Raw genomic sequence first — 114676 nt, forward strand, 5'->3', positions numbered from 1 at the left:
AGCCAATCGGAGTAGCGGTAATGTCCAGTCTACCCTCTCAAGATGTCTATGGTATCTTGCCAGTTAAGCTCTGCACATTTTGCAAAGATTCTAGAGAAACTTTGGTACACCTGTTTTGGTGTACTGACCACATAACTTGTAAGAAAATTACAGTCCCCTTTTATTATTGATAACAATACCCCTCAGTTTATACTACAGTGGAAAAAGGTTTTGTTACCTCTAGAAGAAATGATTACTCTCAGATGTACTTGATTAACTTGATTTTGGCCAAATTCTACATTCATAAATCAAAAGTTGTAAAGAAACAACCAAGTTTTTTTGTTGAATGTTAATATTAAACACTTTGTTAAGTCTGTAGCAGATTGCACTATATAACGCGTAAGCTTTACAATGTTTATATATAAATCTAATATTTTTTCTCATTAATTTTATTTTTTGTATCCCCTGGCTTAGTGATGTTTCTTGTTTATATACCTTTTACTTGTTATATACTGTAATTTCGTCTTGCCTAAAAAAAAAATCATGCTGGTTATCTTCGTCTTCCTTTATTTATATATTTATTTGTTATATATATATATATATATATATATAGTATATATATTTGCGTTTAGCGTTCCTGTCAAGGTTCAAGGCAGCTTTTAGGTGTATTAGTGCCACCTGCTGGACAACGATGGATATCGCGAACAGTTCGCAATACGGAAAAATATCAATATCTCGTGAAATGTTGGCGAGATCTCACAAACAGAAAAAAAACAAAAAGATCACCTATTGCCTCAAAATCTATTTTTAAATGTTGGTTCATCTGTCCTGCAGAGTGCACAGCATTTTCATTCGAAATTGTTACTTTGCATTTTTATTACTTATTAATATGTATTAATTATATATTTTATTTCAATAATCTCCAGGTCATGTCACCTATTGCCTCAAAATCTATTCTACAATGTGTGGTCACCTGTTTGCAAAGGGTACAACCTTTTTTTTTCATTTAATATTATCACTTTGCATAATTATTAATAATTAATATGTAATAATTCTGCATTTTATTTCATTATCTTCCAGGTCATGTGACCTATTGCCTAAAAATCTATTCTAAAATGTGTATCCACCTGTCCTGCAGAGGGCACAACTTTTTTATCACTATCATCACTTTGCATATTTATTAATAATTAATATGTAATAATTCTATATTTTATTTCAATACCTTCCAGGACCTGGAGCCTATCCCAGGAGACAACATTCACAACATTTTCTATCAGAAAGTACCAAAGAAATAGATATAAAATTATCCAATTTATATACGTTTCGTTTTTACGGCAGGTACTGTAAAAATCTCTGTTCACTTCCATTCCAAAGATACAAACACGGTCACAGTGTCAATTTTGGGCTTTACTGCTTTCCTTAGAAGCTCAGTGGTACGCGGACAACCTCTCGGCGACGCCCCCTGCTCTGTCTGTAGGGGAGGCTAAGAAAAACACGTCTAATAAGCACCGACCTCAAAAAGTGAAGAAAGAACGTGTTGTAAATATTTGTTTATATTATTTATAAGGTCGGCCAGTTATTGATGTGATTTCAACATTTGTTCATTGTCAATAATCATCAATAAATATTACCTATATATATATATATATATATATATATATATTCACCTTTATGTCTTCGCCTTACCCTGATCACATAATTTACAGTTTACCCACTTATTCTTTCATCACTACGGCCCTGATTATAATGTCCCTCTCTCTCACGCACACACATACACACGCGAAATTGTCATTAAATATGTCAGCTTCCATAAGCGAATAATTAACAGTCCAACAAAACGTATTATGGTCTATTAACAGATTAGTGGTACAGCCACTACCATTTTATGATCATTGCAAACTCACAACGCTGCGCATGCTCACAAGTATACTGCTACTTCTACCATTTCCTGTTTGATGCTTAGTGGCAAAGATGGCAGAAGTAAAACCTTTGATTTGTCGAGGTACATACATAAACGCTGTAGTAGTTTGTCAGGGTGTTATTTGTTGGTGCTATGGGTGTGCTATTGCTTACATGCATGGTTAATTACATTAGTTTTACATGTGTCCTTGTTCTGTGTCGTGTAGCGAACTGGCTTTGCTAACACGCTAACGCATTGAAGGCAGTTTGCTATCGATGCATTGATTGATTTTAACCGCATTTATTTTCTTCCAGTCATTATCACGGTTCTTTTAAGTTCCTCTGTTTTTGCATTCGTGGAGGACCTCGATGACACGTAAGTGATAATTTACCCCAACAAAGAAAAGACCCGCTGAAGCAGAATGCTTTACAATTTACGTTTTATTTTGCGCATCACTTAAGTTGATTGCAGCAAACGCTTTTGTTTTCATTGATGGGGAACGTTAGCAGGAAATGTGTGCCCTGAAAATCTGATGATGCATGCTGTGTATTTATTAATTAATGCATTATTGTAATCTCCTTAAGGTTGTTTGCTTGTGACTTTAGCTTGATAACGATAACCTAATCCCAGTAATCAAATATAGGAAAAGGTTCACTAAATCCAGTTATGACTGTCATGCAGATGTACTCTACTACCTACCTGTCCTGATGAAAAACCTAGTGCACTAACTTTTGTCCACTGGTAGATTTTCCATTGACTTTCCACAAAATCTAATGTTTCAGGTCCATGGGTCCAATTTCTGTTATCCTAATTGTGAAAAATAAACAGTCGCTGGTGAAATAGGAACACAACATATCATGAGACCAGGCAATAAATATCACAACATTTTTGTATTGCAATATAATAAATGTTATTTTCCCTTATTCATAGTATTTTAAGAACTGTTTCCTTTCTTCCAACACTTAGCAGCAGGCAAATATGGTCTACCAGTTTGACCAGCACTGTGTTTAACAAGCAGCTAAACATACTAAGTTAATTACTTGCTTTTTGTAAGTCGCTCTGGATAAGAGCATCTGCCAAATGCTTAAATGTAATTATTTATTCATTCATTTATTGAATGATTGGTTGATTTTACCATCAGGGTGATTTATTGTCATTCTATTTCTATCATTTTCCATTGTCACTTTTAGCTGTTATTTTTTTATTATTTTATTTTATATTATTTTATTTGCTTACATCTAAATTATAAATGGTCATATCCAAATAATTGTATTAATAGTTTTTGCACTAAGATTTTGCCTGACTTTATATTTAGCCTAAGGGATATTGATGTTAGTTTGTCTAACCATGCTGATCAAAAAATAGTGTGAGATTAATGCCCTGTTTGTTCATTAAAGTGTTCACAGTATCATTTATTATAAGTCATTTTTTTATGTATGCACAATGCTTACATTTATATCTTCTCTTAAGGTTTAAAGACAACAGAATGGAAGATGTCTGGCTGGTGGATGTGAGTGCTTCTTTAATGTGTTGTGCTTCAAATCAGAGGTTGAGATGCTGCTTGGTAGCAGTAACTACAACACAGATTTGTTTTCAGTGGATTCGGATTTAGATTTATAAAGAAATATAATATTTGTAAGTTTCTTGGTGTTTAATAAAGGGGTATAATGGAATGGAAATGTGATGTTTATATTCTAGACTTCTGCAGTCATTGCTGTGTTTTTTTTAGTATATCCTCCTCCAAAAAAGCCCCCAGTGGGCCTGTAACTAATGACTATTTTGATAGGTGGTTAATCTCTTGTTTATTAAAACAATTAACCGAATAGCAAATTTCAATAGCTTTTATTTAGCTATTAGCTTTAAATTTAGCTTGATGTTTCTTGTGTATGTGGTGACCAACAATCTAGATAATAAAGATGGATATTTCATCATCATGTCTTTTAATGCACTTTATTGAAGAAACCATATTTATAACTATAGAAAAGCAAAACAGCAGCAATATAATATAACTAATTAAAGCAGTGGGATAAATCATAACAAAAAAATGGCAGTTATGGGAATTAAGTTGCAAGTAAAGAAAACTGAGTTTTAGTCTATGGTGAAGGGCCGTGGTCAAACGTTAGGGTCAAGCAAAGTGTAAGCTGCTCGAAGTTAATTGTTCTTAAGAGAATATAACTAATTTATGTTTGTGTGATTTATTTTTTCAAGCCAGCAATAATTTTCACAGTTTACATTAAAATCAGGCATGTTGCCATCAGCTAATTAACCATTATATTTGTTGCCAAATAGCTTGATTATCAATTTCAGTCGACAATGTCGATGTTGAGGCAGCTGTTAGATCTTAAAACCTCATTTATGTTTGTCTCCTTGGTTGTTTTAAAAACTCCTTGAAAAGACTTCAATCTATTTAACAGTTGGTATTGGTGTCAGATCACAGAGACGGTCTCTTGTGAATGCATATAGCATAGTTTTGTTTATAGCAGCGCTTCTTTAAAGATGCGCATAAAGACTAAAACATCTCGAGTCATTTTGAATGATCTCAGTAACATCTTGTATATTAGTATTTCAAATATAAACAGTGTTTTGTCTGCCAGTTTTTTTTAAGCAATTTGAGTTATGGTAATCAGTTCTGCCTGTTGTATTGCAGTTTTATGCTCCTTGGTGTGGATACTGTAAGAAGTTGGAACCAATCTGGTATGAAGTTGGAGCTGAGCTAAAGAACTCGGGCTCACCAGTTCGAGTGGGAAAGATGGATGCCACTGCATATTCAGGTACATAATTTTGATCCTTTATTGTGAATTATAAGCCCAATCCCAATTCTATTTTCTACCCTTCTAAGGGTTAAAATATTTCCCCTAAGAAATGGGACACCACTACAACACTGTTATGCGTCATCACACGTATCCGTTCATTTACATGTACACAGCCGTAAGCAAAACAAACAATGTGTTATTAATGCTCGACAAACTGCCGTGCTACTGAAATTCCATATTTGTTTGTAGCATGCAGTAAAGTGTATATGACATAAAAATATATTTTTGTAATATCGTGCAATCGGTGCTATCTGCTAATAAACTTTAGTGATTTTTTTGCAAACGTTTCTTTACAGAACATCACTATAAACACAAACATAAGACTAAAGGTAATATACATATAATGAAAACTTGTCATAAAAATCCTTATTAATGGATTAAAAATTACTTACATTTATGGGTCTGCTTGCTTGAGTGAGCAGCCATGTTGAAAATTTCGCTTAGCCCTTCGTTTGAAGTGAGGTCCCGAAAAATCTTCGTTTGGAGGGCAATCTGGCCCTACCCCTTACCCCTACCCCTCCAACCAAAAGAGAAATGAGACGACCCTACCCCTTTATGTGAACGCGCCAAACGGAGGGGTAGGGCTAAGTGTAGGGGTAAGGGGTAGAATTGGGGTTGGGCTTTAATCCTTACTATTCTGTCTTGCCTTACTAGTCTTGCAAAGCCTTTAAACACAAAGTATTATGTTTGTAGTGTGAACAAAGATACCTTTGATGGAAAAAAAGTCTTTAGAATTTAACACAGTTCTAAGCTTGATCCTGTTTGGATTAATTTCATAATTGATTGAGCTTTCTATTTATTGCAATGATTTTATTAAATCCTACAAACATTTCGGTCACTCTTTCTGGACATAGTAATAATTTTGGTCGGGCATATGGACAGTCAAAAACAAGGCCTTTGCCACTAGGTGTTTAATTACTAAATTAATTTACTCTTATGCTTACTTGCCTACAGTTCAATATAAGCGTTTGTGCACCTTTGTTAAGACTGCATGTTATACCAGACATTTAAAAATTTTCAAGCAAAAGAAAACATAGTGAGGTCAATAAGTAGTTGATCACCTTGTGATTTTGCAAGTTCTCTTACTTAGAAGGGTCTACAATTTTCAGCATAGGTGCATTTCCACTGTGAGAGACAGAACCTAAAAAGAAAAATCCGGAAATCACATTGTATGATTTTTGAACAATTTATTTGTGAATTACTGTGTCAACTAAGTATTTGATTACTTGCTTATCAGCCAGATTTCTGACCCTCAAAGACCTGATATTTTGCTTTTAAATAGTCCAGCTACAATCTGCTAATGATTCTAAATTAGTAGTATCTGTTTGAGTTCGTTAGCTGTCAAAAAGACACCCGTGCACCCCACAATCAGCCAAAGTCTAAGTAGCAACATGGGCAAAACCAAAGAGCTTTCAAAAGACACAAGAGACAAAATTATAAACCTTCACAAAGCTGGAAGGGCTACAGGGCAATTGCTGAGCAGCTTGGTGAAAAAAGAACAACTGTTGGAGCAATTGTCAGAAAATGGAAGAGGCTACTGATTAGGGCTGTGCAATTAATCGAATTTCGATTTCGGGTCTCAACGATCACAAAAATGGTGTAATCGAGAAAAACGATTATTCACTTTTTTTTTCATCCGCACTTTCGCCCTTCCATAAGCCCGAACTCTCTCACTCTATACTGTCAGCGAAAAAGTTGCGTATGTGGTATCTGATCGCATTTAAAAATCAGCGCGAGTGAAAATGGCAGAAAAAGGGCAGCCACAGAAGTCTTGGGTCAACAAAAGAGGTAGAAGCAATTCTGTTGTTTGGGAACAGTTTGGATTCGAAGAAGCAGACGTGGATCAAAAACATATTACGTGCAAGATTTGCTATGCGGTTGTGTCGGCACCGGTTGGTAACACCACAAATCTTTTTAACGATTTAAAATTTAAGCACAGACTGACATATGACAAGAAACAGAAAGAACGATGAACAACCCCCACAACATCCTTCACAACACAGTTAGACACGCTCTTCAGTGCAACTCCGTATCCATCCAGCTCAGAAAGGCACAAAAAAATAACAGGTGCTGTTGCATACTTTTTAGCCAAAGACATGTGCCCTATTAGCACGGTTGAGATGAAGGATTCAGGAAAATGATAAATATTCTGGACAAGCGTTTTGCTTTGCTATCTTGACACCATTAATAATAATTTATTATTTATAATTTATTTATTATTTTATTTCATATTTATATTTTATTTATTACTTGTTTTTAAAAGATTGTGAAAGTGCACTACATTGTTAATCATGTTTGCCTTTATCTGTTTTATCTGTCTTAATCTGTTTTAAGGAGAATTCACTGTTCTGTTCAATAAATACACGATTAAATGAGTAATCGTGTAAAAATAATCGTGATTTCAATCATGACCAAAATAATTGTGATTATGATTTTTTCCATAATTGAGTCAGCCCATGTCCAGGCCCGTCTGTAGTTTGCCAGGGACTATCTGGATTATCCAGAGGAGTCATGGGAGAAAGTCCTGTGGTCAGATGAGACCAAAGTAAAACTTTTTGGTCTTAACTCCATTCGCCGTGTTTGGAGGAAGAAGAATGATGAGTATCATCCCAATAATACCATACCTACAGTGAAGCATGGGGCTGGAAGCATCATGCTCTGGGCATCATGCATTGTTCAAAATTCATACAATGTGATTTCTGGATTTTTCTTTTTAGATTCTGTCTTTCACAGTACTCTCACTATGCTGAAAATTGTAGACCCCTCCATGATTTCTAAGTAAGAGAACTTTCAAAATCACAGGGTGATCAAATACTTATTGACCTCACTGTATATAAAAAATTAATAAGTGCAATAATAACATACAACACACTGATTGCATACATGTTCAGGCCCTTTTGTAGTTAGGGTAGTAGTTAACCATTTCAGTTCAACAAAACTAACTGGAACCTTATCACAATCATCAGCAATCATTTTCAAGAAAACAACCTCCAAAATACATTAATTCATAATCACATGGCAGCAACCTAGTGATTTGGGCATCTGCTGGAATCCAGACCAAGCATCAAAATAAGTAAGTTTTTTGGTGCCATGTTTTTTGGTACCAGAGAATCGCCCAAAGAGAATAATTCGAAAAAGAAAAAATATCTAGTGAGAGGCTTGTTGATGCCAAAGGTTAGAGGAGAATGGTCAGACTGGTTCAAGCTGATGGAAGGGCAACAGTAACTCATACTGTAGCGTCTCTTTACAACCAAAGTTTGCCAAAGAGCATCTCTGAATGCTTACAATGTTCAGTACAGGACCACACCGGGTACCCCTCCTGTCAGCAAAGAACAGGAATCTGAGAGTGGCCAGGTCCAATAAGTCTTGCTTTCTGCTGAGAAATTTGGATGGTGAGATCAAAATTTAGCAGAAAATTTATGAATCCATCCTGCTATAAATCAATGGTTCAGTCCTCTGCTGGTGGTGTAGTGGATATTTTCTTGGGACATTTTGGGCCCCTTAATACATTTAAATTTTGGCATTTGGCAGAGACTTACATTTTTCTCTCATTATACATCTGAGCAGTTGAGGGTTAAGGGCCTTGCTCTAGGGCCCAACAGTGGCAACCTGGTGGTCGTGGGGTTTGAACCGGAGACCTTCTGAACCAATGCTTTAATCACTGAGCTACCCCTGGTCGAAGCTACGCATTGGTTAAATGCCACAGCCTACCTAAATATTGTTGTTGACCATGTCCATCCCTTTTTGACCATAGGATAAAATGCCACAAATCACCAAAATTGCTTTCTTGAACATGACAATGGGTTTAGTGTACTCAAGTGGTCTAAATAGTCACCAGAATTCAATCCTTTGGAGTGTTTTTGATCAGAGGATTCACATCATAGATGTGCAGCAAACATATCTGTAGCAGTTGACATGTCAATATGGGCCAAAATCTTTAAGGAATGTTTCCAGGATCTTGTTGAATCTATGCCACAAAAAATAAGGCAGTTCTGAAGACAAAAGTGGGTCTAACCCAATAGTAGTAAGGTTCTAATTAAGTGCCTGATCAGTGTATAATCCAGGCTTTGTAGTACTTTAAAATTTCATACAAACTTAAATAATTCTTTTGACTGTGTAAAGCTGCTTTGGGACAATGCCAATTGTTAAAAGCGCTATACAGATAAAATTGAATTGAATTAATACTAAAATCATGATTTAACCCATTTAATTTTTTTGTTTTATTAATAAAGAAACCTTTATAATAAAAGACGTTTTGGCATTTTTAAAATTACACTTTCAAGCCGTCTCTCTAACATGCTAAGTTACCATGAACCTTAAAAAACTATTTTATCTATTCTACTGGTTACAAGGGATGCAAAATCAGACATAATAATAATAATAAAAAAAAAACCTATATATATTTTTTGTAACCATTGCTTTCTTTATTGCTGATGTTCCAGTAGTGTATATGTAGAAAAAAAAAATCATGGTAACAGGTACCACTTTAGTTATTTTATATGTTTAGTTCAAAAGAACCAGAGATCAGCCAATGCTGTAATACTCTTTGGGGTATGGAGAATGATTATCTAGGTGCCTTCTTAGCACTTCTTTACAAAATTAACATGAATTATCAAAGAATACTCACTATTTAGTACTTAAAAAAAGTGGATTTCACATGTAAACACACAAGTGTGAACCCTGAATAACAAAAAGTCGTATTACAGTAATACATAATACGTACATTACATACGTAATAGGTACATCTGGATCATGAGTAAGGCTGCATGATTTTAAAAAAACTGACAGCGCAATTATTTTCACACATCGCGATTGTGATATAAACTGCGATATATAACTGTTAAATTTATCATTTTGTATTCACATATTTATCTAAGCTAATAGCAAATAATAGTACAAATTGTCTAATAAAGAGGATGTTTATCACTTAAAAAAATTATAAAAACAAATACTTAAATCATTGACAAACTACATAAATTCCCAACTGTCTGTGTTCCTTGTAATAAATGGCATCCATTTGCGATTAAATAATTGCACAGGTCTATATCTGTCATTAATATTTTTTAGATTAATTGTGTGGCACTAATCAAGAGGATAAGAAAAGGTTTATAAAACTTTTTAAACTGCTAAAACTACAGTACACATTACACATATATGCCTAAACAATAAAAATTTGAGCTGTTTGTAATTATTGCGTATGTTATTACAGGCATGGCTTCTGAGTTTGGAGTACGAGGATATCCCACAATAAAACTGTGAGTGTTTACAGTATGGTATTAAATGTGGATGTATGGGAAGACATTTCAGTAGCAGTATGTCAGATCTGCTGCTTTGATTATCATTGATTGTATCTCACTCACTTATTGTCTATACCGGTTTATTATGTATACTGGGTAGCGGGGGCCTGGATCCTATCCCAGGAGACTTGGGGCACGAGACGAGGTACACTCTAGATGAGTGCCAATTCATCGTCTGTGCACACATACACTAATACTCATTTAATTTCTCACCATAAGGAAAATTTAAAGGCAATGTTTTTGGACTGTGGGACCAAACGGGAGTACCCGGAGGTAACCCACCAAGCATGGGGAGAACATCCAAACTCCATGCACCTAGGGAATCGAACCCCGACCTTGCAGGTGGAAGGCGATGTTGCTAACCACTAAGCCATCATGTGTGCTCTTCACAATTATTGGCACCTCTGGTTAAGATGTGTTCTTGGGCTTCTAAAAAAAAATATTTTTTATTTAAACAATGTACAATGTTTGATTGTACATTGTCAATGAACAATAATGGGAAAAAAAGTCCAACATTAATTGAAGTACAATTATTCAGTAGAAAAAAGGCCCATATTAAGATGTATGTATTTACATTTAAATTATGTGCGCCAAAATTATTAGCACCTCTAATGTTAATACTTTGCAACGCTCAGATCTTATATTTAAGCTAATTACACTATTTCGGGATCTTAAATCTAAATATGGGCTAGTAATACTCACTTCCGGTGTTGCGCAATCTTCACGGAGCAAGTAAAGACACGCGACAACAACTACAAAACAGAACCCAAGTGTATTAATTGAAAAAGACAAACAAACAAATAAGGTGCACCAACAATATTTGCAACTATAAACAAAATCTGAAATGTATGCGTGTGTGTGTGCATATGTATTAATGTGAATGAGATGGGTATTGAATGGGTCCAATGAACAGTCATCCACGGGTACAACAATCAATCGCTCACTCTCTATTCCACATACCTCTGGAATCTTCATCTCTCCACCTCGAGTCCTTTGCCGGTTCCGGCCTTATACCGGCACATGTGACCCGAAGGTCATCGGGGTTCCCTCGCGGCGCAACTGCACTTGCGCGCGAGAGCTTAACCCCGGAACCAATACACCGTCATCATGGAGACAAAGATAAACCATATAGGGTCATTAAAAAAGGCCTGGTGGTTTTATTTTTTATTTACTACTTTATTTTAACCTATAAAAACAACCCCCTTATGTGGCGCTTTAGATAGAGGGACTACCAGCTTGAGTGCTCCTCCTTTCTTCCTCTGGACTCTACGATGTAGCGCCCCCTGGTGTTGTTCGAAGGAGACCCCCTGGTTCTGGGACTCTGCAGGGTCCACCACCGTGGCCAGTAGAGCCACCTGGAGACCTTCCTGCTGCGGTCGTATTGCCTCAGAAAGGTCCCCATGTTGAGCGGCTGACCACTCAGATGGAAGTTGAGGGCTCTGAGGCTCCTTGCTTAACCTACTCATGGCTGTGTTGGGCACCCTCCTTCTGCCGAAAATCTCTTAAGCCCTAAAGTATCTCTTAAGCCCTAAAAAAGCATTTGCTAGTTAGTAAGTAAGTGAGCAAATAAAAGATTATATAAAATAACTTTATCTAAAAGCCAGACCGACCAAATTTCTCTTTCACTGCTGAAGTAGTTAAATATGCTTATACTGTAGATATGTAGGTAACTTTTTAAAAGTACAATCGTAAGTAAATTACAAACTGCATGTGATGTTGTAAAATATGAATAAAACAGTATTAGACAAATATATATGGTAGTATATATGCCATGAAAAAGCTATTTACACGAGTGCTCAAATGTAAAGCAAACGCAATATTAATTTATTGTGTTTATTTAACCTTATTCAGCCATTTAAGTTATAGGAAAAATAACGTTTCTACCAGCCCACTATTATTTTCTGTTCAAATTTAAAGATGCCCACATGTGTGTGCAAATAGACAAATTTTTACAAAGAATACAAAAGTGTATAATCTTTATTAAAGTTAGCCTAATACAATATTGTTTCCAATGCTGAAGCAAACATGATTTTGTTTTAGTCTATCCTTTGAATACAACGCGACAGCGCACTCCGAGATAAAGCGCACCCACAGAACCCCCAGTTACTGTAATGCCTCTTCTCACTTTTCATTCACGATACGTGTGAAGTTATCAAACCGGTTTCGCTGATGAGGCAATTCGCAGAATTGGGGGTTTTAAAACAAATTAACAAGACCGAGCAGATGTCTCTGCCTAAAATGTTTTTTGCCAGCAAAACATTTCTCTCTCTCTCATATATACTATACAAATACAGTGGGACCTCGGATTACGAGCATAATTCGTTCCGGAAGTGGGCTCGTATTCCAAAACTCTTGTAAACCAAATTAAAATTTCTCATAAGAAATAATGGAAACTTAAATTATTCGTTTTACAGCCCAAAAAAATAAATACATAAAAATAATTAATATAAAATATTAAGTAAAAAAATAAAACAAATTAACCTGCATGTTACCTTTCAAAAAAGTTAAAAATAAATCCCGGCAGATAAGCCTTTTCCTTTGTGCATGCAGGCGCTGTGTGTGTGTGTGTGAGGCTAGAGTAGTGGAGACTCTTGCTTTTAGCCCCTCCTGTCTCTCTTTCCTCATCTTACACATTAAAACTTTCTTCTCTCGTTTAAACACACTCACACACACATTAACGGAAAGACTGTTGTTCTGTTCTAAATTATCAAAGCTTCTCCGCTTTATTTTTTATGTTGCTCGTGACAGCGTAACAGCTCGTTAATCCATGCTCCTATAATGATGAGATGGACAAACTCGTCGATGCCTCTGTTCTTTTATTTTCTGCATTGTCAGGTTATAGTACAAACTTTCGGGTGGATCCTGCACTTAAATCCAACAAAAAAAAACTACTGGAGAAAAAAACTCAGGCTCAATATCCTAACTTAAATCTTACATTCGCGTTTACACACAGCGGACTGCATTACCCACAATGCATCTCCCGCACTGGACTACACTTCCGTAAACAGGGGTCATAAATCAACGTCTCCCTCCCGCACACAAGTGTGTTATAAGAAACAGTACACATACTGAACACATAATAAAATATGTTTCACACACATGTAGTCACAGTGTTATAGTAAACAGTACACGCGTGCACAGATGTTGATTATACCAGTAAGAGATGAGCACTAAGACCCAGCAGGTCAAGAGAAGGAAAAACCGTTGGCTCAGTTGTGATGACGTGACGCTCGGTGTCAAAAAAAGAAGCGCATGCGTTATATATCATACTCGGAGCTCGTAAACCACGACAACGCTCGTTTTTTAAGTCAAAATTTAAAAAGAAAGATGCCCAGGGTGTGCTTATCTGCGTGAACGTGCATTAGGCATGCTGCAGGGAGGCATGAGGACTCCTGATGTGGCTACGGCAATAAATCGCCATGTCCGCACTGTGAGACGCCTAAGACAGCGCTACAGGGAGACAGGAAGGACAGCTGATCATCCTTGCAGTGGAAGACCACGTGTAACAACACCTGCACAGGATCGGTACATCAAAATGTCACACAATATGCGTGACAGGTACAGGATGGCCACAACAACTCCCCGAGTCACACCAGGAACACACAATCCCTCCATCAGTGCTTAGACTGTCCGCAATAGGCAGTCCATCTGGAGGAGATGCATTGCAGTACTTCAAGCAGCTGGTGGCCACACCAGATACTGACTGGTACTTTTGATTTTAAGCCTCCCTCCATTCACAAATTGTGAAACATTTTTAGTTTATGTCTTATGGTGTTGACTTTTTTAATGTTCATACAAATATTTACACATTAAGTTAACTGAAAGTAAAAACAGTTGAAAGTCAGAGGACGTTTCTTTTTTTGCTGAGTATAAAGAGAGAGAGAGATTCTGGTTGACTTTTCAATTGCAGATTGACCTATATCAACCTACATGTGAAGCGCGCGTCGACACACACAAACTCTTCGAAAACAACGCGAGTAGCCTATATACAGTACATGTATTTGTCTTTGGTGCATTTTTGGCCGAGAATGTCTGCATTTCTATCAATAAAACGTGCGTGATTAGAAGCCTTTTGATCAAAACGTTGCCTTTTGTAAAGTGAAAGTTCGAGCCGCGGGTTTCCGCACGGCAAAGAACAGCTTTATTTATTTCAGTCATAAATTTACGGTCACATTCCAGCTCTTATTTCCAGCCGTGGTCAAATAATGGATGAAATAATTATTCAATGCTGGACACAAACAGCTGAAAACATGATGAAAGGCCCGTGTTCATAAAATAATATTTACTTAATATGATAAAAATTATATATATATATATATATATATAGATATATATTCATTCATATCTTCTGATGATGGCGACACATTTTTACATTTTTAATGGATATGTTGGCATATTCACATATTCACGTATGTAAGAGTCGTTACATACATATCCACAAATACTTTAACAACATACACTTATCACAAATTGCATTTTATAGGAATGTTACAAATGAGACGCACAAACACATACTTACCTAAACACATAATATATTCACATAAAAACACATACTGTATACACATAAAAACATAATATATTCAGTAAATTTGTGAATTACACTTAAATAGTAATTAAGAAGTCTGATTTGATTGGTACCATTAAACATTTTATTTCTATTTATTTTATGTTTTGCTGGCAAAATACATTTTAGGCAGAGACATCTGCTCGGTTTTGTTAAATAGTTTTAAACCCCTCATTTCTGCCAATTCCCCCATCCGCGAAACCGGTTTGATAACTTTACACCTACATTAAAGGTAAGAAGAGGGATGATGGTAACTGAGCGCGCTGTTGCATTGTATATACTGTGTATATATGTGTGTGTATATATATATATATATATATATATATATATATATATATATATATGTATAGTTCATTTATGTCTTCTGATGATGGCGACACATTTTTACGTTTTAAATAATATAAGTTAGCATATTCATGAATCAGGACATTTGCATAGTTAACACTATCAGATAGCCTACTATCAGGAAATTAAATTAATTTCAATACCATTAACCCGAGGCATTGCAATGTTTTTCATTTATTTTAAGACATTACAAAAACTACATGAACTTCTAAAGCATGAATTTGGGCATCTCATTTCATCATTATGAAAATAACATGAAGCACATATGCACAAGTTCATTATGAGATAAAAATCATGTTTGCTGGAGCATTGGAAATAATATTGTTTTAGGTTAACTTTATACACAATTCATCATTGTACCTGGTCCGGCTTTTAGATAAAGTCCTTCCATGCGCCATCTGGCAGATATTCAGTGAAACACAAAACATTTATTCTAATTCCCGAATGTTGCCTGCTGCAAGTTGCAGCACGTCGCACGTCTTAATGGCGACATTTGTACATGACGCATGCCATGGTAAATCAACGTGCTTATAGTGTGTATGTTTTTTTCAGGTGACATCTACGTAATGTTATTTTTTTATTTCGGTTCTGTATGTTTTGGTGCATACTGTGTTTTTCTATAATTAATTACATATGTTAATATAAAGCTTTTTTTCAGTTTGTCATTTTTTGTTATCAGAATTGTTACATCAAGCAGAATTTTTTTTTTTTCCGTTTTTTTTTTTTACAACCCTACTCTCTCACTCAGACTAAAGGGGGAACTTGCTTATAATTACAAAGGACCCAGGACCAAAGATGACATCATTGAGTTTGCCAACAGAGTTGCTGGGTAAGAGACTGTTCTTTTATTTTTCTGATAGAGCAATATGTTGGCTTTAGAATGGTAAGTTTTTGTGACTGTGGTATTTATGCTTGATTCTCACCAAGCTCAGGTCAGGCCAAAGTTCTCAATGGGATTAAGGACTGTGGAGTTTCCTGGCCATGGACCAAAATTAAAAATTTTTTCTCCGAGCCGCTTCTTATTACATTTGCCTTATGACAAGATGTTCCATCTTGCTGGAAAAGGAATTGGTTATCACCTGTTTGTCAAACTGTTTTTGGATGGTTGGGAAAAGTTGCTCCCAGAGAATGTTTTTGAACCATTGTTTGTTCATGTGTTCTTAGGAAAAATTGTGAATGATCCCACTGCCTTGGCTGAATGGTCTAAGGATGCTTTAGTTTTGGTATGATACAGGACTGATGGTGGTGTTTACCGTTTGTTCTCGGGGCCAACTTTTTTTTTGAATGCCCCAAATTATCGTAAAGGGGATTCATAAAATAAAATTACTACCCCAGTTTTCAGCACACCAATCGCTGTACCTTTTGCAGACTATAATTCTATCCCCGATTGATTTTCTTGGAGAGAAGTGGCTTCTTTGCTGCTCTTCTTGGAATGGTTAAAGGTGCGAACTAACATCGGTCTCCTAAATATCCGAGTTATTCTTTTTCCATCCATCCAAGAACAGTTTGTTGATGAACAATGGCTTTTCCAGCATGCCATAAGGCAAAAGTAGGGTCAATCCTCAAGAGTTGGCTCGACAAAAAAAACCCTCCACATTCTGGCAAAGAATGGGCTGTCATCAGTTAGGATGAGGGCCAGAAGTTGATTAACAGGAAGCCAGGGCGAGTTTTAAAGGTTTAAAGTATGGTCAACACTGCAGATATTGACTGTTTGCTTAAAATTAATGTAATTGTCAATAAAGGCATTTGACACTTATCAAGTGCTTGTAATTATTCTTTCCTATCCCATCGTAACAACTGACAAAAAGATTTAAAACACTGAAACAGCAGACTTTGTGACAATTAATGTTTGTCATTTTCAAAACGATTTCGCCACAGCTATATAATTAGGTTGATTAAGGCTGTAATGATTAAAAACATGCAAAAGTTAGCTCTCTCTGGAGAAAGTATGTCAACATCTGTTACTGTTATATTACTTAAATGAAAAATCTTGTTTGTTGTTTACTAAGGCCCTCTGTGCGGTCACTCCCAAGCAGACAGATGTTTGAGCACGTCTTGAAGAGGCACAATGTACTATTCGTGTACATAGGGGGAGAGTCACCACTTAAGGTAAGCCTTGGAATATTTGCACACACACATATCAAAATATTTAAAATAAATATAAGCTATAACACTAAGTATAAGAATGATTATAGAGAAGAGGCTGCAAACCAAACAGTATATAGTCCTGGCTAAATACTATCTCATTGTTTTTTTATTATTAATTGTTTTGTCAGTGGTTCTGTCAATCTGTCTAAGGTGTAGGTGGGATGGCAACAAATGTTTCTTATGATGCAACATACCCCACCTTCTTTAGCATGGATAATGTTATGGCCCATCCTGTTCTGCAAAATGACTAAAGGATAAGCAGTTAATTAATTGTTAATGCATGTAATGCTGTAGTCATGGTGGTAGCATTGGCATTGGTAGTAAGCGTAAGTTTAAAATTTATATTTTTGTTCTAGCTTAGCTGTTTAGCTGTGTTGTACCCAAAAATGAGTGATCCACTTCTCATGTCCCACTTGAACATTGACCAACCTTTACTTGCCATTGAATGTGGATATGTCATATCTATGCCTACTGTATGGTGCAGCACTCCACCAGTTTTAAGATAAAGAAATCTGTTACAGCAACACACACCATCAACAACCCTTTACTGTATAAATGGTTTACCTGATAATTGCATGAATCAGGACCAATTATTATACTCTTATTAAAATCATTTGTACCACCTGAGGGGGGTTCAGGTAATCTCAAAACATGTACATTAATACTGAAGACATCCAAACTATGACAGAAGACATATGGTAGTAAAGAGAAAAGTGTTTTATATTTTAGTTTGTACAAAATATTTACATTTAGCTTTGATGACAGCTTGGCACACTCATGGTATTAGATTCATAAAGTTGTCACCGGACAGGTTTTCAATTCATAGATGTGCTGTTCAAGAGTTAATTTGTGGCAATTATTTCCTTCTTAATGTGCTTTAGATCAGTTTTTTTTTTGCAAAGGAATGGACAGTTACAGTTACTACAATCAGTGTTACTATAGCCAAGATGAAAGTTTTGAAAATTACATAAATATACATTTTCACAAAATTAGCTGCTTAGATTAGTGTTTTTAGTTTTTTTTTTGTCAGATACTACTATGGTATACTATGGTAAGTTTATGCAAACAGTCGATATTTACAGTGTGGACCTTTTTTTTTTACGACCTCTGCAATGCTAGCATGCTTTCAGTCAACTTAGCCACATCTTGACTGATGGCAGGCCATTCTTGCATAATCAATGTTTGGAGTTTGTCAGAATTTGTGGGTTGTTTGTCCCCCTTTGTCTTGGTTATTTTTCTTAAGGATTGCTACAATCCTACTACAATTCTCAATTGAATTAGTTTGTGGAGTTTTCTGGCCATGGACCTAAAATTTTGATGTTTTGTTCTCCTAGCCACTTTATTATGCTGGAAAAGGCATTGGTTGTCACCATTGTTCTTATATGGTTGGAAGAAGTCATTCTCTGAGGATTTTTTAGCGGTGTTTATTCATGGCTGTGTTCTAAGGTAGAATTGTGACCCTAGACATTAATGGTCTCAGGATCCTTTACCGTTGGCATGACCCAACACCCCGAGTCCACCAAGTGCGTTGAGGAAGTGAATCAGTGTTCCCGTTTCCCTGTGGGCCCACTGATCTTGGGAATTTCTGACTTTGCATCAATCCTGTTAAGTCTTTACCTAGGTCCTGTTGGGCATGGAATGTTCCACCTGTTTGGAGAAAAAGTAGGTTAGAGAAGACATGGGGAGCAGTAATAAAATAATGAAGGGGTAGAGTGTCATCAAGACAAAACACAGTTTAGTGAGCAGGTTTTGGAAGAATCAACTGATGAAGGTACAGGGATGGGTGGTGCAGAATTAGCGAAGAAGGTAGCGAGCACAGGGGGCGGGGAGAGGTTTTGCGTACTTCCAAGTTTGCCCTCAGTATTGCACACTGCATTTGTAATTGTTCTGTAACTACTCAAGCTAAATTAATTGTCAAAAGGCAAATATGTTAAGCAAAATAACAAATGTTGATAAGCAGATTTAATTCCTTATAAGCGGCTGTAATTCTTTAGTGAGAATACCATTAAAAAAAACATGGCAACATATCTTTTTTTATTACAGGAGAAGTACTTGGATGTGGCTTCTGAACTTATTGTTTACACCTACTTTTTTTCGGCCTTTGAGGACATCATACCTGAGGTGAGATTTGACACTGAGTTCATTAGAATGAGCACCTCACAAGCTCATACTTGGTACTCTATAAAAGCTTTTAAACTTGCATTATAAGGAATACAGTGGAACCTCGGATTACGAGCATAATTCGTTCCGGAAGTGGGCTCATATTCCAAAACACTCGTAAACCAAATTTCATTTTCTCATAAAAAATAATGGAAACTTAAATTATTAGTTCTACAGCCCAAAAAAATAAATACATAAAAATAATTAATACAAAATATTAAGTAAAAATAAAACAAATTAACCTGCACGTTATCTTTTTAAAAAAAGTTAAAAATAAATCCCGGCAGATAAGCATTTCCCTTTGTGCATGCAGGCGCTGTGTATGTGTGCACGCGCGTGCGTGTGTGTGTGAGAGGCTAGAGTAAGTGGAGACTCTTGCTTTCAGCCCCTCCTGTCTCTCTTTCCTTATCTTACACATAAAAACTTTCTTCTTTCGTTTAAACACACTGACACACACATTAACAGAAAGACTGTTCTCATCTAAATTATTAAAGCTTCTCCGCTTTATTTTAATGTTGCTCGCGACAGCGTAACAGCTTCTTAATCCATGCTCGTGTAATGATGAGATGGACAAACTGGTCGATGCCTCGGTTCTTTTATTTTCTGCATTGTCAGGTTATATTACAAAATTTCGGATGGATCCTGCACTTAAATCCAACTAAAAAAACTACTGAAGAACAAAACTCAGGCTCAATATCCTAACTTAAATCTTACATTCGCATTCACACACACCGGACTGCATTACCCACAATGCATCTCCTGCACTGGACTACACTTCCCATAAACAGAGGTCATAAATCAACGTCTTTCTCCCGCTACACTGTTTTATCTTTAAAAAAAAAAAGCAATAAACATTGCTAATGACACTTGTGTGAGCGTGAACTAACAGAAGCATACGCATACGCATGCGCTTCTTGTTTTGACACCGAGCGTTGCATATACATGATACTCGGAGCTCGTAAACCACGACAACGCTCGTTTTTTAAGTCAAAATTTATTAAAAATCTTTGCTCGTCTTTCGGAACACTCGTAAACCGCGTTACTCGTAATCCGAGGTTCCACTGTACTTTAAATGTTATTACAGGATAGTTCTATGGTTTCTGAGAATTTAGTTATTTTAAAATATTCCTTCAAATAAATATGAATAGAATATTGCTGATGCACTAAATTGTCATTAATTCAGCATTTTTTTTTATGCAACACGCAAATTCCTGTGTTACATTTGTACATTCATAAATTCTTAAAACAAATCCACTCTTTTCTCAATAACATTGTTGGGATATCATATTGAGACACCACCATATCAAGTTGTATTTCCTATATCATTACATTCTTAGTAGTATACTATATCTTTACAAAATGCAGTTTAGTACAATACAGTGGAACCTTGGATTGCGAGTAACTTGATCTGTGGGCGTTTTGCAAGACTTTTTTTTTTTTTTGCAAAAAAAATTAATACATTTTAACTTGTTAAATGAGTGAGCTCTTGATATATGAGTACTGTAGTATGCATGCCCTTTGTCTGCCGAGCATCACGTGATTACACATGAGCCAATAGTTCTTCTCACAATCTGTGGGATTGTGGGTAATCGTCTCCCATGCTCAGTCTCAATACGCGTGCGCCACTCATATAGTCAACATCCGTGTGCCCGTGTACTGTTTACTGTAACATTGTGACCATGTGTGTAAAGCTTTTTTTTACAACCCCAAATCAGTAAAAGGTGGGACAGTATGGAAAACGCAAATACAGTTACTAAAAAACAATCACTACACTTGGAAACAAAATACAACCCCAAATAAGAAAAAGTTGGGAAGGTATGGAAAACGCAAATAAAAAAAGAAAGTAGTGATTTAAATTTACTTTGTTCATTGCAGACAATACAACAGCACATTATTTAATGTATTCCAATATTGGTTCTTGCCACACAGTTTAAAAAAGTTGAAATAGAGTAAAGCATTTACCACTTTGTAATGTTGCCATTACTTTTCACAACACTTAAAAGACGTTTAGGGCCCGAGGACACCAAGTGATGAAGTGTTCCAGGTATAATTTTGTCCCATTCGTCCTGCAAACAAGTCTTAAGGTGGGTAACAGTAACAGGGTCTTGGTTGTCGCATTTTGTGCGTCAAATTGCGTCACACATTTTATATTGGAAACAGGTCAAGACTGCGGGCAGGCCAGTCAAGTACCTGTGTCCTCTTTCTCCGCAGCCAGGACTTTGTAATGTGTGCAGAATGTGGTTTTACGTTGTCTTGTTAAAATATGCATGGTTCCCTGAAAAAGATGTCTTCTTAAGGCAGCATATTGTGCTCCAAGATCTCTATGTACTTTTCAGGATTAATGGTGCCATCACAGAAGTGCAAGTTACCTTTGCCAAAGGCACTGACATAACCCCATACCATGACAGACCCTGACTTTTAAACTTGTTCCTGGTAACAGTCTGGATGATGCCTTTTTTTTTCTGGTCCGGAGCACATTTCTTCCAAAAAATACCTGAAATACTGATGCATCTGACCATAGTACACGTTTCCACTGTGTGATGGTCCATTCCAGATGCCTCCCAGCCCAGAGAAGTTGATGGCGCTTCTGGACACTGTTAACATAGGGCTTTCTTTTGGCACAGTACAATTTTAACTGGCATTTGTTGATGTAACTACGTATTGTGGTACTTGACAAAGGTTTTCCAAAGTAGTTCTGAGCCCATGTGGTGTTATCGCTTATAGATGAATGGCGATTCTTCATGCACTACTGCCTGAGGGATCGGAGATCCTGGTTGTTAAGCTTAGGCTTGCGCTCTTGTCCTTTACACCCTAAAATTCATCCAGATTCCTTAAGTCTTTTAATTATGCTATGTACTGTTAAAGGTGAAGTATCCAAATGTCTTTATCTTTTCTTAAGGAACATTGTTTTTAAACATTTCAATAATTTTGTCACATTTTTGTTGGCAAACTAGCGATCCTCGGCCCAACTTTGCTCCTTAAAGACTAGACCTTTCTTGGATGCTGCTTTTATATTAAATCATAATTACACTCACCTGTTGAAATAATCTGTTTGAAATCACATCATTATTTAACCAATTTATCTGATTACTAGCCCTAAATTGCTCCTGTCCCAACCTTTTTTGGTATGTGTTGCAGGTCTAAATGACAGGAAAGGATGTGAATTTTTAGAAATGAAATGAAGTTGAAAATAACATATTTTGTGTTGTCTGCAATAAAATACTAGTCAAAGTAAAAAATAAATAAATTTACGTTTTCCATACTTTCCCTTTTTTTTGATTTGGTGTTGTATTTTGTTTCCAAGTCTAGTGATTGCTCTTTAGTAACTATACTGCCACAACTGCCTCTGTATTAAAAAAAATATATATTTGAAAAGGCTGTAGCAGTTCGGGAAATGAAACTGTTTAGAGGCATGATTCCAGTATTGTGTGGGTGTGTGCTTGCGCGACTGTGTGAAAGTCGTACTACACAGTAGCCCCCCCTGCACCTGCTCTCATCTAACACCAGTCACGATTAGGGCCTAAGCACTAGTGTGCGCAGGGACCTCTTGTTTTTCCAAGCATTATTAGGGCTCAAATACTATAGACTATATATGCACCGCATGACCCTCTTGTATTCCTAGGCATGCATACTTGCACGTACGACGCAAAACTTAATACACATTTAGAGCTAAAAAAATCTTCACATGTCAAAAGGAAGTCAGTTAATTTGGGTCATTCGCAAAAGCACCTGATGGATTTTAATATACTCCTTCTAGGGGATTTATACAATCTCCACCAAAAGGAGTCTATATGATCTATAGACATTGAGGATGCTAAATTGTAGATGGATTTTTGATATCCCCAATGGGTCAGCCATGACAGTGCCTTAAACTTGCACCAAAAAGTAATTAATAACTTTCTGGGTGACATTGTATTGAGTGACATCACATTGAGGAACATCATAGTGTGATGCTTTTTTTCCCCCATTCTCACACATGACAAATTTTAACATGCTCAGACACATACGCAGACATACACACACCGGATTTTTGGAGGTCTTAACGTAAATTTCCCCTATTCTACATATACACACGCACAAATCCCAAATGTATACACTTACACACTCGCATCTTTCACTCTCACACACACGCGTGCGCACACACACACACACACACACACAAACAGATGACATGACAAATATTTAGGTCCAAAGCTGACATCTGCCCTATTACGCCATATTGTGTGAAGTGTGCAAGTTGTGCAGTGCACCCAGGTGGCTATGGCTTTTTGTAGGTCTCAGGTGATTGTCTTTTGAGCAGTCTTAACATGCTTAAAAGACAAACAGGTTGTCAAAAAAGATGCACCCAGGTGACAATGGCACAGAGTGCTTGGGCCCACTCAAAGTTGCTTGCAACTATATTTTGTTTTATTTTTACTTTACATTTTGTATTAATTCTTTTTACATGAATATTTTTGGCATCTGAGTTTTCATTATTTCCTATTGAAAAATTTATTTTTATATAAGTATTTTGATCTGCAAGCATGCTTCCGAAATGAATTATGCTCGCAATCTAAGGTTTAACTGTGCACTATTTGTGCCTGTGTGTGACTTTGGAATTTAAAAAAAAAAGTTTAAGGTATAGAACTCCCTAAATGTTTTTCTGATAAACATTTTTTGTTGTTTTGTTATCTAACCAAATGCAATTTTTTCCCAGCAGTATGTAACATTATCTGAACTGCCTTCTGTGGTTGTGTTCAAGGATGGGACTTATTTCACTTACGATGGTGAGTGCTCCCTTACAAAAAAAAAACAACTATATTTGGATGACATTAAAAAGGTGTAGAAATCTAAACATAATATATTGTCTGATATTTAAATGTTAAACAACAAAAATCATTCAAACGTGACTGAGGGTTTCTTTATGTTGTCCAGGTATGTCTGGTTAAATTGATTGTTTAGACAATTAATAGCTCTGAGTGTCTGTCACTGGTGAAACCCAGGGCTCAAACAAATGTAAGGGCCTTTTAAAAGTCCTCTTGCTTTTATCACTTCTTGATCCTTATATTATTTGTCAGAAGCCTGTCTCGATCTCCTGGCTTATACCTTTTCCCACACTTGTTCACTTTTTCTATTTTTTTGTCTACTTTCGGTGAATCTGTGATACTGGCATTCCAAGGGAGTAGTGGTGGCTGATGGGCCATTATACAGTGAGTAGACAACCAGAATGCCTATTACCGTCGCGCTCCCCGTCGTAAGAAAACGGCAGCAGCCAAAATAAATCAGTTGCATTTAAAAGTAATTCGTGAAATGACCGCCAGGTGGCACAACATGACATTTTTCACTCTACGCGGTTTTAAATATAATTAAGTCATAAAAAAAGTCTTAACAATATGTTGTATAGAAGAAATACTACAGTGATCATTTTCACATTTAAAATCTTTATACAACAAAAATGAAAAATCTAAACCAGAAATATTGATATTTATTATATAATAATGAGTTGTCCAAATGTTGTTTGGACAGACGATCAAGTTCACTAGCTGATAATTTTATTTGTACAAAGAATAAACTGTTATATAGCCTATCTTTGTTTGTATCTGTTTATTGTTATTTTTATTTTTAAAAATAAATTCAAAAATACATCAAACTTAAATATAGAAATAACTGGTAAAATAGACTTTCAGAATAAAACATTACAATTACTCAAAAAAGACGCACTAAAAATGCTGTGTTGTTTCTGTAAACACATCATTGGGTGGTTTATGCTGGGTCAAAATTCTGGGTTATTTCTGTATTATATTTGCGCGGACGGCACCATGAAGGACGGACACGAGGCGAGGTCTTACGGGGAAGGGGATAATTTATATAGGTAAAATAGGGAAGGAAAGGGTTAAAGGAGGGAGCACAGAAAGAAAAGGGAAGGGATAAAGTGCACGTGCAGGTCTGGGGGCTGTGCCATGCTGGCATGCGGGCACAGAGCTGGCGAAAGGTGGTGGTGGGCAGAGTGGCAGAATGCAGCACGTGGAGGCAGCGTGCCTGCACGGAGTGCAGCAGAGCATGCGGGAGCGCGAGGATCAAAGGGCAGAATTTCAGTGTCCTGTTTAAAGTCCCTGGGGCGCGTCACATCGCCCCACTCGCATGCCACTCTGTCCTGCTCTACTGCATCACGTACTTCCCGGACTCAACTCCGCGCCTTGCTTTTATAACGCGGAGCAAGCCCTAGATCCTAATGTTAATTATCGCCAGCCGGCCCGAATAGGCGGCTCCGTCCCTTTACACACCTGCCGCCTATCTAGGGAGCCTACGGAGTGAGCGAGGAATGATAGTAGATTTGAGTTTCAGTTCATTTTCTGACGCGCTCAAGTTCACCGAAAACAATACAGAATAGCGTTTGCTTTAATTATTTTACACAATTTTTTTATCAAATTTAATTATTTTTACAAAAAGTTTTTTCGTCCTTTTGACGCCTAAAAATAGATGCAGGATTATTTTATATAGTCTAAATAAACAATAGCCCACGTTTAGAAAAGCAGTTTTATTTAGACCATATAAAATAATCCCGCATTTCCTTGAATTTTGAAGACCTGCAGTGATTTAGGCCTCTCTTTAAATTTGTTCAAATTTCATCTTCTGGATTCTAGATTCTAAAATTGACATTATTACTGTTTTACTGAAATAGAAGAAATGGAGATTTTCCTCATCATAACATAAATTGTATTGGTTGTAATCACTCTATACACAATAATTTTCTTTAGTATTTTTTTTATAAAATATTAAAAGTTAATATTTTTATAAAAAATTAAAATAAAAAAAACAAAAAAGAATTCATTTATATTTCCCATCCTCAAAATAGCATAAAAATCACGGGTTGTGTATAGAGTGATTAAAAATAATACAAGGCTTGTTATGATGAGCAAAGTTTCTATCTCTTTCATTCCAGCGATTAAAAAAACGGCAACAATGTCAATTTTAGAATCCGCAGAAGCTGAGTGGTCTGAGCACAACCTCTCGCGGGGGCGCTTTTCTCTGTATACGCTGTGTTCACGGGGGTGGGGCTAAGAAACATGCATCTCGGTTTATTCATTTTACCCCCTTTTATTTGGGGTAAAGTGACTGATGTGCCTAACTTTTTTCAGCAAAGCTTCTGTTTCACTGAATAATCCATGACTTTTCATGAGTATATAAGACCTCTTGAGACCTCTTACACACACACACACACACAGCAGTTCAAATCGTCATTAGCACGTGCCTCCACCAAACAGCGCAGCAATGAGCATTTACTGACATCTAAACTGAGTCGTTTACATAAATCATTGATCAATAGCTCATGATGCATACATTTTAAACAATTTATTCATACAGATGTACCTGTATTACATGGAAAATTTACAGCCTTGTTACTGAATGATTTACTCTGATAAAGAGCCGTATAAGAACTGTGGCAGCGGACACACCTAAAAATAACTGCAGGATTATTTTTTATAGTCTAAATAAAAATGCTTTTATAAATGTGGGCTAGGGCTGGGTGATAAAACGATAACCATATGTATCGCGATAGACACGTGATTGATATCAATAAAGTGTTCGATAAAACGTTCAAAAAATTTTATTCTTTGTCGGAAGAAAACAGAGGTCGCGAAGCTAGTTTGGTTGCTATCATGCACACTCGATCCGCGACTGGCACTAGGACCCTGAAGTAGTACGGTCGCGATTAAAGAAGTATAAAAGGAGACAAGATGGCGCTTCACATCACTCAGTCATTGAGTCTGCCCATGCCATTTCCGACACTTTGTCGGATCTTATGTGATTTTGGGTCCAATTCCTGATTGAGTGTGTGTTGCTAGAACGCGGTGTTAGCTTCTCCGCTTTATTTTGACGTTTCTCGCGGCAGCGCAACAGCCCGTTAATTCATGCCCATGCAGTGATGAGAAAGACAAACGAATCGATGCATGTCCATTCTTTTATTTTCTGCGTTGTCAGGCGATATTACAAACTTTCAGGTGGATTCCGTACATAAATCAAACCAAAAACTACTCAAAGAAAACAGGTTCAGGCTCTATATTCCAGCTCATCTCACATTTCCGCGTTCACGCACATTGGACTGCATTACCCACAAAGCATTGCCCGCACTGGACTACACTTCCGTAAACAGCTGCCGTAAAATCAACCTTCCTCCCGCAATAGCGGGTATAATTACTCTTGCTCTTGGCGTGAGAGTGTTCTTACAATGACTCGCGTGATTATCCTGCCTGTTCGCGCTATTTCTGCATTTGGATTTACCGTCCCCGCTACAAGGGCTAACTGCTAGTCTTCTGGTCCGCTTCCGGTTGCCCGTGACGGTTGCATTGACAAAGGCACTCGCTCTCTGGTAACCTAGCAATGTAGGGAGTGATACACTAATGTCAATCATGTAACAGTATCACGTTTGGTTCCGCCATGTCGTTGTCTTATGCGGGTCTGCTGGATTACTCTTCAAAAGCAGAAAATGCACTTTGAACTATTTTATTACACTTTATTAAGCATTTTTTACATTTTCTTTAATTTTGCACCTTAAATGTTAAGAGATAATTAAGTGTTCATTGTGACTTTGGACTTATGTTTACATTTTAATTATTTAAATTTTCCATAGTTATTTACATTTCTGTTGTTTAAAATAAAAATGTTTAAATTTAATATATTTTTCTCCTGGTCCTTATTTTAAATGGGTCATTAAAAAATATCAATAATTATCGATATCGACCGATATGAAACACTGATATCGTGATACAGTTTTCAGCCATATCGCCCAGCCCTAATGTGGGCTATTAGTATCTACTTCAAATATTTGTTCATTTAGTTTAAATTAGATTTGGGCTCAAGGTGTTGAGCGTCGTGATCCTGCTCTTTAATTGACAAAGTCTAATCAGCGCTCAACCACACGCATAAAGTTTTCCAGAGTGCACCGGCAGAAATAGAGTAATGAATATGAATGCGTCCGGAATAAAACAGCAATGAAACTCACTCTGACCATTTTAATAATTAACTGATAAATTACTGATTTCTTTGGTTTCGGCTGTGCTGATGGTGATCATGTCATCTCGTCGTCTCCGCACCAGTGGACACGCCTACAATTCACTTTTCATACAAATTACATAATCTAATAATTTTTTTTATTATTTTATATAAAAGCAGATATTTCGCTTTCTATAAGTATATAGTTATATAGCGCCACTCAGCAGTAAAAGCCAGCAAATGCACTAACCCAAATGCTGTCGCCATACGCTGCAACGGCAAAAGTTGAATACTGCTTGTCCACCTACTTTACATGAAATGGGGTTATTCTGGTTCCTGAATAAAGGTGGCAGTTTAACATAATATATACCTTAAAATAAAATAAGTCTTTACAAACCTGATAAGTAAAATGGGGTGTGCAAATACTTACAATGTCTTTACTTAAGCCAAAATACCTGAACCAGGAGACCTAACAGAGGAATTGATTGCAAAGTGATCCGATTACTGTGTTGCCATATGACAAAGGGTGATCGGCAATGAAGTCTATTGAAAGGTGTGACCATGGTTTTTGTGGTACTGGCAGAGGCATGAGTATTGCTGCATAAAGAGTTCTGGGCACTTTAAAGCGTGTGCACTGCCACAGCAGCTCATTCTATTGTAATATTATTTCGACAATAATTACATTTGTTACAGTTTAGGCATCAAATTTTAAATCTAGAAATAACAAAATAAAAAAAATAGAGTAAACTTTCAGAATAAAAAAAAAGGAATCAAAATGTTTTAAATATTAAATTACAAATTCTAAAAGATATATAAAAAAAATCAATAAAAAAAACAACCATGTAAAAATAATGTTTTAAAACCAAAGTAAAAATAAATAGAGCAAAAACTATTTTTAATCGTGTAAATGTTGGTGTGCAACAGTGATCCTCGGTGAGCGTAGAAATTTGTTGACTCGGTACTTGACCCGCTTGCTGTCACCGCTAGACAGGAAGGGAAACCACTGTCGCCATCAAAAAATGTCTTAAGTTCACTGGCAGTCCAACGCTTCTTTTTGGCAGCAGTAGTTTTAGCTTTCCTTTCTGTTAATGGTTGAGGGTGAGGGGCTCTGTTTTCCAAAGATTCCTGTCAACATAGTGCAATGATTAAAACATCGTAGGTAAAACTGTAAAGAACGATAGAATATTGTTTAATCGATCAGCAACAAAGTTATTCGTTTTTGTTACCTTCTTTGTGCTCCTCAGCCTGCTGTAAAAACGATGAGGTGTTTATTTTGATCTGGCGGAGCAGTCACCATGCAAATTAAGTTCGTCCTAGATAAAGTAGACTGTAGATGGCATGTGCCATCAGTATTTTTGCTGTTTAATCATCTTAATTTGTTTTTCGATCGCACATTGGCTGGCACTGAACCAAATAATATTGTCTTACATTTGTGAAAATGTTTCAGAAATTTTTTTTTTGCGATTTTGCTGCGCACTGGAGAACTTTCACATGGGACAGTTATACCCGCGTCAAGCAGGGCATTAAACATGGGTAATTTTAGCTATAGCTTTAGGTTTTAAAGGATTCTTTAATCAAATTTTGGGGTGATTTGTACCAGTGGACAATTTTCAATTGATCCCACGTCATATTTGTTTTGGCCCCCTAGTGAGCTAGAAATATCTTTTAGTCTAGGGTCTTCTTGGGCAGTTTTTACTAGGGTAAAGCATTTGTCAGGTCTTTGGTCAACATCTGGGATCATTTCCACAGTTCCTTCAGCTTGGACAACTATATTGAGGGTCATACTACAGTAGGTACCCAATTGGAATGGTTATTACGGTCGCGCTCACCGCCACGTAAAAATGACAGAATAAGGTTTGGGATCAGGACTGTTAAATTTCCTACATAGTCTAATCAGAGCTCAGCCGCACGCATAAAGTTTTCCAGAGCGCACTGGCAGAAGTACACTAATGGTTTATGAATGCGTCGGGAAAAAACAGCAAGCAGATATATTTTTTTACGTCTGTGAGGTGAGTATACATGGAGTGCACCTTGTTTGTTTTCAAACATTTACAAAGTCATAAAGTTTTTTCGTTATTGTGAGTGCGCCTAAATAAAAGTTTAGTCTTACAAAGGCTATGTAGTCTTTATTAGTTTTATTATATAGTTTTTGCACATTAATCTGAGTCCTCATCTGTTTCATTTTTGAGAACAACAGTTTTTTCAGCCTGTCACGACGTGCACCCAAATCAATATCGCTTCTGGCTTACTAGTTAGGCGTCCTCTCCTTTAGATATGCAAAGAAGCGGGGCCACGGAATTAGGCATGGCTGGTGAGCTATCCTTGCTAATGATCCCGGGCTTTCACCCCGCGCTATAAAATACTCGGGGTCTGTTGGGTTACAGTGGATTTTACACGCAAGCAACAACGCGGAAGTGTGGCATGCAAGCTGGTCAAATGAAACGTTCCCCAGGGACTTCAAAGAAGCGAGAGCTGAGAGGGGCCGGTCCGATCATCCGCGGAGAGCAGAGTCAGTGCGAGCGGACGGAGACAGGGGCTGCTGTCCTCGCGGGCCCACACTGCCACTCTGTCCGCTGCTCACTGCTCACCAGCCTGTGCCTGCATGCCAGCGGGGCACTGCCAACTAAATCTGCATGTGCAAATTCCTTCCTTTTTATCCTCACTCCTTTAACCATTTTCTTCCCATTTTTTCCCTGTAAGACCTCGCCTCGACTCCGTGCTTCATGGTGCCGCCCGTGCACTTAGGGTCGAACCCGTTACACAGCCCAAATGTAGTCAATAATATTTAAAAAGCTTTTTTAATTGTTTTATTGTTTTTGTTTTAATGTTATTTTGAAGTAAATGAAACAGTAATAGCTAAAAAAGTAAAATTAATAGTTAAAATAATAAGGGGAATGTTGGATGTCATGTGGGCATTATAAGATTTGTATTGAAAACTTCTAAATAAAAAGTGGCAGCTGGCACGCCTAAAAATAGACGCAGGTTAATTTTTTATAGTCTAAATAAAAATCCTCCTCTTTTATTTCCTACGTAATTTAATTATTGCTCAACCGCACGCATAAAGTTGTCCAGCGTGCGGAGGAATTTTGTTGTCCTAAATAATATTTGTGCAGTATAATCAGGGCCTTTTATTCCTTTTAATTATTCACCCTCCCCAGGTGTGAATTAGATAAACTGAAATGCTCCTCTTCTCACTTAAAGACCCTCTTGGATCTGAGGCTCTTCTAAAGACTTTCAGTGATTACATTTTTTTTTTTATTTGTGTAAATTTAATCTTCTGGATTCTAGATTCTAAAGTTCTAAAGACATTGTTACTGTTTTTAATCCTTGGATTGGAGAAATTTAGATTTTCCTTATGATAGCATAAATTGCATTGTTTTTAATCACTCTATACACAATAATATTATTTGGATTTTTTTTTTTTTTTAAATAAAAACTGGTATGAGGCTATCTCGATTTATTAATCCTTGTGCCTGGTTTAGGTTTAGTATTCAGTGCGCACCGTTTGTACATCTGTTATTTTACAACTTTATCATAATACTCAGAAAGACCTTTTATTTAGCAGAGCCTCTGTTTCACTGAATAATCCACGACTTTTCATGAGTATGTAAGACCTCTTTACAGACCAAATCATCATTAGCATGTCCCTCCCCCGAACAGCACAGCAATGAGCATTTACTTACATCTGAACTGAGTCGTTTACATAAGTCACTGATCAATACAGTAGCTCATCATATCAATTTATTCATGCAAATGTACCTGTTTTACATGGAAATTTACAGGCTTGTTACTAAATGATTTACTCTGACAGAGCCATAAGAACAGTAGCAGCTGCAGAATGCAGGATTATTTTTATAATCTAAATGTAAATGCATTTCCTTTTTTTTTTTTTTTTTAACTTTATTTTTATAAACTTTAACACGACAACAAACACCACTTCTTTATGGGTACAAACAAATATTTTTTCAAAGTATAACACAGAAAGTGAAAATAAATTGAATAAATTTCAGCCTGGTCAACTGGTTACAAAATAAGCAAATAATTGTAAGCATGTATATGAGAATATTTGTGGTCGTACATTCATAGACATGGTAGTTATTTCTGGAGTATTACCAAGCAGCCATTGATCCTATATCATTACATATATTTACAATAAAATGTACACATATTCCCCTTTGGTATTTATCTGACCTCTCTCTGTTTTGATATATAGATTGTCCATTTTCCCCAATGCTTCTTAAAAGTCTCTTCTTGCAGTCTTAGTCTGAATGTTAATCTTTCCATCTTGTAAATTTCTGTAACTATTTGTTCCCACTGAGTTCTTGTTGGGGGAGGCTGCTGGAGCCATAGACGAGTGATTGCTTTTTTTGCTGCTGCTAGTAGAATCCTGAGTAAATATTTATTCATATTTTTAACTGAATCAGGTATATTGCCAAGAAATAAAATATAAGCTGTTTTTTCAGCCAATAATGTCCCACATTGCCTCCAGCAAGAGCCCTGATTTGCCATTCCTTTTTGTTTTGCTTTTACTTTGGGCGTAATAAAAAAAACGAATTGTATTTTTCCAACAGAATTCCCTTAGAGCCCTAGAACTACTAGACACGCACTGTGAGTGCCATAAATTCAACCATTCTTCAGCTGGAATACAAATTTGCATTTCCTTTTCCCACTTTTCTTTGATATACTGAGTAGAATGCTCTTTAATATCTTGAATGCTGTTATATAAACCAGATATTAATTGTTTTTCGGAAGTATTTGTATTATACACTTTAATAAACATATCTATCAAAGGGGAATAGTCATTTGTAACTCTTGTGATTTTCGTATCATAATAATGTCGAACTTGTAAAAATCTAAAAAAATTCTGTTTCTCCAGATCATATTTGATCTTTAAGTTCTGAAAATCCTGAATTTCCCCCTTTGATGTAATAGAACAGAAAGCAGTTATTCCTTTTTGTGTCCAGCTTTGAAACCTTTTATCCATCTGAGCGGGAAGAAACTGAGAATCATAACCAATCCAGGTTAATATTCTCATCTGATACTCTAGTTTGAACTTTCTCATCAATTTATATCAATTTTACTTTTTCATCTCATTTATTTATAATCAGATATCTCCTTAAATTTATTGTTATCACCTAAAAGTGACTGAACTGGAACTGGGCTTTGCGAGATTTCCAATTGTTTCCAATTGGCAGTATAGGTTGAATCACAGCAACACACCAGATTTCTCAGTTGGGCAGCTATATAGTAGTCTTGCAGGCATGGCAGGGACCGTCCACCTTTTTCTTTGGCTAACTGTAGAGTTTTAAATTTAATCCGTGGTTTCTTACTGTTCCAAATAAATCTAGAAATTATTCTGTCCCAGTTGTTAAATTGCTTTTGGGGAATTTCAACTGGTAAGGCCTGAAATAAATATAATAGACGAGGCACTATATTCATTTTAACTGATTCTACTCTACTGCTCATATCTAATGGCAGTAATGTCCATCTATTCACATCAGTTTCTATTGACTTGTTAATGGGGACATACAGTAGTTGATCAATTGGAATGGTTATTACCGTCGCGCTCACCGCCGTGTAAAAACGTCAGCGGCCAAAATAAATCAGTTGCATTTTAAAGTCATTCTTAAAATGGCCGCCAGGTGGCGCAAAGTGAGATTTTCGCTCGTTGCAGTAAATACAATAGTGACTGTTATACAGCGTATCTCTGTATCGGTTTATTGTTATTTAAGTTCTGGATTAAGTTATTTTAGGTACTTTAAACACATTGTTGGGTTGCTCATGTTGGCTCATATGAGATGTAGTTTACAAGTGAACACCTGGTTGGGTTACTTTGACCCAACAACTGGTTTATTCATTATTCTTTCGTTTCTCCAAATATCAGACTGCAGAATGTTCGAAATATTACTGTTTATTGTGTCACAGGTGTAGTTTTAAGAGTTGTTTAGGCAGAAATGCATGTGTATACAGCTCAAAACCTCCATCAGTTATTAAAGATAGCGTCTATTTAGAAAAAATGCCCCAGTGATTTCGGAGCTTCAGGAAATCTCCCGGCGCTTTGCGCATAACACCGGGCCAAGTCATGTCGGAAAGAATTTATAAACGGTTTTTAAACATGGGCTATTGTTTTTTTACTTATAATATTTGTTAATTTAATTTAAATGAGGTTTGGGCTCAGGACTTCGATTCGGCATCGTGATTCTCCTCTTTAATTTACTCCATAGTCTAAATCAGCACTCTTGAAGTTTTCCATGAAGTTTGATTATGGATGCGTCGGGAAAACAGCAAGGAGACTGACTCTGACCATTTTAAAAAATGTTTGAGTTCATTTTCTGACGCGCTTAAGTTCACCAAAAACAATACAGAACAGCGCACCTTATTTTCTGTCAAACATTTACAAAATCATTAAGTTTTTTCGTTATTGTGAGTGCGCTTAAATAAAAGTTGAGTCTTATAAAGGCCATGTAGTCTTATATAGTTTTATTATATAGTTTTTGCACATTAATCTGACAACAGTTTTTTCAGCCTGTCACGGCGTGCGCCCAAATCAATATCGCTCCTCGCTCACTTGTTAGGCGGCCTCCCCTTCAGACATGCGAAGCAGCGGGACCGCAGAATTACACATGACTGGTGAGCTATCGTTGCTATCGTTGCCCGGGCTTGCACCCCGCGCTATAAAATACTCGGGGTTTGTTGGGTTAAAGTGGATTTTACTACGCTCTGTGTATGCAACACGCGTGCAACAACGCGGAAGTGCGGCATGCAAGTGGGGCAAATGGAACGCGCCCCGGGGACTTCAAAGGAGCGAGAGGTGGGAGGGGGCGGTCCGGCCATCCGCGAAGAGCAGAGTCAGCGTGAGCGGACGAATGGCCATTGCACTCACACCGCGTAGTAAAATCCACTGTAACCCAACAAACCCTAAGTATTTTATAGCGCGGGGTGCAAGCCCGGGATCATAATAAGCCGTGCCTTTATTCCGTCATGTCATGTGGGCATTATAAGATTTGTATTGAAAACTTCAAACTAAAAAATGGCAGCTGGCACGCCTAAAAATAGACGCAGGTTATTTTTTTTATAGTCTAAATAAAAACCCTCAGCCTAAAGTCTAATCGGCGCTCATTAGCACGAATAGTTTTCCCGAGCGCGAGGAATTTTTTTGTGCTAAATAATATTTATGCAGTATAATAATTCCTATTAATCCTGGGTTGTTCTTTTAGTGTCACTATAGTGCTTTACAATGCCAGACAACATTCAAATACAAATTATTCCCCCTCCCCAGGTTTGAATCGACTGTTCTCACATTCAGAGGAACTAAAATGCACTTCTCCCCACTTTTAAAAACCTCTTGAATCTGAGGCTGACTTTTAGTGATTTAAATTTGTGTCATTTTAATCTTCTGAATTCTAGATAAGTTAAACATAAGTTAACAAAGTTAACATTGTTGCCTTTTTAATCCTTGGAATGGAAGAACTTGAGATTTTCCTTATAATAGCGTAAATTGCATTGTTTTTAATCAGTCTATACACAATAATCTTCTTTGGTATTTGTATTTTAAAAAACTGGTATGGGGGCTATCTTGTTTTATTAATCCTTTTGCCTGGTTAAGGTTTGGTATTTAGTGCGCATCTGTTATATTACAACTAAATACAACTAAATAAATAAAAGATTGAATTTGAATTTGAATTTGAAATACCTTTTATTGGGGGTTAAGTGACTGATGTGCCTAACATTTTTCAGCTGAGCCTTTGTTTAACTGAATAATCAACCACCGCGACACCCCCCTCTCACACACACACACACACACACACACAGAGCCGACCAAATCATTAGCACCTCCCTCCCCCAGCACAGCCATTTACTTTCTATCCATTTACTTACATCTGATCTGAGTCGTTTGGGTAACATGGGTCGAACCCCTTACAAATCATAACAGTCTACTGCATTTCATTCTTATAATAACGCAAAAACACAAGTGGGGCTGAAAGACCGACATCTGCTGACGCAGTAGAACGTCCTAACACTGTTATAATTTTATGGTCATTTATTTCAGTTAATAAATCTACTATAAATTTAAAGAACACAAAAAATAAGATGACACAAAACCCTAGACGCTTCTTTTCTAATTACAAGTAATAAAATCAAAAGGCTCACCGTGTTAACATTTATTGTGCTAAAATTTGATCCTAATAAGATTTGATTTAATTTGAATTCTAGAACAGTGGCAGCTGGAACACCTAAAATAGATGCAGGATTATTTTTTATAATCTAAATAAAAATGCTTTTTTAAACGTGGGCTATTGTTATCTACTTGCAATATTTGTTAATTTAATTTAAATGGGGTTTGGTCTCCGGAATGTTGAGCATCAGGATCCTCTTCTTTACTTACCTACGTAGAATCAGCGCTTAATCGCACGCATAAAGTTTTGTAAATTCGTTTAATGTTTAATAGTAAATAATGACCCCCGTTGTGCTGTACCACCGCTCGGAAAACCTTATGAAATACAAGTTAAAGACAATTATCCGGGAAGTATGTGATGTGGTGGAGAATCGGAGAGTGGCATGTGAGTGGGGCGATGTGACACGCCCCAGGGACTTTAAACAAGAACACTGGAATTCTGAGGACAGCGCGAGAAAGAGCTGCACGAGCTCACGCGGTACCTTCACTTCCACACCGAGCTTCTTTTTCATTCTCCCTCCTTCAACCCTTTCCTTCCCCATTTTACCCAAATAAATTACCCTTTTCCCTGTAAGACCTCGCCTCGTGTCTGTGCTTTATGGTGCCTCTAAAACCCTACACATGTTGCTTTTATAATTACACGTGATAAAATCTTAAGGCTCACTGTGTTAACATTTATTTCGCTTAAATTTGATTCTAATAAGAATTCAATTTGAATTCTGCATTTGTACTGTAATTTTAGTACTGTGATTATGAATTTGTTTAACTACAATGTTTCACTTGATTTTATCCGCTACTACGTGCAACTCTAAAGGAGCTGCAGCTCTTTAATCCTGCAGAGAATGAACTAAGGCATGAGGTGTCAGTCTGTAGTTATATAGCGCCACTCAGCAGTAAAAGCCAGCAACCACACAAACCCAAATGCTGCCGTTGAGCGCTGCGACAGGAAAACCAACATTCTGATTGGGTAACCACTGTATATGAGCCTTTGGGCTATATCGGACCATTGGGTCCATAGTGGGCCCCCAATTCCACTTCCCTATCACTCCAAGCAACCAGGGACCAACATCCTTTCACTCTGAGGTTTCTAGTTTAGATAGAGAGATGTGTGGACATGATGACCAGACTATGAAAGGATGTGGCTTGCCTGCCCTGACTAAAACGCGAGACAGATCTACTTCTACTGCACAATTGTGCTCATCTCATATCAATCTCCTAAACAACAAAACATCAGGCTTTCTTAGCTTGTTCAACCACTTATTCATAATCTGTAATCTGTATTTTACACAGCCGAAGTCAGTGTACTCTTGATAAGTGACTGAAAAACCTCTGTGATTACTAATGATTGAAATGTTAAGTTTACACATTAGGTGTCTACCCAACAGATTTACTGGACAGCAGTCTGGTGGAAATTAAATTAACAATTCTGGAGACTTCTATCATGGCAAAGACTGTGAATACTTATGTACATGTGCTTTCTCAATTTTTTTATTTTTGAAAAATTTGCACAAATCTCAAGTAAACTTTTTTCATGTTGTCATTATGAAGTGTTGTGTTTATAATACTTGGGCAGTGTGGGAACCACTGTCTTCTCTCTCCATTTGTTCAAAATTGTCTGGGAGTTCCAGGTGTAAAGCAGAAGGTTGTTTTTTTGTTCAAGTGTTGTTTTACTGATTAAATAAAAAGTACCAAATACAATGGCCTTAGAATCTTTGGTGCGAGACACAAATACTTTAAGAAGCTTTAGAAATTAAATTTTTTACATCACATTATCACAAGATTTTTGTTGAAGCCATCTTGCCAGTTAGTGACACCTCTACTGTCATAACTCTGCCTAGTTCATACTGAGTTCCAAAAATTCAGCTGTCTTCAAGAGATTAATCATGTAGACTGCTGTTTAAAACAGTGTTGTGTGTCAATGCTTTTACCTTAAATTAACTGCAAGCGTGCCAGTTTTACTGGACAATCATACATCATATAGGATTACAATACAATGTGATCGCAAGTTTAGCCTGTGCTCGCCTAAGATCAGTGTCAAACAGCTGTACTGTATGTTAGATTCAGATTTAAATAACTGACTCCAAGCTATTTAAATCGTAATTTCAAAGAATAATTTTCTGTCTTCAAGTTGTTATAGTCAACTGCTAATATATTATTACGCTACCAGTCAAAAGATTGGACACATTTACATTTAGACATTTTGGCAGTTGAGGGTTAAGGGCCTTGCTCAAGGGCCCAACAGTGGCAACTTGGTGGTTGTGGGGTTTGAACCTGGGATCTTCCGAACTGTAGTCCAATGCCTTAACCACTGAGCTACCCCTGGCCCCATTAAAAGAGGTCAGTTATTTTTCTAGATGGTAACTCTAAATAAACTTCTGCAGCAGAAGTAGGTTTTGGTCTTTCTATTTCATCACAGTGTTTGATAGGTTTTGCTAATGCACTTGACAATACCCTTCTTTTAAGAACCTTTCCACAACAGCTGACCTTTATGCCTTAAAATAACAAAAAACTGTTATCGATTTTAACACTTAATTACTTAAATCCCTAATACCAATTGTTTTGTAGTTTTATCGTTACTTAAGTATTATAGTTACTTGATTATTATAGTAATGTATAAAAATCCAGTAATGTTCTAGAATGTAGAAAATAATACAACTTAAAATAATTACTACCATAACTTGTAGTATGTCCAAACGTTTGACTGGTACTGTATGCTTGCCCCCTGTTTTCTTAGGCTGGACCAGAATATTAGAATATTCGGGAAAAAAACGGTTCTCATTCGCGCTAAAATCACTATCCCTTGCGGCAAACTTGTCATGCACATTCGGTCCCAGTATACAGAATTTTTTCATGCTGTCATTATGGGGTGTCATTATGGGGTGTTGTGTTAAGAATTCTAAGGATAAAAATTAATTTAGTCAATTTTAGAATAAGGCTGTAACATAACATAAAACGTGGAAAAAGTGATGCGCTGTGAATACCTTCCCGAATGCACCATACATAAGGGAAGGATTTCATAGGATACATATTGTTTAACAGTGGGCTTAAATGAAAACTGGCTTGTTAACGCAATTTCAAACTAGTAAACATAAAGCTTTAGATTTATTCGATGGTTTTTGCTTTGCTTTTGTTGGGATTTATAGAGTATGAAGATGGCAGCTTGACATCATGGGTGAACAGGGAACGTTTCCAGAGTTACCTGCAGATTGATGGCTTTACACTCTATGAGCTGGGGGAGACTGGTATTGTTATGCATCACAACACATCTCATTGTTGGTTTTATTATATTATGTGTAAGGGCCTGATGATATACTGGATAGAAACTACTGATATAATCTAAAATAGCTGTACTGTTAACACTCTGGTCTACCAGTGTATGCGTCACAAAAAAAATCCCAGTATGAGGCACAAAATTCGCTATTAAAAATCCCATATTATATTTGTTGCATTATATAATATGTAGGGGTATAATAATTTTATTGTGTGAAACCTTATTAATCCCAGACGAAATTTCTGAAATAACTGACTGACTAGTAACTGATCCTGTATTTAAATAGGTGATTTTATTTACCAATTCCAACCTGTCTTGTGTTTAGTATTTTAACTATAAAAAAAGTGCCTATTGAACGCTATTAATAATCAGAAATGTCTTAAAATTTACCTCTTATTTCACTGCCAGTATTTTCAATTGCTAATATTTGCTCATTTTGGATGGAAATTAATGTAAGTAATTAATCTAGTAGTTAGATCTTCTGCCAGTGTATGGTCAGTTTAAAGTTTGTTTTTTTAGAATCCTTATCTAAATGCAATTCTGTGCCCCTAGGTTTTTATACTTAAATTTAATTTTTCAAATTACCATTTCATAACTTAAAGTTGTATTAGACTTAAGAATAAAAAAATCTGTAATTTTTAATAATTAATACTATTATTATTGACAAGAAGTAATTGACATTTTTGTCTCAAACTAAATAAGAAAAAATTGACTTATTTGGATTCGACAAAAATATTTGCTTTTTATTATAGATAGTTTTAAATTTGGAGGTAAACACAAAAAGATGTTTATTTTGTGGGATATTCTGATAATTAGAGTGAATGTGCACTCTAATGCACATTGTGCTTCAGATTTTTCTGTATGCTGGTTGGGAAAAACATTTTTAGGTACTTTTTAAAAAGCCACACTGAATACAGATTTTAATTGTAGAGGCTATTTACCACTGAATGAGAGTTTTTGATGTTATTTACTATATTTACCTAAAATGCATAGTTTCCAACGGCAGATTTTTTTTTAAATATATTATATAGTTTCCAAAATGTTTTATATTATTATTATTTTAAATACACATCCACTGTATGTTGGTTACTACAATCATTTGCTGGAAGCCCAGCCATAAAGATATAACAAGTGCACATGTGCCTTCTTTCTTAGTACTAACTACTGTAAGACAAAAACAAGACAAAAACACATGAATGCAATTAAATGCAATTTTTTTTCCCAGATGATGCTCTTTTTTAGATTAATTTCTCTTGTAGTCCTTCAGTAATGAAGCAAAGGTGACCTACATTTTCACTTTCCCTCCTTGACAGGTAAATTGGTAGCAATTGCCATCATTGATGAAAAGGTTTCAACAGAAGAAAGTGTGAGGTATAATTTTTTAAATGTTTGTTTAACCCAAAAAATCCCCCTCTAAAACACTAAAGTGGCTTCTCAATAATAATAATAATAATAATAATAATAGATGTGATTTAAATGTGGTTGCAGAGCCTATATGACTATAGAATTCCAGAGACATGTGCATAAAGGCTCTATTATGGAGTGATATCCCGGACAATATTCAAAAGGAATTGCAAATTGCAGTGGCCGACCAAGAGGAGGGAATTTGAGCAATGGAGGTGAACCGAGATTATCTCATCTGTTAATCAAAAAAATAAACACACAAAAATGACAAATCGCATATTTTCTTACTCTAGAGTGGACAGAGAAGCTATTACAAATAAATATATTTTTAGGTCTTCTCCTGTTACAGCCTGCTAGAGCTAAATCTGTCAGAAATGCTGCTTACCGGCGCTTTATGGCGATGGAGTCACTAAGGGACCTAAAATGTGCATGACCAAGACCCAACTGTTTGTTTACAGAATAATACACAAGATTACAGAGAAATACCTCACAGGACATTAAACATATTACACTGTTAGGCTTAATTCTTGTGACAATAATTCGTTAAATGAGAGTTGGAATGTTTTTTATTATTAAAATAATAATAATAATAATAATTGTAAAGATATGTATGAAAATTAATGCACTTTGGTACCGTCTATTGTGAGTTGCAAGAAATGACAATTAAATCAACAAAATTCAATAACCTTTTTTGCTATAGAAATTTAGCATTTAAAAAAATTTACTATAATGCACTCTATCCTTGCTAATAACTAGAACCCTTCCCTTTGCAATATTCAGTTTGATATTAATTCAGTTATTTTTTTATTAATAAAAAAAAAAAATCAAACTGAATGAAAAAAGGTTGTAGTTAATTAGCAGTGTAGAGTGGATTATAGTACAACTGGTTTTACATGTGTAATCCACATAAAGAAAGAGCTATTGAATTTTTTTTGTAATGTTATGCGCTAAAATGCCTCCCTGCCACGGATTGCCCCCCCCCCCCACACACACATAACTTATATCAAATATTATATGAGAACATAAATTAATAGGTTTATGATTTACTCATTGCACCAAACGAATTTGATTATGAAAATATAGTATATTTTTATATTGCTTATTTATAATAAAAAAGCTTTGTGTAATTTTTCATCATAAACAATATTTATTTATGTAAACATTTTTGTATTACATGACAAAGTAATAATAAGGCAAAGTAATTAAATATGGCAAAATAAATGTGCCACAAAATGAACACATGAGAATTTGTATTACTGTCTTAATTTTCGTGTATTAATTTGTCACGTGCCTAGGGTTAATTATAATAGTAATAATATATTTGATAATAATAATATAATATATTTGATAATAATAATATGAATGTTTGATTGTGATGTCCTAATATATTTGATAGCGATTTTGTGGGGGGTGCAATCCGTGGCAGCGGGGCATTTTAGCGCATAACACAAAAGTTGCAAATGGCTTATCAGTTGCGTTTGAGTTTTGGCCGACTTGACGCGTGATGCAGAGAAAGTGAAAAAACAAACGTGGTAATTGATTTTGCTATTTAAATATGACGGGATCTATGATCACGACATAGGAAATGCAAATGGGCTTTGCCTTTTTCATTTGAAATTTGGCAGTCAGTGTACGTTCCCGAAAGCGAAAAAACAAACAATAATGCAAAGTTTGCAATTGCATTTGAATTATGGTGCACTTTGTTTGTCCACATATGGGAAACGCAATCCTTTTGAATATTGTCCGGGTCATCACTCCATACTCTATAGCCCATGGTGGTTAAATGGCAAAAATATACAAGCGCTGATGGATAAGGGCAAGATTATGGAGCGCTTTAAAAGTGAAGAGGCAGATTTTATCTCTATATTGTATTTGATAGGGAACAAATAGAGTTGTTGTGGGTAATGTAATATGCATGATAGGTAATTGAGTTACAGACAGACAGCAGAATTCTCTATAAGTTGAAGTGTATGGAGGAGCTTTTGTTTTAAACTGGTTAAAAGTGAATAACAGTTATCAATTTGGGAGATGACCAGTGCATTTGTGGGGTAAGAAATGGGTGGAGACAGGAAATGTTGTTGTTGTTAAAGGTAACATGAAATGCAGACTTTAATATGTGGCTCAAAGGACAGAGTGCTATCAAAGATGACCTCTAGGTCATTACCCCCATAATTGTAATTAATTAGATTTTTTTTAGTACGCAACATTTAGATAAACTATTTTGTGCCAGTTAAGCTTTTCTTATAGTTTAAAATATTTTTATACAAAAAGCACACATTACAATACAATTTGCCTTATGAATTCTGTACATGTCTTTCTCCAGGTTAAAGAGTCTCATACAGAGAGTTTCAACAGAGTACAGGGACATCTTCAACAGGTAAATCATGAGAGTAAAAAGATGCTTAAAAATAACAATTCAGTTAAGAAAATTTTATGACAGAAAATGTGGTTCTCATCAAAGCATGCTCAAAGTATTGAAACCTACCCGTAAAAAACAGAAATAAACTAGATTAGATATAATAAACATATTTAATATAATTATAAATAAACACATAAAATAAAATTATTTTTATTAATGTGTTCATGATTATCGAGACATTTACTTACAAATTAGGGTCCACAAAAAAAGGAATATTTTAAAATATTAGAATTTATTTAAACTATTTATTGTAGAAGGAAGGAAGGCAACAACAAAGATAGAGTCTAGGATGATATATTTTTTACTCTGACCCTCTATTTATATGGATTTAATTAAATTTATTTTGTATAAATTTCCATCTTGTAATATAAAATGATCCTGTTCTGTCTCAACAGACTTTTTTTTTTTTTTTTTGGAATAAGCCTTTGTGGATGCTTGATCTGCCCAAAGGCATAGCAGGCCTTTGACTTCCTAATTAAAAAGAAGAGAATGACTAATGTGCCTGGTGCTGAGAGATACATAACAATGTATGGACGCCTGGATGTAACTAAGCAAATGGTTAAGAACCTTCCATTAGACAATTACTGCAGTGGTTAATATGCTAGCAAAAAGTTATTTGACACTTACTGATGTAATAGCTTCTTGGCAAAGTGTTAATAGCTTCTTGGCAAACTATTGTGTTGCATCAAGAAAATAAAACAACCAAGAAGATTGCTGAAGCTACTAAATTGGTTTAAGAGCTGTAAAAAAAAAATTAATAAATCTTGGAAGGATAGTGGTGAAAACATTTTAAGGAAAAACACATGGTGAGTGTGTGTAACCAGAGTAAAGGATCAAGTGTTTTGAGCCAGTGTGTCATGCACTAACCTGAGTAGACCAGAAGACGTAGCTTTAGCGGTTAGCCCTTTGTAGCGTGGATGGTGAACCCAAACGCGGAAACAAGCAAGTAGGCAGGATAACCACGCGATTTACCAAGGAACCAAGGACTCTCACAAAAGGGGAGCAAGGGAAAAACACAAATTTAACCCGCGTCCTATAAACACACACTCGAAAACAGAAAGTAAACCCAAGAAAGTGAGTACTCACGAATTGGCAGGGTTGAAGGGTTTCAACTGAGAGGTGTGGAAAACCGGATGAATTCGGAGCGCCGCAGACAGCTGGAGTTGGTAGGTGACAGGGTTGATGTGGAGTGTGATGCGGTAAGAACCGATGAACCTGGGTGATAACTTCTTTGACTCTGTGTGGAGATGCAGATTATTGGTGGACAGCCATTTGTCACCTACGTTATACATTCGTCACGGTGGGTGTCGACGGCGATGTTGGGCGGTGTATCGGTGGTTAGCTCGTCCGATGGCTTGATTGGTACATCAACCTCCGGTTCTTGATGTTCGAACATCGAAGGCTGGAAACCATGGCATACCACAAATGGGCTGAGATTTGTGGCAGATGACACATGAAGGTTATGAGATAACTTAGCCCATATGAGGTAGTGGGCCCAGGAGCGCTAACGATGGGCGACGAAACATCTCAGATAGCGCTCCAGTTGTTGGTTGGTCCGCTACATCTTACCATTAGTCTGCGGGTGGTATCCTGATGACAGGATAGGAAGGCCTTCCAGAACCGGGCAGTGAACTGGGGCCCCCTGTCCAAGACAATGTCTTTTGGGAACCCATGCAGGCAGACTACATGCTCTAGAATCCACCAGATGCACAGCTTTGGAGAACCAATCTACGATGGTCATGATGGTTGTCTTCCCTTCTGAAACCGGCAGGCCCGTGATAAAGTCGACGGCAATGTGCGTCCAGGGCTGACGAGGAACCGGAAGTGGTTGGAGCTCTCCAGGTGTCGGCTGGTTGGTGGTCTTCGCCCTGGCGCACACTGGGCACGCCTGGACGAACTCGTCGACATCCCAGGTCATGGAGGGCCACCAGAAGGCGCGTTGGACAAATTGGAGGGTGCGCTTGGTGCCAGGGTGTCCAGAGAGGGGTGAGGAGTGGCCCCATTCCATAACGTTGCTCCTGACCCCAGGGGTGTAGCTTCTGGTCTGGACCTCGCTGGGAGAGAACAGCTCCGGCGCCCATATCCGAAGCGTCCACCTCCACAATGAATGGTTTGTTGATGTCTGGGTGGATAAGGATTAGAGCGGTGGTGAAACGATAACATAGTTCATAGAAGGCGGAGATGGCACTGGAGTTGAGGTGGAAGTGATGAGATGATGGGCGTGTCAGGGCAGTTAGGGGTGCTGCAACTGTACTGTAGTCCCAGATGAAGCGACGATAGAAATTTGCAAACTCGACAAACCGTTGCTGCTTGAGGGTCTTGAGTAGGGACCAATGACGCACAGCTTCCAGTTTCTGCGGGTCCATGGCCACACCCTGAGGCGAGATGACAAAGCCTAGGAACGTGGTGGAGCGCTCGTAAAAAGCGCACTTTTCCAACTTACAATACAGTTGATGGGCGAGCAATCTCTTACATTTACATTTACATTTAGGCATTTGGCAGACGCTCTTATCCAGAGCGACTTACATTTTTTATCTTATTATACATCTGAGCAGTTGAGGGTTAAGGGCCTTGCTCAAGGACCCAACAGTGGCAACTTGGTGGTTGTGGGGTTTGAACCTGGGATCTTCCGAACCGTAGTTCAATGCCTTAACCACTGAGCTACCCCTGGCCCTCTTCAGGACTGCCCTGACATGTTGGGTGTGTTTAGCCTCCGATAATCGACACGTACGAAATTAACCCCCCTTTTTCTTTACAAAGAAGAATCTCGCGGCGGCGGGTGAGGAGGAGGGCTTGATGGTACCTTGGCGGAGGGCGTTCGAAACGTACTCCTTTATCGCCCGTGTCTCAGTGGGTGCGAGGGAGTAGAGATGGCTGCGGGGGGGACCAAGCCTGGCTGCAGGTCAGTCGCTAGGTCGTAGGGGCGATGAGGCGGGAGATAGGTGGCGTGTCTCTTACAGAACACCTCAGCCAGGTCTCGGTAGGCAGGAGGAATGGCGTTGGTGTCGACGTCGGGGCCTTGGACTCCCTAGGGCACGTCCCAGCCGAAGCCGATAGGCAGAGTTCGTTACATGCCGGCCCCCACTGCAGGATCCTGTTTTGGGTCCAGGATATTAGAGGGTCATGTTGTAAAAGCCAGGGGTGTCCAAGGATGATGGGTGGTGACGAAATGAAAGTCAGGTGAAATTGGATCTGTTACTAATGTTGCTGCATAATTAGGTTGATGGGTTGTGTTTGGGTGGTGATGGGGCTAGACGAAAGGGGCCCACCGTCTACTGAGGTGAACAGGCTGGGATAACGCTTCCAACTCCACTCCCAGTTTTTTGGCATAAGAAGAGTCAATAAAGTTGCCTGTGGCACCGGAATCGATGAACGCAGTACTTCTGACCCTTTTGTGGCCAAACTGGAGGTGTACCTTGTTATGCGGCGCTGCGGCGAAATTATAGAAAGTGTTTATTATACCACGTGTGCACGCGCCTAAAGCAAAACCTCATTAGCGAGGTTAAAGATCCATTCTCTCTCGCTCTGATAGTGTGTCATTGGACAGCGTGCCCTTTCCTCCTCCTCTCGACATATTTTATATTAATTATTTGTATGTATTAATATTAATTATTTGGGGCTGTGGAACTAATAATTTAAGTTTCCATTACAGTAAAACCTCGGATTGCTAGTAATGCGGTTTGTGAGTGTTCCGCAAGACGAGCAAAGATTTTTAATAAATTTTGACTTGAAAGTCAAAAAACAAGTCTTGGTTTACGAGTAACAAAGTATCATGTATCACGCATGCGCTTCTTGTTTTAACGCCGAGTATCACGTGATTACATCTGAGCAAACGATGTTTGTCTCTCTTGTGCTGCGGAATTGTGGGTGATTGTCTCCCCTGCTGGGTCTTAGTGCGCATCTCTCACTGGTATAATCAACATCCGTGTGTGTATGTATTGTTTTTGTAAGCGCGCGTGTACACGCATTTGTACTGTTTCTTATAACGTGCGTGCGTGCGTGCGTGCGTGCGTGCGCGCGCGCGTGCGCGTGTGTGCGTGTGTGCGTGTGTGTGTGTGTGTGTGTGTGATGCACCCCCTCTCTGTTGCATACACACACACACACACACTCTGCTCCACACAGAAAGACTGCTTTGTCGCGATTCTTTTTAAAGGTAAAGTGCAGGTTCATTTGTTTGTTTGTTTTACTTACAGTGTGCACACAGAGTTTGTGTGTGTCCGCACGCAGGTCTCATACTGTAGGTGTGTATGCACGGAGAGTTTGTGTGTTTGTGCGCACGTCTCATATGTAACATGCATATGAACATTCATATGAAATGCAATTATTAATAATTGTTGATAAGTGTATGTTAATAAGCTAAACAGTTGATTTACATCGGGGGGAGGGGTGAATTATTTGCATTTGAATGTTGTCTGACATTGCAAAGCACACACAGTAACACTAAAAGAACAACAACCTAAAATAAATAGGAAAAAGAGGCCTTGATTATGCTGCATAAATATTATTTCTTACAACAAAATTTCACCGCGCTCATAAAAACTTTATGCGTGCGGCTAAGCACTGATTAGACTATGTAATAAATTAGGATCAAACTTTTTAAAAAATATTATTGATTAAATGTGTGCAAAAAAAAACTGTTGTCATTAAAAATTTATCAGATGAGGACTCATGTTCATCAAGCTAATGTACAGTATGCTGTAGAAACTCCCAGGTGGGAAGACACTGCTTTATGTAGTTAACATCAAAGACAAAAATAAATAAATAAAATAAACATCAACATTACCAACTTCCACCAAAGAGTCAGAGAAAATTTTAACCATTACATAGACATTTCAGCCAGCGGCAGTTTTCAAAAATTCTTTCCAAGGTGAGGCTGCATAACACAACATATGCTGGTATAATTGCTGGGTAAGCTGGTCACCAGCTATGCTGGTCTATTCTGTTTTTTTCAGCAGGGTGTTATATATTTGTGTTTTAATAAAATTCTTAAATCATAGTGTTCACCCATGGGGTAAACATGACCAATTTACTGCATAAACACAGAAACACAATGATTTTATTATTATGCTTACTTACTTAGAGAGATTTGGTTTGATTTTGCTGATTTTGAATCTTTTTCAAACGCAGATTGACCAGTATATCAACTTGATAACTATGCTATTAATTGCTCAAAGTATGAAATCTAACTATGAAGTTTGATTTAATTGGTACCAATTTACATTTTATTTCTTTATTTATGTCTGTTTGTATTTATGTTTATGTTTTGTTGCCGAAATACATTTTAGACTTTTGCTCGGTCTTGTTAATTAGTTTTAAACCCCTTAATTCTGCCAATTCCCCCATCAGCGAAACCGGTTTAATAACTTCACACCTATCGTGAATGAAAAATGAGAAGAGGGATTACAGTAACTGGAGGGTTCTGCGAGTGTTCACCTCGAAACGCGTTGTGTTCAGCGAATAGATTAAAACAAAAACAAAATCATGTTTGCTTCAGCATTGAAAACAATATTGTTTTAGGCTAACTTTATTTAAGATCATACAATTTTGTATTCTTTGTTGTATTTCATCTTTTTGCACACCCGCAGGCATCTTTAAATTTAGACAGATAATAATAGTGAGCTGGTAGGCACGTTATTTTTTTAATATAACTTAAATGGTTGAATGAAGATAAATATACACAATAAATTAATAATTGCGGTTGCTTCACATTTGAGCAAATAAATAGCTTTTTTTATTGTATATGCAACCATATCATATATTTGTCTAATACTGTTTTATTTAGATTTTACAAAATTGCAACTGTACTTTTTTAAATATAACCTACGTATGTACGATATAAGCATATTTAACTGCTTCAACAGTGAATGAGAAATTTGTTCTGGTTTTTAGATAAAGTCCTTATTTAATATAATTTTATTATTTAATTTATTATCTTATATATATATATATATATATGATTCTTTTTCTTTATATGCTTGTCGAAAATAGTCCTTCAGAGCAGTCACTGCGGAATCTCTTCTTGCCTTTAATTCACGATAAGTGTGAATTTATTAAACTGTGTGCGCTGTTGGCTGTGGGTTTTGGATGAATTAACAAGACAGAGCAGGCGTCTCTGCCTAACTTTTATTTTCCCAGCAAAACATGAAATAGATTAAAAAAAATAATAGAAATTATATATGATAGCAATTAAATCAGACTTAATAGTTGGATTTTATACTTTTCTTTTTATTTACTGTATGGGGGAGGATGTCTGCAGTTTGATCGACAAATCTGCTCATATCTGTGCATGCCTTCATTTGCCTTCTGATCAAAAAGCATGCATGCGCAACTCACTTTCACTTTGCAAAGGGCAGTGTTTTTTGTTTAGTGTATATTTAAAGCACATATACACAATAAAAAAATATTGTTTTAGGCTAACTTTTACATTCTTGTATTGTTTGTTGTACTTCATCTTTTTGCACACACACGAGTGCGTTACAATAATAAGAACAATAACAATAAAAAAAAATTGGAGCACTACTACTACTAATAATAATACTGAATAAAGAAAGCGCAGTCAAAGAAGGAGAAGGAGAATGATGAAAAAATGAAGAATAAATACATATCAGTATTTACAGTTTGAGCTCCACACATTCATGAGCTCTGTCGCTTGCTGTCAAAGGTCGCCTAAAAAAGATAACACATCTTCGGCTTCAGCAGACACACAAAGCTTGCCGCGCGCTGCTGCAAAATTCCAAACAACCGAGTGCAATATTAAATATTTTTTACACAGTTTACACAGTCAGCCATAACATTAAAGCATTAAGATCAATATTGTGAAGGGTTCCCTTTGTGCTGTCGGGGCAGCTCTGGCCCCTTGTGGCTTGACTTCGCCAGTGGTATCTGTTATCGCTACATTAGTGGTGGATCATTTAGGTGCTGGGAAATTCTATGTGAATTTCCCCATGGGGATAAATAAAGTATCTATCTATCTCATTTATCTTATCTTTTTTTTTCTATCTGTAAATTATGGGGTGGGGATAAGATGATTGTTCCAATTGAGATCTGAGAAATTCGGAGGCTGGATCAACAAGCTTAAACTTTTTGCCTGCTAAGTCCCATATGCTTTAGGCTGTGATGCACTGGGTGTTCTTAGACCTTTCTATTGTGGCCAGCAGTAACTTATTTCAGCAAGTTGTGCCACATTGGCTTTCTGTGGGAACAGACGGACTAGCCTTTGGTCCCCACAAACATAGAGAGGTCTTGGGTACTTATGTTTAATCTTGTAAAAACTTGCAGTGGTTTTAGTGTTGTGGCTGATCGGCATATAAGCTTTTAAATTTGCATATTCTTAGCTCGATAGAAAAAATATATTTTTCTTTTCTTAAGGGATTTCCAGTTTGGCCATATGGATGGTAATGACTACATCAACAGCCTAATAATGGGGTATGTACTTCTCTCTTACTTCATTCTTTCATCCATGAGTACCAAGTTTCACTCAGTGTCCCAGACGAAAGAAACTAGGATTTCTCTTGCTGGATCAAGCTGATAGCAGTTTTACTATTAATAAAATTAGCAGCCCCTGTGAGCTTATGAATTCTTGAATAAGTGAGTTAATAGGTAAGTAAATGCAAGAGAGTAAATAAGTGTTTGTAAGCACAAATGCACTATTTTAAATGCATTTTCCATTTCACCCTAATGTGGAGAATTGAGGTGGTTTGTAGAGAATTTGCTGATCTTGCATCAGTTGATGTTTATGGCAAAGCAATTTAGCTTTTTTATCATTTTGTTCTCTCTGTCAGGGAATGTTGCCAAGTATACTGTTTGATTTTTTGGCAGGCTCACATTCCTGGCAGTAACATTCCTATTTATTAAAAAGGCCACTTTACTTTGTGGGCTCACATATCATAGATTTTTGGGTCAATAGTAAGAGTCTATATGTGTTAGTTTTGTGTGTTTTCTCTGTTTTTATATATGATATTGCTTAGTTTTTCGATGCTTAATTTCTTTTCCACTTCTATTTTATCTTTCTGTGGCTGTTATTGATTGCTCTTAAACAGCAAGAAAAAAGCTAATTGTCATACTGCTTGTATTTTGTGTTCATCAGTGAGGTGGTTGTGCCATCTATCATTGTTCTCAACACATCTAATGAGCAGTACTTTCTGCCCAGCGAGCCCATGGACAGTCTGGAGCAACTGATCACCTTTATCCGGAGTGTCCTGGATGGCACAGCTCAGGTAATGCATTCTTCTAAACTTTGTTTTTACAGGACTACAGGGCTTAGTGCCGACTTGACACATTTATTTATAGTAAGAAAATACTTAACCAATTCTATGGTACTAGTTACCCTTGTAATTTGTGGTCACAGATAAAATTTCTGTTTTCATTTATTTTCTGTTTAACCATGTCTTGCTCTCAAAGAAGTGTGATTCTTTCCTAAGTTTAATTGCAATTCTAAAATACATTTTTAAACTATTTGAAACTGGTGATTCTATTTTGGCAAAAGAAAACTCACACATAATTACAAGGAACAACATATACTAAACACACACACACATATTATAGCTGCAAGGAGCAAACTGCATCCTCTATGGACAATAAAAGCTGTCATAAAGAGTGAGAAGTTAGTACTCTAATTTCTTAACCATTGGATTTCAGCCATTTTTAAGGGCTAATATTTTATGGGGGAACATAAATACAGTATTGATATTGTCTAGTATTTCTAAGAACTACCTTTTAGAGAATGTTCACTGAGCAAACAGGTTTGCTGTATAAAAGCCAACAAACATAAAGCAAGCTCGATCAAGAAATCGATCAAGCCGGCTATACTTTGTAAATTGTTAATATCATGTCGGAACACCTTATCAAATTTAAATTTCAAAATATCAGTCTTTGCTTTTAATAAATTAGAAATAATTTAAATAAATTGTCAGATTCTTGGAATTTGGTTGAACTGACATTAAATTATGTTTTTTCTTATTTGTAACATATACATCCACTGCATGACAGAAAGTAAAATGCATAAATGCCTCTGAAAAATAGCATTACACCTACAAATGAGAAATGTATGCTAAAAAATACAATTAAACTAAAAATGGAATTTGTAATAAAAAATGAACTGCAGTTTACTCCAGAAAACCTCAGGAATGTCATCAAGAGGAAGATGTTACAAAGTACCAAGAAAAGCTAAGCTGTTTTTTGTAAAAAGAGTGGATAAAGTTACTCAACAGCAATGTCTAAAACTGGTGGAGAGCCTGCCAAAATGCATAAAAGCTGTAATTGCAAATCCACCAAATACTGATTTCTTAATATTATTTAGCCATATTATTAACACAACTTGTTTAATGTTTGACTATTAAAAGGCAAAAGTATTCTACACTTTGTTCAGGCCACTAACACCATTTTCATTCGTATTTACATGAACAGGCTTATGGAGGCGATGGATTTTTCCAGAGACTCAAGCGTGTGGTCTATGATGCTAGATCCACTATCATGGTGAGTGATGACCTCAATACCCATCACAAGTGTAACCCTTACATAAAAAGCAGGGACAATAAATTTCTTTGCCAGCTTCATGAGTTTAAGGTAAATTCAGTTAATACCTAGTTATAGTTGTTCTTGTTTAGTCGTTAAGTTGTGTCTGACTCTTCGTGACCTTATGGACCCATAGTACACCAGGTCTTTCTCTGGGAGGGATAATGTGGTTAACACTAGAAGTGCCGAGCACCGGTCATTTGACCGCTATGGGGAAAAAATAATACTGCACACTCAATTTCAGAACCCTCCTTTTATGACTTTTCCTAGATCTGTGAGCTTAATCACCCTGCATGCTTACATTTACAAAATCGCACCAGTAAAAGCCAGTATAAAGCAATTTTGCTCTTATTTAAGAGAAATCGCTGACGTCATGCCGTTTCCCGCCTTTTCCAACCTGTGATTCTCATTTCTCTCAGCAGATGGCGCAAGGGATCGCGCATACTATCTATGCGTCATTCAGTGCGTATATGTAACTATCTCAGGTTTCATTCCATATATGCAGTTTAAATATATATATATATATATAAAACACACTGTACTTGAATATATATATATATATATATATATATATATATATATATATATATATATATATATAAAATATTAAATATATATGGCTGAAATATATGCTTCCGTGAAATATCGACAATTCGCCATTCATTCCCGCATTGATAATCAGCGATATTTTATAAGGAGATTTTAATTTTATAAGTTTTGAAAAAAATTATTAGTTCGTTCATTCTATTTGAAGCTTCTGAACTGTCGGATGTTTTTTTTTTTGTGTGACAGTGCTGTAGATGGACTGTCCCCTCCTATTTAATGACAATGTAATGAACCCTTCTGAGGATATAAAGCTTTATTATTGGGTTTGAATAAATCAGATCTACCACAGCAGATAATAAACTATGCTATGTCATAACCGAAGCAAACACCACAATTATGCCTCGTTTCGTTCAATGTTGCTTGGCAACGGACCACGCGCCTATTCGGGAATGTGGAAATGTGGAAGTGATGTGTGGCCACTCAATGAGAACCAAAGATTTTGGTACCTACACTGGGTGTAAACCATTGATCATGAGTTTCAGCTGAAACTAATTCTATACATGAAAATGTAGATGCAGATTCAAATGTATAAATATGCATGCTATTTAATATAAAATACTTTTTCAATAAAATTACCAAATATATATATATATATCATCGCTATTACTTGACCCTGAAGTTTAGTTTAGCACACTAAAAAACTGAAAAGTCCTAAATCAACTGCAAATCAACTGCATATGTAGTTTTTTTTACAGCAATTCATAAAAAAATTAATATACATTGTACAGTACGAGGTAAACTTGAAAAAGATTACAAAATGAAAAAAAAAACAGTGTCCACTTTATAAACAGCTTAGTATACTGTGCATAGAACAAGCAAATCGCAAGCCTAGTTGTGATCACAACCCCCTCCTAACAACCGTGCCAGGTGGAGACGGCGTTTCAGGTAAATTTCAGGTAAAAAAAGATTTTTCATGATGAGTGTGTTTATGCGCTTTAAATATACAGTAAACGATAAACACTGCATTTTGTAAAAAGAAGGTAAGTGCCGTTGATCAAAAGGCTGATAAACGCTGTAACAAACTCGCTACTGTTATTAAAACAATAACTAGCCGTTAGCAGAAATCAGGGAGTGAATAAGGACGACCAGAGATACCAATATAAATTCAAAGTGTATTTACATTTAATATAGTGCTGCACTTACTCACACGCCGGCCACTCACACCACATTCACTCAGTCCACAACTTTGTGCACAAGATTTACAGTCCTTTCTCTCCTTAGCACAAGTCCATATATGAAAAACAGAAACCAGAGAACGTCCCGCTTCTCTCCCGATGTCCTTCGGGTGTAGGCGTCAACACAAACAAAGAAACAAATCATATGATCAATAAAAAATAAAAGCTTAGAGATGACCATTTTGTCATATTTTTGTGTTCATTGGATTAAATTAAAACATAAGTTTTTTTATTTCTGATATGTACATACATGTTACAATGATAGTCGTTAAGGAATTTTGTTTCTCCATTTAAGTTATTTATTTATTTATTTATTTATTTATTTACATACAGTAAAGGCGTTTAAAAATTATCAAGTTCAATAAGCTTCATTCTCTGAACAAGAAGACAATGAGGTCTGCTGGAAGTACCAGTTGTTGACCTAGGGCTGGACTTTATGGCAAAAATTTATATCTTGATATATTTCTTAATTTTGTTCGATACGATAGAATTCCGATTTCGATATGGACAATATTAAAAAGCCTCAGGAAACAACTGCCGAGGACACTCACAAGGGATGTCTACAAACTACAGGGGTGATAGCGTTCCGGCACCATGCCGGATTTCCGGCGTACTGTGGCCGCAGGAAAAAAAATCAGGTTCGCGGATATTGATCTGTCATTTCTCTAGATCTGAGATGCGCAGGTGATAGAGAAGGAACAGCGAATCAGAAGTAGTGTGTGGATGTTTGGATTGGCTGGTTTTGTGGCTGTTTTGTAACACTGGACAAAGTTGAGCGAGCGTACAGGCAGAGTGGAGCACACACAGAAGATAAATGTTGCACGCGCATGCAGGCAGAGATGAGCGCGCGCAGAATCGCTCAGAATTGTGGCAGGAATTAGTGATGCGCAGGTCGGGTTGGGACGGGTAAAAAAATTGTCAATTTATTTGCGGGGCAGGTTGGGGCGGGTCATTAAAAACTATATTAAATAAAAAAATCCATGTATGTTGTGTGCAATTCCCTATATCCTATATTAAATATTTGGGAATATCAATTTTTATATTTTATTAAGTTCTTTGATAAGGTTACGTCACGTGACAAGACACGAAAGCGCCAAGCAGCTACCGCTGCCAGTCACAACAAAAACAAAGAAATAAAAGTGGAGATGGAAGACGAGGTGCGGGAGAAATTGAGGTCGGGAATTTACATTAAAAGTCGGGAATAATCATTAAAAGAAAAAAAAAGGTCAGGCTACTAAATCTAATGTTTTAGCATTCTTTTTTTGCACAGCAAACGTAAAAACGTTAAATGAACATTTCCGTGTGATAAATAAAAAAATATATGTCAGTGGTTATTTAGCGTGGGCTGTAAACTTTAGGCCTGCCCTATACAAATCTAAAATAAAAAATTGTTTAGCCTAGATTTCATTTGAATTACAATGCCTAGTATGTCTATTTAATGGTCGTGGGTGCGGTGCAGGGCGGGTTGTAAAAAATAGATACAGTGGTACGGGGCGGGCTGGGGCGGGCCAAATAATTTCGTAAAAGCAGGACCCACGGATTGGAAAAATACCGGACCCACGGGTTGGAAAAATACCAGACCCGCGCATCACTAGCAGGAATATAACGCCATAATATTCCACCCTCAATGACCGATCATGTAACTGATTTAAAAATTCGCTTGTGCTCCTTCATTGCTGAGCTTGATCTGTTATTTAATATCGCCCACCCACTCGTCACTTTATGTAAGAAATTAGCGGAGGATAATTAATTAGTTAATCAATTCCTGTGTACTTTGGAGTACTATTATTGCCACTTACTGACCTGTCTTGGTATGGCTGTAGCATCTGTAGCATTTACTTCCAGTGATTGTACTAAGATGGGCTAATAATGTCAATCTATTCACCTAACATATTGAGAAGAAAATGCTGTGTTTTCTTAAATAATACTGGGGGCATAATGCAAATATAAAAATATCTAAAAAATAAAAAAAAAAGAACCACTTGACAATAATGATGATCAGGGTTATATACATAGGCTGTTTATATATTTGGGCCCAGGGGCCAACAAGTTATGTGTTAAAAGTGCTTTACATACATAGTACCCCCACCCCTACTCACCTCGAGGGCAAGGAAAAAAAGTTCAAGCTCAGGAATTTAAGTCTATAAGGCTCCTCCTATTAAATTTTTTTTTTTTTATAAAAACAGTAAAAAAAAAATAATAATAAGGTTAATTTTTTATTTGTATTTAGCCTTTACAAACAAGAAATGTGAAATAAACTATCAAATAAATAAAACTCTCAGAAGTGTGTGTGTGAGTGTGCGCGCACGCAGAGAGTGTGTGTGTCTGTGTGTGAAGCCGATTAAATTAAGCTTTTCGGGTAAAGGTGAGTGTGTGTCCCTGTGCACACTCTCTGCGCACGCACACAAACTCCGCTCTGTCGCAACACACGATAGGAGAGGAAAATGGGATCTTTACCCTTTATGAAACTTGCTTTTGCTTTATACGCGCGCTGTACAAACACGCTAACAAAAACAAAATTAAATGTGTTTCACACACACGCGTGCATGGATGTTGATTATACCAGTTAGAGACGAGCACTAAGACCCAGCAGGGGAGGCAATTACCCACAATTCCGCAGCGCAAGAGAGAAAAACCGTTGGCTCATATTTTCAAATGTATACCAAAATATCGGAAATGTGTTTAAAAATTGTATCACCGTTGTTGAAAAAAATTCTATCGCGATATATTTTGATATCTAATTATTGTCCAGCCCTATGTTGACTTAAACCTTGCATGTGAACAGAGTGCTAAGTGCTGGGGTGGGCGTAGGGGATGGTGGTTCCCTACTTAAGCGTGCTGTCGTTTCACGCAGCACATGGCCAATAAACCAAATAAGTTTGGTATCAAGTTCTGGGTGGCCGCTGATGTTGAAACAAAATACATGTTCAACGCAATTCCCTATCTAGGGAATGACGACAGTAGGGCGGCTGTTCAGCAGTTATCAGACACCGTTGTAATGCGTATTGTGGAGCCTTTCCTGGGGAAAGAAAGAAATATAACGCTCACGATTTACCAGGCAAAACGAAAGAAAAATGTATGCGTTCTGAGCACAATGCATCAGGCAGTTTCAACTGATAATGGCGAAAAGAAACTGCCTGAAACAATTTCCTACTACAGCACTAAAGTTGGCATGGTTGTTATGGATCAAATAGCGCGGCTGTATTCAGTAAAGAGAGTAAAGAGAGGCACCCTGCGCTGGCCTGTGGCTGTGTCTTACAACCTCCTAGACCTGGCGGCAATTAATGCACATATTCTCTATAAACAGTGCATGAATGTGACCATAAGCAGGAGGTAAAAGAGCTATGTGCGCATCAGAAAACGGCAAATGCAGCAGGGGCACAGTATACTAACCTTTTATAAAGTAGACACTTTTTTTTTTTTCATTTTGTAATCTTTCTCGTGTTTACCTTGTACTGTACAATGTATATTCATTTTTTATGAATTGCTGTAAATAAACTACATATGCAGTTGATTTACCAAAAAGAACTTTTCTGTTTTTTATGTACTAAACTAAACTTTAGGGTCAAATAATAGCGATGATATTTATATATACAAACAAAACAAGGAATAATCGTGGTGTTTGCTTCGGTTATGACATAGCATAGTTTATTATCTACTGTGGTAGATCAGATTTATTCAAACCCAGCAATTGGAAAAGGCCATGTAGTCGAGATTGACCCCACTCCAGAGCGATGGGCGCATCAGGGTAAAAAGCAAAGTGCATGAAGCAATGCACATATTATACATATTTCCCAGTTTAAAAGCCTCTGGGTACTAGTCTTAGCAACATTATGTGGCAATAAAATAAATTCACCTGTTGATCTAAATATACTGAATGATTAGGTTATCACACCAATGGAATTTGGACTCAGATTGTGAAAAAGTGGTTCTGGGAACATGAGGATGTATTTTTACACATGAACTGGCCACAACATTACATCGATCATAACATTATGACCACCTGCCTATGTCCCCCGTTTTTCCACAAAAACAGTGATGCACTTTGTTTTCTGACACCTTTCTGTGGAAACCAGCATTAACCTTTCCAGCAATTAGAGCTACAGTAGCTCTTCTATTGGATTGGATTAAACAGGCCAGCCTTCACTCACCTCATGTATCAATCCACCTTGGCCACCCATGACGCTGTTGCCGATTCACTGGATTCCATACCTTAAAGCACTTTTGGTGGGTCCTGAACACGACATCTCACAAAAGTTGCAGTTTTGGAGTCGTTCTGACCCAGTCGACTAGCCATCACAATATGGCCCTTATCAAAGTCTATCAAATCCTTACGCTTGGTAATTTTTTCCCAACACATCAACTTCAAGGACAAATTTTCACTGAACTGACGTTGAACTGGCAACAGGGTTATGGGCGACCAAGGCCCAATGATGCACATGGAAAGCGAGGGCAGTAATGGTTCGAGTAATCTGATCTATTAGAAGAACTACTGTAGCTTTAACTGCTGAAAAGATATAGCACTTAACAATATTGCACATGTGAACAGTGTGATCTGGCAAGTGTAAAACACTTTAAATATGATTACACAACAATAAGTTCTGACCAAACAACCTGATTGGTCGAGAGACATTCAAGATTGGTGTGACATCTAAACCATCTGTGTTATTTTACAATGCTTACTAGTTCCTAACACAAGGCTAAATTCAGATAGGGTCTTACCTTACTTACCTAACCATTATTCAATACAAATTACATTTTATTTGTAGCAGCTTAACACAGTTAAAAGAATTATGGAAGTTTGTATGAAATGTGTATGAACCTAATGATAAGATTGTCCCTGATGAACAAGCCAAGGGCGATGGCAACAGTGGCAAGGAAAAACTCCCTGAGATGGCAATAGGAAAAATCTATGAGAGGAACCAAACAGGGAACCCATTCTCATTTGGGTGATAACGGATAGCAGGGATTTATCTGCAGTCTTACTGAGTGTGTATTTAACTGTTGTAAAACACCTGGATAACACCAGGCGCTTATCAGTCTCTATCTAGTTCTTTTATATTACAATATCCATTTTTAAAAACTATCAAAGATGGAACAGTTTAGGTCTTTGTTTCCCTCAAACTATTAGATGTTTTGCAATTCCATGTTCAGAATATGGACCAAATATCATTTTTTGGCACTGTGTCGCCATTCCTATTACAGCACCCTCAACAGCTTGTTCAGGCTCCTCCAGTAGCTCCAAAAGGCCAGGAGTCACCCGTCCTCCACAGCAGATCTCTGCTTAAAGAGAACAGGAGAATTTAGTGAAGACAGAGATAAATAAACTTTACAGAACATCTAGTTGTGATTAAAAAAAAGATATTAATAAACCTATTTACCACAGAGTGTTTAAAATACTGTTTTGGGAATTCTGGAATGTAAATAAATTGCCTTTGCTAATGTTACCTTTGAACTTTGTTAGCGTTAGCCACTGTCTATCTGTATTATCATCTGCAATAAAATAACCGATAATTTACTTACTGCGCTTTTCACACAAGTAAGTTAAGCAATATAACACTCGTATAAGAGCATTAGTTCATCTCTAAAGCCAAACTATAACCTACCGAGTATTGAAGCCCCCCTACCCTCCCTCTCCTTAACTGATACACTTCAGGGTTTTTTATCCAGCCTTTATTAACTAAGCTCGCTAACTCCTGTGCATCTAGCCTCAGCTTGTGTCCCTCGTGAGCTGCATCACATTATATTCTAGTTACAGAAATAACCTGCAGATTAACTCTTACCCAAAGAATAAATAAATGCTGAATTTATCTAAATCCAGACAACACTCAGTCAGATTCTGAAGGCATTTTCAGAGAGCACAAACACTCTTCCTCGGGTAGTGCAGCTTTTGTAATAGGAACATTAATACTATTTTCGAAGCTTTAGCATCTTTTTGAGGAAAAGAGGAGTGAGTACCTTAAGTCACATCTGACTGCTATTAGTTCTGCCAGTGATTTTCAAAACGGGCAATAAAAACACTAAACTGGGAATTAATTTGTAAACTACCCCAAACATTTTTTTAAAATAAAACATCACTTATCCCGAATAGTCCATTAAGCTGCCATCTTCATCTCTGTAGTGCAGTTTGATAGCGTCAGTTCGGTGGGGGTGGGATGTTAAAATAACATAATTGCAACTTAGTGCAGCTAAATTGCTGGCTTGTGTTAATGTGTTCTTGAGAACAAAGCGTCATTTAGTGGTGGCACCAGGTAAATGAATAAATAGGGCTTGAATGGGTGTGTTTACTGCGAAATCTTGACACGCCTTTTTTGGCAGGAGAGGGAGGGGGGATCACACCGTCCATAGGGCAGCCACACGGCCACGGCTATTTGAGGTGGCTCCCACTTGAACATAACTATAACAGCATTACTAATCAACTATTATTGCAGACCAACCTACCTATGAAACTTATGATCATTAGCACTGATTTCTTAGCTGCTTTCTTTAATTTGGTTAATTATACACCTGACTCTGATCCTGCAAGTATGTATAAATCAAAATTAACTCTTCCTCCACGCTTCACAGTGGGAACCACAAATTTTGGAAACCGTCTACGTCTAACAAAGACATGGCGGTTATAAAAAAAATGTCAAATTTGGACATTTTCCTCTGATCTAATATTCTTTCATTGTGTTTCCTGTCACAATCATGTCCTTTTATCTTGTTCTTCCAATGTAGTGTTTTCCTTGCTGCAATTTAACAACGAAGGACTAACACTCTCAGTCACCTCTAAACAGTTGACGTTGTAATATGTGGGCTCTAATCTAAGGGTACTGTAAATTGGCATTGAGTTTTTGGTCATACTAATAAACATATCATCTGCAGCAGAGGTGGCTACTGGTCTTCCTTACCTGAGAAAGTCCTCATGAGAGCCAGTTTCATTAGTGTTTGTCCTACTGCAATATACATTCAGTGTTTTTAAAGATTTTTTTAATTGACTGACTTTATTTCTTAACGTAATGATGTACTGTCTTTTCTCTTTATCTAACTGTTTCTTGCAGTAATATGGTTTTGTAAATAAGTTGTTGTAGCACTAATAGCAGAGAGGGAGAGAATACAGATCAAGAATAGACAAAAAAAGAGAAATGTTTTTCACTCGGGGTCATGAATAAAACACTATATAGCTACTAGCCGTTTTTGTGCTTTTAGCGCTGGTATAACATTTGTCAAGTTGGTGTTTTCATCCTTGAGGGGAAAAAAAACTTGCTGTTTTAAAGGAGACTATCTGATACATATTGTGAGACCAGGTGATTATATTGCAGCATTTTTGTTTTACCATAGCATATTGATAAGTCAGTATTTTTGCCATCTCTAATTATAGTGGCCACATTTTATGCAATGCAGTGTTCCCGTTTACATAATTTATATACAGATCTTTGTGCATTTGTCTCAGTCTGTTTTCCGCAGTTCCCCAGTGCTGGCCTGTTTCCTCTTTGGCCTGCCATTAGGGGTCATTAGCCTCATGTGCTATGGCATATGCACAGCTGAGGCAGACGATGACGCAGAGCTGTCAAAGCGAGGTGGACAGACCGATGAGGAAGAGGAAGATGAGGAAGAAGATGCGAGTCGCTGTCTGGCTGCACACCTGAAGGGGCCAGGAGAGGATGATCAGGCAGATGAAGAGTTAGAGGAAAAGAGCACAGCTGAGAAAAAGCTTGATTAACATAGGGGAGATGTGTGAATGAAAAGAAGGATGAGAACAGTAATACAGACATTAAACATTTAAAACAGTTTTCAATTTTTTAAAACTCCATGTATGGTTTAAAAGGTCATTTTTACAATTGATGACTGTTCATGAGCATTACAGAAATATGAGGCTAATATAGGTAATTTCAGACTTGTAACCCTGGGGTTTATCTAAACAACAAATGAACTGTCATTTCTGATGATGAAAACTAAAGACTTAAAATTGTAAAAGTCATCATTTATTATGTTTTATATGCTACAGATCATCCTTTTGAGTGTTTTTGTTCAGCAATTTGTTTATCCATGTATCCACTGAGCTAACTGCTCTTCCTTTAGTTTACTGCTTTGGTGTTGATGATAGCTATGTTAGATTTAATTAATAGCTGTTTTTTTATCTAGCTTAGTTAATCCCCTGCCTTAAATCAGGAGTATCATTTTTGATTACAAAAAGACTCAGGGTTCATGGTAATCAAGGTTTCAAATGTAGCATAATTTCCCTGCTAAAAACACACAAAGTAATAATCTTAAAAAGCTGTAAAGGTTAAAATTACTCAAAAGACAGTTGGCATATTTAGTAAGCATGTACTTAACCGTGTGTGGACCGAACAGTTATTAAATCAATTAAATACAAACATTGCATACAAGGTTTAGGAACCTATTTAACATAAAACAGTTGAATTGGCTTTTTACTTTCAGACGGCCATCTTCATCGTGGCAATGGTAACTTTTTAGTCTTGGTTTTGCATTTTGTATATGCCAAATTAGGCCTAATAAGACCAACCTCCTTTATACACAAGTTCGCTGCACACCCCATTGCCAGTAAATGAAATTTTTGCAAAGTAGTAGAAGCAGTTATGGTTTGGGTTTGGACAACAGTTAATGTTTAAAGCCTTTTTGTGACATTTAAATTTTAACAAAATAGACTTTACATTTTAGAACACAGGTTTTCAGGATAAAATGTTTAAAATGGTGATTTGGATAGTTTACTTTTTATGCCTGCATATGTACGTTTAGTCTTTTCGTTATGTTTTTGGCTTAGAAATAAAAATTATGGGTGACACAAATGTCAATGTACTGCATAAACATAGTTTATTGTATGCAATGAAAGATTTCCTGAGAATGTGAAGTCCATTTGTTACCTGTTAAATAAACATTTTGACAAAGTTTTTATTTATTTTTAAACGTCTTTGGTTTTGGATTCACTTGAACTAACTTTTAAGTTTAGGACGTGACTGTGTGTGTGTGTGTGTGTGTGTGTAAGAAAGAGAGAGAGAGATATGTACTTAAACTTAATGTATTCCACCCTTTTTTGACCAAATTAACTAACTTACAGCTGTTTTTATTAAATCAACAAAAAGGAGCAATTTAAATAGCTTAACACAGCTATTACAAGTGGTTTTGACTAGATAACTATTTAGAACACATGAAATACCTGAACTTTCTAGAGGGTTTTTTTATGTTTGCATGTCGGAAATGGCCAAGTCCGCCTCCGAGTGGCGCAGTTTTAAATACTAATGGAACCTAGGGACCCAAACCTGGTTCAGTATAACAATGTTCAATGACATGAACTGGAATGCTGCCAAATCACAATGGCAATTCACAATTTGACATATTTAAAAAAGTAGAGAACTGATTTGTGTGATTGTGTGTATACATGCACACAAATCCTCTCAACAAAGACGTGACGAAAAATGAAGGTTTCGAAATGACTGTAAGCTTTAATGATTATAAAAATGTGTTCTGTACCAAATTTGTGTAATTTCATTCTCAATTTAAAGAAGAGTTTTTTTTTTTTTTTTTTTTGATTTAGTGGCTTCACCTATATCCCAGATAGCACACTGCTGAAGGGCCAACGTTGCGGCAGTGCCTAATGTTGTGCTAAATGTTATTTTGTAGATTGGTTGGCCCAACGTTGGATCAGGAGATAATGACAAAGTTGGAAATTGGAAATTAAATTAGACTCTTTTCATTATCGCCAATAATAAGAAAACACATTCATATCTCCAGGAATGTATTTATTAATTGGATTTGTGATAAAATGAGTACAAACAAAGAAAATATATGTAACCATTATAATTAAAAACTACTAAATAAACACCTAGTATAAACACTTTTTCTCTCAAAATGCGGATAAAAATAAATGTGTACAAAGAAAGTACCCATTGCCTTAGACTGTCCTTGAGGATCTTTTCCCACTTTTTGGTCCTAAGAATTCTCTTGGTGATTTGTACTTTTGTTAAGTTGGATCCTTTGAGTGGAGTTGAGTTAACTGTTATATTTATTCTTATAGTTAAGAAAACTAGTCTTTCTTTTTTGTAAGTTATCTTTGTTTGTTATTTGTTTGTGATGAGCCCTTAAGTTTTTGATAACTGTTAATTTAGTTTGGGGTTTGGTAGAGAGGGGGTGCTGTCTTTGTTCTTGAGTCTGTTTCTTTCCTGTTTGTTAAGGAGTTAGAGTATTTTGATGTACTTTTGTTTCTTTTTCTTTTGACAGGTTAGTTAGATTCTGTTTACTAGTTATAGGTGTTTTGTTTGTTGTTTAGGCCAGAGCCACCTCTAGAAGTCTTTAAACCCTGTTTTTAGCCTCTTCACAATAAACATGTTAAGTTTTTCTCTTATTTCTGTTGCAACATGTGTTTAATTTGTTCTTTAACCTATGAAGGTTGTTGATTAGTCAGCGGTGCTACCACACACACAGCTTCCGCTTTATTTTGTTGCATGCCGTTTCTCTCTAGACATAAAAATAATATGGCATGTAACAAGGTCGATTAGCCTAGCATAATAGTGCATAAATTAAACATTTTCTCACCACATTACAGCAAAACTATGCTTTTCATCTTACAGATTTTCCACACACTTATGTCTTACTCAATTTCCATTTAATTTGGAGGAAAATTAACCTACCTGTAGTTAGGAGCAAAGTTGAAAAACTTAAGCTTGTTTAGTTTGGCTTCAGGAATTATTCAGCAGCACCTGGCCTCTGGGGTTTTAGATTCCTCCCTAGTGATAAGCAACATCTAGTGACCTGTTTGACAATGTTAAAAGTTAGGCACAAAGCACTATGCATTTATCATTTAGAAAACATCCACTAAGTTAGATATATACAGTAGGGCAAAAAAGTATTTAGTCAGCCACCAATTGTGCAAGTTCTCCAACTTAAAAGATGAGAGGCCTGTAATTTTCATAATGGGTATACTTCAACTATGATAGACAAAGTAAGAAAAAAAAAACATTGTAGGATTTTTTGCAGCAAATTATGGTGGAAAATAAGTATTTGGTCATCTACAAACAAGCAAGATTTCTGGCTCTCACAGACCTGTAACTTCTTCAAGAGGCTCTTCTGTCCTCTACTCATTACCTGTATTAATGGTATCAGTGATCAGTATAAAAGAAACCTGTCCAAAACCTCAGTCACACTACAAACTCCACTATGGCCAAGACCAAGAGCTGTCAAAGGATACCAGAAACAAAACTGTCGACCTGCACCAGGCTGGGAAGACTGAATATGCAATAGGTAAGCAGCTTGGTGTGAAGAAATCTACTGTGAAAGCAATTATTAGAAAATGGAAGACATACAAGACCATTGATAATATCCCTTGATCTGGGGCTCAACACAAGATCTCACCCCGTGGGGTCAAAAAGATCACAAGAAAAGTGAGCAAAAATCCCAAAACCACACAGGGGGACCTAGTAAATGACCTGCAGAGAGCTGGGTCCAAAGTAACAAAACCTGCCATCAGTAGCACACTCCGCCGCCAGGGGCTCAAATCCTGCAGTGCCAGACGTGTCCCCCTGTTTAAGCCAGTACATGTCCAGGCCTGTCTGAAGTTTGCTATCCAGATCCTGGATTTGGATCCAGAAGAGGATTGGAAGAATGTTATATGGTTAGATGAAACCAAAAAGTTCGTGTTTGGACGAAAAAGAATGCTGAGTTGTATCCAAAGAACACCATACCTACTGTGAAGCATGGAGGTGGAACTATCATGCTTTGGGGCTGTTTTTCTGCAAAGGGACCAGGATGACTGATTCATGTAAAGGAAAGAATGAATGGGGACATGTATCATGAGATTTTGAGTAAAAACTTCCTCCCATCAGCAAGGCCATTGCAAATGAAACGTGGCTGGTTTCTTCAGCATGACAATGATCTCAACCACACCGCCTGGGCTTGAAAAAGTGGCTTTGAAAAGAAGCATTTCAAGATCTTGAAGTGGCCTAGTCTCCAGATCTCAACCCCATAGAAAATCTTTGAAGGGAGTTAAAAGTCTGTGTTGCACAGCGACAGCCCCAAAACATCAAGGGGAATGGGCCAAAATACCAGCAGCAGTGTGTGAAAACCTTGTGAAGACTTACAGAAAAAATTTGACCTCTGTCATTGCCAACAAAGGGTATATAAAAAAGTATTGAGATGGAATTTTGTTATTGACCAAATACTAATTTTTCACCATAATTTGCAAATAATTTCATAAAAACTCCTACAATGTGATTCCCTGTTTTTATTATTATTATTATTATTATTATTATTATTATTATTTTGTCCCTCAGTTGAGGTATACCTATGATGAAAATTACAGGCCTCCCTCATCGTTTTAAGTGGGAGAACTTGCACAATTAGTGCCTGACTAAACTGGTGACATTGCCCCACTGTAGTTTAAAGTTATTTATGTACTAGATTGGTAACCAAACTTCATATGAGCTCCTGATGTGATGGCATCATTGAGAGAGCTTGCTACACAAAGCTGTGGTTGCTCAGCCCCAGCTCCACCAGGGTGCTGCTGTTGGGCCCTTGAGCAAGGCCCTTAACCCTATTTGCTTTAGGGGCGCTGTATCATGGCTGATCCTGCGCTCTGACCCCAGTTACGCTGGGATATGCGAAGAAGGAATTTTACTGTGCTGTAATGTATATGTGACAATTAAAGGCTTAACTTAACTAAGGCAATATAATTTAATTTCCTGTTTAAAATTTTCAGCCTTGCCATTATCTTACTGAACCAATCTTTGGCCCCCCAATAGGCCAACAGTGAGTCAACCACCGATGCCAACATGGGCCCATGTACTCATTGCCAAAATGTTACCAAAAAATCGTTGACGTTGGGCCAACAAAGTAGTGCTATCTGGGATGTTTGGGTACAAAAGAGTCAAATTTATTTTCAAATGCCATAATAGTAATATGATGATTTGTGCGCAAGTGTGTGTGTGTGTGTGTGTGTGTGAGAGAGAGAGAGAGAGAGAGAGAGAGAGACTGGTTTATTGTCATACAAAACCACAGTACTATTAAATTTAATTATTTAATTACTAATGTTTATGTATATTTTTATTCTACTCTTATAATTCTCCCCAGATGAAAGCCATGGAAAGGACCAAATGATACTGTAGGTTTGACAATTACATGTTTAAATGCCTGTGTTTTGTTTTGAAGACTTCAAATTCTTCAAATGGATTTAAATTCAGATTTAAATAAGCTTACATTTTGTCAATAAAAGTTTTTTTTTGTAATTCAAGTTTTTATTGTTTTCATTCAGTACATGACAACAAATGTATCAATACTGCTTGCAAGGCCAAAATATTACAGTGACTGAAGTTAACAGAAGTAGATGTATCAATAAATAGAGAAAAATTACAATGGCAATAACAATGAAAAGCCATAATTATTGTGTTACATAAAAAGACAGCGTCACAAAAGACCAAAAATCTTCCCAAACTGGAATACCCACAGGGGCCCCTGCTTTGTTCTTATTATGTACTTTGCAAAGCAAACGTTCGTACGAAGCTGTCCTGGTCATTATGTTGACCCATTCTTTTAACTCAGGGGTTTTAGGAGTTTTCCAGTGCTTCAAAATGACTCTAGCCGTCACAGAGACCCCCACCATAATCACTGAAAACTCTTCCTTTGTAGTAATTGGCATCTGCTCCCTGTCTCCTAATAGACACAACCTTGGTAATAATGGTATTGTTGTTCCAAGCCATTTGCTCAAGATATTTAAAGTTTGGTGCCATAAAGGCTGAATAATTGAACAATCCCAAATACGATGAATAAATGTACCTCTATCTTTTTGACATTTCCAACAAACATCATTATTTGTCAAACCCATTCTGTTGAGTCTAAGAGGTGTCAAATAAAACATATGTAAGATTTTGTACTGTGTAAATTGTCCTCTAGCTTCTCTTACATATTTGCCGGTGTTTGACAAAATTCTTTTCCACTCTTCGAGCCCAAATTCAGTCCCAAGATCCTTTTCCCATATCGTCTTTAAATTAATGCAGTCATTGCTAAGCACCTGGTTGGTCATCCTGTAAAATACGGAGGCTTTTTGTTGAGGATGGGGTAGTGTTAAAAAGTCCAAGATATTGTTTCCGTCTGTGTGCTGAATTTTTGTAGAAACACAATTCCTAATTTGAAGATATTTCCAGTAGTTATCTTTTCCCTTTAAATTATATTTCTGTACAAGATTATTATAAGACATAAACACACCCTGTTCAAACAAGTTTATAACAGTACACAAGCCATTCATGTGCCATTTCTTCCAATATATGGGTGATTTCCCAATACAAATAGCAGAATTATACCATAAAGAAGAGTATGGTTGTTTACATTGTGATAATTTATGCATCTTGTGAATCTTCGCCCAGACCTCTCTTGAGTGCTTCATGATAGGATTTATGGTTATTTCTAAGCACTGAGACAGGTGCTCGATAGAACTGTATGGCCGTGACAAGGCTTTTTTCAATAATAACCCAGTCTAATTGAGTATTATTATTCCAATGCTTGGCCAATTTTGCCATTTCAAAAGATATCTGATGGAGCCGAGGGTCTGGTAATCCCAACCCTCCTTTATCACGGGTTGCACATAGTTTGCTAAACTTTATCCTAGGCCTTCTCCCGTTCCAAAGGAAATGTTTAACCATTATATCATATTGGTTAAAGATCAACTCTGGTATTGTAAGTGGGAGCATCATCAGCACATAATTAATTTGAGGCAAAACCACCATCTTAATTATATTAACTTTCCCCCATAAAGTTAGCTGAATTTTCCCCCATTTATCCAAGTTATTTTTAATGTTTTGTAAAAGAGGTGCTAAATTTAGCGTAGGAATCTCTTCTAACTCCCTGCATATTTTAATACCCAGATATTTTATTCCTCTTGGGATCCATCTAAAGCCAAATTTAGTTACCATATTTGCTTGCATATTCCGGATATAGGCGTAGCTTCCGACTTTGTCCAATTAATTTTATATCCAGACACTTTGGAGTAGGATTGGACAGTTTCCATTAAGTGAGGTAAGGACTTATCTGGGTCTTTGACCATGGCCAAAATGTTGTCAGCATATAAAAACAATTTGTGCTCTTTGTCACCTCCCTGTACGCCTGAAATATTTGCATGAGCCCTGACAGCTATAGCCAATGGTTCTAGTGTGATATTAAACAACAGTGGCGATAGCGGGCACCCCTGTCTTGTCCCCCTGGTGAGATCGAAAGATGGAAAAACTTTACCATTGGTTATCACGCATGCCTTAGGTGTCTTATATAATGTTTGAACCCACTTTATGAAACCAGGCCCGAACCCAAAATTTGATAAAGTCGTGAACAGAAATTCCCAGTGAACCCGATCGAACGCCTTCTCTGCGTCCAGTGATACGGCAACAATTGGGTCAGTGTTTTTTCTATATTTAACCAAATTAGATGTAGTAACCTTCTCATGTTATCTGTTGATGACCTGTTTATCATAAATCCAACTTGATCAGGGTTTATAATGTTGGATAATACCTTTTCTAACCGTAACGCAAGAATTTTGCTAAGGATCTTGCAGTCTACATTAATCAAACTTATTGGCCGAAAATTTGAGGGTTCCGTTGGTTCCCTATCTTTCTTAGGAATCACCGATATTAGAGCTTCATTAAAAGAAGAGGGAAGAGATCCACTAGCATATGCCTCATTATATACTTCTGTTAAAGTGGGTGCAAGTAAATCTATATACTGTTTATAATATTGAACCGGGAGCTCATCTAACCCTGTTGACTTTCCATTCCTCATGATAGATACAGCTTTTCTGACTTCAAGTTCTGTTATTGGACCCTCTAACATATTCACCTCCTCTGGGGACAATTTAGGCATTTTAAGTTTGGAGAAAAAACTGTTAAATTCTTCTTGTTTAGGACTAATATCAGCTGTGTATAAATCTTTGTAAAACTTCTGTAAAACCTCATTTATTTCCTTAACTGATGTTACTACTCCATTTCCTTTCTTAATAGCTGATATCAGATTACATGTATTTTTTTGCTTCAGCTGTCTAGCAAGCAGTTTCCCAGTTTTCTCCCCTTCCTCATAGAAAGTCGTTCCCAATCTGAATAGAGCATATTCCACCTTTTTATTATAAATCTCCTGGAGTTCAAATTTGAGTTTACAAATATATCTTGATATAGTTGATTTGAGAAACATTGGGATAATTGTTTTTCATAATTCTTAATTTTGTTGTCTAATTCCTGTATTCTGACCCGATCCTCCCTTTTCCTTTTAGAAGCATAACCAATTATCTTCCCTCTCACATAAGCCTTAGATGCCTCCCATTCAGTTGCCCTTCTATCAGTACTACCTGTATTAATTTCGAAGAAGGACTTTAAATCTTCTTTTAACGACAAACTAAAGGCCTTGTGTGACAGCAGTGAGGTGTTTAATCTCCATCTGCCTTTTCGCTCTTTGTCACAGTTAATATCAATGCCTAATTTCACGGCAGCGTGATCTGATAAAGCAATAGCATTTATGTTACAGTGTGTTACATGCTTTGTCATGGTGTTTGAGATCAAAAACATCTCAATTCTGGAGTGGGATTTATGACAATGAGAATAAAAGGTGTATTCCCTCTCACGTGGGTTCACAAGATGCCAAATATCCACTAATCCATTATCCTCACTCATCATATGAATTGCTGTTCTGTCTTTAGGATATGTTTGGTCCCTACATATACTTCTATCTATAAAGGCATCCCACACTTGGTTAAAATCTCCGGCCAGTATTATTTGGCCATCCATTTCCCCTAAATTCTTATTTAATTCATAGAAAAAATTAGGATCCCCTATATTTGGAGCATAGATATTACATAACACCACAGCAGTACCATTTATTGTGGCCTGTATACACACCATTCTCCCCTCACTGTCTTTGACCTCACCAGTCATAACAAAATTTAGATTCTTTTTCACTAGTATGGCAACCCCATTCCGTTTGCTGGAAAAGGAGCTATGAAATACGTGTCCAACCCACCCGTACTTTAATTTTAAAGCCTCGTCTCCTTTAAAGTGTGTTTCCTGAATAAATGCCATATCCACATTATTATGTTTCAAATAAGTCATTACTTTACCTCTTTTTTATAGGCCTTTTATGTTCCAAGACATACATGTTATATGGTGTTACGACCCCTTAGTCTAGGTTTCAGGGCCGCAACAAAGAAGAAAATTAAAAAAAAAAGAAATCCTTTACCACAGGATAGTGTGTGTGGTCTTTTATTGTTGTTTTACACACACACACACAGGAAGCTCTAGGCTTCAGGGTTGGGCCAAGGCCAAAACAATAAACAAAAACTCCCCCTATCTCCTCCCGCAATCTAACTAATCTATCAAAAAAGAAATTATAAACAAAATACATAAACTAACCTAACTTCCTAACTAACACAGAAAAACAGGAGAAAATGGGTTTTAAAGGAAACGGCACCCAACCCCTACTGCTTCCGAAGAGAAAGAAAAAAAAGTATATACAACCAAACAGAAACTATTTACAATATTTACAACAAAAGCAAACAAAGATATAAACAAAAGAAAAAAAGAAACCAATACTGTACAACCCACAAAAATACCGGCGCGACTCAACAGTTTTATAATCACTAGCAAATACAACCTCCAACACAACACACACATCTCCAACTCCCAACACGCGCGCTTCCGGGTTTCACCAGCCAGGTTAAAAGGACGCGCTTCTTCACGGCCAGCCAATCCCGTCGCACGTCACAGCACGCTCAATCAGGGCGGGACCTCCTGCAGCAGGGAGAGCGAGGGAGAGAGAGAAAGGCAGGGAGAGAGAGAGCAGCACCAGCAGCCACGCACGCGCACATACGTGCACTACAGCCGCACGTAACACCCCCACCCATAAAAGTCAAAATCTTATTTTGACTAAAAACCTTTACGCTCTCGACCATGCCTCCGCCAAAACATTTCCCGCTCCAAGCAAAAATTTTGGACGTACTCAACCAGTCCGTTAAAGTCCATAACACGGAGGACATATACCCAATTATGCCTAAACATAAACACATAAAAACGAGTACAAGCTGGTGACCTGCCCTTGCAGATGATGGAAATACTGTAGGCAAGTTGGAACCAAAATCATCATTATCAGTCACTGGTTTTTCTGTTACAGTTTTGCGAGGGAAAACAACACCACCTGCCAGATCGTTTCCTAAAATTAACTGAACTCCTTCAACAGGGAGTTCGGTACAAATACCAACAGATACTACACCAGTCACTATTTCTGTTTCAAGATGTACCTGATGAAGTGGAACTGTAATACAGCCTGCTCCGATTCCACGTAAAATAACATCAGTGCCCGTATAGGTTGTCTGAGACAGTGGAAGTGTACCAGCTAGCATTAGCGTCTGCGCTGCACCTGTATCTCGCAGGATGGATACTGCTCTGCGCACGCCTTCAGGGCTGTCTGCCACCCACCCCTGTAACATAAAAGGCTTATACGCTGCCACTGTTTGTTCAGGTAAAATCTGATTTGTTTGTTTTTTAATAAAAACCACAGACTTTGACTTTACTGATGTGTTTTTCTTCTTCCAGGCCTCACAGTCTGAAATCAGATGATCAGGAGCTAAACAATAAAAACAGACCCTACCTCCTCCTGAACGATTTTGAGAACTTCTAAAAACACCCCCTCTTGCAGGTTTCAGACTGCCTGCTGAAGGTTTCACCTGCCCTTCAACCCCACGGGCAGCGAATTTATCAGTTCTTATAACAGGAGAGAATACAGTACGGTGTGTTAATACAAACTCGTCAGCCAAAACAGCGGCTGCTGACAAAGAAGTGACTTTTTGCTCATTCAGGTGCAATACAACATTTTCAAACACACAATTTTTAAAATCCTCCAACAAGATTAACTCTTTAAGAGCCTTAAAAGTGGTAGTCTTTGTTGCAGCACACCACTTCTCAAACAATGTTTGCTTTTCACGGGCAAATTCAACAAAGGTTTGTCTATCTGCCTTCCTATGGGACCTAAATTTTTGTCTGTAAGCTTCGGGCACTAACTCATAGGCACGTAGGACCGTCTGTTTGACCGTGTCGTAATCCAAACTTTGCTCAATAGGCAACGCAGAGCACACATCCTGCGCTTTACCAGTCAGCTACACTGTAATAAGAGAGCCCACATTGCTCTTGGCCACTGTAACGTAGCCGCCACACGCTCAAAAGCTATAAAATAGCTATCCACTTCGGTCTCTCTAAAAGGAGGTACTAAAACAATATGCTTGCTTACATCAAACTGGGGTGGGGAGGTAGTAACTGGGGCAGAAACGAGAGAAGAAGAACCCGGCGCAGCCGCTGCAGGTAACTGAGCGAACGATGGAGAGGCAGGGGAACTCTCCGGCGCGCTCTCAGCCCGGTGTAACCGGCTGAAATCTCGCCGAAAATGTTCCCGCTCCATCTCAAGCTCCAGCTCCCGCAACCGAAGTCTTTGAGTCTCCGTTTCCTCTCGTTTTATTTCCAGCTCTACCTCCCTCGTTTTCAGAACCAACAGTTGTTCTGATCTGTCAATCGGTGTTACTGTGGATGATTTAATTATCTTATGCCTGGGGGGCGTGGAGGGTGACTGTGGCGCAACCGACGGCTTACCGTCGACCTCCGTCAGCGTTGAAGCGTCCTCGTCCTCAGTGTACTCTCCCGCCACCTGAGGTAAAATCTGTTGCTCAATTAATGTGCTAAGCAATATTTTTTTTATCTCCTTTTTCAGACCCTTACGTGGCACATCAATTAAAAAAAATTCAGCAATGCTGAACAAGTCATCTTTACGACACCGGTCAAATTCCTCCAAGGTAGGAGCTAGCGTGAAGGCTATCAAATTAAATGCCATTGTTTTATAACTACTTTCCAACCTAAGAAGGCAGTCAAACAAACCAATGCCGAGTATGCTCTGAAATGGACAGTCCCCACTTGTTACTGGGGCAACACACGAGCCCCGACTTGTTACACCCGGGCAACGAACGAGCCCCCACTTGTTATGGGGGAAATGGACGAGCCCCCCACTTGTTACTGGGGAAATGGACGAGCCCCCACTTGTTACGACCCCTTAGTCTAGGTTTCAGGGCCGCAACAAAGAAGAAAATAAAAAAAAAAGAAATCCTTTACCACAGGATAGTGTGCGTGGTCTTTTATTGTTGTTTTACACACACACACACACACACACACACACAGGAAGCTCTAGGCTTCACGGTTGGGCCAAGGCCAAAACAATAAACAAAAACTCCCCCTATCTCCTCCCGCAATCTAACTAATCTACCAAAAAAGAAATTATAAACAAAATACATAAACTAACCTAACTTCCTAACTAACACAGAAAAACAGGAGAAAATGGGTTTTAAAGGAAACGGCACCCAACCCCTACTGCTTCCGAAGAGAAAGAAAAAAAAAATATATACAACCAAACAGAAACTATTTACAATATTTACAACAAAAGCAAACAAAGATATAAACAAAAGAAAAAAAGAAACCAATACTGTACAACCCACAAAAATACCGGCGCGACTCAATAGTTTTATAATCACTAGCAAATACAACCGCCAACACAACACACACATCTCCAACTCCCAACACGCGCGCTTCCGGGTTTCCCTGGCCAGGTTAAAAGGACGCGCTTCTCCACGGCCAGCCAATCCCGTCGCACGTCACAGCACGCTCAATCAGGGCGGGACCTCCTGCAGCAGGGAGAGCGAGGGAAAGAGAGAAAGGCAGGGAGAGAGAGAGCAGCACCAGCAGCCACGCACGCGCACATACGTGCACTACAGCCGCACGTAACATATGGTTCCCCACCATAATGCACTATGAAATATCGATATCAGAAGAAAGGGAGAAATAAAATGAAATAAAATAAAATTCCAGCACCAAAGGAATCCACAGTTGTGTATGTATACCTATATAGACCTTCCTGCCTAGCAAGTCCAGTAACAAACTTTTAGTAGTAAACTTTGTCATGACCGAACCTTTTTTAATGAAAAATTTGCAAAAAACGTTATGAACACAAATAAGTAACTTAAAATGCTCCCTTACAACAGAACCTGGGAGCTTTGACCAGTCCCTGGTCTCTAAGCCAAAGCCTGAAAACAAAAAAAAAGTTGCAAATATAACATGCAACAACGAAAAATAACTCTTATTGGTCCGTGAGGCTCCCCCCATGCAGCTCGTAATGACACTGTCCAGCTGCATGCTGCTCGGCAGCGTACCATAAAGCTCAAAACCCACTCGTGTTTAATTTCCGCCCATGGTTGACTTTTATATAATCCTCATCATCCGAAAATATCACTGTCTTATACGGCGTACCTGTTTATGACCCATCATCACGTAAAGTGCTAATGAAACGCTCCGCTTCCTCCGTGGTGGTGGAACTACGTTTTCTACCTTTCCAAGTAAATCTCAGAGTAGCAGGGAAAGCGAGCGTGTATCTCACGTTTAACTGTTGAAGTGATTTCTTGGCAGACAAAAAAGTCTTTCTTTTTTTCAGCCAGCTCCTACGTTGTTCCTCTTACTATGGTTTTCAAGTATTTGAACACGGTCCCACAAAACTTTTATCTCCTTTTCTTTAGCATCTTTATCTGTCTTCAGCCTCTCTGTCACATCCTCTATTTGTGAGATACGGCCCTCCGCCTCCTCCATTCTGACTTGCAGCCCGTTCACGGTAACTTTTAGCTCCGTCATTGTCTCTTTAATGGCGATTGTGTCCACTGCAACTACCTGAAGGGTCTTGCTCATTTTAGTAATTTCAGCATAAAATTTATCCAGGCTCACTTTAGCGTCAGTCTGCTTTTCGGGCGGACTCAAAGCAGCCTTAGCATCCGCTAATGGTGGGTTCTGCCTGGTCGCCATGCGGTTTGCTTCTTTGAAGTATTTGGATGTTGTAGTCATCGTGATACACTTAGAAACGTGATTAAGTTCTTAGCATCCGGATCATAAACGTTTTAGATTATTATTTTAAACAAAATGTCAACTACTTCGTCATAAATTATATAATTATTACCGAGTGGGTAGGAGCCTATCTAGACAGCCGCCATCTCGCTTGGGGTACGCACGTGACTCCTAAAAGTTTTTTTTTTATTATTTGCCATCTTCTCAATTATTTTGTATGGTAAGTTGTAAGTCATAACCCGCCCCCTTCTTTAAAAAAAATACTTGACCACACCACACCCCTTGATTTTTTTTTTTTTACAATTCAACCACTGCTTGTACTTATGGTTTGGGTGACAAACTTCATGCTCATTGTTTAGAGCAGATAAATCTATAACGACCAAGACAATAATAATAATAATAATAATAATAATACATTTTATTTGTAACGCACTTTTCATTTATTAAATCTCAAAGTCTATTAAAAAAACCACTATTAAAAAAAACATTAAAATAAACTATTAAAATAAAACCACATCAACAATTGTAAACTTTCTTGAATAAAAAAAGTCTTCAAGTTAGCTTTAAAAGAGTCAAGGCTCTGTGTGGCTCCCAGATGGACAGGAAGGCGATTCCAGAGCTGTGGTGCAACTGAGCAAAAGGCTCGGCCCTCCATGGTACGGAGTCTAGTAAATGGGACTTTGAGAAGCACACTTCCAGACCACCAGGTTGGTGACTGTGGAGGACAAAGTAGAAAAGGAGAAGAAAGGATCTGATGAGGGGTTCCAACAAGAAGTGCCTCAGTTTTATTGCTGTTTAACTATAGAAAGTTATTGTTCATCCATGCCTTTATCTCTTCAAGGCATGCAGTAAGGATCGAAAGGGCTTCAGAGGGGCTTGGAGCAGTTTTAATATAAAGCTGCGTGTCGTCAGCATAACAATGAAAAGACAGTCCATGTCTGCTGATAATGCACCGAAGAGGTAACATATAGATAGTAAAAAGAATGGGGCCAAGAATCGATCCCTGTGGAACACCACATGTGACATTAAGCAGCCTGGACTTACATTCTCCCAACATGACACATTTAGACCTGTCAGACAGGTAGGACTGGAACCACTGCAATGTAGTTTGCGACAGACCAATAGTGTAATGGAGACGATCCAGGAGAATAGAATGATCCACTGTATCGAACAGTGCTGACAAATCAAGAAGGATAAGTAGAGAAGGCGATCCTGCATCAGCTGTCATGAGTAGAGCATTTCTCACCCTGAGCAGTGCTGTCTCCGTGCTGTGGGCTAAACGAAAGCACGACTGGAACTTCTTGAATAAGTTTTGCAGTTGAGGTGGTTGAAGAGCTGAAAGGCAACTGTCTTCTCTAGGACCTTCGATAGAAACGTGAGATTTGAAATGGACCTGTTTTTTCCGAACACATCAGGATCTAATGAGGGCTTCTTCAAAGTCAGACGGATGACAGCAGCTTTCAAAGAAGGTGGAACGTAGCCAGTTTGTAGTGAGAGGTTAACCAACTGTGTTATTAATGGACTGATACTAGGAATGAATGACTTGAGCAGTACTGTTGGGATAGGGTCCAATGTATAAGATGATGGTCTCATTTCTCGCAAAATTCTTTCAATGTGGCTGTTTGAAATTTCAGTGAAGTATGGGAGAGATGGCAAACTCCCATATGAGGAGTCAAAGACCAAAGGAGATTGAGGGATAGGCCCAGAAATTGCAAAGCGAATAATGTGGACTATATAGCAAAGACCTATTGTCAGTTACTTATGCACCTCATTGCACTCATTGAAAATCCAATCTATATCTTAAAAATATCAGTCAGGATATCTCTGTATATAAAAATAAAAACATTAAAGTTCATTAAACATTAATAATAAAGAGTTAACATTGTGGGTTGCTCAAGTTGATCCTAGTGACGAAATTCTAAGAAAAATCGTAAAATTATAGCATTTTCTTAGAAATTTCCCTTAAATTTAGAATTAAATCTTAGTAAAGATAAGAATGATTAAAAAAACATCTAGGCCCTAAAAACAGCTCCTAGGGTAAAATTTAGTTACACGTGTTGTCTACAAGCAATTAATGGTCTGTTTGCTTTTTGTTTTTCTTTTCTTTTTCGTAGGTTATTTATTATCATTTTGTGGATTCTACATATATACTGAACAAAAATATAAACGCAACACTTTTGTTTTTGCTCCCATTTTTAATGAGATGACTCATTGCACGCTCCCTCAAAACTTGCGACATCTGTGGTATTGTGCTGTGTGATTCAACTGAACATTTCAAAGTGGCCTTTTACAGGTGGCCAGTCTAAGGCACACCTGTGCAATAATCATGCTGTCTAACCAGCATCTTGATATGGCACACCTGTGAGGTGGGATGGATTATCTTGGCAAAGGAGAAGTGCTCACTATCACAGATTTTGACAGATTTGTGAACAATATTTGAAAGATATGGTTATTTTGTGTATGTAGAAAATGTTTCAGATCTTTGAGTTCATCTCATAAAAAATGGGAGCAAAAACAAAAGTGTTGCGTTTATATTTTTGTTCAGTATAGTTTGGATGTTTGGACTATTTTTTATGTCAAGTGTGGATTGGCTGGCATGCACAGGGGACAAAGACTCTTTGAGGACCTTATGTTTCATAATAATCATCATATTACTATGAAACATTATTATCATTATTATTATGATTTTTAATAATAATCATCATATTTGCCTGTTTGTGTCCAGCATTAAATAATTATTTCATCCATTATTTAACCACGGCTAAAAATAATATCTGAAATGTGATGTGATTGTAAATTTATGACTGAAATAAAGCTGTTCCTTTTTTGTAAAGTACTTTCACTTTACAAAAGGCAGCGTTTTTATCAAAAGGTTGATAAACGCGTGTTGTACAGTATATACAACGCAACAGTTACTCACATCTCACCTTTCATGTAGGTCTGCTCGGACTTATTAATTTGTTTTAAACCCCTCAAAAATGCCGTGTGTATACAGCTCAAAACCTCCATCAGTTATTAAAGATAGCATCTATTTAGAAAAAATGCCCCAGTGATTTCGGAGCTTAACTGCTGCATAACACCGGGCCAACTAATGTCGGAAAGAATTTATAAACGTTTTCCAAACATGGGCTATTGGTTTTTTCACTTATAATATTTGTTAATTTAATTTAAATGAGGTTTGGGCTCAGGACTTCGATTCGGCATCGTTCGCAACGCTCAGACGCATGCATAAAGTTTTTTAAAGCGTACCGGCAGAAGTAGACTAATGATTATGGATGCATCGGGAAAACTGACTCTGACCAACATCGTGTCTTTTGTGTGAATTATTTATGAGACTGATTTGCCTCCATACTGGGGAAAGTGAATAATTTGCATTTGAATGTTGTCTGGCATTGTAAAGCACACACAGTGACACTAAAAGAACAACAACCTAGGAATAATAGAAAATATAAATAAATATATAAATAAATAAATATAATAAAACTATATGAGACTACATAACCTTTATAAGATTCAACTTTCATTTAAGCGCACTCACAATATCGAAAAAACGTTGTGATTTTGTAAATGTTTGAAAGCAAATAAGGTGCGCTGAGCTACTCAAGTGCTCCGGGAGGGCTGTGATTGGCTGACTAGTAAGCATTTTAAACATTTTATATATGTTTATTTTTTTCTATTTATGTTTTGCTGGTGAAATACATTTTAGGCAGAGATGTCTGCTCGGTCTTGTTAATTTCTTTTAAAACCCCCAATTCTGTGAATTCCCCCAGCAGCTAAACCGGTTTGATAACTTCACACCTATCATAAATGAAAATGAGTAGAGGCTTTACAGAGCGCGCTGTTGCGTTGTACTCAGAGACTAAAACAAAATCATGTTTGCTTCAGTATTGGAAACAATATTGTATTAGGCTAACTTTATTAAAGATTATACACTTTTGTATTCTTTGTAAAATTCGTCTTTCTGCACACACGCGTGCATCTTTAAATTTGAACAGAAAATAATAGTAGGATGGTAGGTACATTATTTTATATATATATATATATATATATAGAGCCACTGGGGGCATTCGTCATGGGCCTGAGATGTCACGTGGGCTGGGGGCTACCCGGAATTCGAGCACGACAAGCAGGAAGAGCTAGCTTGTCATGCGTTTCTTCGGGGACTCTGACCGCCGCGACTCCGCGAGCACATCCGGTTAGTGGCACCGGCCTCCCTCTCTAAGGCACTGAGCAAGGCCGAGCGCGCCATAATGGCGGACCATCCCGGTGAAAGAGCCGAGCGACCGCCCGCAGCTCAGTGGCACTCAGTAGGTGAACCTAGCCGGGAACAGGGCTACCCATCGCGGCTAGGCAACGAGCAAGTCTCAGAGGTTTTGCGGCGATGTCGAGGCACAGGTGGATTCAACTTCCGTTGAACGCCGTGGCGACGTAGAACCCTTGAACAACAACACACAGCTGGACCGTGACCAGCTCATTGCCGAGGAGGAGAAGGATTCGGTTCTGCATAGGGTGCTGGATTGGGTTAAAGCGGGCGTGAGACCGGATTACACCGCAGTCGCTCATCCAGGGCGAGAGGTAAAAGCTTTTCACTCCCAGTTCACTCACCTAGCGCTGCACGAAGGGTTACTTTACCACCGCTGAGAATGGCCGCGCGGCGCAGGTGAGTAAAACTCTGCAGCGTTTGCGCGCCCTTTTCTACTGGCCGGGCTGTCATACCAACAGTAAACTCTTTGTCCACCGATGCGACCTCTGCACGGCAAAGATGGGCCCCACCCAGGGCACCTATGGAGCATATGGGCGTGGACACACGCCGGCGAAACGTCGAACTCTGCGGAGGCCGGACCGCTTCAGGGCAATGTTTGCGCTCCTCTCTCCCCCACGAAAGGACCCCGGCGTTTCCAGCGCCGACTGCCTTCACACCTCCAAGACTGAGAGAGTCATGGTGACCGGGGACGGTCACAGCTCGGATGGGGGCAGTGAATGTGCTCCGGTTTATGCTTAGGCTGAATTGGATGTAGGTTCTCGTGTAAATGTACTGCTCATGCTATTCATGTTGTGTGCAAAATAAAGTACTCCCAGCCATTGCATTGGGCAGCAATTAAGCTCACTTGTCTCCCCAACATCTTTTCCGGTGGTAAAACCCACACCACCCCACTCCTCCGCTCCCTGCACTGGCTTCCTGTAGCTGCCCGCATCAAATTCAAAACACTGATGCTTGCCTACAAAGCTAAAAATGGCCCAGCACACACTTACCTCTCTGCGCTAATTACACCACGCACTGCACCACATACCCTCCGATCCTCCAGCACTGCTCGCCTCATCCCACCATCTTTCAGGAATTGAGGGCGGCATTCATCCAGGCTCTTTTCTGTTCTGGCACCTAGGTGGTGGAATGAACTTTCTCTAGATGTCCGTACATCAGAGACTTTGACTATCTTTAACCGCTCCCCCCCCCCCCCGAAAAAAAACAAACAAACCCTCTTCTTAGTTGTGTTGGACTAATGGCACTTAGTTAATAACCTACTTAACCCAGTGTAAGTATGTATCCAATTATGTAAACATTAAAGCACTTTTTGTAAGTCGCTCTGGATAAGCGATATAAAAACTCATGCTAGGGTACTTTAACTATGCTGAAGTACCATTTAAAGCTATTTATTAATTTATCTTTTATTTGCTTACTTACTAACTAGCAAATGCTTTAGTATACACTCTTGACAATGGAATATCACAGAACGTGCAAGTTGATGACCATGCACCGATCACTAACCATTAAAATAGGGCCAGGGGTAGCTCAGTGGTTAAGGCATTAGACTACGTTTCGGAAGATCCCAGAATCCCAGGTTTAAACCCCACAACCACCAAGTTGCCACTGTTGGGCCCTTGAGCAAGGCCCTTAACCCTCAACTGCTCAGATGTGTAATGAGATAAAAATGTAAGTCGCTCTGGATAAGAGCGTCTGCCAAATGCCTAAATGTAAAATGTTGGATTTGAATTAAAATTCCACTTATATATATATTCATGTTTAATTCAATTCCTAAATCATTGTGTTCACCCATGGGTTACTGCATAAACACCGGAACAAAAGGTCTAGGGACAAAACGGAGAAGTTTCTTTTTTCGTTTTTTGCATTGAGTTTAATCATGCAGCACTTTTAGTATTCATAGCAAAAGCAACCCAACAGTGTGATTAAAGTACCCGAAATAACACAGATTTTTGACCCAGCATAAACAATCCAACGATGTGTTTACAGAAACCCAGCAATTTTTTTAGTGTACTACTACAGTACTAACGAATGGAGAAAGCGCAGTGAAAGCCCGGGGAGTCACGTTGTATTCAGCGGGTAGCATATATTTTTGTGGGTTTTTTTTTTCATGTCTGTAGTTTTATCCATAAACCTGCTCATATCCGTGCACGCGTTTATCAGTCTTTTAATCAAAAAGCCGCACATGCAACTCACTTTCACTTTGCACAAGGCAGTGCTTATTGTTTAGTGTATATTTAAAGCGCATAAACACAATAAAACAATAATGTTTTAGGCTAACATATCAAACATATTTGTAGTCTTTTTGCACAGGCGCGGGTGCGTTACAATAATAAGAACAATAACAATAATAAATTTAAAGCACTACTACTACTAATAATAATAATAATTATACTGAATGGAAAAAGCACAGTCAAAAAAGTATCATCATTGAAGGAGAGAAGAAAATGAAGAATAAATACATACAGTAGTTGATCAATTGGAATGGTTATTACCGTCGCACTCACCGCCGTGTAAAAACGTCAGCGGCCAAAATAAATCAGTTGCATTTTAAAGTCATTTGTAAAATGGCCGCCAGGTGGCGCAAAGTGACATTTTCGCTTGTTGCAGTAAATACAATAGTGACTGTTATACAGCGTATCTCTGTATCTGTTTATTGTTATTTAAGTTCTGGATTATTTCAGGTACTTTAAACACATTGTTGGGTTGCTCATGTTGGCTCATATGAGATGTAGTTTACAAATGAACACCTGGTTGGGTTATTTTGATCCAACAACTGGTTTATTTATTTTTCTTTTGTTTCTCCAAATATCAGCCTGCAGAATGTTCGAAATATTACTGTTATTGTGTCACAGGTGTAGTTTTAAGAGTTGTATAGGCAGGAATGCGTGTGTATACAGCTCAAAACCTCCATCAGTTATTAAAGATAGCGTCTATTTAGAAAAAATGCCCCGCGATTTCGAAACTTCAGGAAATCTCCCGGCCAACTCATGTCGGAAAGAATTTATAAACGGTTTCTAAACGTGGACTATTGTTTTTTTACTTATAATATTTGTTAATTTAATTTAATTTAAATGAGGTTTGGGCTCAGGACTTCGATTCGGCATCGTGATTCTCCTCTTTAATTTACTCCATAGTCTAAAACAGCACTCGTGAAGTTTTCCATGAAGTTTAATTATGGATGCGTCGGGAAAACAGCAAGCAGACTGACTCTGACCATTTAAAAAAACGTTTGAGTTCATTTTCTGATGCGCTTAAGTTCACCAAAAACAATACAGAACAGCGCACCTTATTTGCTTTCAAACATTTACAAAATCATTAAGTTTTTTCGTTATTGTGAGTGCGCTTAAATAAAAGTTGAGTCTTATAAAGGCCATGTAGTCTTATATAGTTTTATTATATAGTTTTTGCACATTAATCTGACAACAGTTTTTTCAGCCTGTCACGGCGTGCGCCCAAATCAATATCGCTCCTCGCTCACTAGTTAGGCGGCCTCCCCTTCAGACATGCGAAGCAGCGGGACCGCAGAATTACACACGACTGGTGAGCTATCGTTGCTAATGGTCCCGGGCTTGCACCCCGCGCTATAAAATACTCGGGGTTTGTTGGGTTAAAGTGGATTTTACTACGCGCTGTGTATGCAACGCGCGTGCAACAACGCGGAAGTGCGGCATGCAAGCGGGGCAAATGGAACGCGCCCCAGGGACTTCAATGGAGCGAGAGGTGGGAGGGGCCGGTCCGGCCATCCGCGGAGAGCAGAGTTAGCACGAGCAGACGGATGGCCATTGCACTCACACCGCGTAGTAAAATCCACTGTAACCCAACAAACCCCAATCATCACCAGCCGTGCCTTATTCCGTCATGTCATGTGGGCATTATAAGATTTGTATTGAAAACTTCTAACTAAAAAGTGGCAGCTGGCACGCCTGAAAATAAACGCAGGTTATTTTTTTTATAGTCTAAATAAAAACCCTCCGCTTTAATTTCCTAAAGTCTAATCGGCGCTCAACCGCACGCATAGTTTTCCCGAGTGCGAGGAATTTTTTTGTGCTAAATAATAATTATGCAGTATAATAATTCACGCTATTCTTCTTCACAGATTAGAAAATGTAGTAGGAATTAAGGGTACAGCCCTCTCCTGGCTCAGATCCTATCTGACCCATCGTTATCAGTATGTAGATTTAAATGGTGATTATTCTGCATGTTCTCTAGTGGAGTTTGGCGTTCCGCAGGGTTCAGTTTTAGGTCCACTGCTTTTTTCCCTTTACATGCTTCCTCTGGGCAACATAATCCGTAAGCATGGTATTAGTTTTCATTGTTATGCTGACGATACACAGTTATATGTCTCAGCAAAACCTGATGAGAAAAAACAGCTTACTAAAATTGAGCAATGTGTGCAGGACATAAGAAATTGGATGCTAATTAACTTCCTTCTGCTAAATCCGGATAAGACAGAAGTTCTTGTCATAGGACCGCATACAGCTAGGAGTAAAATTTAAGATCACACCGTAACTTTAAATGGCCTTTCTGTTCCATCAAATGCAACAGTGAAAGACCTTGGTGTGATTATTGATTCCAGCCTTTCATTTGAAGCACATGTAGATAATATTACCAGGATAGCATTCTTTCACCTCAGAAATATTGCCAGGATAAGAAATTTATTGTCGCTAAACGATGCAGAAAAACTAATTCATGCTTTTATCACCTCTAGGTTGGACTATTGTAATGCCTTACTGTCTGGTTGTTCAGCTAGATGCATAAATAAGCTTCAGCTAGTCCAGAATGCAGCAGCGAGAGTCCTCACTAGAACCAGAAGATATGAGCACATCACCCCTATCTTATCTTCACTCCATTGGCTCCCTGTGAAATTTCGCATTGATTTTAAAATACTACTCTTGACATATAAAGCATTAAATGGTCTCGCGCCGCAGTACCTGAGCGAACTGCTAGTGTCTTACGATCCGCCACGCCTACTTCGATCAAAGGATGCAGGCTGCTTGTCAGTACCGCGTATTATGAAAAATACAGCTGGGGGCAGAGCTTTTTCTTACAAAGCCCCAAAATTATGGAATAGTCTTCCAAATAGTATTCGGGACTCAGACACAGTCTCAGTGTTTAAGTCCAGGCTAAAAACCTATTTATTTAGCCAAGCATTTTTATAAATAGATTTGCCATAGGTAAAGGAGCAGATCTGGGGGACTCATGGACAGAGAGTGTTATGGTGAACTGGTATGTTTGGATGCTGTCTTCCTCACTCTCATTGATCACTCAGGTTTGCTGACGGTGAGGTGATTGTTTGCTTTACATGTCAGGAAGCCCTCATGTTTGTGTTTCCTTCTGGCTCTCCCTTTTAGTTATGCTGTCATAGTTAGTCCTGCCGGAGTCTCTGCTTGCACTCTACAGTTAATATACATTCACATTATACATTGTGTGACTGTGACCATACCTAACTGCCATCTCTCCTCTTCTTCTCTTCCCCCCCCCTTTCTCTTTCCTCTCTCCTCCTGTCTCCCCCTTTCACTCTTTCTCTCTCTCTGTCGAGCTACACATGTCGTTCCTGAGCTGCCAGTGATCCAGACTCCCTCTGCCCTCTGGACCTGTCTGACCCATCCTGGTGCCCCGCTTCTGGCTGAAGATCTCGTCACATGGATGCCCCGTGTGTATCTCTGGGATGCGTCTGATGTCTGGGTATGATTCTCTCTACCTAGAAAATGGTTCTGGCCTTGACTGGTGTTGGCAACTGTTTCTCTGGGGACTTGACAGTTCGATAGTTCATGACTGGAACTTCTTACAAGTCTACCTGGGTCTTCAATAACTACCTGGACTCCATATTAACATCAATTATAAGCTATTATAGCTGAACTGCCTCCCACCCTACACACTGTATAAATGCAGATTATTTACTGCTTTCTGTTTCACCCAAATGAGGATGGGTTCCCTGTTGAGTCTGGTTCCTCTCAAGGTTTCTTCCTATTACCATCTCAGGGAGTTTTTCCTTGCCACTGTCGCCCTCGGCTTGCTCACCAGGGACAAATCTGACCATTTTGATTCATACAAATTCACATTTCATACAAACTTAAATAATTCTTTTGACTGTGTAAAGCTGCTTTGCGGCAATGAAAATTGCTAAAAGCGCTATACAAATAAAATTGAATTGAATTGAATTGAATTGAATTGAATAATTCCTATTAATCCTGGGTTGTTCTTTTAGTGTCACTATAGTGCTTTACAATGCCAGACAACATTCATATACAAATTATCCACCCTCCCCAGGTGTGAATCGGCTGTTCTCACCTATACATTCAGAGGAACTGAAATGCACTTCTCCCCACTTTAAAAACCTCTTGAATCTGAGGCTGACTTTCAGTGATTTAAATTTGTGTAATTTTAATCTTCTGGATTCTAGATTCTAAAGGTAACATTGTTGCCTTTTTAATCCTTGAAATGAAAGAACTTGAGATTTTCCTTATAATAGCGTAAATTGCATTGTTTTTAATCAGTCTATACACAATAACCTTCTTTGGTATTTTTATTTAAAAAACGGGTATGAGGTCTATCTTGTTTTATTAATCCTTGTGCCTGGTTTAGGTTTGGTATTTAGTGTGCATCTGTTATATTACAACTAAATACTTTTTATTGGGGGTTAAGTGACTGATGTGCCTAACATTTTTCAGCTGAGCCTTTGTTTCACTGAATAATCAACCACCGCGACACCCCCCTCTCTCTCTCTCTCTCTCTCACACACACACACACACACACACACACAGAGCCGACCAAATCATTAGCACGTCCCTCCCCCAGCACAGCCATTTACTTTCTATCCATTTACTTACATCTGAACTGAGTTGTTTGGGTAACATGGGTCGAACCCCTTACAAATCATAACAGTCTACTGCATTTCAGTCTTATAATAACGCAAAAACACAAGCGGGGCTGAAAGACCGACATCTGCTAACGCAGTAGAACGTCCTAACCCTGTTATAATTTTATGGTCATTTATTTTAGTTAATAAATCTACTATAAATTTAAAAAACACAAAAAATAAGATGACACAAAACCCTACACGCTTCTTTTCTAATTACAAGTGATAAAATCTAAAGGCTCACTGTGTTAACATTTGTTGTGCTAAAATTTGATCCTAATAAGTTTTGATTTAATTTGAATTCTAGAACAGTGGCAGCTGGAACACCTAAAATAGATGCAGGATTATTTTTTATAATCTAAATAAAAATGCTTTTTTAAACGTGGGCTATTGTTATTTACTTGCAATATTTGTTAATTTAATTTAAATGGGATTTGGTCTCCGGAATGTTGAACATCAGGATCCTCTTCTTTACTTTCCTACGTAGAATCAGCGCTTAATCGCACGCATAAAGTTCTGTAAATTCGTTTAATGTTTAATAGTAAATAATGAGCCCCGTTGCGCTGTACCACCGCTCGAAAAACCTTATGACATACAAGTTAAAGACAATTATGATGATCTGCCACGGCTTGCGTCTGTCATAGGCGTGCGCCCAAATCTACTATAACTACTCGCTCACTCCGTAGGTTCCCTGAATAGGCAGCAAAGGGACGGGAGCCGCCTATTCGTGCCGGCTGGCGATAATTAACGTTAATATGATCTCGGGCTTGTTCCACATTATAAAAGCAAGGCGCGGAGTTTTGTCTGAGGTCTGGGAAGTACGTGATGTGATGGAGAATATGAAAGAAGCATGTCAGTGGGGCGATGTGACGCGCCCCAGGGACTTTAAACAAGGACACTAGAATTCCGCCCTTTGATCTCCGCGCTGAGGACAGTGCGAGAAAGAGCTGCGCGAGCTCCCGCGGCATCTTCACTCCTGCACCGTGCCCGCCCTCGCAGCCGAAGAGGAAAAGGCTGCGAGGATGTGTTAAGTTTTTACGTCAGCGAGGACTCGCGCCGGCCATCGACAGTGGGAGAAGCGCCGTCACGAGGGAGCGTGCAGGAGCGCTGCCTCCGCGTGCTCAGTTCTGCCACTCCGCGCACCAACACTTATCGTCAGCTGTGTGCCCGCATGCCAGTGTGGCACAGCCCCCGGAACTGCACATGCACAACCTTTATCCCATTCTTTCCATTCTTCCTCCTTCAACACTTTTCTTTCCCATTTTACCTAAATAAATTAGCCTTTTCCCCGTAAGATCTCGCCTCGTGTCCGTCCTTTATGGTGCCGCCCGTGCAACATGGGTCGAACCCATTACAGATCATAACAGTCTGCTGCATTTCATTCTTATAATAATGCAAAAACACAAGCGGGGCTGAGTGACCAAGTTATATAGCGCCACTCAGCGGTAAAAGCCAGCAAACGCACAAAGCCAAACGGTACCGCCGAGCGCGGCGACGGTAGAACCTACATTCCAATTGAGTAACCACTGTATCAGTTTAAGCTTGACACGTTTATGAGCTCTGTCGCTTGCTGTCAATGGGCGCCTAAGAGACACAACACATTTTCGGCTTCAGTAGACACGCAATACTTCAGACGGAAACACGACTGCCCCCTACAGGTAATGAAGGGCATTTTTACAGCTTGCCGCGGCAAGTCGCGGGATCCCTTTTCTGAAAACGTGCGTTTTTAAAGGCCAGATCTGTAGTCCTTTTTAGTCAGGTTTTAGAAAGAGACATAGTACCATCACAGCAGCAGTTAAAGTGATTAATGATATTGTTAGTGCTCTTGATTGTAAAAACTCATGTGCAGCATAATTTATTGATCTTTCTAAGGCGTTTGATACATTAAATCATAGCATTTTGTTACAATCTCCAGATAAAATTGGGGTGTCTACAAAAGCTATGGGTTGGTTTAAGAATTAACTTACAAATAGATACCAATGTGTCACATGTGATGGTATTACATCAGGAAGGGCTGAAATTAAGATTGGAGTTCCGCAAGGCTCCATTCTAGGGCCACTGTTGTTTACTATATACATAAATGACATCTGTGCCCATGTAAATATTGCTAATATGCACCTTTATGCAGATTACACCATTCTCTTCTGCCCTGTCTAATTCTGAGGCAATGATAAAACTTCAAGAGGCGTTTACAAGATTACAATAAAACTTACTTAAATTAAAATTGGTATTGAATTCTAATAAAACTAAATATATGTTGTTAACAAATTCTTACCCACAGTCGCTGCCTCAAATTAGCACTTTACAGGGACAAGAAATAGAGAGGGTGTAAAGTTACAATCTTCTAGGTTTTTTATAGGATAAAAAGCTTTCTTTTAATTTCCATGTTGTTAGCTTGGTGCAAAAACCCAAAATAAAATTAGGGTTTTATTATAGAAATAAGGTTTGTTTTAATCTTAAAGTAAGAAAAGAACTGGTTGCAGCCACATTTTTATCTGTTTTTGACTATGGTGATATTCTTTATATGCATGCTTCAAAATCTGTGCTGTGTTCACTGGACTTTGTCTATCACTCTACACCATGTTTCATAACTGGTGCCAAATACTCTACACACCATTGTAACCTGTATAGCTTATCTGGTTGTCACCCACCCATTGTCGGTACGCAGGCAGCTTCATTGGTTAATTTTTTATTTATAAAGCAGTTGTTGGTTTGTAACCATCATACGTATCCGTATCATTGTCTATAAATAATAAATATAATCTAAAGTCAAATAGTGTAATTCTTTTTAATATGCCCATTGTTAGAACCAAATTTGGTAAAATAGCTTTTCATTATAATGCCCCTTCAACTTGGAATGAACTTCTGAAACAGTTAAAACTTAACATATACATTCCACTTTTTGATTTCAAGCTACGCGTTGCTGATATTCTAAATTATCAATGTAAGTGTTTTTAGGCTATTTTTGTGATTGTTTTTATTTTTATATTTATTGTATTAATGTTTTAAATGTTATGTTGTTTATTTAATTTTTTAGTTTAAAATCTATTTTTGTGATTGTTTTGTCTGTATTTAGATATTCGTATTAGTTATTATTTGATATTATTTTTTTGTAAGGGACTGCCCCTAGGGGGCACTGTGGCAGTGTTTGTTGTTTGTAGTTTTGTTAGAAGACCCAGTTTCCCAGAAGTCACCTCGGTCAGGTAATGACTAAGCTTCACCTGAACCGAGGTGGCTCATTAGAGATCTTATAAAAAGCTGTTAGTTCTGGGAAACTGGGTCGGGCATTAATATTGTCTAGTGGGCTTTTGTTTTGTTTATTTGTGTTGAACTGGTTCTGTAGGCTTGTTTTGAGGTGAATGTATTTAAGTGTGTTTTTTGGGTTTACCTATGTTTGTGAGTATTGGGAAGTGTGATGTGTCTTATTATGTTCAGTTACTCCTGTCTGTTTCTCCCTCTTGTCTCTTGTGTCTCTCCCTGTCGGTAGTTGAAAGCTCTAAGCCTGTGTGCCTTCTACGAGTGTGTGTGTGTGTTGCTAATAGGAGTGTGTGTATGTGTGTATCGCTCATAGGAGCGCGTGGGTTGAGTGTATGCGTGTGTCGCTCAGAGGAGCGCGTGGGTTGAGTGTATGCGTGTATCGCTCAGAGGAGCGCGTGGGTTGAGTGTATGCGTGTATCGCTCAGAGGAGCGCGTGGGTTGAGTGTATGCGTGTATCGCTCAGAGGAGCGCGTGGGTTGAGTGTATGCGTGTATCGCTCAGAGGAGCGCGTGGGTTGAGTGTATGCGTGTATCGCTCAGAGGAGCGCGTGGGTTGAGTGTATGCGTGTATCGCTCAGAGGAGCGCGTGGGTTGAGTGTATGCGTGTATCGCTCAGAGGAGCGCGTGGGTTGAGTGTATGCGTGTATCGCTCAGAGGAGCGCGTGGGTTGAGTGTATGCGTGTATCGCTCAGAGGAGCGCGTGGGTTGAGTGTATGCGTGTATCGCTCAGAGGAGCGCGTGGGTTGAGTGTATGCGTGTATCGCTCATAGGAGCGCGTGGGTTGAGTGTATGCGTGTATCGCTCAGAGGAGCGCGTGGGTTGAGTGTATGCGTGTATCGCTCAGAGGAGCGCGTGGGTTGAGTGTATGCGTGTATCGCTCAGAGGAGCGCGTGGGTTGAGTGTATGCGTGTATCGCTCAGAGGAGCGCGTGGGTTGAGTGTATGCGTGTATCGCTCAGAGGAGCGCGTGGGTTGAGTGTATGCGTGTATCGCTCAGAGGAGCGCGTGGGTTGAAAGCTTGAGTTATAGGTTCTTGGTCTTTGAGTTGTATGTCCTAAAGCCAAAGTCACAACATGGAGCATGTAACCATGTCTAAGGGTATTAGAGCCCGTGTGTGTTTAAGCCTATGTCACAACATGGAGCAAGTGTCACAATGTCCTGTATGTGTTAATGTATATGGGCATTAGAGCCTTTGTGTGTGTTAAAGCCGGTGTTGGGACCTAAAGTTACCCTGATGTGAGTTCAGTGTCAAGAACTACTCTTGTGTGTCTGTGTCTAGAGCTTTTGCTTTATATGTTGTATTTGAAGAACACTTGAGGAGGTTATGCTGAAAGAACCAGTGTTTTGTTTGTTTTGTTCCTGTATGATTAGTTTATGTTGAATAAAAGACTCTTTATTTTGACAACCCTCTGCGAATATGCCTGCCCTTTTTAAGCCCACGGCGATAACATCAGCCCGATACACCCGCATGCGTGACATTTTTGTGGTATTTGTTGTCTATTGTTTTATTTTTATATGTCGTTAGTGGTTATGTTGTGGGTTTAGTTATATTGTTTTAGTGTATATTGTTAGATATGTGCTGCTTTTCTTGGCCAGGCCTCACTTGCAAAAGAGACTACTGTCTCAATGTGACTACCCTGGTAAAACAAAGGAAAATACACAACACAACTGTCACAACCTTCCATCAGCAAAGTGATTACACAAACTATTAAAGCGCTTTTACAGTCTCATATAGTGACACAGTTCATTTCATTTCCACTGGACGTTCACACTCTGCAGGCTTACAAAAGGGCATTCATGGACATAGCGGGGTTGTGGGGGTTATATAACGGATGTGTATTTAGCATATCTACATTTAAATAATTTGCTTCTGTAGTACATTACTACATTGTAGACAGCTGTTGCAGTGTGAGGTGTAGATACAGTAAGATGCAAGAATCATTGTATTAGACATGTAAATTGCATTATAAATGTAGATATGATCACTAATTATAAAAGATTTTGATCCGTTGTTTGAGGTCTCGGAAGAATAAAGTAAATTGAGCGATAGCGCCATCTGCTGTTTTGGAAGAGGAAGTTGCTCCATTGCATTTGTGAGAAAATGTGTTGGGCGCATTTGTGAGAAAATGTTTTCCTCATAAAGAAAATATATATTTGCAACACTCAATGCATATATTTGTTATACCTCTGCATTTTCTCTCAAATTGAGTGCATATTACTTTTTGTTTGAAAGTTGATTTTTTTTCTTTGCAAAGCAGATTGTGTTTGTTTGCAAAACGCTGGATTTGTTTGTTTAATTTTGGCACATAAATAACTCCATAGGTTTCCTGGTGTTGTTGGTGTAATTGATGGGACACACATCTGCATAATCGCACCATCTGAAAATAAAGATTTTTTTTGTCAACAGAAAGAGGATCCACAGTGTTAGCTTGTCCGCTTTATTTTGGTGTTGCTCTCGGCAACATAACGGCACGTTAATTCATGCCATGTAATGATGAGAAAGACAAACTGGTTAATGCATGCCCATTCTTTTATTTTCTGCATTGTCAGGTGATATTACAAACTTTCAGGTGGATTCCGCACTCAAATCAAACCAAAAACTACTGATAAAGAAAACAGCTATCTCAGCTTATCTTACATTCCGTGTTTACACACATTGGACTGCATTACCCACAAAGCATTGCCTGCACTGTACTACACTCCTAAACCTTTCTCACTACCCCTACTCTGGATGGTGATTAACTAAACACCACTCCAGCACCGTTACAGGACTAATACAGAATAAATTCCACACCTATTAAGGGAAATATTATACATTAACCATATTAACTGAAGGCAGAAATAGATACAACACATTATCTACCCGTATATGTTTATACACTTATCTTTTGCATTTTTTTTTTTTCAGTTTGTGGCAGGTCCATTGTCGAGCATATAATCCATATGAGCAATATGTTTAATGAAGGCATTCATCAATATATTCCAGCCCCACTTGACGGGGTAACAGTCTGTTAAATGGAAGGGTAGCACGGTGCTAAGAAGTTAATTACCAACCTAATTATCAAGATGGTTGTTTAGATAAGGGTCCGACTGACTTTTCACAATTAGCCTGCATAATTTAAAAAAAAGGATAAACAACAATCATAGCATACAAGTTAAACAATCAAGCTCGATCAACATACATTTGGCTTGTTTTCTTCGTAACCTAAATGGAGAAAAACATCCACCCAGTACAACAAGGAACATATTATAAGTAATATTTTCAACAGAGAGCATGCATCAATTTTTTCCAATTAATTTATTTTTTAAATGTAACAAATTATTAACAAGGCAAAATTCTTTTCCTTTCTTGGTTCTATTCTATATATATGTATATTCAAATAATTTGCAGTTATTGAGTCCAGTCTCCAAATCTTTTTGACGGCCTCTTTAATCGTTGCTGCCTACCCTTCCTTTGGCACAGTATACAGTCCTTGTCAAATTATGCGGCACCGTGCTACCTTCTTCCTGCCGTACATCCTCTGTGTTCTGCTCTGTTATTATCACGGTGGAGTCATCCATAGGGGGCATGCTGTCTGTTCTCCAGGGGTTGCCGAGAATAATAGGGTTTGAGCTTGTCGTGGTGAACGACCTTTACTTCAGTCCTCTGACTTTTCTGGATCCGGTACACTAAATCTAGATTTCCAAGGATAAAATAAAGTCCATCATAATTTGGAAGGAACTTTCTGATTTTGTTTTTCACTCGTTTGGTCCCTTTAACAAGGTACCACACAGCATCACCAACCTTGTTGCGTGTCCTGACTGCTAATTTGGTGCACTACCTCCAGTCTTTCTCTCATCTGAAGCACATATTGTGGAATCGATTCTATCTGGGTATCATGAGGTGGCTTTCCTGCAACAAGATCAATGGGCTCTGTTATCTCCACGCCGAAAAGCATCATGTTTGGGGTGGTGTTGTGCGGGTCTTATTGATGTTAAGCAGATCACGGTTTGAAAGACCTCAGATTCAAAGTTGATGCCCTGGTCACTATGGAGGCTCAGTGGTGCTCCATAACGGCAGACCCATTCACCCACTATAATCCCCGCTACCGTCACAGCCTGGTTGTTCAAAAGGGAATAGCATTCCACCCACTTTGTGAAATAATCTTGCACTACATGAATATAGTGATTGAAGCGTTCTGTTCCATTCATGGGGCCCATTAGATCAAGAGCAACAGCTGAGGCCTCTTTAAGGGTTGAGCCTTCGCAGCACAGCTAGTGCAGGTGCAGCACCAAAGCGAAACATGTTCTTGCATGTTGTATCAATAATACCTGGTTTGTAGCCGCGACAGCGTTCACTCTACTCCGAAATGTCCACCCACGGGCCCCTCACGCATCTGGTGTTGAACACCATTTCGGAAAACAGCTGGCAGAACAATGTGAGGGTAAAACTCAGGACCCTCGTTACGGACCCAGGTAAAAGCGTCACACAAGAATGCTATCCTTTAGGTACAGCCTTTGCCACTGATTCCAGTAAGCTTTTGTTGCTGGCAATTTTCTGTATGGTGACACGTCTTCCCAGGCACTCGACTAAGCTCAGGGGAACTAGCGACAGGTCTGTCATTTACAGATTCAGCATCGACGTCGCACTGAACAGACTGGTGACAGAGCTGGGGGCTACTCAAGATGAAACTCTTTAGGTTGCATGGGCAAGTTGAATGACATGGCCCCCCGGGAAAGCACATCAGCATTTTCAAGACAGCGCCCTGGGCGATTAACAACCTGGAAGTCATACTCCCCAAGCTTCTCAAGCCACCTAGCCAGCTGTCCCTCTGGTTCTCGCATCTGTATTAGCCACTGTAGGCTACTATGGTCTGTGCGAACTGTGAAAGGTCTGCTTAGGAGGTACTGATGGAAATGTCAGTGTAGTAAATTCCACTACTGCTAGAAGTTCTCTTCGGGTGGTGCAATAGTTTTGTTTGCTTGGTGTCAAACCTCGGCTTCCATATGCCAAGACACGTTCCTCTCCTTGCTGCATTTGGGATAGCACAGCTCCGATTCCGAAGTTACTGCTGTCTGTATCCAATATGAGATCACCACTGTCTATTGGATATCGCAGAATGGGAGCAGACGTGAGCAGTTACTTTAACTTGTCAAAGGCCTGTTGGCTTTCAGGTGTCCAGTGAAATCGGGCATGTTTCCGTAACAAGTTGTGGAGGGGCTTGGCTACCGAGGCAAAGTCTTTGACAAACCGTCTGTAGTAAGATGCGAGACCCACAAATTGCCGCACTTCGTTAACGCTTGTGGGCTGTAGCCACTTTTGGATTTTTCGCGCTTTCTCAGGATCGGTAGCTATACAATGCTCCGAGACAATGTGCCCAAAATAGACCACCTGTCGGCGGAAAAGACAACACTTGGCGGGCTTGACCTTCAAGCCATACAGCAGCTGTAAGTGAACAGCAGTGAGGCATGTATCAAATGGGGGCAGCGCAGCGCTGTGGGCCTGAACCACATTGGCTGGTTGGAGGATTCCAGCATTTACTCCCTTTTTAACTTTTACCACAGCAGTACCGGATTTATACAGTCTGACAGAAACACGATTACTTGGCTAAGTACCAATTATAATTCGTGCCACCATCACCTGGTGTTTCTCCATGAAGCCCTTAGTTGGACTCAACACCATGTCTCAATTCAATTCAATTTTATTTGTATAGCGCTTTAAGCAATTATCATTGCAGCTTTACACAATCAAAAGAATTATTTAAGTTTGTATAAAATGTGAATTTGTATGAATCAAAATGGTCAGTTTGTCCCTGGTGAGCAAGCCGAGAGCGACAGTGGCAAGGAAAAACTCCCTGAGATGGTAATAGGAAGAAACCTTGGGAGGAACCAGACTCAACAGGGAACCCATCCTCATTTGGGTGAAACAGAAAGCAATAAATGATCTGCATTTATACAGTGTGTAGGGTGGGAGGCAGTTCAGCTATAATAGCTGATGTTAATTGAGGTTAATATGGAGTCCAGGTAGTTATTGAAGACCCAGGTAGTAAGAAGTTCCAGTCATGAACTATCGAACTGTCAAGTCCCCAGAGAAACAGTTGCCAACACCAGTCAAGGCCAGAACCATTTTCTAGGTAGAGAGAATCATCCCCAGACACCAGACGCATCCCAGAGAGACACACGGGGCATCCATGTGACGAGATCTTTAGCCAGAAGTGGGGCACCAGGATGGGTCAGACAGGTCCGGAGGGCAGAGGGAGTCTGGATCACTGGCAGCTCGGGAACGACATGTGTAGCTCGACAGAGAGAGAGAAAGAGTGAAAGGAGGAGACAGGAGGAGAGAGGAAAGAGAAAGGGGGGGAAAGAAGAAGAGGAGAGATGGCAGTTGGGTATGGTCACAGTCACACAATGTATAATGTGAATGTATATTAACTGTAGAGTGCAAGCAGAGACTCCGGCAGGACTAACTATGACAGCATAACTAAAAGGGAGAGCCAGAAGGAAACACAAACATGAGGGCTTCCTGAGATGTAAAGCAAACAATCACCTCACCGTCAGCAAACCTGAGTGATCAATGAGTCTGTCTCCTTGTAATTCTTCTCGAAAGTGTGTGTTGCCTGGAACAATGTATTCACGCCCTGCCTCAGAAAACAGTGGTGCGGGCTATGCGGGGTGCACGCGAGGTTTGTTCTTCGGGTTAAAATATGAAATTTGTTCACCAAACAGTACAATTTTCTGTCTGCCAAAATCAAGACATGCCCATTCTTGCTCCAAGAAGGGATGCCTCAATATGGCCTCGGTGCCCTCAGCTACATCTACTACAATAAAGTTAACACTGACTGTTTGGGTTCCTACTTGAACTGGAACATCAACTTTCCCAAGGACACCAACATTTACTGAACTTATTCCTTGCAGAGCCTGCACTGTTGACAGTTTGAGTGGGGGCCTTACATCGGCCTTGATGGACTCGTAACAGAGCTGAGGTAACATGCTCCGCTAGTGGCTGTTCGGCGTGTGAGGTCATACCTGTGTGCGATCTCGTAGGCGCAAGCCAAAGTACGTGGGCGCTCCTCCAACAGTCGTTGCACAATGTTGGCATCTCCCATAGCATTAGTGAACACCTGAACAGAGTCCTGCTCCTTCTCAGAACGATCTGCATAAGCAATGGAAACTTTTTTTTTTTTTCATATATGTCGTCCCTTAGCGCATGAAGCGGCCGCATGTTCAGACGAGGGACCATATGCAGCCTCCACTTCCTCCACTATGCGGGCGTAATCCCAACGTCTAGATCTGAGGTTTTTATGAATCACAGCACCCGCCGCACCTGTCAGACAAACCCTCAAGTGCACAGTCTTTGTCCTTTCAGACCAATGGTTAGCTCTGGCACAATCTCCAAAACGATTCAGAAACTCTCTCCATGAAGTAGAACCATCAAACTGACATGGGTCAAATTATTATATTCAAGCGCTATTGCCTTAGTTCAGACGAATTCTCAGCAATTTCAACCATTTGACTCATCAGGGGTGCCCTCTGAGCCCATTGCTCTTTAACCGTTGGGCCATTAGCAATCGCATTCCTTAGTTGCAGGGATATATCTGGGATTTGGAGGCAGGGGAAAGAACATGAAGTCTCCCTTAATTCAGACAATCTTTTACTTTTTATATTAAATCCAATCACCTCCCTGCCCCCCTTGCAGTCATTGCTCAGGGGATTTAGCCATTTTTCACAAATTTGCACAAAGTTACCTTTTTCTGCTAAATAGTGCAGCACTAACAACAGAAATGTACAACCTTCCTTTCAGAATAGTGAAAAATCAGTTTACCCATCTTTTTATTACAGTTACAAGAAAACATAAACACTTAAAAAAAAAAAATTTTATTAGGTTGCTGTAACAAACAAAAAGGGACTTGGGGCAATGGTCACCACTGTCCATGTCCCTGGTGGGCCAAATTAATGCCATTAAAATAAGCATTTTTCATAAATTTTTACTTTTTTTTTACTTTGATGCATTGGATTCAATTATATCATCTTACCTTTGGAAAGGGAAGGGTCCTCGATTGAACAAGGCTTTACTTCAAAGTTCTAAGGGTCTAACAAGCCACTGACATTTTTACTACTGGGCAAAGATTTATTTGTTGACCATAGGTTTGCATTGTTTGAACAGCTTTCTGTAATGTTTAACCTATACAAATCTCAGTTTTCAAATTTGCAAGTAAGACACTTCATTATTAGCTCTTTAATACCAAATTTCCTTGAGGCTCTGGATGCAAATATTATAGATCATTCTCTCTGTTTGTCACTAATAAGGCCTGTCACGGTGTGCGCCTAATCTGTTATCGTTCACTCCGTAGGCTCCCTACATAGGCAGCACCTCCTTCTGCAGGTGCGCAAAGGGGGCAGGGCCACCAAATCGGGCCGGCTGGTGACACTAAACATTAATGAACTGCGGCTTTCTCCGCATTATAAAAGCGAAGCGTGGAGTTCAGGGTCCGGAAGCAAAGCAAAACCGTCGCATGGAGGAGCAGAACCGCACATAAATACTCTGCACTGCTTAGAATGGGTAGATCTGCAGATCTTCTACGAAGTTCTGAACAGGCAGACGCGTGGCCACGTAGACACACGGTTGCCAGGCAATGTCACTGTAAGGCAATCAGCCTGGACACAACACATCTGGCGGCGTGTCTTTGTAAATGGCCTGATACCTCAGCACTTTCATTACAGTGCGATCATTTAGGTAGCACCAGTAAGGTATCAGGGCTAAAAAAAAAAAAGAAAGTAAGGAAGAATAAAAAACAAAGAAAAGAAAGACAGAGACAAAGTGCGCTGTTCAGAGGCAAATCCACAGTTCGCTTTTTTTCTTTTTTGTTCATTAATTAATAACCCCATGCTATCTCCAAACAGAAAGGTCTTCCCGTGCGTGTAACCACTCTTACAGCTTCCTATTTCATTGAACCCCTCTAAAGCCCTGCATTGGGGCTCTTATAAATAGTATAACATCTCGTGGTGTGGCTTTCCAAACTGCATCCCCACACCTCTGATTGCTCTTTTCGCCATCACTGGAGAGGAAGATAAGCATCTAACTCCAGTTAAATGCCAGTTACTGTCCTTTGTGTCTGTCTCTTTTATTTAAGTGAAATGATGCCACGTCACCCACCCAGTGGCTCAGGGACATTATGTCCTGTTTGAAGATTCATGACGCAATCCGTAATTCAGACTTGAAATTTCAACATGTGTAAAGTACTCCTTTCATCTTCCCATCACCCTCCTGGCATCTGTTCATTTCCATCTCTATCTTTAATCACTTTAACTTGCTGCACATCCTTTCCATCTCTATCTCTCTGCCTCACCAACCTGCACAGATCCACTCCTCCCTCCTTACTGTCCAATCAAGCATACAAGTCCTCATATGCTCTTTGTTTGGCCTTTGCCACCTCTACCTTCACCTTATGCTGCATCTCCCTGTACTCCTGTCTACTCTCTTCAGTCCTCTCAGTGTCCCACTCCTTCTTAGCTAGCCTCTTTCCCTGTATACACTTTTGGACTTTCTCGTTCCACCAATAAGTCTCCTTGTCCACTTTTCTCTTTCCTCATGATACACCAAGTACCCTCCTACATGTCTCCCTGATCACATTAGCCGTAGTTGTCCAGTCAACTGGAAGCACCTCCTGACCACCAAGAGCCTGTCTAAACTCCTTCCTGAAAACTGTACAACATTCCTCCTTTTTTAATTTCCACCACTTTGTCCTCTGCTCTGCCTTTGTCCTCTTCATCTTCCTCAACACCACAGTCATTTTACACACTACTATCCTGTGTTGTCTGGCTACACTCTCCCCTACCAACACTTTGCAGTCACTGATGTCTTTCAGATTACAACGTTGACACAAGATGTAGTCCACCTGAGTGCTTCTGCCTCCGCTTTCATATGTCATCCTATGTTCCTGCCTCTTCTGGAAGAAAGTATTTACTACTGCCATTTCCATCCTCTTTGCAAAGTCCATCACCATCTGTCCTTCTACATTCCTGTCTTGAAGACCAAACCTGCCCATCACATTTTCATCACCTCTGTTCCCTTTCCCAACATGTCCATTGAAGTCTGCACCATCACCACTCTTTCACCTCTGGGGATGCTCTGCATCACTTCATCTAACTCATTCCATAATCTCTCCTTCTCCTCTAACTCACATCCCACCTGTGGGACATAACCACTAACAACACCCCTTCGATTTCCAGCTTTAGGCTCATCACCCTATCTGATACTCTCTAGAACTTTCCTTACAAACTCTTCTTTCCGAATAACTCCTACTCTTTCTCTATCCCTATCCACACTATGGTAAAACAATTTGAACCCTGCTCCTAAGCCTCCAGCCTTGCTATCTTGCTAGATTCCGGCCTTGCATCCAGGAGACCACCTGGTCTGCTGGACGCACAGTATATCCACCTTCCTTCTTTGCATCATATTAACCAACTCTCTTGCCTTCCCTGTCATAGTCCCAACATTCAAAGTCCCTACTATTACTCCAAAACTCTTGTCTTTCATTTTCTTCTCTCTGCCTTCGAACACGTCTTCCTCCTATCTTTTTTGACCAACAGTAGTCTAATTTCCACAGGCACCCTGACGGTGGCGGTCGTTGTGGTGGTCGCGACCGATCCAGTATGGAAGTAATATTCGTGATTCGCATCATTGATTTGGCAAATGTTTTATGTCAGATGCCCTTCCTGACACAACTCTCTGCATTTATCCAGACTTGGGACTGGCACAAGAAGACACTGGATTGCGCCCCCCGTGGTTGCATTGCTTCTTTCCTTCTTTAAATATTCCTGTTGTCTAGGCTTTCTTAGACATGTAGAGCTGGCTTGGAGCCAGGGATGAGTGGGTTGGGAGGTATAGGGATTATAAGTCCGTATTGAAACACCATATGTTCACTTTGTAAAAAAAAAAAAAATCTTTAACAATATTGTTGTTAGAAAAAAGCACTCAAGATGTTGATTGGATAATTGGAGGGTTTCCGCTTCCTAAAAGCCAACACCAGTTCTTTTGTGGTTTTGTTCGCACCACCCAATGAAGTTGTCCACTATGTTCCTGTACTTACCCTCCTGACCATACCTGATACAGCCCACAATGGCAGAATAATCGGAAAACTTTTGCAGGTGACTGTGAGCAGTATGTGAAGTCAGACATATGGAGTGTGAAAAGAAAAGGATACAGAACAGTCTTCTGTGTGACCCCTGTGCTGATTACTATGGTGTCCGAATCTCTGTTTAGCAGCTTCACATATTGTGGTTGAGCTGTAATGTAGTTGGTTATCCAGGTAACTAGTGTAGTATCAACCTGCATGTCAAGTATCTTATTGCTGAGGAGGGCAGGTAGTAGGATGTTAATATAACTCGAAAAGTCAAAAACATGACTCTTATCAGGCTACCTGCCTACTTAAGATGAGTGTAGTTTTGAGTTATAAGTGTTGTTCCGTCCCTTGTTATTTCAACGTTGGACTACTGCAACTCACTCCTGGCAGGTCTGCCTCTGTCCACAATTTGTCTTGATCCAGAATGCAGCTGCACATCTCCTTTTCAACCATCCCAAGTTCTCCCACACCATCGCACTTCTCCGCTCCCTGCGCTGGTTCCCTGTAGCTGCCCGCATTAAATAAAAAAATCGGATGCTTGGCTACAAAGGTAAAAATGTCCCAGCACCCACTTACTTGGAAGGCTATTCCATAATAGAAGTACACAAAAGAAGTATTTTAAAATCTATGCGAAATTTCACAGGGAGCCAATGTAGTGGGGATAAGATAGGGATGATGTGCTCATATCTTCTCTTTCTAATGAGGACTCTCGCTGCTGCATTGTGGACTAACTGAAGCTTGTTTATGCACGTAGTTAAACAATTAGAAAATAAGGCATTACAATAATCCAACCTAGAGGTGATAAAAGCATAAAAAAATTTATTTCATTATTTAGTGACAAAATATTTCTTATCTTGGCAATATTTCTAAGGTGAAAAATACTATTCTGGTAATGTGATCTACATGAGCTTAAAATGAATTTTATTACCTCTTATTAACTCGTATGTTCTTCACACATTGCTCAACTTTTTTAAGCTGTTTTTTTCTCATCCGGTTTTGCTGAGACATACAACAATGTGTCATAATGATAAAAACCAATACCATGCTTATGAATTATGTTGCCCAGAGGAAGCATGTAAAGAGAAAAAAACAGTGGGCCTAAAACTGAACCCCGTGGTATGCCCTTTCTGACACAACCCCTTTGCATTTATCCAGACTTGGGACTGGCACAAGAAGACACTAGCCATACCAGTCTGAGAGCGCCCGATCAGAGATCTCATCTGATCTTGGAAGCTAAGCAGGCGCAGGCCTTCTTAGTCCCTGGATGCGAGACTGCCTGGGAATACCAGGTGCTGTAAGCTTTTCAATATTATTTCTCATAATTTTTTTCAATTAAAAACTGCATTATTATTGTTCAAATAGGCCTCCAGCTTTTGTTTATGGCCATACCAGTCTGAAAGCGCCCTCTGGTGGCAACGGAGATTGGTTGTGGCTGCAGACAGGAGGGAGAGGCTCTCCCACTGATTATATTCTTATTTATTTTTGGACTATAAGTACAGATCTTGTTTAAATTAGTAATAAAGTAACAGTTTAGTTTCACGCTCCCCAGCAGCTTGTCTGCTTGGGGAAGCTATTCTTGATTTATACCTTGTTTTTTTTGCTTTTATACTCTCTCTCTCTCTCTCTGTATATATATATATATATATATATATATATATACTGTATATATATATATATAAACAAAATGGCTCAGCAAAACAAAGTTTAGGATGAACGGGATTATGCAAGAGAAAACACAATAGTTGTAAAGACAACAATAAAACCAACCGGATCTGTGATGATAAATCTATCAAACGCTGTAAACTAATATGGGACAGGAATATAAATTTTAACAACGGACAAGAAAAACAAGTAAGAAGGGGAAGCGATTTTAATTAAAAGAAACACAGCAGAAAAGGAAAGAGTGATTCTTAACAACGGAGTGGGGAAAAGTATAGCAGTTGAACTGGGGGGGGGGATTTTTAAGTATTGGTAAAAATAGTACCCAGAAGGAGAAATCAGCTATTGGATCAACATCTGTTTTTAAATAATAACATTATTAAAGACAATAAAGTTATTTAATTTAAAAGATGGTGGGTGTAACAATAGGAACTATTGTTGAGATGTTTATTGCAACCGGGACTGTTGTTGGTGTTACACAGCATGTACGAAGAGTAAAAGTAGACCAGAGTGTTTTTGTACTTTAAGCAATACTACAAGTAATAAAGTGCGTACCCAAGTTCGGCACAAAGATGAAGATATTCTATTGTCTTCATTTAAGAAAAGACAGAGTGGGAGCGAGGTCTAAGACAAGTATAGGACATTTTATGTGAAGTAAAAAAAAAAAGGATTTTTATCGGTACAAGTATTGGTAGATGCAGTTAATGAAACTGGGCAAGAGGTTAAAAATGAAACACTGAGAAACCAATTCGAACAGGTAAAAGGTACAATACCAAAAGAATGGATAAACAGAATAGAAGGAAAAGAACATGAACCAGATGGAAGCGAATATCCCAAAGTTTATTTCAGGAGGAAAAATGAAGAAACTGTCAGCTTTAATAATGATAAAACCAAAGAATTTTATTTATTATTATTATTATTATTATTTTAAAGTTAGTGTCTAAACCAGTTGCAAATAAATATTGGAAAGAAAGATACGAGATGATTGGGGAAAAAATTATATGGAAAAATGGGAGGATGAAATATGTTGATCCAACCATAGAAAACTTTACGTTTTTACAAAGGCACAACTGGATTTTTACCAGAGATGAAACTACAGTATTTAAACAAGTATTGGAAACAACTGCAGTATGCAGTTGGGCAATTTAAATGATAAAGGCTTACTACATCTATTTTTTTATTGTGACAACTTAAAAGACTTTATGGACAAAATGAAAGAGGTTGCAAAAAATGATGGAGAGTTACAATGAAGATATGACACAGAAAGAATGGAAGATTTTATTTCTTTTTGCACTGAACAATGGAAGATGCAATGTCTATTCTTTGAACTTGATGTTGACAGTGGCAAAATACTCGATCTGGACGAGAAGGAATGCTGCGAAATACAAAACGGTGGAAGCAGAACTGTGGACAATCTTTCAGAGACAAACTAGAGCAATCGATAAACATATTATACCATTGGTGCCTAACATTAATAGAGCAGGTGTATATATTTTTAAGACACTTTCCCCAGTCTTCCTCAGAAACATGAATATCCAGTTCCTTTTCCCAATAATTTTTCAGATGATTAGTAGAGATGTCTAACTGACTTATAAAAAAAATCTACAAATTTTGTAACTAACTTTGGGTTATTGGGAACACAAGTAAGTAGTTTGTATAATTCATTATCAGCTGGCAGAGTTTCAAAGTTCGGCATAGTGGAACGAACATAATTTCTAATTTTGTAGGTATCTAAAGAAATGCGAAGCAGGAAGGTCGAATTTCTCTTTTAGTTGAGAAAAAGTAGGAAAATTTTTGTCTATATATAAATCTCTCAGAGTGAGTATTCCTTTTCTCGCCCAACCTGCGAACACTGGGTCTAATAATGAGGGTTTAAAGGCGATGTTACGACAAACAGGAGCAAAAAAGGAAGTACCTGGCAGTTTGAATGTCTTACTAATCTGATGCCATATCCTGAGAGAGTTATTAATTATGAAGTGGGATCTAACTGCAACTTTAGATTTCTCTGGGGCAGTAAATAGCAACGAAGAGAGTGATGAGTTTAAAGCACCACGCTTAATCATAAGCCATGAAGGGAGATCGGCTATAAGACTGTCGGGGCATGGGTCCTGCCAAAAAGTTAAAGCTCTACAATTGGCAGCCCAGACACACATGCAATTTAGATAAAGCCCCATATAAATGGCAGTACAATGGAATCCAAAGTTTTGAAGAATTTGTTTGGCAAATAAATTGGTAGATTCTGAAAAAGATACAGAAATCTGGGTAATATCACCATCTTAATGGCATTCACCCGCCCCATCATTGATAATGGCAGGGTCCTCCACTGTTTTATATTGGTTTTCAGATTTTCTAGCATAGGTAAAAAATTTAATTTGTATATATCTTTAGGGTTTCTAGATATATTAAGACCCAGATATTTTAGACTGTTTGTGGCTATTATAAAAGGAAGACTACTCATAAAATTTAAGTCTATATTGTTAGTCACTTTTTTTTTTTTTTCACAAATTCACTTTTTTGGCAGTTTATTAAATATCCTAAGAATTTACCAAATGTTTCCAGTAAATTTAGCAGGGGTGGTACAGACTGTTCTGGGTTGCGGAGATACAAAATAATGTCACCTGCATAGAAGGAAATATGATAATTGATTTTGGCCTAAATTTGGGGTTAATATTAAAGGGTTTAAGAGGCTCAAACCTAGTATACAAGATATTCATTAGACGCCTAACATTAAAAAAGGAGAAACGGCCAGAAATGAAACCAGACTGGTCCTGATAAACAATTTTTCCAATACAATTATTTAGTCTGTTGGCAAGAATCTTAGTGAAGATTTTAAGATCAGAGTTTAAAAGAGATATGGGTCGATATGATGATGAATTTGTTTCTTCTTTACCTTTTTTTTAAATTAAAGAGATATTTGCCTCATACAAGGACTGGGGAAGGTGATGTTTACCAGATGAGTGGTTAAACATTCTCAACAGCAAAGGGGAGAGCGTCTGTGCAAATCTTTTATAAAATTCAATACCGAACCCTTCTGGGCCAGGTGCCTTCCCACCTGGGAAATAGCATCTAGTATTTCAGCAATTGTTATGTCAGCATTCAAAGCTGTCCGCTCTGCACACCCTAACTTTGGAAGATGTATTGAATGAAGAAAATTACTTAATGCTGAGGGGTCATAGCAGCCCTTCGACTTGTATAATTCTTTGTAAATTTTTTAAAATGTATTGTTGATTTCAGTGGGATTTGCTAAAAAAACACCCTCGTTGTTTTTGATTTTATGAATTGCTCTACTGGCTTGAAGCCCTCTTAGCTGGCGAGAAAGCAATTTGTCTGGTTGGCTGTGAATACTTACACATGTAAGCACATGTGCTTTTCATTTTTTAGTTTTTAATAAATTTGCAAAATCTCAAGTAAACGTTTTTGTCATTGATTATTGAAAAACTGAACCTGTGGGGACTCATACCCCTACAGGCGATAAGAAGATGGTACTATCTGGGTACGGATATTGCTGATGGGACAAGGTATGTGAAGCTGAGATTTCCCAAAGATGTGATCTCCTTTCCATACAGCACCAAATTCGAAATCAAGGAAGGTCCGCAGTACTTTAGAGTGATACACAGTCGGCAGGTAAAGACTTGTCATCTGTGTATGAACACTGGACACCTCGTTAAGGACTGCCCAAAGTTTAAATGCAGGGAGTGCTGCAAACAAGGGTACTATGCAAATAACTGCACAGCAGGCAAAAGCCCAGACTGTGCACGAACCCCAATTAGCCTTGAATGTCTGGACAAATCAAACATGCGTGGAAGAAGAATCACAATGCACTGATACGGAATATCAAAGGACGGGGGAAAAAGTTGAGAATAATGGCATCAACAGCAGTGGAGAGGAGCCCAGAGAGGAAAAGAAAGTAGCAGGAGTGGGAGAAACAACCCGGAAGGTAATGAAAATAAAGCAATAAATAAAATGAAGGAAAACGAGGTGACAGAAATGAGAAGAAGGGCCCTACCCAGCACTCGCGAGCACCCCTGCAGGACACCTTGGTGGGGGCACCTATGGAGCGTAAGGCCGTTTCCCATTTCCAATCGCGGGAGCCGGTATGTGCTGTTGGCCATGGATTATTTCACCAAGTGGCCGGAGGTTTTTGCTGTTCCTGACCAGAGCGCTTCCACCACGGCTCGAGTGCTGGTGGATGAGGTATTCAGCAATTGGAGCAATTACATAGCGATCAGGGGCGCAACTTCGAGGCGGAGGTGTATGCGGCGATGTGCGAGCGCCTCTGGGTGAAAAAGACCCGCACCACGTCCCTTCATCCGTCAAGTGACGGCATCATGGAACGGTTCAATCGGACACTTACCACACAACTCGCGATGCTTACCAGCAACTGGCAGAAGGTTAGGGACGAACATTTGCCTTTCGTGCTCTGGGCATATCACACAGCAGTGCAGGAGTCCTTACAGCTGACGCCAGCTGCGTTAATGTTCGGCCGCGAGTTGCGCACTCCCGTGGACCTTGTGTTTGGACCACCTCCCCAATTGGATTCACCCCCGAAGCCTGGGTTGGATTATTTTTGTTCTTTAAAAGCCAAAAAGTTGGCGCGTAAACACTTGGCGGACGCCGGTGTTAAGCAGCGCCATGTGTATGACACTCACAGTCGGGGCCGAGACTTTGCTACTGCGGAGCAGGTTTGGGTGTATTCCCCTGGAAGGAAAAGGGGGCTCTCGCCTAAGCTTATGTCTCACTGGGTGGGCCCCTGTACGGTAATTGTCCAGCTCTCCGATGTAGTCTACCGGGTGCGGTTGGCGGGGGCGGTCGCGAGTGGTCCTGCTCCACCGGAAACATCGAAATCTGTGGAGGCCGGTCCGCCTCAGGGAGATGGTTGCGCCCCTCCTTCCCCTGCAAAAAGACTCCGACGTTCACAACGCCAGCGCTGACCACCGTCACGCCTCCAAGACTGAGTTCGTCATGGTGACCGAGGACGGTCACAGCTCGGGTGGGGGCAGTGTGGCGTGGGCGGGGTTTCGACTGGCAACCATCATGCCTTGTGGGAGGGGTTGCTGTGTGTTCACCCTGTTGGGGAAAGGTGTTTGGGTTAGTGGCTTCGGCCATGTGTTTTGTGTGTATGCTAGGTGTGTGTTCTATTGAATGTTTTGGATTTATGCCAAGGCTAAGTTGAATGTGGTTCTTTTGTGAAGGTGTTGCTCATGCTTGTGTACAAGTGCGTGCTTAATAAAGTACTCCCAGCCATTTGCATTGGGCAGCAAGGAAGCTCACTGGTCTTTCCAAGTTCCTTCTTAGCGATTAAAAACGTTACCAAATATATATATATATATATATATATATATATATATATATATATTCGTGTTTAATTAAATTCTTGGTTTATTTATTTCTTTTGAAATAAAATCTTAAATTAAAACATTGTAGAGTAATTAAAAATAGAGCAGAGTGATTAATAACAATACAATGCATGTTATGATAAGAAAAATCTAATTTCAGGGATTAAAAATGGTAACAATGTCAATTTTAGAATGTAGAATCCAAAAGATTTTAAATTTACACAAATTTAAGAAGAGGCATCAAGCAAGATCCAAGATTTCCCCAGTGTGCTGAAACCATGCAAAGTGTGGAGGGGTGCATTTTAGTTTCTCAGAGTGTAAAGGTGAGAACAGCCGATTCACACCTGGCGAGGGTGTATTATTTGCATTTGAATGTGTCTGACATTGCAAAGCACACAGTAACACTGAAAGAACAACAACCTAAAGTAAATAGGAATAAGAGGTCCTGATTAAACTGCATAAATATTATTTAGTACAACAAAATTCCTCCGCGCTCTCGAATACGTTATGCATGCGGTTGAGCGCTGTTTAGACTATGTAGAAAATTAAAAAGGAGAATTATATTGCCGGATCAAACTTTTTAAAAATATTATTAAGTGTGTGCTGAAAAAAATTTTGTCACCAAAAATGTAACCGATGAGGACTCATGTCCATCAATCTAATATCCAGTATGCTGCAGAAACTTCCAGGTGCGAAGACACTGCTTTGTGTAGTTAACATCAAAGACAAAAATAAATAAATAAAATAAACATCAACAACTTCCACCAAAGAATGCAGAGTACAGGGTGTGTCAAACATACGCGATATATTATACTATAACTATATTATACCAAAGATAGAAGTGTATTTGTGTTTGTACATAGTGGGAAGTATTCACCGTCTCTACCCGGGATAGTGTAGGAGCATTGGCTAAAATTAATCTGTATGCCTGCATCCATTAAAAAACTTAGCCCTAATACACAGGAAAAGGTAAGATCAAAATCTTTCATGATAAAAAGACAAACCTCTGTCTCTACTCCTCTAACTGCACCGGGCATGCAGCTTGCCTATTGCAGCCTGCACCAAGGCATTTCTCAGACTCAACTTCATGGTCCTCTGTGAGGAAGGCCTTCAGCAGCGCCGATTTGAATGATCTCTAGCTTTGGACACTCTGTCTTTCTGTGGTCCACCAGTCTTTAGCGGTGTGGGTAAGTACGGAAGGGTGTGTAGCTAATATGTTGCCATCAAAGAGCAGATGTAAGGCTAAATATTCTTCACACCTTTCCATGAAACTAATTGGGTTTTTCTTCCTCAGTACCACCAAACCTAGGCAACTCCAGCTTCTCTGAGGGAACAGAGTGAAGGTCGCGACCGGTCATGCACCCATCATAGCCTTTAGTTAAGAGTCCTGCCTCTTCATACATTCCATCATGAAACAGCCTACGTCGTGCAATAGATCTTCACATTGTCCTTTTACTGTTTTGTCTCATCTCTTTCTGTACACTCTCCAGCTTATGCTGGCTCACTAAAATGTCTGCATTATGGTTGAGTTGCAGCTCCCCCACCTGATCAGACAGCTCATCCATGCGCTGAGAGAGTCTATTTTCCAGTGTCTGCAGAGCCGTCTCCAGTTGACCAAGGCGGGTCGCCAGCACCATGGAGATGAGACTTTGGTCGTCTTCAGTGTCGATGGGAGGAGGAGGAAGCAGCTGATCATCGGGGAGTGGTTGTTCTACCCCATCGTCACCGTGCGGATCCTCGTCGTCCAACCCAGAGCCTTCTTCATCCTCAGTGTCTAGATAAAGATGGCTAAGAGTATTAATTAGCTCTTGGATGGGCTTGCGACGCGTCACGAAAGGGCCTGCTGTGAGGTCGTGTGCTACTGACCCTTCCTTAGCTCATGCATCGGCTCATGCATGAATGTAAAACACCCACAAGAAATATGTAAACTCTGATGGCCCCACATTGGGTGCCACTGTAACAAACCTGCTACTATTATTAAAACAGTAACTAGCTGTTAACAGAAATCAGGGTAAACTAAGGACCACCAGAGACAACAATAAACTATATAAAAAGTGTATATACATTTAATTATTGTCGAAGAAGGAAAGGAGGAAGGCGTGTTCGAAAGCAGAGAGAGAAGAGGAAAGACAAGAGTTTAGAAGTGATAGTAGGGACTTTAAATGTTGGCACCATAACAAGGAAGGGAAGAGAGTTGGTTGATGCAGGGAAGGAAGGTGGATAAACTGTGTGTCCAGGAGACCAGGTGAAAAGGTAGCAAGGCCAGAAGCTTAGGAGCAGGCTTCAAATTGTTTTTTCCATGGTGTGGATAGGAAAAGAAATAGAGTAGGAGTTATCCTGAAAGAGGAGTTTGTAAGGAATGTTCTAAACATGAGGTGAAGAGAGTATCAGATAGGGTGATGAGTCTGAAGCTGGAAATTGAAGGGGTGATGTTCAATGTTGTTTGTGGTTATGCCCCACAGGTAGGATGTGAGTTAGAAGAGAACGAGAAATTCTGGAGTAGAATTTAGATGAAGTGGTGCAGAGCATCCCCAGAGGTGAGAGAGTGGTGATTGGTGCAGACTTCAATGGACATGTTGGGGAAGGGAAGTCTGCACCAACATGTCCATTGAAGTCTGCACCAATCACCACTCTCTCACCTCTGGGGATGCTCTGCACCACTTCATCTAAATTCTGCTCCAGAATTTCTCGTTCTCTTCTAACTCACATCCACCTCTGGGGATGCTCTGCAGACTTCAACATGTCCATTGACAATGTCCAATGTCCATTGAAGTCTGCAGAGCATCCCCAGAGGTGAGAGAGTGGTGATTGGTGCAGACTTCAATGGACATGTTGGGGAAGGGAACAGAGGTGATGAAAATGTGATGGGCAAGTTTGGTCTTCAGGACGGGAATGTAGAAGGACAGATTGTGGTGGATTTTGCAAAGAGGAAGGAAATGGCAGTAGTAAATACTTTCTTCCAGAAGAGGCAGGAACATAGGGTGACATATAAGGTTGGAGGCAGAAGCACTCATTTGACTACATCTTGTGTCGATGTTGTAATCTGAAAGAGATCAGTGACTGCAAAGTGTTGGCATGGGAGAGTGTAGCCAGAATGGTGGTGTGTAAAATAACCGTGGTGGTGAGAAAGGTGAAGAGGACAAAGGCAGAGCAGAGGACAAAGTGGTGGAAGCTGAGAAAGCAAGAATGTTGTGTAGTCTTCAGGGAGGAGTTGAGACAGGCTATGGGTGGTCAGGAGGTGCTTTCAGTTAACTGGACAACTACAGCCAATGTGATCAGGAAGACAGGTAGGAGGGTACTTGGAGTATCATCAGGTAAGGGAAAAGTGTTCAAGGAGACTTGGTGGTAAAATGAGGAAGTCCAGGAGTGTATACAGGGAAAGAGGCTAGCTAAGAAGAAGTGGGACACTGAGAGGACTAAAGAGAGTAGACAGGAGAACAGGGAGATGCAGCGTAAGGTGAAGGTAGAGGTTGCAAAAGCCAAACAAAGAGCATATGACAACTTGTATGCTAGGTTGGACAGTAAGGAGGGAGAGGTGGATCTGTACAGGTTGGCGAGGCAGAGAGATAGAGATGGGAAGGATGTGCAGCAGGTTAGAGTGATTAAAGATAGAGAGGAGTTGATGAATGAGGAAAACGAAAGAGAACAAAGAGTAGAAGAGGTGACCGTTGTGAAACAGAAAGTAGCAAATATTAGTAAAAGTGAGGTGAGAAGGGCGTTGAAAAGGATGAAGAGTGGAAAGGCTGTTGGTCCTGATGACATACCTGTGGAAAGTGCTTAGGAGAGGTGGCAGTAAAGTTTCTGACTAGTTTGTTTAACAAGATCTTGGAGCGTGAGAGGATTCCAGAGGAATGGAGGAGAAGTGTATTGGTGGCGATTTTTAAGAACAAGGGAGATGTGCAAAGCTGTGGCAATTACAGAGGTATAAAGCTAATGAGTCATACAATGAAGCTGTGGGAAAGAGTAGTGGAAGCTAGGTTAAGGGCAGAGGTGGGCATTTGTGAGCAGCAATATGGTTTTATGCCTAGAAGAGTAAATCAGATGCAGTATTTGCTTTGAGGATGCAGGTGGAGAAGTACAGAGAAGGTAATAAAGAGTTGCATTGTGTCTTTGTAGATTTAGAGAAAGCGTATGACAGGGTGCCGAGAGAGGAGCTGTGGTGTTGTATGAAGAAGTCTGGAGTGGCAGAGAAGTATGTTAGAGTGGTGCAGGACATGTATGAAAGTGCTAAGACTGTAGGTGTGTCAGAAGATGTGCTGTAGGTGTGACAAAAGAGTTTAAGGTGGAGGTGGGTCTGCATCAAGAATCGGCTCTAAGCCCCTCTTGGTTTGCTCTGGTGATTGATAGGATGACAGATGAGGTAAGACAGGAGTCTCCATGGACTATTATGTCTGCAGATGACATTGTGCTTTGAAGCGAGAGCAGAGAACAAGTGGAGGAAAATTTGGAGAGGTGGAGGTATGCTCTGGGAAGCAGAGGAATGAAGGTTAGCCGCAGCAAGATTGAATACATGTGTTAGATTTATCGGTCAGCTCGTGCAAAGGAGGCGGGAACTTATGGTTGTTATGATTATTTACATCTCCGTTTTCCAGGTACTTTTAATGTTTATGCTTTTGAGGTTTTTAAATAAGCTTGATATATGTTTAGGAAAATGTTCTGTTTATGTTTATGTTTTGTTGACATGTCGAATGTTTTCTGTATTATATTTCGTTTTTTAGACTAATGGTAATTGCTAATTGGGATAGTGTTCAGTAGCTAACTTAGCTAAATTTGGTTATGTGTGTGGCATGCGATGCATAAAGTAACTGTGATGAAGAAGGCAGGAAAATGATGATGAGGGACAAATTGAAAATGTTAAGCAATGTCTTCATGGGTTTATTGCCAGTGCAATTGATTTTGATATTTTGAGCATTGTTTGTTTATTAGCTGACTTGCCTGTTGTGTTGGATTGTATTTGTTGAGGAGAAAAAAGTGATAAATAATGTCAGTTTGCATACCTGTTGACTTTGGAAGAATATTATTTTAATGTTTAAAAACAGTAAATTGTTAAATTATTTATACTATTATTTATATTATTATACTTTTATTTATATTATTATTTAGAAAAAGCTTTTTGTGAACACTTTTTTTTTTAATATCTTCATTGCTTATTTGCTTATCTGCAAGTAAGCAAAATGTAGCAGTTACAGTCCTGTCAGGCCCATGCCACTATCAAGCTTACCACTGTCCTTTTGTCACGCAGTATCATTAAGATGCAGAAAAGAAAGTGGCAGGAGAAGATTGACACCTTTTTCAAGAGAAATCCTGTAAGTTAAGTTGAGAAATGAAAGTTGAAAAATGTTGACATTAAACAACAGTAGCCTATTACCATTAGATGCTGTTTGCATTTATTTTATTGTATTACTTTTCAATATTCATTGCCCCAAACTCGCCTCAACAGTGTTGCTGTGTGCCATGTACAGACAAGCTGGACAGGGGAAACAGAAAAAAAGTTGCTGAGCAGTTTGTCTCTTGTAAGGAGAACAGAGAGAGCACTTTTGGTTCTTTTAAATGAGAGATATAGTTGGTCATATATT

At 38.7% G+C, this 114676-nt stretch overlaps 1 protein-coding gene across 2 annotated transcripts; it reads left to right on the forward strand.

The window, feature by feature from the left end:
• Positions 1 to 1872: 1872 nt before the first annotated feature.
• tmx3b (thioredoxin related transmembrane protein 3b) lies at positions 1873 to 63635 on the forward strand. 2 transcript variants are annotated; one of them, XM_053488224.1, is made up of 16 exons: positions 1873 to 1981; positions 2194 to 2254; positions 3350 to 3389; positions 4527 to 4650; positions 9902 to 9947; positions 15647 to 15727; positions 16908 to 17007; positions 19090 to 19167; positions 23903 to 23972; positions 39499 to 39597; positions 40940 to 40997; positions 43354 to 43407; positions 50818 to 50874; positions 51536 to 51665; positions 52855 to 52923; positions 62179 to 63635. In XM_053488224.1, exons 1-16 carry the CDS (start codon positions 1951 to 1953, stop codon positions 62446 to 62448), a joined length of 1368 nt encoding a protein of 455 aa, XP_053344199.1. In that variant the 5' UTR covers positions 1873 to 1950; the 3' UTR covers positions 62449 to 63635. The 2 variants fall into 2 exon arrangements, with proteins under 2 accessions (XP_053344199.1, XP_053344200.1); XM_053488225.1 differs by having other exon boundaries at positions 23906 to 23972.
• Positions 63636 to 114676: the final 51041 nt, after the last annotated feature.

This window comes from Clarias gariepinus, chromosome 26, assembly GCF_024256425.1.
Source record: "Clarias gariepinus isolate MV-2021 ecotype Netherlands chromosome 26, CGAR_prim_01v2, whole genome shotgun sequence".
In the NCBI taxonomy this organism is placed as follows: Eukaryota; Metazoa; Chordata; class Actinopteri; order Siluriformes; family Clariidae; genus Clarias; species Clarias gariepinus.

Coding starts and splice junctions, on each gene's coding strand:
- tmx3b (XM_053488224.1), top strand. CDS start 1,951: ATGGCAGAAGTAAAACCTTTGATTTGTCGAG. Junction 17,008..19,089: donor GGGGAGAGTCACCACTTAAG/GTAAGCCTTGGA, acceptor TTTTTATTACAG/GAGAAGTACTTGGATGTGGC. Junction 52,924..62,178: donor ATGCTAGATCCACTATCATG/GTGAGTGATGAC, acceptor CATTTGTCTCAG/TCTGTTTTCCGCAGTTCCCC.